At 39.2% G+C, this 144,179-nt stretch overlaps 3 protein-coding genes across 4 annotated transcripts; 2 read left to right on the top strand and 1 right to left on the bottom strand.

Annotated features, from left to right (window-relative positions):
- The first annotated feature begins 52,784 nt into the window (after positions 1-52,784).
- Positions 52,785-55,807, top strand: LOC126810096 (uncharacterized). The gene is made up of 2 exons (XM_050535062.1): positions 52,785-52,922; positions 54,194-55,807. The coding sequence occupies exon 2, from the start codon at positions 54,206-54,208 to the stop codon at positions 55,508-55,510; it is 1,305 nt and encodes a 434-aa protein (XP_050391019.1). The 5' UTR covers positions 52,785-52,922; positions 54,194-54,205; the 3' UTR covers positions 55,511-55,807.
- A 2,499-nt stretch (positions 55,808-58,306) lies between these two features.
- On the bottom strand, positions 58,307-110,731 carry LOC126810058 (metabotropic glutamate receptor 3). 2 transcript variants are annotated; one of them, XM_050535005.2, is made up of 4 exons: positions 110,628-110,731; positions 67,592-67,628; positions 64,262-66,374; positions 58,307-61,702 (listed from the first exon to the last, which is right to left on the bottom strand). In XM_050535005.2, exons 3-4 carry the CDS (start codon positions 66,332-66,334, stop codon positions 61,178-61,180), a joined length of 2,598 nt encoding a protein of 865 aa, XP_050390962.1. In that variant the 5' UTR covers positions 66,335-66,374; positions 67,592-67,628; positions 110,628-110,731; the 3' UTR covers positions 58,307-61,177. The 2 variants fall into 2 exon arrangements, with proteins under 2 accessions (XP_050390962.1, XP_050390961.1); XM_050535004.2 differs by lacking the exon at positions 110,628-110,731 and adding an exon at positions 81,394-81,487.
- Positions 110,732-138,987: 28,256 nt separating this feature from the next.
- On the top strand, positions 138,988-143,656 carry LOC126810057 (metabotropic glutamate receptor 4). Its single transcript, XM_050535003.1, has 3 exons — positions 138,988-139,045; positions 139,778-141,867; positions 143,062-143,656. Exons 2-3 carry the CDS (start codon positions 139,780-139,782, stop codon positions 143,584-143,586), a joined length of 2,613 nt encoding a protein of 870 aa, XP_050390960.1. The 5' UTR covers positions 138,988-139,045; positions 139,778-139,779; the 3' UTR covers positions 143,587-143,656.
- The last annotated feature ends 523 nt before the right edge of the window (positions 143,657-144,179 follow it).

Raw genomic sequence — 144,179 nt, 5'->3', positions numbered from 1 at the left:
GTAATAAACAACACGAACAAAAGTACGTGACATATTGTATTGCTCTATCTAATTAGAGTTACCCCCCCTGCAGGGTTTAATTTGTTAGAACCTGTCAATCAATATACCTATATAGAAACTGTGGTGGTTGATTAAGTGTAGGATAAAGCATGAGACTGGGGTTATACTGGTGAAAGAAAGACTGAAGAAAATAACCTGATGATTGTTTTTTCTGAAGTCTTTCTTTCCCTGCATAACCGAAGTCGAGGACTTTATCTTGCTTACAAACCGTCTATTTTTACTTGTACGTAAAATGAGAATATCCCAGAAAAAACCTTATATCATGTTTTCTTATGGAAAAAAAACCCTACCCTGGAAGAATAACCTGTTACGGGTTTAAATAAAAAACTTTCAGATGAATACCCCAATTTCCCCAGTATATATTCAATGCCGCCCCGACTTTCAGACCGCAAATTTTCCGGGCATAGAATATAACCTAATAGAACCTAGGACAATTCGTCCCTAGTCATCTCGTCCCTGAGGACAATTCGTCTCTGAGGACAATTCTTCTCTGGACAATTCGTATCAGGACTATTAGTCAAATAGAACTATTCGTCCCCTCGGGCGATTCGCCCCAAGACAATTCGTCCCCGTGGAAAATTTGTCGCCGGACTATTCGTCCCGCAGGACAGTTTGTCCCTGAACAACAATAATGGTACTCTGTAAAAATTATTTCTGTTTTTTAACCTGAAAATCCTGGCAGAAAAGTTGCCAGGATTTCTTGTAAATTAACATTGTGTTGTATTTTAACATTGCAATGTTCAGAATCATGAACAAGGTTTTGTTAAATTACATATACTTGTAAAATAACATTTGACTTGTAAATGAACCTGAAATTATTCCTGTTATTTTACAGGAAAAACCTGGCAATAAAGTTGACAGAACTTCTGTAAATTAACATTGTGTTGTATTTTAACATGAAAATGTTCAGAATCATTAACAAGATTTTGTTAAATTACATATACTTGTAAAATAACATTTGACTTGTAAATGAACCTGAAATTATTCTTGTTTTTTTACAGCAAAATCCTGGCAGAAAAGTTGCCAGAACTTCTGTAAATTAACATAGTTTTGTATTTTAACATGGCAATGCTCAGAATCATTAACATGATTTTGTTAAATCATATATACTTGTAAATGAGCCAACTTTACAGGCTATTGGTTTCACATCTGATCAGTCATAGGTATTAAACCAATTGCACCAGAAAAGGGTTGTCTGAGACAATTCATGGTAACTATCATCTGGAGCACTTGTTCATTAGGCCTATAATACATCTTGATTATCAGCTTACTGTTCTTTTTCTCTCATGTGTCTGGTGTAAAATTAAATATAACTTCAGGTTAAAGAAAACTAACTAAATACATTCAATATTACATTTTATTAAAAATTATCAAGTGAAATAAGCTTACAAAAACTTCAAAGGTCTTAACAGAAAACACAAGATATGTATATAATCCATACAAATTAATGTATAGTCAAAATGAACAGTTTATAACTGTAGAATATATGTCAAACATACTAAAATTCTATCTTTAGTTTCAGAAAACAGATCCGAGAATCTATGATGTCCTCTTTATTGAACAACTAAAATCTACTAATGAAATTTTAATGGTAATCTAAAAAATAAATATGAAAATTTAGTTCTAATTTTGCTAGAACAGTTCTTAAAATAACTAAACAAGATCTGCATCATATCAAGTATCTACAGTATATCTACATAAGAACAAAACTTTGTTACTTGATTAGAAAAATGCCTGTATAAATACTCCATGGCCTCCTAATTGGATAAAAAAAAACTAAACACCTAATTCCATTTGTCGACTGGATAATTTTTGAGAGCAATCGAATTATTATATAAAATCAGAGGGCATAAATCAAGTATTGCTTTGTAATCTACCAAAACAATGTCCCCTTTATCAAAGTCTACCTCATATAAACCATTCCTTGCTCTTCTTGTACTTATGTATTTACAGAGCAACTGGGGAATGCAATCTTCATCAAATAGCAAAAATTGGATTTGACCGAAACCTATATATCCATTTTTACTATCAACAATTACACAATTACCACTTTTGATTGAATAACCATGTATCAAAACAGATCTTGAAAATCTTAAATTGTTAATATTGTTAACTTTTTCATGGACTATGTCAAATATTTCTTTCCCAACACAATTTGGTGAAAATTTTTCAGCATCTTCAAATTGTCCCTCTTCTGACTTGAATAAACTACCCACTGAATAATAAGACTGAAGAAGCTGATGTTTTTCAGACAGAGTTTTTGTCACATTTTTAAAATTTTTTGAACTTCGAATACCTCTTTTAAAATAAGTATGTTTTGATTCAAATCTCATCGTCCACACTCTGAGCATTGGTCCAAATTGGGTAATCAAATGGGGATAGTGATGGACATAATGGTGTTTTGGTCTCAAATTCACACCCGGGAACAGGGTCTGTCTCATTATTATATAGTCATCTAAAAGGTGCTGTACAATACCAACTTGATTGATTGATATTTTTGGCGAACATAAATATTCTGTAATTATTCGTAATAGTAAAATAGCTTTCCAAACATCATCTTCAAAATTTGCAACATGTTCAGAAATAATTATTGGCAAAAGTCGCAGAAAAGTCCAGGTTTGAACAGCATGACCTGCAATGTTGTCACATTTTGCTTTTATTGGAACAGGCTTGTTATCTAAATCATGGCCTTTATAAGCAAATGATGAAATACAGAAATTTAAAGTCTTTAAATCAAACCACTTTTTGACATTGATCAAATTTTTCAAGAACAGTGCCAAATCATATTTAACAACACCTTCAAACAAGTCGTGACCCAGACAGGGGGGCAGAGCTGGATTACAAACATGAAAACCATTTATGTCATTGACAATGCTATTACATTTTATACCATTGTGATGCTCGACATTATTTTCCTCTACAAATTTAACGGAGTGTTCAAAATTTTCAACTGTTCTTAGTTCAGCATTTCTGATATTCAAAGGATTAGTTTCATAAGATAGTTTCATCATGAGGCAATATCTACAATAATATTGACCATTCGAAAAATTGGTACAAAACCCACCAATAAAGTGACTGCCAAGATTATCACCCAAGACACAAACAAGATTTGCCTTAATCAATTTTCCATCAATATTAAGCCCAACAGCAAGTTCCTTAATTTCACTAACCAATCGTTCAAGAACTGTTCGTCCATTATCAAAATAAAGAAAATCCTTCTCACGACACAATATAGCCAGTTGTAAAGGGTCAATCTTGGCTCTGTTATATGGATAAATATCCACTAAACTAAAATAAAATCCAATAAGTTTAAAGGTTTTTTTTGCAGATCCTAGCGGATTAACAACTTCGAATGCATCCTGATACAAGATAATTTTTAATGCATCTTTATTCTGTTGAAAATACCTGTTAGTTTTGAAACTTGATCCATCAGTTATGTCTATATAAAGATCTTTATCACATGCTAAAGGCTTATTTATCTGATTCATAACACTTACATCTTCAAGCAAAGACTTCAATGTTTCTTTTAAAGGAACATAATGATAAACACATCTTTTGTTATTTTCATCCAGTCCTAAATATAGTTCAATGGGCTCAATATACTTAAAATGTTGTTTAAAAAAACGCTTTCTTTTAAAATCTGTATCAAACTTAGCACTATCACCACTCAGAAGTGATTTGAAATCATCACTGTGCATAATATGATTAATTTTAGACTTTGTTTCAGAGTTTTCAAGTTTAACCTCATAATTTATCTTTTTATACATAATGTCAATTGATAAAACGTGTAAATCATTCACATCAGACATCATCACATTGATTGTGCTAACTGGTATAAGCTGGACAGCTTCAAGTTTCATGAAATACAAAGCCAATGACCTATTAAAAACCTCTGATAAGTTTTGCTCATTAGAATGATCTACTTCAATATCAGACACTACATTTTCTGGTGGTTGACGTGCAAAATACTCGGTCGTACCAGTCTCAATGGCATCTGACAGAACTGTACTGATAATAACACTATTTGGCCTAAAAGATTCCTTAAACCTGCTGCCTGTCGATCCGTGTTTTCTAGATATATGAGATGTGTATGATGAATGTTTCGTAAAAAGCCCATCACAGTTTAAATAAGGACATGGCATTGGTTGATCAAAACATATGTGCTGTTTGCAATGTGATATTAAATCCTTGAGACTGCCTACTTTCCTTTTGCAACTATCAACGCAACAAATGAAATCATCATTTACTATTTTGTCTTGAACAGATTGTGCACACAAACTATTGGAGATACTGCACAACGATTGTAAATGGTCCCTGGTCATATGACATTTTAGAGAAGTAAATCTAACAAAAGTCCTTTTACAAAAGACAAAACAGCATGGGAAAACTATGTTTTTTACATTATTATGCAGCTTATAGTGACTCAAATATTCTTTGACAGAAAAAAGATCAAATGTGCAAAACTGACATTTGTAGACCACCATTTTTCATTCCAGGGATAATCCTAATGGTGTGTGTTTGACATTTTTACCGAATAAACAGAGTCTCCAACTAGAATTCCTAAAGAAAAACAATATAAATTGGGTGGTTTTACTCTTGGCCTAAATCAATAACCTAAATAACATGTATGAATACAACTGAAAGAGTAATTTCTTAATCTTAAATAACATAATAATGAAAACATGCATCTGATGTTCAAATTAAGTAAAAAAAAAAACAAAGAAAAATTCAAACAATATAACCTTGAACAGGGTTTGCAATTCAAATGAAGAATTGAGATAACTTGTTTATCACAGTTTTATGAAAATACACATCACTTTATAAAACTGAGCACTTCGTCAAGTCAGTAATCATGTTGGTCTACATCAACTTCATCAAGATGACTTGCCAAGGTTATAACTTTAGAAGAAACACAGCCTTTCTTTGTACTTTTCTTGGGTTTTTTGGATCCAAAATCTGGATTGATTCCTATAAGTACTCTGAAATAAAATTAAATATGATCAAAAATTAGGATTCTCAAAGTACCATACCATAAGTTTGTCTCTGATCATACCAAAATAGAATTGAAATGAATGGAGCTTAATGTCCTACTTTCTGCACCTTCTGGACTATAACGAAGACAGGCATATACCATGCAGTGTGTAATGAGGAAAATTCTACTAGGACAGCCAGCGATAACACGCCTACTCTTCTTCGATTTCCAACTGTCTAGGGATCTTTAACAACTAGTTTACTTTGCAAGCCCCGCGCCACTGGCAACCAACATACTCACTGAGCCACCGTGGCTCTCGTATCGAAGTAGAACTTCTGAATGATACATACCAGTACAGGGCCTTACAATGTTGATTAATTTGTTTCTCGAGCATCTTATTTCAAAAAAGTACCTAGAACGTTTTTCCATACAAGCCCTCATGAGGATGAGGGGGGGACCAGATTGAAGTCAGCACCCCTCTAATTACAGAAATCTCCTCGGATTTCGACCACTATATTTTGGGAATGGCCGAAATTTATTTTCAGTCCCGAGACTAGAAATCAAAAAGAAGAATTTAGCCTCATAGAGTCATTATTTATTGTCTGATTTTTTCAAAGTGTCACCCTAAAATTGGCAAATATTTCTAAAGGTAAGTGATATCTACAAAAACTGATTTGACCTTAAAATTGTTATTACTTTGACTGTTGATAGATGATTTTCAAAATTAAAATTTCCTAACTTCAATATTTAAAGAAAGTTGTTCTGCAAGTTAGCCGTTTTCAATTTCGAAAAGACTGGATGTCAATATCACAATTATTCTTGAGACTGGAAATCCATCAACCTCACAACAATTTAACTCTCTTGGACCAGACGCAAAAACCTCTCTCGCAACCAGATCGATATGACCCCTCTTGTACAAAACCTTTGTTTTTTCATGATTTGAGTCCATGATTTATGTAAGCAAGCTTGGCTTCTCCTGTTTCCGGTCGACATATTATGTTCTATTTATAGTTATCGAGATTAAGAAAAATTAACTTGCAAACTTCAGTTTAAAAACTTCGAATTTTCTGCATTGTTTATGATGACGTTACGTCAATGGCGTACATGACTCTAGAGGAAAACTTGGGTGAAATTATTATGGATAATGAATCGGATAACAAGGATTTTGAAGTATAAACAGACGGTAATTTTGTCATAAATAACTCTGTACTAGACCTTGTTGATCCTGCGTAATGGGTGCACAGTCCACAGATTCACAGCTACTCTTTTTGCGAAAAATGTGGAGGTCCGGTCCGTTCAACCGGGCTTCAAGGGAGTAAATATGAAAACAAATTACATTTTCTGAAAAATCAGACTAAATGCTAAAATAAATTCAATTCATGTTTGGGGTTTGCATCATTGCTTCTGTATTAAAGTTTCATTTGAAATTTTTAGGTCTCAATTCTAAAATTAATTCAGGTCGGGAGCGTGCATTGGTTTTAAACAATTCAGGACCGAAAGGGTTAAACCAGTTTATAGAACAAATTTTTTTAAATATTGAAATTTCAAGTTTGAAATTCATCTATCAATAGTCAAAATAATAACAAAAGGAAAAGGTCTAAACAGTTGGTGTAGATTTCAGTTACTTTTAGAGGTATTTGCCAATTTTGGGGTGACAATTTGCCGGCTGACATGGCAAACGGATAATTTCATACCACTTACATTCTTGATACCACCTTTTTTTCGTACTCAAACTTTATTTATTTTTTGTACGAAATGTGAGTAGGGCCTACCGGTATATAACAAAACTTATGTAGGCCTACCATTTTATAATATTTTTTTTTCAAACAGCAGGCAGTCTCAAGTCCACCATATTGCAATGTTAATCTAAAATGGGTGTCATCAGTCTGGACTGTTTGTAGACTGACAAATATTGACGCCCCTAAAAATTTCATGTGAACCCTCTACAGTACGTATATAAATTTAATATAGCCGTTTTCACCAGCCCATAAGGTAGAGAAAAATAGGACATTTAAAACACTATTTCTATTCAATTCCAACTGGTCTTGCCTCATCATCATTATGGCGTCAGCCATCTGCCATGCGGTCTTCGTTCTAAAATCTTGAGGGATGGGGAAAGAGTCAAAGACAACTCTGTAGTATACAGACAGGCACTAGCAGTTCTAATTTATGTAAGTGAGAGGCTCAGAGGAATTCGTCGTCAATCAAATTCTTATGCTTGGACGACTTACCGACTGGTAGGTAATTCTGGTTACTCTGGTACTGTGAATTTGATGTTGATGTTTACAGTTGGGTTATGGCCATGTTAGCGAAATGGCGCGAATAGACGGTTGCCGTTAAATGGTCGCGTCAAGGCTGCAAAACGAAAAATTCCGATTATTTATTTCTATCGGCAGTATGAGTAAGCTATATTTATTGATCTATTTAGGAATCAAATAAGGTGTAAAACTACAGCTGATTTTGATATTCAGATGAGTTTCACTCGTTAACGTTGACTAATTCATGTCGTGAAATTCAGTCAAGTGTTGCGAACTTGCACGACCACTAGATTGCGTCATTGTTATTTTTGGCTGAAGCATGGGCGTCGCCAACTGGAGGGTTTGAGGTTGGGAGGCCCGGGGAGGGGGTGGGGGTACACAGTCGGTACAACGCCTGAAAATCGTCCCCTTTTGGGGTTTTTGAGCCCAAAAATCGGTACAACGCTCATGTACAACACCCCACTCATGGGGTACGGAAAAATGACACCGGAAAAAAATGATATGGAAAAAATGGCACCCGGAAAAAATGGCATTCGGAAAAATGCCGCAACCGGAAAAAGGGTGTATACATACATCACAGTGAGTAGGAACGCCGCCAGGCGTGACTCTCGCGATTACTTATCTCTGTATCCAATGTTTTTTTGATTCTATTTTATTTTTCGGGTGACATTTTTTCCAGGTGCCATGTCTTCCGGTGCTATTTTTTTCGGTGACATTTTTCCTACACCCCCCCCCCCCTTTCCCTGTTGCCGCCATTCATTGCAAATTAAGTATCATTTGTAATATGTCCCTCTTTTCTATGGTCAGAGTATTATTCAAAAGCCCGAACTGCCGTCATTTTTATTTGTGCATACATATTATAGGTATGATAAAAATTCCAAGGGGGAATTTAGTCAAAAGTCAATATGTTCTAACTTCCAGTCATTCTAATTGTATTGACATTTTATAAAAGTATAATTGCTTGATCCTGGCATACTTTAAAAATATTCTCGTGAGAAACCGTTATGATCCTCCCTGTTTGGTTATTTTGCGTGGTAAAGGCACAATAGATAGGGCCTACTAAATTGTCATATCGACTAAAGATCTACCTCTCCATGTAAAAGTACAGCCTTCTGTGAAATTACAGCAAACTTGTTATTTCACATTAAGTTACTGTTAATTAACACTTTAACGACTGTTAAAAGTTGAAATTTCACGAAAATGTTAAAAAACAGGATAATCGCGGAAATTTACATCGCAATGTTTTTTTAACAAGTGAATTTTTATTATTTTACAGTAATTTCGTGTTTTTTCACATAAACTTTTTACAGTGTAGTTCCGTTATCAAAAACTGAATTAACCTTTACTTTTTATCCTAAATCTCAGTTTTGATGCTAGTTTTACATCGTTTTACGATTAGTATTAAATCTAGGCCTTAACTTAATGGTTCCTAGAGTTTTTTCGGGCTAATTGATATGCATGTAGTAATCAGCTATTATCAGTGATGGGGGTCTGTCAACTGGCGTGGTTTCGATTCCCTCGTTGTACGTGACAAGGAGTAGGGTCGCCTGTCCAACCTCGTGGGTTTTCTCCGGGTCCTCCGGTTTCCTTCCACTGCTAAAGACCACTACGCGCAAGCGAATTATGGAAATAAAATTGAACCACATGTTAGTCCCGAAATGACCTAGTTTGTGTCGAGTGGACGTTAAACCCCATTTCTCTCTCTCTACCACTGAGAAGCGGCGATTCATAAATGGCACTACACCGTCAGCCAGTACGGGGATGCTTGCTGTCTCCCACTTAGTGGGATTGTAACATGTTATTCTAGAATGATTGAAAATGTATATTTTATAGGAAAGTGTTTGTAAGTGGATGGATAATGGTTAAAAGAAATGTTTGAATGATAACTTGTACATTCTATGCTAAAATGATTGAAAATGTTATATATTGTATAGGAAAATGTTTAGTAGTGCCAATATTACTGGTTGATTACCGATACTGCTTGTACATTATGAAAAATTGTATTTTTTTTATAATAATCTGTTAAAAAGAGTGGATGTGAAATAGAATAAAATATTGAATTGAACTGTTTTAATCCTCTGGTATACCCTTAATTAATCCTAATCCCAATCAATCCCCATTGTTGCATCGTTAATTATTAATAAATCCCCTAACAAAGGAACTGGCATACTGGGGTCAAATCATGTCTATACCACCTGTGGTTGTTGATTAATAATACAAAATAAATTGTTCCCGTTTGTATAGATTTAAAAAAACAAAAAACCAACAAAAACACATACTTATGGAAAACAGCTATTAGTGTGGTTTAAGGCGAAACTCTTCGAACCGTCGCCTTAAAATATATTAGTGGCTGTTTTCCATAATAAGTATGTGTTTTTGCTTTTTCTCTATCCAGTTGGGGAGTTGGATGGCCGAATGGTAAGTACGTGCGCGCTGTATCATACGGTCTGTCATTGAGTCAAATGGCGTGTTTTCGATTCCCCGGATGTACGTGACAAGGAGTAGGGTCGCATGTCCAGCCTCTTGCCTTTTCTCCGGGTCCTCCGGTTTCCTCCTACTGATAAAGATCCCTACGAGCAAGCGAATTTTTGAAATAAAATTGAACCATCTGTTAGTCCCGACATGACCTAGTGTGTGTCGAGTGGACGTTAAACCAAACTTCTCCCCCGCCTCTCTCTCTCTTTCTCTCTCTGTTATTTCTGTGTCTAAAGGAAGTGAGGTTAAAGTTCTCCTTTTCTGCACCAACCGGGATAATGAATATAGACGCCCGTGCAAGGGATCACCCTTCTTCCGATTTCAAGGTGATCCTTAACGTGCTGCCACCAGGGCCGGTGACAGAAGAAAATTGTGTTGGGTCGATACCTTTTTTGCCCGCCCCCCCCCCTCCTCCCCATCTAGATGATTCACTAGCAGATAAAGTGAAAACTTTTGTATATACTTCAAAGGAACAAAGCTTCAAATGAACAAAAAAAAAATATTATGCATAATTGCCCATTTCAATTTTGAAGTTGGATATTATCGGCCCTGGGGTGGCGCGCACCGACTGCACCCCCCTCTCGTGAGGCCTGGTGAGTAGTGTACACAGTACCGAACTACTGGGCGCTTTTCTGTTGTCAAGTCGTCCGTCCTTAACCACCGATAAAGGGCATTCCGAGGAACATTTCTCGGCCAACAAAGGGAGCCACCTGGTTGGTGAGTCAGCGCTCTCAATCCACAAGGGGTTCACTTTCTGATGTAACCTCACTGTGTCACCATAGCTTCCCGTTCTGTGTGCAACATGCTGTAACCCACTGAGTCACTATGACTCCCATGTCTGTATGTAACCATCTGTAAATCAGTGAGTCACCGTGACTCCCGTTTCTATGTGTAACCTGTTGAGTCACCATGGCTCCAGTTTCTATGTGTAACCTGTTGAGTCACCATGGCTCCCGTTTCTATATGTAACCTACTGTCACTCACTGAGTCAGTATGGCCCCCTTTTCTATATGTAACCTGCTCTAACCCACCGAGTCAGTATATCCCCCGTTTCTATATGTAACCTGCTGTAATTCACTGGGTCACCATGGTTCCCATTTCCATGTGATATAACTATGGAAACTAGAGATTACACCAGGACATGTCCTTTAGGTTGTCTATAAATGATTGATTCAGTTCAGGGGTTATTATAATCTCATCGTGTCTGAAAATGTCAGACAAAGCCATTTACCAATATTCATATTGATCATAAGATATATCATCATTCAGTCAATTGTTTTATTGCCCGTTCTATGACGCAAGATAAAACAAATGAAATGAGATGGGGTTTAACGTCCTACTGTTCTGCTCCGACTGGGCTAATGAAGATGGGCATACATGCCATACAGTATGCAATGAAGGAAATTTTGCCAGGACAGCGGCGCTATCGCCTACTCTTGTTTCGAATTTCATCTGCCAAGGGTTCTTTTACGTGCACGCCAACCTATGCACGGGACCTTGGTTTTTCGTCCCATCCGAACGACAATGTTTATGTTAAAACCAGATATGTAATCATTATGGCATGTACTTGAAGACGGTTAATGTGGTCATTATGGTCAACAAATATTAAATACAAAAATCAAGGACCGACTCGAGACCGCAGGTCCCTGAGCCTGGACCAGCCAGGTCCCCCACTCTAGGTCTCGGTGGATGTCACCCCCCCCCTCCCCTCTTTTTAGCGAGAATATAATATTTTAGAAAAACTACCAAACCTCCAGAGATTCATCAAATTCTACGTAAATGCGACACAAAAAAGGAATGTAGCACCATGGGTCTTCTGTCTGACGTGGAGAGCGGGAATATGTCGGAAACCGGTCGCCACATCCTACATACGACCCATGCATCTATTCTTACTACATATTTCTGTAGCCTTGTGATCGTCTAGAATTTGTTTCTAGCTGTCTTTACTTCTGCTTCACGTTGTGTATTTACTTCTTCCAGTTTCTTAAGACGTTTTTCTTACCAGGAATAATAATGCATAGTTCGCTTCGTATACATTTTATATAGCATATAACTGAATACAGGTATACAAGCATAGCACAAATTACAATACTATATAGCTAAAACCACTTCTCCACCCTATCCAGCCTCTCGGCCGTCTAGGAACTCAGATGTACCCTCGATCTCTGGAATCTAATGCAAGTCTGACTTACAGGGTTCCCCGGTTTCTTTTAAAGGTAAATGAATATCAAGCACAATAAAGCGTGATCATGGCCCTGAACTTGTGTAATTAACAAAATGATTGGTTACTTTAAATCAAATGATGCAATTAGAATAATTCCACTCACGGGTAATTCTGGTGGTAAATAATTGACATATGTTTTCGATAGAGAGCTCTTTTTTATATGTCAACTGTCAATTACAGACTAAGTTGATTTAGTGCACACTATATATGTGAATATATTTGAAATTACTAACTTGCCAAAGATATTAATTAATGAAATATAAAGGCATCTTATTTCTCTATTCCTTGTCTATAAATTTAAAAACAATGTCGCAACGACGATAGTGCTACAGGAACCCCAAACTACTTGAGAACATAACCTTTTTTAGGTATCCTGACAAAACGACGTCATACTCTGGTAACCTAAATAAAATGAGCTTAAATCTTCAGGCAAATTGATCCACTCTGAACCGAGATACTAACTTTTGAATTTTAGGCTAGCCTCGATCATCATTAAAAAAACATAGTCTAGATTATCCAATTTTACGTTTAATTATTTTTAAGAAAATGTATTCCAATCCGCTAAATATCGTAGGCTACCGATGTTGATTATGGTCTGAATAAGTTAATTAATGTCTAATTAATAATTTAGATAACATGTTAGGCCTAAAGAAAGACCTGCAATAGACAGATTTAGCTCTTGCATAATGTATGTTTCAGAATTATTTTATGGAGATTTAAATCTTTTTGATAAATTGTTGAACCCCATGGACGATAGGTGTAGACAATTGATCGTTTTATAATTATATTGCAATCTTTGGATTCTCTGTGCGCTCTTGCGTCTGAATATTAGGAGCATACGAGCAAATAATGTTCGGGATCTTCTATGTTGTGACCACAGAGACAAGAAACGCTGTATCTTCGACGTGTGGCCTTGAAGATTTGAGCCGTTTACAGTGTATTCTTTGTAATTTTCTTTGCCCTTCAGTGGAATTTGGAACTGAACACTAAGAAAATGTGATATCCACGTGATTCCAATTGAGTATTCACTGGCGTCTACTGATAAGTTCATAGCTGTGTTTTTCTTTATTTAGTTAATGCTATTCTATGTGTCTATGACTAGCCTGTGTCTACGGTTGAATGTCGTCTGACTTACCATGTTTTTATTTTGCAAAATTCCAATATTTTTCATATATATTAAGCCAGGTGCGCCGTTAGCAAAAACGGTTGAGAATCATTGCCCTAAACAGTAATACGGTGGCACGACCGCACTACACGTAAAACAAAAATCTACAAGATAAACCTGCGGACAAGACAGAAAATAGACATTGCACTAATAAACAAATATCAAATCAAGTGAATGGATCCAGGGGCCAGCCGTAAGCGTCCACTGCGCTGTACAGTCCCGGGCCTGTAGTGACACAGACTTCACTCAAATTTGAAAACAATCAGGAATACAAAAAGGATGTAACAGAAATAATGCGACCGATCTTGACAGGGGTCGTCTCCTCAATGGCGATAGTCTGCCAGTTGACGTCATGAGTTAGAACGTCAAATAATTTTAACAATAAGGGCGATAATCCGGATAGAATCTCGGAAAACGCTTAAATAATAAGTGTTGTGAGCAAACAGGAGCAAAACCCGACAACGAGAACATTCTGCAGTACGAAGGGTTAAAACTCTACTCTAATAGTAAGTGCAGGAGGACCGTACTACACGTAAAACAAAAAGGGATGGATAAGGGATCGAGAGTTTCTAATTTCAACGTTATGTTTGTTACTTTGTCGTGTTCTGCATCTGATTTCCTTAGTGCGTGATTACTAGGAGTAACGGGAGGTTCTAATAGGTCAGGGGCTGTGCGCACTGTATCATAAGGTCTGTCATTGAGTCAACTGGCGTGGTTTCGATTCCCCGGTTGTACGTGACAAGGAGTGGGGTCGCCTGTCCAACCTCGTTGGTTTTCTCCGGGTCCTCCAATTTCCTTTCACTGCTAAAGATACTACGCGCTAGCGAAGTATTGGGATACATTTGAATCATATGTTATCCCGAAATGACCTAGTTGGTGTCGAGTGGATGTTAAACCCATCTATCTCTCTCTCTCCCCCCCCCTCTCTCTCTCCCTCTTTCTGTTAATATTGCAATAAACAACACCAATATAGGTACGTGACATAGTGTATAGCTCTATTAAATTAGAGTTACCCCCCTGTAGAGTTTAATTTGTTAGAATCTAATAGGTCAGAGAGATATGGTGGCATGTTACTAAATTTATACATTAATTTTAAGTTATGACGTGAAGAAGACACTGCTCATGATGGTGTTTACTACAACGCTGATAAGATAAATCAGATTGCATGTACGTAATCTCCAGGGCACTATTTATTCATAAAACACAAAATGAACGCATGGCAAATAATATAAATTATTTCATTACGAGTGTAATAGATGGTCTCTGCGGCCATATTATTGGGTTATACAGAAGTATTTTTATAGAGAAGTCATGTATATCTCACGCACTGAAATGAATTATTGGTGGGTTGCCACATAAACAATCCTATTTCGTTTCGTTTTCATAGTTCAAAATTTCGTTTTACTTGTCTTTACTACATTAGGATGGCCGAATGGTTAGCACGTTCGCGCTGTATCATACGGTCTGTCATTGAGTCAACTGGGAGGAGGGGGGGGGGTCGATTCCCCGGTTGTACGTGACAAGGAGAAGGGTCGCCTGTCCAACTTCGTGGGTTTTCTCCGGGTCCCCCGGTTTCCTCCCACTGCTAAAGACCCCTACGCGCAAACGAATTATTGAAATAAAATTGTACCATATGTTAGTGTCGAGTGGACGTTAAACCTCATTTCTCTCTCTCTCTCTCTCTCTCTCTCTCTCATAACCATAGTGTTAACCCAGTGATTCTCCATTATTTTGAATGGCAAACTAAGAAAATAATGCGAAAAATCACGGGAGCTCGCTAGCCTGGAGGTCGGGTGTTCGATCCCTGCATTGGCCGAGAAAGTTCTTCCAGATTTTCCGGCGTGGTTCCAACCTTGTCAGTGATGCTGGACGGAGGGCCTGACAAGGAAAAGCTGTCTAGTCATTCGGATGAGACGAAAAACCGGTCCCGTGTACACATTGGCGTGCACGTAAAAGATCCCTTGGCAGTTGGAATTCGATATAAGAGTAGGCCGAGCACACTGTATGGCGTATGCTCGTCTTCATTAGCCCAGAAAAGGAGCAGAACAGTAGGGCGTTAAACTCCATTTCATTTCATTTCATTTTGAATCAAATGCCGTGATTACTAGCATGTACATGACGAGAAGTAGAGTCGCCTATCCAACCTCGTGGCTTTTCTCCGGGTCCTCCAGTTTTCTCCGCAAATATAGAACCCTACCCGCAAGCGAATCATTGAAATTAAATTGAACCATATGTTAGTCCCAAAATCACCTAGGACCCCAACCTCTCTCTCATTCTATGGACATTTAATTTATCTCATTACTTCTGTATTGTCTATGACTCAATAAACTTAGGTCATTTTATGTATTACTAGCAGGATACCCGGCTTCGCTCCGGGGTCATAACTCCGAAACCGGAAGTGGTAGACTAACGCCACCTGGTCTATGTTACTCCCCGGTCCGAGCTACCCCTAAACCCCAAATTTCAGACTCGGGGCAGACCTAGTGTAGCCGCCAACCCGGAACAGACCGGCTTCGCTCGGGGGTCATAACTCCGAAACCGGAAGTGGTAGACTAACGCCACCTGGCCTATGTTACTCCCCGGTCCGAGCTACCCCTATACCCCAAATTTCAGACTAAGGGCAGACCTAGAGTAGCCGCCAACCCCGAACAGACAGACAGACAAACAACAGTCACAAATATATATATAGATAGATGCTGGTGGGGTTGGATGGCCGAATGGCTAGCACGTGCGTGCTGTATCATAAAGCCTGCCATTGAGTCAACTGGCGTGGTTTCGAATCCCCGGTTGTACGTGACAAGGAGTAGGGTCGCCTGTCCAACTTCGTGGGTTTTCTCCGGGTCCTCCGGTTTCCTCCTACTGCTAAAGACCCCTACGGGCAAGCGAATTATTGAAATATATTTAAACCATTTTAGTCCCAAAATGACCTAGTTTGTGTTGAGTGGACGTTAAACCCCATTTCTCTCTCTCTCTCTCTCTCTCTCTGTATTATGCTGTATAACCTATTTATATGTATGTTACTTGATATTTTTTATAATCCATTGTCATGGTAATCTATAATTGTATGTATGTTTTTATGTCTCCATCAGTCGCTCTACTAACTCTAATTACCCACGCAAACTGGGCGATATTTGTGTTCATCAAAGGGTGAAACCTTCGTTCCATTATATGTCAATTAATTGTCTACAGTCTAAGACACTCTTTGAGGAAGATGAAATGGAATGAAATGAGTTTTAACGTTTTACAGACTGGCTAATGAAGACGGGATTAAAGAAAATAATTTGAGAGAAAAATTCACGTTTTCCCCGTTAGGTCTGAGTGTCCTAAAATATGCAACTGTAACCGTAACCGAATAAACATAAACACATACACATATGAACCCATTTTGCCCAATCCTTTTTCGTTTCGTTTTTTTTATAGTTCAAAATCCTGTTTTACTTGTCTTTTCTACACTATGTTTTTATATAACGCGCGTTCTGAATGATATGAGGGATTAGCCAATGAAACGCTCTGTTACGGCGAGTTTTAGGGGTGAGGTGCACGGAACTTTGGGTAAACCACTAGTAATGTCAACGCTGATTGGTTAATCAAGGTCTGAGGTCATAAGGTCAAAAGCCACTCGTATGACACCTGACTACAACTGGTCAGATCTTCATGTAGTGTAGGCCATCGAAAGTATAAAAAACGAAACGAAATATAGATCTGTCATTTAATCGGATTGCCATTCCCTTGAAGTTGAGCCTAACCTCTGCTAACAGCTCATCTGGGCCCGGTTCCTAGAAAATTCTTAGAGTAAGCACAAAGTAATGCTTCACTTTTTCTTACGTAAGAAACTTATAAAAATACCGTCCTGGAAAATTCTCAAGACCATTCTTACGTAAGCACAAGTCAAGTATAAGTCTAAGCACATTGTGACTGGTAAAGTTTACCATAAACTTAGACTACGATGCTCTTTAACGTCATAAAAACAACTTTGGTATGCGAATTACGTCATAAATTTGTCGTCTGCTTCATTGACGTCATAAATATATGGTTGATTTAGATGCATTTGACATGTCCCCTATACACATATAAAATGTGCCACAAGATAAAAAACGCAGACACATATAAACTAACTGAATAATTGTGAGAGCGGCTGATCTTAAAGTAGCCTGTGTGTTTGTGGCCTATTGTTTACTAATTGGCAAATAAATAAAATGGTTTCAGGGTAGAAGCGAAATTTCTATAGCATTCTTAATTTCTTTTGGAGAAGGATTTCTCTGTCTTGTAATTGTCTCTTTGGTATCAAAAGGTGTCGGAAATGTCGTCGAATAACTCTACGGTCAGCCATCTTTTTGAAGCAGAAACAGACTTAAGGTTGGTAAGCAAGCCCTATACCTTGCTTGGGACTTGTGCTTAGATTGACTATGTTTAAGAACGAAATTGTGCTTAAGTTTTTTCTTGGAACGCATAATAACGTTCTTGTGCTTACAATGAGGTCTACTTAAAATCTAAGCACAAGAACGTTCTTAAGAATTTTCTGGGAACACAAAATAAGGTAAGTTTACTTAAATGCAAAGTCTACTTAAAATCTAAGCACAAGAACGTGCTAAAGAATTTTCTAGGAATCGGGCCCTGACTACTCGCCAAGAATCGTGATTTTGCTAGACAACATGGATAAAAACTAAAGTGAAAGATGATATATTTATTTCTGTGACTGTAATAATAGAAATCCAATCGCTGTAGGGTCTGAAATGCGAAATGCGAATGTCATCATTCTAAGTTTAGAATATATAAAACCTGATATTAAACCACGTGACTTTGTTTATTATTATCATAAAAACGACTAAGCCTATAAATCACGAACTGACCATTGGTGTCCTTGGTGACATAGCAGTCATCTTGAATTGTGAGTTCAGTAATCGATTTGACGAGGTCTTAGGCCTTTCTATATAAATGCGTCGCACCAAGAAAAAGATGACAGCGAGATTATTCGGTCGTGTTTAGCTCGTGCTCCGCGTGCTTTGTGTACCCATGTGTTTCATCGACAAGTCTAACTGTTTCAAATTATGCCTAAAGACCTAGAAAGCTATTTCTTACGAAGCAAAAAAACGGAATCCGGTAATATGAACAATAAACGTAAGGAAAGTGAGTCGTTTGATAAGGGGGTGAGAGAAAAGACAGACAATCTAATAATAGATCAGCGTCTGATGTGATGATAAGCAGTGAGAGACAAGTTGAAGTGATTAACGTTAAGAAATCTTCTCAAGGCCGATTCAGCGTAGATGTGGTTCCACCTTGTTAGTTATATAGGACGGAATGACTGGCGGGGGACGAAAAACCTAGGTCACGTGAACATATTGGTGTATGTCCGTCTTCATTACCCCAGCAGGAGCAGAACCGTTAGACGTTAAACCCCATTTCATTTCATTTTTTCGTTTTGATCACAGGCTGTCTGAAACACGTGGGCACCGTAACACCAATGCAAATAGTAATAAAACATGTCTGGAATTATATCTTTATTTTTTTTTTAACTTTTTAAATGATCTTTTCACCTTCGAGCACTCTAAGAGATAGTTCAGCTCTGAACGTAGGTCTCATTTCACTCGGCCTGTACGTTCAGAAACTCTTCTATTGAGTCCTTGTCGAAACTGAGATCCGCCCCAGTCAATCTTACTGGGCAACTTTTTGCTGCTAAACTGTTGCGTGTCAGTCCCCGTGAACGCCTGAACAATATAAATGAACATCTTAGTGAGAATATAAGACCTTGCTTACCTCGCTAGAACCAGTATGAGCGACACAACACGCTGTTCAAAAATACATCTCTGTCTTCTAACCGACTTGGCAGACGTTATTGAAAGGGTAACGTACAAATTTATGAACTCGGCCATGTAAGATGAAACGAAATTTAGGTAAGCCTGGGAGAAAAAATTGAAATCTTTGAAAAGTTGAGAATCTTTATTGCGTTGCCTAGCCAAATTACAGTAATTTACAATCAAATTCTTTCATCGTTTAGCATCAAAAAGCTGCCCAGTAAGATTGACTGGGGCGGATCTCAGTTTCGACAAGGATTCAATAGAAGAGTTTCTGAACGTAAAGGGCCGAGTGTAATGAGACCGACGTTCAGAGCTGAACTATCTAAGAGACTGGGGTGGGTTGCTTTTATACGTAAGTTTTATATCAATGTCTGACTCAAGACTAAGTATCTTATCTCTCAACTGTAGAGGCCTTCAGGATCACAAAAAAATGTAGAGATGTCTTTGGCTATCTTAGAGAAAAAGAGTGTTCGATATATTGTCTACAGGACACGCATTTTACAGTAAAAGATATAAACAGAATAAGGTCAGTGTGGGGATTCAAATGTTATAAAAGCCCAGAGAATAGCAATTCTAGATGTACTGCTATATTAATGAAAAATACTTTTGAGTTCTCCATTAAAAATATGTTTAAAGATAACGAAGGCAATTTGATAGCACTAGAAGTACAAACTCCGGATGTTATATTCTTATTAATCAATATTTACGGTCCAAACACAGATGAGACTAGTTTTTTTGAAAATTTAAACATGCATTATGCAAGAGCTAAATCTGCCTATTGCAGGTCTTTCTTTAGGCCTGAAATGTTTTCTAAAGTATTAATTAGACATTAATTAACTGATCCAGGCCTTAATCAACTCTCGATGGCATCAGATTTCTCCGATATTAAATAGATTAGAACGGTTCAGCGATACTTTGATTTAATCAAATATGGAGGACCGAGACTTAGCTTCGATCAACCAGTACGGTGGTTGAAATTATTGCACACGTCTGTCAAACCTTCAAAGTCTTCGCTTGCAATAGAGTAATTTGAATGAAATTTTCAAATTATTCATTTTACATCATCTACTTTCGAACTATTATAGCAAGAATGGCTAGTTCTTTATCTAAATCTTACATAATGTATCTTTAAGCAATATAATGCAGGATTTTGGCACTGAATTCACTATCATATATGGAGATTGGAACCTCGCGCAAGACTATAAAAGAGATTGTTTCAATTATAAACATTTAAATAATGAAAAAAGTAATGCTGTTGTTCATAATCTAAAAGAGGGTTTTAACCTAGTCGATTCATGGCGTATTCAAAACCCAGGTCAACGTCGTTATAAATGGTTTAGAACGAACCCGACAAAAAAATCACGATTCGATTTCTTTTTGATCTCAGAAGAATTTCTCTCAACATTAGATAAGATACTCATTAATCACGGCTACAGAACTGATCATTCCATTAGAAAAAGAGAAAAAAGTAAACAAAGTTTAAACATGCATTATGCAAGAGCAAAATCTGCTTATTACAAGTCTTTTTTTAGGCCTGAAATGTTATCTAAATCATCAATTAGACATTAATTAACTTATCCAGACCATAATAAACTCTCGATGTCAAGGCTAGCCTTCGATGTTGGCTGGATTAGATTCCTATATGCCGCTAACGGCCAATGATAATTAAATCAGAAAAAGTGGATCATCGAGACTAGCTGTTTATATTAATGATTTTAGTAATGATGACCGAGACTATGCACAAATTTCACCTGCTTCTTTCTCGGCTCATAGTGGATCAATTTGACTGAAATTTCGAGCAAATTACCTTTACACTATCTAGTTTTTAACTATTATAGCGAGAACTACCATCTCTTTATCTTATCTCCCATAATGTATCTTTAACAAATAAAATAAATATGTTAAAAGATTACTATCAACTTTCTGATTCAAAGTTTATACTAGAGACCCTACAGGAAAATAAAACAAAAATGGAAGAACTGAGACAACACGAAGTTGAGGGACAAATAATACGATCAAGGGTTAAATGGATAGAGGACGGGGAAAAACCAAGTAAATATTTCTGCAATTTAGAAAAAAGGAACTATATGTGAATAAAAGTGTTACAAAATTGATAAATGAATCGGGAAAAAAAAATTACAACAGAAGTCCTGGAACAGATGGATTCTCTGCCGAATTCTTTAAAAAATTTTGGTCCGATTTAGGGGATTGTTAAGTTAGGTCCTACAACCACAGCATTCATAAAGAAACCAATTACTTAAAGACAGGGAATCATATCCATACTACCGAAAGGTAGCAAACCGAGAGAATCTCTAAGAAACTGGCGTCCAATTTCACTGTTAAATATAAGCTACAAAATCTTAACGGGGATATTGTCCAACCGAATAAAAATATTTTAACCAAAATTGATAAGCAAAATGCAAACTGGTTTTATTGCAGGTCGTTACATTGGAGAAAACACCAGACTTTTATACGATATTATGCATGAAGTAACCGTAAACAAAAAGAGTGGTATGATCCTTTTAGTCGATTTTATGAAAACTTTCGATAGTATGTCATGGAAATTTATGAAAAAGATATTGATTTATTTCAATTTTGGAAAAAAACCTTCAGAAAATGGATCAATATTATTCTAAATGATGCGCAGCTCTGTGTGTGCCAAAACAAATTTTATTCGTCTTTCTTTAGTATATCAAGAGGATGTAGGCAAGATGATCCATATCTGTTTATTCTGTGTGCCAAAATAATGAGTATTATGTTTAGAAATGAAATGAAATGGGGTTTAACGTCCTACTGTTCGGCTCCTAACCTGGGCTAATGAAGACGGGCATACGCCATACAGTGTGCTATGAGGGAAATTTTGCCCGGAGAGCGGCACTACGGCCTACTCTTATATCGAATTCCAACTGCCAAGGGATCTTTTACGTGCACGCCAATGAGTACACGGGACCTCGGTTTTTCGTCCCATCCGAACGACTAGACAGCTTTCCTTGTCAGGCCCTCCGTCCTGCATCACTGACAAGGGAGAACCACGCCGGAAAATCTGGATGAACTTTCTCGGCCAATGCAGGGATCGAACACCCGACCTCCAGGCTAGCGAGCTAGCGTCTTACCCACTTAGCCACGTGATCCCCCCCCCCCCCCAAGAAATGTAGTTCAGCAACAGTACTTGAATAAATATATTAAGACCGAACAGGAGATATGTTGGCATCACCAACCATAGAACACAGAGAAGTTAGAAACAGATTGAGAGTGTGTTAGATACCGGTATTGCGAATCCAGATATTGCTTTTGATCTTCGTGAGATAAACTCCGGTCTGACAAGAAAGTATGATGTATTCTTTGAAGCTGTGGAAAACTATATCAGCGAGAGAATATTGAATGCTGCCCATGAAAGACGCCATGATGAAATTGGAAGATTGGCAGTAGCAATCTCCATACGTGATTTAATAGCTCAGGTTTCGAAAACACTTGATTCGTCAGTTCCAGTTCCTTCAGAGTCCTATCTAAGACTTCGGTTTTGGCCCACAAATAAACATTATCACACAGACCTGAATTATACAGGGCGTTTTAATCTTAGGTATCAAATACAAACTCGTTAACTTCCTACGGAACATGTGGATTCCCATTATGCAAATATTGTTTTCAGACACCTTCGAGAATTTTTGATTAAATTTAGAGAACAGGGCACCTTTCTATCGATTGATAACAAGTGTCATGTTAAAGTTGGGGAACCTGGATCACCAGTGGCATGTGCACAAATAGCTGGGAAGACAGATGATTGTTCATGGAGATGGACAGGATTTTACAGCCACTGATCACGACTTCACAAAATTTAAACTTGTACCGTCTGCTGTTCTCGTTATTGACATTTCTCGAGATATTGGGGAATCTTTTTATCAAGGAAAGTTATATGTTATTTTAAAGCACCTGGGGCCTGTTTCACGAAATTTTAACTAAGATAAAATCCAAATTTTAGTAATTTGATTGGATAATATCAAGGAAAGTTACATGTTATTTTAAAGGACATGGGGCCTGTTTCACGAAATTTTAACTAAGATAAAATCCAAATTTTAGTAATTTGATTGGATAATATTAGATTGATTTTAGTGCTTAGCCAATCAAAATTGGAGTATCGACTAAAATTTGGATTTTATCTTTGGTTAAAATTTCGAGAAACAGGGCCCAGGGTTTTGAAACGAGTAAACCTTTTCAACATGCAACGGAACTGAAAAAAAAATATTTGAGTTGAAATTTATAACCCCAATTGTTGCAATATATTCAGATGGAGGGCCCGACAATAAAATAACATATCTCTCTGTGCAGCTTTCACTCATAGCCTTGTTTGTAACTTTAGATTTGGACATGCTTGTGCTTGCAAGAACTGCCCCCTTGCAATCATTTCGTAATCCCGTACAACGTTGCATGGGCACACTAAATCTCGGCCTGCAGTTTGTTTCCATATTTCGTGCAAAGATGGATGATGAAGCTGCAAAAGCCAGTAAGAAAAGCAACACACTAAAGGCTTTACGCGGTGTAGCTAAAAAAAATACTGATGTTAACAAATTGCAGAAATGTCATTTGAAGAACTATGGAAAATTTTCAGAATTTATGGACAACCATTGTGTTCTAAGACAGTTCTAAGACATGTACTGACGATTCTAACTGTGAGTTCTGTCCACATTCTCCTCCTAGATTTCCCCTACCAGACTTTATATGTTCTCAATCTGTTTAGGTTGATTTGTATTTTACAGAGAAAGGCAACTGCAGTCCAACCAGCCACTACTCCGGAATCGACTGGTCTACCTATAAATAATGAAGATTCAACTAGTGAAGCCACTTACCGGAAATCAGCTGAAACTGTTCGACTCTATATAGCTTGTTATATGTGTGGTAAACCAAGTTGTCTCTACTCACATAAAAGAAATATCATCAGATCAATTGCTTCGGGTTTTTTGCTAACCTTGTTACAGCTCCACATTCAATATCACCTCTATCATTGATACACCTAAATGTACACTGTTGCTATCATTGATCATTGTTGCTTTTTTATATTAAAATTAGATATTCTTGATTTCTCATTGCAAGTTGAAAAGCTACTAGAAGATAATTTGTATAGGTGGTGCAGTATTGAAATGAAATGAAATGGGGTTTTTAACGTCCTACTGTTCTGCTTCTAAACTGGGCTAATGAAGACGGGCATACGCCATACAGTGTGCTTTGAGGGAAATTCCAACTGCCAAAGGATCTGTTACGTGCCCGCCAATGTGTACACGGGACCTCGGTTTTTTTGTCCCATCCAAACTACTAGACAACTGTCCTTGTCAGGCCTTCCCTGGGCCAATGCAGGGATCGAAAACCCGACCTCCAGGATAGCGAGCAAGCGTTTTACCCACTTAGCCACCGTGGCTCCCGTGGTGCAGTAATCCCATGTAACTTTATAACAGTGGAAGAAAATATAACCTGTGAAGGTGATGTGTCAATTCACTATTTTATCACCCGGAGAGACTTTCCAAAGTGCTGTTACGTATGTTGGGATTTAAATGTAACAAATTTAAGTGAACCACACCCAGTTTGTGAAATCTGTCACTAGTAGAAGATTTCGTACAAGGGGTGGGGGGGTAACGTCCAGTAGACACAAACTAGGTCATTTCGGGACTAACACGTGGTATAATTTTATTTCAATAATTCGCTTGCGTGTAGGGGTCTTTAGCAGTGGGAGGAAACCGGAGGACCCGGAGAAAACCCACAAAGTTGGAGAGGCGACCCTACTCCTTGTCACGTACAACCGGGGATTGACTCAATGATAGGCCTTTTGATACAGCCCGCACGTGTTAACCATTCGGCCACCCAACCCCCCTTCGAACAAGGGAGCGGGAGTGAGGAACAAGAAAAGAAACTAATGAATATTAATAAGAGTTGAAAGTTTTTGGAACTATTGTATTGTTCTATTAAAGATACATCATTTTAGGCTAAGACATCATCCCAATGATTCTTCCAGCCATGTTTGGTACGGCTGATTTAATATCTACATTCAGTTTAGTTTATTATTTTATTCTGTGATATTTTAATAATATAACTGTATAATAATTTCTTATCCCCAAAATATGTATAACAAAATAAGTTCTGCTTAATCAGGCAATTACCAGGCATTTTAATAGAAAACTACTTTTCCCATGATTATTACTTTATAAGTAAAAATTAATTTCAACTTCAACTGAAATTTAAATATACTATTCAAAAAAAGTAGGGGATATTTGATTTTGGGGGCATAATACTAAAATATGCAAATGACTACGAAAAAAGTCACTATAGAACCTAACAGAAGAAACATTTCCAGTTACATGTGACGCCCAAACGCACCAATAGCTACCGCATGGAATGCATGTGATGCTTGGGATCATCATGGGGATCCAACCCAAGATTTGCACGACTCTGACTTTGAATGTTACAGTCATTGTGGCATTGAATTCCAGGGTGGAAACATCAGTTTAATTGTTTTAGTGACCAGAAAACAAATTTTGATATGCGTCGGCCTACCCAAAATTAAAGGTTACGTGCCCTTGGCATGCTACAGATCGGCACAACACAGGCGGTTGTGGCGCGGACGATGAATGTTTCTCAGTCTGTCATAAGCAGGCTATGGTCCAGATACCGTGATACACAATCTGTACAGGACAGACCACGCTCAGGTCGACCAAGGGCGACAACTCAAGCCCAGGATCGATTTATCTGTACCTAGGCCTTGAGAAATCGTGTCATCACAGCAAATCAGATCAGCGCGCGTCTTCAAACAGACACTGGTGTGAGAGTGAGTGGCCAGACGATTCGGAATCGACTGCATAGGGGTCACCTTCGCGCCCGACGTCCTCGCGTGATCCCTTGTTTGAGAGATCATTACATTCAGGCAAGACGTCGTTGGTGTAGGGATCGTCAACACTGGGATAATCGACGCTGGAGCAATGTGACGTTTTCAGATGAGTCAAGGTTCACTGTTGATTTTTTGGACAGACGTAGGAGGGTGTGGCGTCGTCGAAACGAGCGCTTCCAAGACCTTAACGTCATCAGACATGATCGATTTGGGGGTGGTTCTGTTATGGTGTGGGGAGGCATCACTGTTGCTGGAAGAACGGCTTTACATGTTGTTGCAGGGCGTGTTACAGGCCAGTACTACCGGGACAACATCTTGGCAGTCCATGTTGTGCCGTTCGCACGACGTCATGGCCGCCGTTTCATCTTCCAGGATGACAACGCAAGATGTCACAGGGCCAGGATCGTTACAGGTTACCTCCAACAACAGAACATCACCACATTACCTTGGCCAGCACTGAGTCCCGACCTCTCCCCCATCGAGCATGTCTGGGACATGCTTGGACAGAGGTTACGTCAACGTCAACAACGTCCTGCCAATGTCCAGGAACTTGCTGCTGCGTTGCAACAGGAATGGGATAATGTGGACCAAAATGACCTTAGACGTCTCATTAGGAGTATGCCACGTCGGATCAATGCTTGTTTGGCAAACAGAGGAGGATTTACCCGTTACTGACTTGGTTGTGATGCTGTGGTAACTTTGCTGTTTGACCCCGGGTATCATTTTACCCTTATAATGGTCAGTCTGTGCCTTACTTAGTCTAACGATCATTTGGAATAAATCGATGAATGTGAACTTCATTTCATTTTGTCATTTGTTTCTTCGTCAGTTTCATTAGGTGACTTTAATAACACTTAAAAATCAAATATCCCCTACTTTTTTTGAATAGTATATAAACTAAACAGCACCCCCCCCCCCCCCAAATAAAAACAAACCAAAAACGTCAGTACGATTTCAAAATCAGAGAGGCACTTTAATCAAATCATTCTAGAAAACGACTTACTAAATGGATCAAAGCAATTTTTTGTGAACAGTATGTTGACACATTAAAATTCATCGCAATTCCAAGACATTACGAGAAGGTTTAGAATCTGTACACAGTCTATACATCAGTATCTGGTGTGTCCACCGCGAGTGTCAATAACAGCAGCGCAGCGTCTGTACATTGAGTGGACCAGACGATTGATGAACGCCATTGGCACCTAAAACCACACTCTCAGAAAAGCCTGACACAATCCATGGTACGACGTTATTAAGTCTCCTCTGAATTTCATCCCAAATGTTCAATCGGGTTTAAGTAAGGTCTACGGCAATGGATGTTCTCTCTGGTGAGACGTCGGCGCACTGTACCGCTACTGATGGGTCTTCTGTGTGTTCAACTGTCTGACGTGCTGTCTCAGATGCCTGTGTGAAGGGATTATGCATGTGCTGTCGCCCAACATGGCGGTCTTGTCGCCTTGAAGTAGCCCTTGGTCTAACAGCTAGGGGGCGATCACCCGTGGTGTTGGTGGTCTGAAAGCGTTGCTGAAGCCTGGAAGTGATTGGCAACGGCCTGGGCAGTGTGGCCAGCGTCAAGTCTCCGAAGCGCCTGGTTCCTCTGAGCTGTCGTGAGTCGTTGCATGCTGCTGACGTTGTAGTGTGAATGATTCAACCAGGTATGGGGGTGCATTTTATAGGGCTGGTCCGGTTGCGTTTTTGAGAACATTTCCTGGGTTTAATTCTGTGTTTGGGAAGGAGCCTTATTGCTCAGGTAAAGTTGGAGATGTGGTCACAAATAAAATATACAATAAAATAATAATAATTTATTGAACTTGTATAGCGCCAAAATCCATTTTGTAAAGCTGCGCAGTGGCACTTGTACAAAACAATATATACGATTATGAGTACACAATGTAAAAGAATAAGATATATAAAATCATAAAAGAATAAAAAAAACTATTTGGTAAAACAATATAATAGAATTAAAAATGGAAAATAAAATATAGAACATTAAAATAATTGGTAAAGGATATAATTACGTGGAGGCTTTTCGGAACAATTCTGTTTTAGGTTCTTTTTAAAAATGTCGAAACTTAAACTGGTCCTTGTTTGAAAGGATATATCGTTCCAAGGTTTCGGCGCTGCTATCGAAAAGTGGCGTTCGGCGAGGAGTGTTTTACTTTTTCGCATCTCGTGGAGAAGAAGATTTGAAGAACGAAGTTGGCGTAAGGGTTCTTTGAGATATACAGGCGATTCAGGACAGTTGATTGACAGATATGTAAGACACAAAATTTTGAAATCGATGCGAAAAGAAACAGGGAGCCAGTGAAGTTGTTTAAGGACAGGGGTCATGGGTGAACGATGAGAGGTTTGTGAGACAATACGGGCAGAGTTATTCTGAATGAGTTTAAGAGGGTATAGGCCTTTTTGCGGGAAGTCCAACAAGCAATGAGTTACAATAATCGAGTCTAGATGTAATAATGGAGTTGACAAGTAATTTACAGGTGTCAAAATTGATATATGGACGGGTTCTACCAATGTTGTACAGGTGAAAATTGCACGATTTACAAATATACTTTTCAAAAAAAGTGGGGGATATTCAGAAACAATACAAAACTGCGGAAATGCACTGCTGTTATTATTAGAGGTAACTAATGTATGTTAATAACAGGCCAATTGCCTACACATGGACATAAACAGTTCATATGGGCGGCTTATCGGACGGCCCCATTTCACTCACGAAGAGATACACTGTCAAAAGTGAAAATGGACGTTTTTGATTTTTGTCTTAATAATGAGTAATTGCTCCACCAATCCACAGACATTCAGAAATTCGTCGTGGCATGCTCCTAATCAACCGTCCAATCACGATTTGGGGCAATCTGACCCACTCATCTTGCAGTGTCACGGCCAATTCTTGCAGGGTTGACGTTGACGTCGACGAACACGTCTTCCGATCAAATTAAACGTAGCACACAAAAGCAAAGATACGCTAAACAGTAAATCTTATGCAAGAACCGATAGGAAAGCAAACATGGATAGGATAAACCAGCAAGCGGCAGTTTTCATCAACCCTTCCTTGAAGTGTCAAATTTGAAAATGAACCCCACCCACGTGTATGGCACTATTGCGTGTCGCACATGCAGCCCAGTGGTTCTGTTGGGATGATAAGTTCTTCATCCGTGAACATACTCTCAAAGCATGTCAAGTGTCCATGACTATTTATCATATCACAACCTGCATAGGTATTTGCATTTCAATATCCCCTACTTTTTTTGAAGAGTATAGAAGGATAACTCGTGTTTGTCATTTTTGTCGTCACTTCCCGTTTCTTCAAGTGTTTGTTACGCATTTTGAAGAGTATACCTGAGATATGGGATAAAAACATTTGGCAAGTTTTATGCAATGTGTCTATTCAGAGTAACATACCAACCTGACGTTTCTTTTGCTGCTTAGTATTGATTAAACAAAAGTCTCTAGAATGATTATAATAATGCGAGAAAGAATATTATCAGAATATAAGTTGAAATTGCATTCCAGCTGCGACCATCTTTTCTTTTTATAATATATCAAAAGCTGGTTATTTCATATTTTGAAAAGTTAAACAAAAGCCACTTGATACCAAATTTTAGTTGTTATTAAATTTACTTAATTAAATATTTTCTTTGTTTTTATTTCTGACCAAGAAGTAGATTATTAAAAAAGGTACACAACCTTCAGACTATAGATATTATGTTAGACCACTACGGCCAATACGAAGTGAAGTGGGGTTTAACGTCCTACTGTTTTCCCGACTGGGCTAATGAAGGCGGGCATACGCCATAACGTGTGCTATGAGTGAAATTTTGGCTACTGCTATATCGAATTCCAGGCCCTCCGCTACTGACAAGGGGAAACCACGCCGGAAAATACGAATGAACTTTCTCGGCCAATGCAGGGATCGAACACCCGTCCTCCAGGCTAGCGAGCCAGCGTTTTACCCACTTAGCCACGTGATCCCCAATACAGGAGTGAATATTATCCATAGAGATAAGGAGAGGTTGGATGCAGGTGCACGATGTATCATAAATTCTGTCATTGAGTCAAATGGCGTAGTTTCGATTCCCCGGTTGTACGTGACAAAGTAGGGTCGGTCGCCTGTCCAAACTCCAGGGTTTTCTTCGGGTCCCCCGGTGTCTTTCCACTGCTAAAGACCACTACGCTGAGACGAATTATTGAAATAAATTTGAACCTAGTTTGAAATGACCTAGTTTGTGTTGAGTGGACGTTCACCCCCCCCCCCTCTCTCTCTCTCTAAAGATATTATAAGATGTTCTTTGTTTGGTTTATAACTATATTTGTCACTACACATGACTTAATTTGTCACTTGAGATAAATATCTGTCACTGGAAATAATATATAGGTTCTAATAACAGTTGAACACTAAGCTGTTCTAAAAAAAACATTAATGATGTGCACACGCGTGTCAAAAATCAATGTTACATAAGAAAGTAAATTAGAGCAACGTAGATGGAAAGTGTACGCGTGTGGAATATATCACGTTCTCTAAATAGATCTCAATATAAATACAAGATTATCACCCGCATCGAGAAACAATAAATCCCTGTTGTGCCTCTCAGCTACTCAATCGCTGACAATTGTGTTTTTATACGCCCACATGGAAATGTGATCGTATATTGCCGTTGCCCCCCACCACCCGTCCCTCGGTCAGTCCATCGTCCACTATTTCTTGTGAACACTCTACAGACAACATTTATCATCTGATTGTTTTGAAATTGATATATATATATATATATATATATATGTGTTGATTACATTAGTGAGACGAAGAAGTCAATAATTTACGTTAATTTTCACTTTAAGGCACCTTGTGAACGCTCTAATGACAAAAGTTATCATTCGATCTGTATGAAATTTATATGCACCATTTAGATTAGTGAAATGAAAAAGCCTATTGAATGTCAGAAATTTCCGTTAATTTGTTGAACCTTGTGAACGCTTTAGCGACAAAAGTTATAATACGATCTGTATGAAATTTATATGCACCATTTAAGTTAGTGAAAAGAAGAAGCCTATTGAATTTCCGTAATTTCCGTTTATTACGTCTAGAGTTATGGCCCTTGTTTTACTTTGTTGGACCTTGTGACCACTCAAACAACAAATGTGATCATCCGATCTGTATATGCATCATTTAAATTATTGAAACCACAGGAGTCTGACCTTCTATCCGTATATATATGCATACACCATAATGTCAGGCAATCAAACCTCTGTCGAATCACTCAGATATGTTTTTTCTTCAATCTAGTCGTTTTGATTTGCATAAATACTCCCACAAAACGATATCATAGCCACTTGTTTCCAATATTTACATCACTTTCGTCCATTTCCATTTGTCACTGCCGCCATGCGCTGACGTCACACAAAATAAATCCGCAGTGACTAGACCATTGAAACAAGTGCCAAAGGTTTTTTTAGTTTTTCTTTCCCTTTTCCATTTTCCCCCTTTTGCATGGCGATTTGTGTTGATTTTTGGGTGTAGAATCGAAGAAGAGGGTTTGCATATACATTTTCTGCCAGGTTTTGGTGAATATTCATCATTTTGAGGCGGAAGTATACAAGACTTCAGAGGTTGATTAGGAGCCTATTGAATTTCAGCAATTTCCATTAATTACTTCTAGAGTTACAGCCGTTGTTTCACTTTGTTGAACCCTGAAGCTCGAGCGACAACGTGATAATTCGATCTGTATAAAATTTATATGCATCATTTAAATTAGTGAAATTTCAACAATTTCTGTTAATTACTTACAGAGAGCTAAGGCCCTTGTTTTGCTTTGTAGAACCTTGTTAAATCTTGAAAATTAAATTATAATCTGATTTGTATGCAATTGTCTTGTAAAGGCCCTTATTACCTACAAAAGAATAGATATGGGACAACACTACTTGTCGACCTCCCGGACGATTTAGCTGTGGGCGTATGTGTCGTTACCTGGTAACCTATTAATTAAACGGTTCTATAAAGTGTATTCATAAACTAAGGGAATACAATCATGTTTGGCACGACAAAATGAGACAGAAAACCGTGCTTATTAATTAATTTATTATCTTCAACCGACGGTTACAGCCAAACCGGATGACCCATCGAAAATCCACATGGTTGGACAGGCAACTCTACTCCTTGTCACGTACAACCAGGGATTCAAAACCACGCTAGTTGACTCAATGACAGACGTCATAATACAACGTGCACGTGCTAACCGTTCGCCCCCCCCCCCCCCCCAACCACCGACTGTAATTTAAGAAGACAATAACAAAACCGTTCTCTAAATAGACCAGATCACGGATTTCTAATAATTAACGCTTCCCCGCCCCCAGTCACTTATAATTTTATCGCCTACCGTAACATTAAAAACTAATTGGGGAGTCGTCATGGTTCATTGCGACAGACGCTGGTTCGATGATCAGGGGGTTTCCCCTTGTCAGTGGTGAAGGGTGGAGGGACGAAAAACAGAGACACGTCTACACAGCAGCCTGCACGTAAAAGAACCATTGAATTCGAAATAATAGACCGGGGCCAAGGGGGTCGACCTAGCTGAAAAGTGTACCAATTTTCTCCTATATGGTATCAATGTATGTATATCTGGTATCATCAGAATATAAGTCTGCCGGGTTTCTGGTGGGGTGTGGTATTCCACGCCCTTAATGCCATGATCCCCAACTAGGCTAGATTAGCTCAAACGTGTACCACACGAAAATCTTACCGCAGTGTACCGTACATCTTCAGGTATTACAACCCACCGCACAAACTGTCTGGCAGTGGTCATTCATAATTCCTGTGGTGGTACTGAACTGGTGAACAACTCCAAAGCTGTTTTAGGTGGTACAGATTTCAGCTAATCTAGCCTAGCTTTGGTCTGGAAATTAGATAACACTTGTCAGGGATACTCCATCACTACAAATGTCTGGCAATTACATAGCTCTGTCAGGGGTACCCCACCACTAGAAATGTCTGTCAGAGTGTTTTTGTAATACCTGAAGATGTACGGTACATTGCTGTGCGATTTTCATGTGGTACACTTTTGAGCTAATCTAGACTAGTTGGGGGGCATGGCATTTTGGGCGTGGAATACCACACCCACCACCAGAAACCCGGCAGACTTACATTCTGATGATACCAGATACACATACATTGATACCATATAGGAGAAAATTGGTATACTTTTCAGCTAGGTTAACCCCCTGGGCTCTTGTAGGTTAGGGTTAGGGTAAGTATTAGGGCTTGGTCCAGGGTAAGCGTTTATATCTCGTGGCCATTTACCAAACTTGAAGTTGGCCTTATCAAAATTGAATAGATTAATCCCAGATTAGTTATTAATGTTTTCATTTCCTGTTGAAGTGAATTACTTTCTAATATGGAGTTACTAGCTGTAAGTTAAAAAAAAAATCAAAAAGTGATTGTTTTCAATTATATCGGATATTTGTATGGAATTAAAGGATATTTGTATAGAATTATGGGGTATTTGTATGGGATTAAAGTATAATTGTATGGAATTATGGGGTATTTGTTTTTGATGTGGTCCGATTGCTTAATCAAAAAAAAATATGAACAGAAGTTTGGGATAGAATTTACATCGAATAGAAAAAGGTATATTTTTTTTAAGAAATGAAAGCGTTGGTGCTGGATTGTCTCCGGTTATTCTAGTACCCGGTCTGATTTCATAAGTGTTATAAGGTGTTTTAAAAAGAGTAAGCAAATCCGTTCTAATTATTAGTGTTACATTTTCGATTGTATCAATGCGTTTCTTTTTATTCAGGTGGATCGATGACTACAGAGCTAATACACTGACCAGGAGCCTGTTTCACGAAATTTTAACTAAGATAAAATCCAAATTTTAGTAATATTAGATTGATTTTAGTGCTTATATATAGCCAATCAAAATTAAAGTATCTACTAAAATTTGGATTTTATCTTTAGTTAAAATGTCGTGAAACAGGGCCCAGGGCGAGATGGGTTCGATCACTATGTGTGAGTCGACTGGCGTGGTTTCGAATCCCCGGTTGTACGTGACAAGGAGTAGGGTCGCCCGTCCAACCTTGTGGGTTTTCTCCTGGTCCTCCGGTTTCCTCCCACTGCTAAAGACTCCTACTCGCAAGCGAATTATTGAAATAAAATTAAACCATATGTTAGTCCCGATATGACCTAGTTTGTGTCGAGTGGACGTTAAACCCCATTTCTCTCTCTCTCTCACTATGTGTGAAAATGAACGTGCATGGCAAGGATAAGCCGTTCAGACGAAAACTCGAAAATATGATATGAAATGAAATGGGGTTTAACGTCCTACTGTTCTGCCCCGACTGGGCTAATGAAGACGAAACAGGATCTGTGTTTTATTCAGATTGCATTAAATTCCTCGGGGGGGGGGGGGTGTCATATATTATATATACATCTCTTAATGAACCAAGTTAATGGGTACATATTAAATGAGACCCCGCCTGGCCTTCTGTCACGATTTTCGTTCCGGGAAATATCTCATAAACCCATCAAGGAACTTTCTTCACACATACTATATTATAGCAGTCGTGTCTTTTGCTGATTAGACATATATCGGATTTAACCATTTGTGTGTTTCCATGGAAACAAATTTGGTTTATTTTAATGATTATAGGTTCTTTATTCCCTTTTTCGAATACTAGAAGGGGTCTGTAGAGTTTCTGTACCAATTTATTCATATTGAAAATAGAGTCTTCCGATTTTCTCTGTCAGTTTCTTCGTCCTTAATTTATTCATATTCAATTTATTCGTCCTTCGTTTATTCGTCCTTAATTTATTCATATTCAATTTATTCGTCCTTCGTTTATTCGTCCTTCATTTATTCATATTCAATTTATTCCTCCTTCATTTATTCATATTCAATTTATTCGTCCTTTCGTCAATCATTTATTCATATTCAATATATTCCTTCTTCGTTTATTCATATTGAATATTGGGTCTTGTAGATTGTGTATGCCAACACTGTTTTGGTTTCTTTCTTACAGTTATAACATACAACTGGCGTGGTTTCGATTCCCCGGTTGTACGTGACAAGGAGTAGGGGCACCTGTCCAATCTTGTGGGTTTTCTCCGGGCCCTTCGGTTTCCTCCCACTGCTTATGGTAAGCGTGTGCGCGTTTTATCATAAGGCCTGTCATTGAGTCATCAGACGTGGTTTCGATTCCCCGGTTGTACGTGACAAGACCCCTGGCGCAAGCGAATTATTGAAATAAAATTGAACCATATGTTAGTCCCGAAATGACCTAGTTTGTGTCGAGTGGACGTTAAACCCCATCTATCTCTATCTCTCTCTTTCTCTCAAACCAACCCAGGCGGTGATTATAAATCACAGTTCGTCTACTAAATGACGACGCCCTCTGTTGTTTTTCTTGTAAGGAAATTAATCACCATTTCATGGAACTATTCTACGCTCCTATATTATTTAGAGATTTAAGGGTAAGTACGTGACGTCACGCTAAGTTTATCCAGTCTTAAATGTTAATGGAATATAAAGTTGTACTTTTAGTCCGAGTTATCCCTTCCGCACGCAACATTTCCCGGATTAAATTCAAACATGACGGAAATTATGGGAATTTATTGACTCAGATTTCTAAACTGATGGACTAACGTAGTTCTTAAAGATGTAGTGTGTATATCCGTTGGCTTCAGATTTTATCTGACTTATTATTTATTCACATGAAATGAAATGGGGTTTAACGTCCTGGTGTTCTGCTGTTTTGCTCCTATACTGGACAAAATGAAGACAGGCATGCGCCATGCAGTGTGCTATGAGGGACTATGGTCTACTATAATATCGAATTTCCAACAGTCAAGGGATCTTTTACGTGCACGTCAATGTATTATATCGAATTACAGATGCTAAGAGATTACTTGCACAGGGCCTCGGTTTTTCTTCACATCCGAACGACTAGACAGCTGTCCTTGGTAGGCCCTCCGTCCTGCATCACTGACAAGGGGAAACCACGTCGGAAAATCCCCATAAACTTTCTCGGCCAAGCCTATAATCAACGCTCTAGACTCGTCGGATGGCCGAGATTTAAATGAATTTGAATATCCCCTGGATTTAAAAATTTAACGATAAATGGATAATTCGGAATTAGTATGCTACGATAATAAACAATATAGCTAAATTTTCAATCGCTCAAAGTAAAGAATCTGAATGAAATTTTTAAATTCATGTTTCATTTTTGAACTATTAAAGCAAGAACGACAGCTCTTTATCCAAATCTTACATAATGCACATTTAAAGTAGCAAAATTCTTATTAATATTTGGAGGAAAAATAACCCAATAAAAAACAAAACAAAGAAATTAAGGAAATAGAGAGAGAGAGAGAGAGAGAGAGAGACAGAGACAGACAGACAGACAGACAGACAGAGGGAGATGGGGTTTAACGTCCACTCGACACAAACCCGGTCATTTCGGGATTAACATATGGTTTAATTTTATTTCAATAATTCGCTTGCGCGTAGGGGTCTTTAGCAGTGGGAGGACCCGGAGAAAACCGACGAAGTTGGACAGGCGACCCTACTCCTTGTCACGTACAACCGGAGATTCGAAACCACGCCAGTTGTCTCAGTGACAGGCCTTATGATAGAGCGCGCACGTGCTAACCATTCGGAAATCCAACCCCCCCCCCATTAAGGAAATAACAATCTTTAAGTGTGGTTTAATGGTCGAGAGCGAGACATTAAGTTTTATATTGAAAAAAAACACGAGTGACGTCAGTCCCGGGCTGTTGTTTCAATATATTATCCACGTGCTTTGCAATGAAATACGTCAAGTGGGTCCAAAATTTCAACTAGTACGCTTGGCACATTGCCCGTACCATGATTTGAAATAATGGTACGCCAACATAAAAGAATGACGTCACATCTGTATTTTAATCAAGAATGTAAAATATCTCAATAGGAAGATGACACTACTTTGTTTTTAGATGTAAGCGAGGAAACTTTAATAAAAAACAATGAATACATTTAATTATTCTTTAAAATGTCAGGACTTAGAGTTAACAAAGAAAAAACAGTTGCAATCTGCATAGTTAACAAAGAAAAAACAGTTGCAATCTGCATAGGTGTGGAAACCGAGTCCATGCAGAAGTTATGCAATAACTTTGAGTTTGTATGGATAGAGATCGATTTACCTCTCTGGGAATTAATTCTAGTAAGAAACTAGAGGAAATTACTGAAATTAATTTCAGTCCGAAATTAAAAGTAATCTGGAACGCTCGTCAATTAACTCAAAATGGCAAGGTAATAGTAATTAAAAGCCTTATTATCACAAATATTAATCACCTTCGTATTGCGCTACCAAATCTAGAAAATGCAATATTTAAGAGAGAGAGAGAGAGAGAGAGAGAAGAGAGAGAGAGTGAGGTGGGGTTTAACGACCACTCGACACAAACTAGGTCATTTCGGGACTTACTTATGGTTTTTAATTTTATTTCAATAATTCGCTTGCGCGTAGAGGACTTTAGCAGTGGGAGGAAACCGGAGGACCCAGAGAAAATCCATGAGGTTGGACAGGCGACCCTACTCCTTGTCACGTACAACCAGGGATTCGAAACCACGTCAGTTGACAGGCTTTATGATACAGCACGCACGTGCTAACCATTCGGCCACCCAACCCCCCAACCCCCCAATATTTAAGAAAATTGAAAAAATAATTAATGATTTTCTATGGAGTAACGGTGGAGATAAAAAAAACCTTATAAACAAGGTGGTTTAAACCTATTGCTAGGTTCCCATTGTCGTGCGATGGATTGCGATAAGATTTCCCCTATTGAGTCCAAAATCTTGTGCGTACAAATATGTTCGGATACGTTTCAATTGCTACGACTGACTCAATATATAATAAGACCTGACAGGATCACCACGATTCCAATCGTAAGACGAATCGTGATAGTGGGGAACTTAGCATAAAGCCCGGCCCATACCGCTACGACTACACACAAGCCGACAGGACTTCACTTGCCTACGACGATACTCAATACCTTGCACTCTGGGAGGGACTTAATGGGCGTGGATTTAGAATCAGAAGGGGGGGGGGGGGGCGCGAATAGGTCTCTGCCCCCCCCCCCCATGATTTTGATCGCCAGGACAGATTTTCAGGTTTATATCCACATGAATGTCCCGGTTTGAAGGCTATCTAACTACTGCCTTGGGTCTCGCTACAGTAATTCATCTTCACGATATCTTCCTCCTTAATTGTAGGTAGTCAATTTTTCCATATCGTCACCATATTACCCCTAGTTATTACAGCGCTTTCATCGAAATAACACTGGTAAACTGTTCGTAATTAGTATTTTTGTTTGGTAATGAAAGGTTCCAGGGTTCGTCCGTCCCCCCTAAAAGTTCTGACAAATCCATGCCCTTGCACATCCCATGAAGATGACATATGACAAATGTGTTTATTAACCTTTAGTTCATGTGTTAGTTCAGGTGTTGTTTCAGGTGTTATTTTGCTTGACTATAAATCTATAAACAATTATTAGTCAAGGCCGTAATATTACAAAACCAATATATAAATTGAAAGGGGATTCCTTTCCATATGAAGCAGCAATTCCAAAAGAGCGGAAATTAAATTTAATATCACAATGCATTTCTCCTTTACCTCAACCAATCAGACATTAACTATTATAGTTACTCACCAGTAAACAAAAGGGTTGCAAACATAATATATCTATTAATTCTCTAAATTACATCTAGAAGCAAGGATAACTATTCATAACAAAACACAACCCAAAGTATATATATGGATATAACTCAGTTATTTAATAACGATGTTTCGTAACACATATGGGGGGTTGGATGGCTGAATGGTTGGCGTGCGCGCGCTGTATCATAAAGTCTGTCATTGAGTCGACTGGCGTGGTTTCGAATCCCCGGTTGTACGTGGCAAGGAGTAGGGTCGCCTGTCCAACCTCGTGGGTTTTCTCCGGGTCCTCCGGTTTCCTCCCACTGCTAAAGACCCCTACGCGCAAGCGAATTATGTAAATAAAATTGAACCATATGTTAGTCCCGAAATGACCTAGTTTGTGTCGAGTGTACGTTAAGCCCCATTTCTCTCTCTCTCTCTCTCTCTCTCTCTCTCTCTCTCGTAACACATATAAGTCACGTTTCAAGTTAATGGTAAATAAATAGGCTGACTAGATGGATATTTATCATTAACTTGAAAACGTGACTTATAGTCCAGTCAATCTAGCTGAAAAAAGGGCCCAACCCAAAACAAATTGCAACAGAATTTCTTTTGGTGGTATGCATTTCCGTAAGGTCTCCTGCACATCATACTAAAAATGTTCCCAAATAATAACATTTATTAGTGATTTGTTATTTCTTACATATACATCAGGACACCGAAAGCCATTTACATAAATGTTATTATTTGATGGCTACAGAGTTAACAACAGAACGCAAATTTGAAACGCATAATATTCAATACTTAACATATCAGATTCGTGCGTTTCGCCAGAAACACGATAACTATATATTCGTGGCCTCTTGTGTATTTTTTCTTCCTGTATTAGAACCAGCCTCCTTGTGAAAATAACTAGATATATTCGAGGACTCGCCTCTTCCGTAATAATTCTTCCTGAATTAGAACCAATCTCCTTTGCATTTTAACGTTGAGTAAAAAGTAACACGACACTTTTACCTAAATTTGATATATTCGAGGAATCTCCTTTGTCTTTTGGCGATATGTTTCTTCCTTGTCTTTAAATTGAACTTTGATTAAAACTAATGGTCCTTCCTTCTCTGAGAAAATCACCTCTTACTTCTACAGATGTGTTATATATATATATATATATATATATTTATACAACTCTATACGGAGAGAGAGAGAGAGAGAGTGACGGGGTTTGACGTCCACTCGACACATACTAGGTCATTTCGGGACTATTGTCACGTACAACCGGGGAATCGAAACCACGCCAGTTGACTCAATGGCAGACTTTATGATGCAGCGTTAGTCATTCGGCTATCTACCCCTCCCCCCCCCCATCAAAGGGATGAAAATTCCAGGTATGTCACAAAGTTTTTAATTAAAAAATGAAGATATTGCAAGCAATTTTCGAGTTGCAGTAGCACCTAGAACAGACAGTAGGTTCGTTTGGCAAAAATGAAAAAGCGGTTTTAAATGTTTTAAAATACATTTCCTCAAATTTTTTCAATTTTATCGGCCAAACCAGTTAAACATGCATTATGCAAGAGCTAAATCTGCCTATATCAGGTCTTTCTTTAGGACTGAAATGTTATCTAAATTATTAATTAGACATTAATTAACCTATCCAGGCCATAATCAACTCTAGATGGCTTCGCTAGCCTGCGATCTTTAGTGGATTGTGAGCCGATTTACTGCACAACTTTCCTTCTCATTAAACGATTAAGTGGTTAATCGAGACTATGCTGTTTATCGTACTGACTTTAGTAATGATGACCGAGGCTTATGGGAATTTCAGTCGCTTAGTTCTCGGTTCATAGTGGATCAATTTGAATGAAATTTTCACCACATTGCCTTGTACCTTATAGTTTTTAGCTATTATAGTGAGAACTGCCAACTCGTTACCGAATCTCCCATAATGTATCTTTAATAGATGAAGATCACAAAAGAAATGATTTATATTTAGGTGAATATTTCGCTCTGAATCTGATAAATCTGACCAGTTTTCTACTAATTTAGAATAAGTATTGACCTCTGTACTGTGTAAATAAAGTGTTAAAAAGCTTTTCGGTGCTGGCTCTGTTTGATATTGTATTTCTAATTTCGAAATTACGGATTCACTTCACTAATGGGCCCAGCTATATCATCAAGATCTGCCAAAATTTTATTTAAAGTTGTAAGAGTAGTTTGCGCAGATTTATCAGCCATATTTCGAAGACCAATAATAATTAGCGGATGAGTCAAGGCAGTGGTTATTACATTTAAAGCCAAATTTTGTAGTTTCGTCCGTATATAAAGTGGTGTTTTTCGCTGATTTAAAGTAGCTATGTCTCTAACTCAATATCATCCAAAACCTTCGACAATGAAAACACGAATTATTTGATAATTTTAATCAACATTGGTGTTGTGATCTTACCGGAAAAAGATGGGCTTCTGATATCCAATATTTAAGACAAAATAAACATTTTACGATTGGTACACGAATCGTGTATCATAATGCGTTTCAGCGCAATTTGAAACAGGCGACTCAAAGAACGAGGTTAGACATATTCCACAAGTCATATTAAAGGGTAACCCCATATTCTTATCTGGAGAGCATGCGCAATAAATACTATCGGTGTAGACTGGAATAACCAGACGCTAGAGATTGCCTTTGGATTGAGACTTCTGCGCATTTCGCTGAACATAACTGCTTTGAAATAAGAGTAAAACGGAAACGATTGAATTTAAATCAGTTTATATACATTCATAGTACATTATTATATGCGTTGCGACCCATTTGTGTCAATTTCTAGATCCAAAATATTAGCGATTTAGCTCCTTTAAGTTTCCGAAACATGTTTTAAAGATACACCGACGCGCTCACATAATATTCTTTAAACTATAGTTTTTGTTGGAGTGTAATTTGTTTAAACAGTATTTATTTCGAGAATATTATACAATGTAAAAGGCATAAATAATAGGATACAAAAACAAGCCGAGTAGGCTTATATTAATTTGCTTCCGTAATTATATTCGAGTCCCGCGACAGCTAAACACGCGGTTATAATTGCGTTGACGCCCCATCGGAAACGTTGAGATTTTTTAGTTGCATGACCAAATTATGGCATTCTGAAGTGCATCTTTAATTTTAGACATCAAACAAAATTATTTCTTCCCCACGAGATTGGGACTTACAACCATTTTTTTATCTTCTAAAACTTCATTATTATTAGCCTTTGAAACGGAAAGTTGTTTATTTTATACCTATTCATCCTACTTAATAAATTTTTTATGTTTCCTATTTAATTTGGTGAAAGTCGCATGGACAGGGAAAGGGGGGCTGACGAGATAATCGTCATATAATTTTAAAGATTTATTATATATATATAATAATATCTTTGGTAATATATAATTGAAATTAAAGATGGCAAAATAAAACTACATTTTTATGCTAACGTTTTTACCGCGATAGCGGCTCTTCAGGCATTTATTAAACAATAGGGCCGCTAAGTCTCGCGACGATTTCTTCGGTAATCTACTTCCGGTGACATGCACCGCGCATGGCGGAAAATACGATGCTTCGCAAAGCATTGAATGTGAATCAATGATGTGTTTGCGGCACCAATTACTTTTGTTTTACAAAAGAAAAATAACAGATATTTTAGTTTGTTTATCAAAGTATGTAAATCAATTATTTAAACATATATCTTAATAAAAAATTTCATTTTAATCTCGAAATAGTAGGCCCTACGGCCCAAGCCTTGGTTTTACAGTTTTAGCCTTTTTCGATAGGTAGCGGTCTGAGTTAGATTTGTTTACAAACAAACCCCATTACCAGTGCATTATTCCTCCGCCTGCACATTCAGTGCTTCGTAAAATTTAAATTTTAATTTCTTGATTGTTATATAAAGTTAAAAGAATTATTCCCATGGGTTATAATTAAAAGTACCGGTAATGCCAATTCGGAAAATATGTTATTATAGTAGGCCTACTTGTGTTTTAAAATAAAAAAAACCTCAAGTACATACGCTCACGTATTACGATCTCCCTTGAATTTTTCGACAAGTTAAAACTTTACTTAGTTAGATGTGTTTTATTTTAGCAGATTGGTGGATTATAATATGATGGTGAGGAAATGTTCAAGTTTTTAGCGCAGAGAGGATGGGCGAAAAACGGCCGTAGCACACGTGGACTGTGTTCTGATTCAAGAAGTAGATAATTTGTCAAATAAAGAATATGGACGAATATTAAAATTAAAATATTTAATTTTACTTAGTCTAGGCCTATATTCAGTATAATTTAGTACTTTTTTGCAATTTATGGTTTTACTTGACAGACCGATCTCACGGCATTTTCCGAAGATTTGTAAAAAAAAAATAATACTAGGCCTCATGAAGATTTTTCATTTTGTGAAGATTTGTGAGGTTTAAAAATTAAATATTAGTTTCTCATGATCTATATAGGGCTTGCCTTTTTTTTTTTAAAAAAAATGATCAGTTCTCAAAAAAGTCCCGCTAAGCAGGCAGAATATCTCCCTGCATTTTAAGAGGAATTGTAAAGTTAAAATAATATAGGCCTACTAGGCCTCATGATATAGGCCTACATGTACCTATTTCTAAAAACCGTGATCAGCTTTCAAAAAACACTGTCACAATATACAGGCATTTTATGAAGATTTGTAAACTAAATTTAAAATAATACTAGGCCTTGGGATATATATAGGCCTATATTTTTCTAAAAAAAAAAGGTGATCAGCTCTCAAAAAAAAACCTGTCACAATATGCAGGCAGGATATCTCACAGCAGTTTGTGAAAAAAAAAACAGTGATCAACTATCAACACGATATGCAAGATTTTTAATTATATGGCAACACATTTGTCTAATTTATTACATTTTTTTGCTCAGGTGAAGGAAAAGGGAAAAACGTTTGTGACAGGTTATACCAGAATTAGAAAGAACTTGGTGTTCTGTTAAAGGTGGGCATATACGGTTCTAATTGTGACGGAATTCTTACACGAATAAAATGAGAGGAAATGGGGTTTAACGTCCTACTGTTTTGCTTCGAACTGGGCTAATGAAGACGGGCATACGCCATACAGTGTGCTATGAGGGAAATTTTGCCTGGACAGCGGCACTACGGCCTACTCTTATATCGAATTCCAACTGCCAAGGGATCTTTTATGTGCACGCCAATGTGTACACGGGACCTCGGCTTTTCATACCACCCGATCGACTAGACAGCTTTCCTTTTCAGCCCCTCCGTCCTGCATCACTGACAAGGGAGAACCACGCCGGAAAAAAAATCTGAATGAACTTTCTCGGCCAATGCAGGGATCGAACACCCGACCTCCAGGCTAGCGAGCCAGTGCCTTACCAACTTAGCCACGTTATCCCAACACGAGTTAGGCATACATAGCAACATCCACATACCTTAGCAGTAATTACATGATGGCACTGTTACATTGGGAAAGGAATACCTTTAACATGATTCCTTTCCCTGTATAACAGTGCCATCATGTAATTATTTAACATGATTGGGGAACCACTGTGGCTAAGTGAGTAAGATGCTGGCTTGCTAGCAGGGAGGTCACGGGTTTGGATCCCGGTGTTGGCTGCGAAAGTTCGACATTTTCCGATGTGATTTCCCCTTGTCAGTTGTGCAGGATGGAGGGCCTAATAAGGACAGCTGTCTTAGTCGTTTGGATGGGACGAAAAACTCAGGTCCAGTCCACTCATTGGCATGTACGTAAATGATTCCTTTGGCAGTTAGAATTCGATATATGAGTAAGCCGTAGCAAAATTTCCCTCATAGCACACTGTATGGCGTAAGTCTGTCTTCATTAGCCCAGTCGGAGTATGATGTTAAACCAAATTTCATTTCTCTAACATGATTGCCTATGGTTGTTCATTTAATTCAGAAAACATTCATTTCCACTGCTGTGGTTCCCAATCAACAATTGATGCAAAATTTCATGTTTTACACTAATTGACATTTACAGTGAGTAAGATTTTTGCCCACTAACAGGGGTCACGGTGGCTAAGTGGGTAAGACGCTGGCTCGCTAGCCTGGAGGTTGAGTGTTCGATCCCTGCATTGGCACACTATGCCGTCTTCATTAGCCCAGTTTGGAGCAGAACAGTAGGACGTTAACCCTCATTTCATTTCGCTCACTAACAAGGAAATTTAGAGTTCTATTCCGGTATTACCGAGAAAATTTCCTGGCTTCACCTTTTGTCAGTGGTGCAGGACCACGCATCCGGCTAGGAACAGTGTCTAGTCATTCTGATGGGATGAAAAATCAAGGGTCTGTTGGCATGCACGTAAAAGAACCAAAGACATTTGGCATTCGAAATAAGACTATTTTAAAATAGAGAGTGAATTAGATATCAAGACTAAGTTTGGATTGGCACCAAGTTCATTTCTCATAGACTACCAAGAACATTTGTCAATGTGCGAATCAGAACAAAATAATTAATTTTGTTTTTTAATGGAAATAATAAATTTGAAATGTGAATAGTTCTGAATTTACTTTTGCAATATAATAGACCCACAAAATCCAAAGAAATGAAATGAAATGAAATGGGGTTTACTATTCTGCTCCTATGCTGGACTAATGAAGACTGGCATACGCCATACAGTGTGCTATGGGGGAAATTTTGCCCGGGCAGCGGCACTATCGCCTACTCTTATATCAAATTCCAACTGCCAAGGGATCTTTTACATGCATTCTAATGTATGCACGGGACCTCGGTTGTTCGCATCATCCGAAGGACTAGACAGCTGTCCTTGTCAGGCCCTCCGTCCTGCATCACTGATAAGGGGGAACTACGCCGGAAAATCTCGATGAACTTTCTCGGCCAATGCAGGGATCGAACACCCGACCTCCAGGCTAGCGAGCCAGTGTCATACCCACGTGATCCAAAGACATCACTATGCTGATCTATACTTATACTTATAGTTCAAACTGTGTAAAGCTAAACTTTTTGTGACCTCGAAAATTTGCTCATGTACTACATGCAAGTCTTACCTACATTTAAGTTCCTTTAGGCTTCTTTGTCTTTTCCCAAAAAGGCCCTAATTTATGTACAAATCCACCCCTTTCATGACACCAATCTGATATTAATTATATAATGTTATTCTTCTCACAAAGAAATAATATTCCAAATTCCACTGATATTCTGCTTAGCTGCACATTATTCTCCAATTGGTTAAAATTATTTAAATTTAATTTAAAAACAAAATACTCAGCTAAATCTACATCTTATTATTTTGCCTTTTTATTAATTCCAAAACTTTGTAAAATAATAAGTATAAGGGTGCTCACTTCAATATATTACTTAGAAACACTTTATTACACTGCATTATTATTATTCAATCGCTTGATTTATATTTTCTCAAATAAATGGAACGATGACTAGATTGTACAAATTATAGGCCTAACTAATGATAATGGATTTTCAACATACCTGCTTGCAGGACTCAACGGAGTTTAATCGTGCAGGCAGACGGCAGTCAGTCGATCGTCGCTTCGTCATTTTTACAGCTAATAAATCTCCACAACTCTCCCTTTTGCATATTTTATGACATTGTTTTTCGTATAAATAATTACTGGTGAGCGAAGATCACAACACTGTTTGGAGTAAGGCACAAATAAATAAATATTTAACCCGATTCACTCGCTTGCTTTCACCGTTATCAGGCTAAAAAAATCGCGTGATTTTGACACATGACACCGGAAGTTCAATTTCTCGTGAAATCTCGCAATTTTGCGGGATTTACTTATCGGCCCTATTATTCAATTAACAATAGTCTATGACGTCACAATGTCATAGTTACATTATTATACAGGCAAGGGTAGTAATTTCTTAGCCTACAGACTACAAATATTCAATCCCACCACGGTCTTTATTTTATTTAATTTAATTTAATTATTCTCTTATTTAGAATTAAGTTTCGGTGGTACTTCTCAATAAAATAGCTTTCTTTTGCCTCCAAGAGGTCGTTGTTTTTGCTATTTTAATAGTCTATATAAAGGAAAAACACTAAATTTACCCCCACCACATACTTCAAGATGCTCACTGAGCGGGATCATCCTGTATTTTTGTTGAAGTATGTGCTGTCGATGGAGGTTCATTCTCAACCTAAGCATCATTTGGGTCTTTCCTATATACCTTCCCTTGCATCCCGGACACGCTATAAGGTAAATTACATAGTTCGATTGGCAATTCATTGCCTGTTTGATATAAAATGTATTATCATCATTAATTTTTATGGATGATCCCTCAATAATAATGTCACAGGTTTTACACTTTGAATTACCACATTTCGAAACTACTGGAATTGAAGCGACTGAATCATATTTAGAAGATGTTATAATCCTAGCCAGATTGAAAGGTTGCTTTAGACCGTTGATTATATTTGTTTTTCTCAGTATTTTATCCATCGTTTGGCTATTTTTAAGGATATGGATGTAATTTTCAATGATAGACTTCCCATTTTCCTGGGACGGATTGAATATAGTAACTAAAGCAACGTTCCTTTTATCAGAGTCTACAGGAACTTTAGGTTGTCTTAAAACGCTTTGGTCCAGACTCAATGCTCTTTGGTTAGCATCGTCTATTAATTTACCTGGATAGTGTTGTTTTAATAAGAAACCTTTTAGTTCGTGTAGTCTCTGAACTTTGACATCTTGATTGGACACAATTGTACAAATTCGTCTAGCTAAGTTATATGGGATGTTTCGTTTCGTATATATATATGGATACATATTATATTTACCCAGCTTCTGACCAGCCTACTTCGAATATCTTTGTCATCAAAGGTTACGCAGTCGTCATGTAAAGCAGTAATTATATAGACTGGTGTTCCGTATTGGTCGGAAATTTATTGCCTTGTACTAGCCTATTTGTAATTCTTGCAAAGGGAAGTTTAGTTATTGTACCGAGATCATAGTGATTGCCCAAACCAATGCTGGATAGTAATTCATCGTTGGATGCCATTCCTGCTAATCGAATCGATTGACAACAAATTAAAAATAGTCCGTCGGACAATTCCTAAACAAATTAAAGTGATTTGTTTCCCCTTAACCCCGAAAGTCAATAGTTTCGAACAGTAAATCGTTTCGGTTAATTCCTACACTGATCCGCAGTGAATATTCGCCAGGCCGCGACAATCACCGATAAGGATGACATCGATGCGACTTAATGAGCCACAAATATTAACTTTTTTCCTCCGACAAATTGAATTCTAAAACATATTTTTTTATGTATTAGAAAAATAGATAAAGACGTTTGAAGTATTTGAAGGTAAAAATTATTTACTATTTTAGTGTAAATGGGTATTAAAATGAGTAAAAGACGCCATCCTGCTCGAATCAGTAATGTTTTATATAAACAATGCACGCGCCATTGAGCCAATGATTGACGCCGCGTGATATGACGTCATGTGATGTGTTGAAGGCAGTCATCTTTTACAGAAGACTTTCGTAATACTCTGTAAAACAGATTGGTTAATTTCCGGTAGCAAATTTAAAATACGAAACAATTTATTAATTTTCTAACTTGGCAACACCTTGTCTTAAGCAATTCAATGAAGATTTTAGGAACCTTGCAAAATTAAAAGGAAAATTCTTATTTTGCCTAACACGAGTGTTTGAGAGATAATAGCGAAGTGAAAAATGAAAACGACAATATTGTTTTAGAATTTTTAACATAGTTAGCGATCCAATAATATCTAAAGACAAACGCGTGATGAGAATATTTTTAACGTGTCTTTTTATACCATTTGATGTTGTGACAATACCATATAGTAAATATTTGCCCCGAGCACGTGCTCCGAGTGAGCCGGAGCCTGTTTCGTCATCATTCAGAAATTCATCTTTGGACAGTCAACACCTCTCCAGGTAAGACCAAATTTATTAGATGTTAAATTTGGCTGCGTGGGACACCCTATCAATATGACAATAATTGTAGGTTAAAATGTACAAAATGAGACGTTGAAGTAAGGGAGACTACTCCATTCATCAGGATGCAGAGCACCAACCCTTTAACGAATTTCTGATGGGATCACATTTACTAGTTTATTGGATACATAACTAACATTGTTAATCCTCATCTCATTACCCAGCTCCAAAATGTCCTTTGAGCTGGACCCCTTTCACTATAGAGTGACAAATAGCCAGTTGAGATGTACTCCTTTCATTATATATACAGAGTAACAAATGATTAGTTGGGACTGGACCCCTTTCACTACAGAGTAACAAACAATCTCGTTAAAACACACATCCTATTTCGTTTCGTTTTTATAGTTCAAAATTTCGTTTTGCCTGTCTTTACTATACGTGGATCTGGAAGAGTTGTTATTTAATTCGTGTTCTGAATGGTGTCAGGAATAAGCCAATGAAACTGTTTGTTACGGCGCGCTTAAGGCGTGTTTTTCACGAAACTGTGGGTAATCCACTAGTAACATCAATGCTGATTGGTTAATCAAATGTCTGACGTCAAAAGGGTCATAAGTCGGTCTTTTGACCTCTGACGTGACCTATCGCTATACCTTGTCAGACCTTCATGTAGTGTAGGCCATCGAAAGTAAAAAAAAAACGAAACGAAATATAGATCTGTATTTAGATCAGATTGGAGTAACAAATGGCCAGTTGAGTTGTACCCTTTTCACTATATAGAGAATAACAAATGGCCAACTAACTCGGTCCACACCGGGATCGATTCACATTTCCTTGTAAATTAGTGAGACCCTGCGAACATTATACGGACTTCATTCAAAATGAAGATCATTATAATGATTTATAAGAAATATGCAATAATGTGAACGGCCTTGACGAAAGGCATCTAACGAATAGCGTATAAAAAACAATAATCTAGCTGAACTCGTCGCCAAAGAAACAGACAATATGCAATTAGCAGTTAAAAAAAATTATGGCCATCCCAGATATAAACATATCCGACCATTTCCATAACAAAACATCTGGCATACAATTCCCAATATTGGACCAACTGTCATGAAGCCGTTCAAACATAATTTATCTAATTTCATGTAGACAATGTGACATACAATACGTAGGGGCGACCCAAAATGCACTTAGGGAACGATTTGACGGTCACCGGTCAGACATGAAATGAAATGGGGTTTAACGACCTACTGTTCTGCTCCGAACTGGGCTAATGAAGACGGGCGTACGCCATATGGTGTGCTATGAGGGACATTTTGTCCGGACAGTGGCACTACGGCCTACTCTTATATCGAATTCCAACTGTCAAGGGATCTTTTACGTGCACCTTAATGTGTACACGGGACCTCGGGTTTTCGTCCCATCTGAACGACTAGAAAGCTGTCCTTGTCAGGCCCTCCGTCCTGCATCACAGACAAGGGGGAACCACGCCGGAAAATCAAGATGAACTTTCTCGGACAATGCAGGGATCGAACACCCGACCTCCAGGCTAGCGAGCCAGCGTCTTACCCATTTAGCCACCGTGATCCCCCGGTCAGACATTGTCACCAAAAAAGGCAAACCGGTCTCAATTCACTTCAACCAACCAAATATGACATTTCTGATCGTTTTTGTCACACCAACAGAAAAGACTAAGAGCAACCTTGAAACTCCAGAAGAAATTAAATCGTTTAGTCTAACAAGAGAAAACTTCTGGAATGACATTGAAAACAACAGTCACACTAGGTTTGAATATTCACACGGCTAGCGCAATAGACCTTTTTGTAGTCCCATTAGAAAACACTGTACTGATCTCCAGGAAAATCACCCGAAAATCTTCACAGAAACTTATAATTGCATATTCTAAAAATAAAAATCTGAACGATATCCTAGTGCACAGTAAATTAGACTAAATAACACCAGTCCTCGTCGTAACACAAAGTAAACAATATATCAAACCCTAGCCCTAACCCTTAGTAAATAAAATCAACTAGAATACCTAGCCCTAACCCGAATATAGTGGAACAAACACATTTTTAGAAAATCCAATCCTTAGTACTAAACACACTAATGTGGCTCTTACCCGAGAGCCTCAAATTTATTCTTTTTTCTTCAGAAACAAAAATACCAGAATACCACAAGCGCGAACTAAGGAAGACCATCACCGCCACTGACACTAAAAAAAAGCGAAATCAACTTTGTATATAAATCTAATGCATTGTATGTATTTATTTTTTATAAAACTAGCAAATATCACGAACTAACTTTTCATCATCCTAGATCAGTGCTTATGTGGAGACTTAACCTCTCCCCTAAATAACCCTTTTTGAGCAGACTGAAATTGGGTCCAATTTACCCTTTACCCTTCTTAAAGGGGTTAGGGTTAGTATTACCCAAAATACTCATTTTATATAAAGCGGCCGACAATTAGCATTCACCAAATATGGAAATGTACAAAGATGGCGGCCGCATTTACATGTCGTAGGCCATGCTAGTCTCGGTCACCCAGAACCTCCAAGTCTTCAACCTATGGAGGGTCTGGGACCGTTGTCAGTCCATTGCCCATGCGTAACTGGGAGTTTGGTTTTTAATGTGGTTGATTATCCAGTAGCTTTGACCAACTAAGAGTTTAGCCCCTTCCCGCAATAAATCCGACAATTCTTGCATTAATATAAACATAAATAGAGAAATTTTACAATAAAACAAATTAAGAGTGTTGGATATTGAACTGCTAAGGCAGTCAAATGGATTTTTTGAAATGGCATTCTTAAATTAATTTCATGGGCGTCAACATCTTGTTTTAGGACTAGTTACTTACCTCCCTTAGACTTTGTCTATGATAATGTAAAAGACCGGATAATCTAGCCGATGACCTATTATTCTCAAATGTTGACAACGTATCCAGACTAATATTCGTAGAATACTTTTCTGGGTGATAGAGACTAAGACCATGCCAGTCTGTATATGCCAATTATACACACGATTGCGTAATGGGTGTTAAACGGATCTCTGCCATATCTTAATTATTTAATTGCTTAAACTAATTAGTACTGTGTAATTAGTGGTTATAGAATGAAACAAAAGTAGAGTGGACTTAGACTACACCAAATTTATTTTTCTGTTTTTCGTAGTCTTGAAAAATAAATAACCTACTGGAATCACCATAAAACATCAAATTTAGGACTGAAAGATTTTGAGAGAGAGAGAGAGAAATGGGGTTTAACGTCCACTCGACACAAACTAGGTCATTTCGGGACGAACACATGGTTTAATTTTATTTCAATAATTCGCTTGCGCGTAGGGGTCTTTAGCAGTGGGAGGACACCGGAGGACCCGGAGAAAACCCACGAAGTTGGACAGGCGACCCTACTCCTTGCCACGTACAACCGGGGATTCGAAACCACGCCAGTTAACTCAATGACAGACTTTATGGTACAGCGCGCACGTGCTAACCATTCAGCACCCCCCCCCCCCCCCTGAAAGATTTTGAACAGACAGTACAACCATATAGACCTCACCAATCGGATTATCTGTTGTTATAAATCTTGTACCTGACTAGGAGTAGGGTCGCATATCCAACATCGGGGGTTTTCTCCTCGGGGGTTTTCTCCGGGTCCTTCAGTCGCCCCCCCCCACCCACTGCTAAAGACTAGTACGCAAATTATTGAATTAAAGTTTAACCATATGTTAGTCCCGATATGACCTAGTTTGTGTGGGGTGGAGGTTAAACCAATCTCCCTCGTATGCTTTAAATCATATTATAAACCTATAATGGTAAATCTCTTTGGGGTAAATCTCTTTGATCTTTGGGGTATATTCTATGCCCGGAATTACATTGCGGTCTGAAAGTTTTCCTTTAAACCTGTAACAGGTTATTCTTCCAGGGTAGTTTTTTCCATTTTTTCCATAATTAAACATGATATAAGATTTTCTTGTGGGAATACTGCGATATTCTCGTTTTGCGTACATGTAAACATAGACGGTTTATAAGGACGATAAAGTCCTCGACTTCGGTTATGCTGGGGAAGAAAGATTTCAGAAAAAAAATCTCGGGTTACTTTCTTGGGTTAATTTCCCCTCATAGCACACTGCATGGCGTTTGTCCATCTTCATTAACCCAGTAGGAGCAGAACAGCAGGACATTAAACTCCATTTCATTTCATTTGTAAGAAAGTTGTAGAATCTTGCAAGGGTGTCCTGCAATTTGAAGTCTTGACGTGATTCAGGTAGTTATGTATTTAAACCCGTCTTCATTAGCCCAGTATAGGAGCAGAACAGTAGGACGTTAAACCCCATTTCATTTCATTTCACGTATTTAAACAGACCGCGCAGAGCAGAAAATCAAATTACTGTAGCCTAAACAGAGTAAAAACAAAACTTGACCCGAGTAACAAATTGATGGAGGCGGACAGAAGATAGTGTAGTCTCCACCAAACAGACTTTTAAGTTTTTTAAATTTTTGATAATTACCACTAGTCGTCAAAAAGGTAAGGGGATTTTAAATTCCTAATAATTACTTCTTGGGCAATAATTACGAAAACTTTAATTAATTAATTTTAAGGAGGCAGAAATTTCATCGGTTGAGAATAAAACTCCTAGAACAAATTGAATCTCTCGATCAATCAATGAGTTGCCTTCTTAAAGTGGTTTAGTTTATGTTTTTGTGAATACGCACCCTGGTATTTAATTTGTCTCTTTTTTTAAGGAACAGGATCGCCGGTGCAAATTCGTGGGTTTCTCCGAGTCCTCTGGTTTCCTTCTCTGGTTTCCTCTATCAAAATGGGTGTAATTAGTAGCAACAATAATACATTTGGGGGTGGGGGTGGGAGTCCGAATGGTTAGCACGTGTGCGTTGTATCATAAGGTCTGTCATTGAGTCAACTGGCGTGGTTTTAATTTTCCGGTTGTACGTGACAAGGAGTAGGGTCGCCTGTCCAACTTTGCGGGTTTTCTCCATGTCCCCCGGTTTCCTCCCACTGCTAGACTCCTACGCGCAAGCGAATTAATTAAATAAAATTAAACCATATGTTAGTCCCGAAGTGACCTAGTTTGTTTCGAGTGGACGTTAAAACCCATCTCTCTCTCTCTCTCTCTCTCTCTCTCATCGGATGGATGATTTAGTTTGTGTCTTGCATATCTTTGATAAACGTTAAAATGGAAAATCGAAACTGCAATGAAATGGGTTTAACGCCCTACTGTTCTGCTCCTACCGGGCTAATGAACATGGGTATACACCACACAGTGTGCTATGTGGGAAATTGTGCCCGGAAAGCAGCACTATGGTCTACTCTTATATCTGCATTTTTTAGTACCGTAGCAATGGTGCTTCGTTCAAAAAAAGTCGATATGACGCAGCCTAGAGGTCGTGTGTTCGATACCTGCATTGGCCGAGAAAGTTCATCGGAATTTTCCGACGTGGTTTCCCCTTGTCAGTGGTGCAGGACGGAGGGCCTGACAAGAACAGCTGACCAGTCGCTCGGATTGTACGGAAAAACCGAGGTCCCGTGTATACATTGGTGTGCACATAAAATTCGATATAAGAGTAGGCCATAGTGCCGCTGCCCGGGCAAAATGTCCCCCATAACAGACTGTATGGCGCATGCCCGTCTTCTTTAGCCCAGTCGGAGCAGCAACAGTAGGACGTTAAACCCTATTTCATTTCGTTTCATTTCGTTCAGAATAAAGCAATTTGACCGAAATATTCAATATATTCAATGTCTACATAATCTTACATATTGCATATTTATCTTTATTTCAGCTGACAACGGAAATGCTTATTCTGGTGATAGCTGCATGTGCGGTTGTAAAATCGGCACAGATTCCAGCCAGAGGGGGAACCATTGGTGGATACACAGCCCCAACATCGTATACACCATCCTATTCCTATTCCGCACCAGCACAGTCTGTATCCTACTCAGCTTCTGTCCAGACTTATGCATCCCTCGGACCCTCATATTCAGCACCAGCACAAACTGTTTCCTATTCAGCACCTGCCCCCTCTTATGATTCATCCGTATCATCTTATTCCTATCCGGCGCCATCACAAACCTTATCCTACTCAACATCTTATGCTTCATCCGGACCATCTCATTCTTATCCTACTCCAGCACAAACCGTATCCTACTCAACTCCTACCCAGTCATATGCTTCATCCGCACCATCCTATTCAGTACCTGTCCAATCTTATGATTCATTCGTATCATCTTATTCCTATCCGACGCCATCACAAACCTTATCCTACTCAACACCTTATGCTTCATCCCGACCATCTCATTCTTATCCTACTCCAGCACAAACTGTATCCTACTCAACAACAGCCCACTCTTATGCTTCACAAGCAACATCCTATTTAGCACCTGAAAAGTCTTATGATTCCTTCCTAATACCCCATTCCTATCCGGCACGAGTACAAACCGTATCCTACACAACACGAACTATTTCCAACCCATCACCCAGGGTTTCGTATTCAGCACCAACTGTCAGCTATCCGAGCTATAGTGCAGGGGCGTCTTATTCGGCGCAGGGTATTTCATATCCAGCAGCACCAGCAGTGTCCTATTCCGCCACGGCATCAGCAGTGTCGTATGCTGCTGCCGCTCCCAATATAGCAGCTCCCGCTAAGGAACAACAAACGACGCAAGACAAGATGAGGATGCACCCTCCAATTATGCCACCCCCTTTGATGATGCCCCCACCACCTGGATATTTTGGAGCAAGCGGAGAATCTGGATATTTTGGCGGAATATGTACAGAAGCGATATGTACAGTAGCTCTCGCTATAGCATCGCTCGCTATGAAACCACAAATGATGCAAGACAAGATGAGGATGCAGCCTCCAATGATGCCACCCCCTATGATGATGCCCCCACCACCTGGATATTTTGAGGGAGGGGGAGAACCTGGATATTTTGTCGGAGTTGGAGGGCCTGAATATTTTGGAGGAGGAGGTGTTGGATATTATGGAGGAGTGGTTGGTAGCTATTATGAAACAGGAGGAGGGGAAGGGGTGGCTACCAAGGTGGAGAAGGAGGCGACCACCATAGCGGACACAACTACAGTTAAATCAAGCGAATGACATACCCGTGGAAATAAATGTGTTATTGTTTTTCCTTACAAATATGTTGTCTTCAGTCAATCAATATGTGACCCATCACATCGAAATGGGTAGTAGATCTAAATGCGCTTTAAAGTTTAAATGTGGATTGTTTTTTGGTTTATTTTCGTCAAATAGATGTGTCTTCAAACGTGACTTTCAGATGTCTGGATATGTAAATTGTGGTCGACATTCGGATTTTCACAAGTAATGCCTCATAAATGTCTTATTTCTATATTCCAAGAATGGATTTGATGTAAATATAATCCTGAAGATGTTTGTAAGCACGATTTGTGAACCATACCTACTGGTTTTGAATTTATCTCCAATTGGCCTGAAATGGAGCCGAGAACCCAAGGAATGTGATAACGCGCATAAATCAATATGGTCAAATTGCTACGCACTACTCATTTTGGGGGATCACGTGGCTAAGTGGGTAAGACGCTGGCTCGCTAGCCTGGAGGTCGGGTGTTCGATCCCTGCATTGGCCGAGAAAGTTCATCCAGATTTTCCTGCGTGGTTCCCCCTTGTCAGTGATGCAGGACAGAGGGCCTGACAAGGACAGCTGTCTAGTCCTTCGGATGAGACGAAAAACCGAGGTCCCGTGTATATATTGGAATGCACGTAAAAGATCCATTGGCAGTTGGAATTCGATATAAGAGTAGGCGATAGTGCCGCTGCCCGGGCAAAATTCCCCTCATAGCACACTGTATGGCGTATGCCCGTCTTCATTAGCCCAGCATAGGAGCAGAACAGTAGGACGTTAAACACGTTAAACCCCATTTCATTTCATTTCATTTCTACTCATTTTGATGTGATTGGTCACATATTAACTATTGTAGTGGGATGCTTTGTAGATTATTCAAGGTATGTTAGCTGTCATGGGTGCAATCCCACGTGCATGAGCGGCAAGTCGTAAGGTTATCAACGCACAAATAATACCATATTAGTGGTTGACCGGACATGGCACGGATAGAGACTTTAACAGGGTTGGTGGCTACACTCCAAACATACATAATATATATTGATGACAGTGATGTGTGTTGTGCATGCGGCAGAGAGTGCTTACTATTTTTTGAACATCCGATAGCCATATTATACTTTTGTGGTGGGCATTACTGCTGTCTATTAAGCGACGGGGCGGGGGGGGGGGGGGGTGGCGAATGGTTAGCGCGTGCGCGTTGTATCACAACCTCGGGCGTGGTTTCGATTCTCCGGTTGTACGTGGCAATGAGTAGGGTCGTCTGTCCAACCTCATGGGTTTTTTCCAGGTCCTCCGGTTTCCTCCCACTGTTAAAGACCCCTATGCGCAAGTGAATTATTGAAATAAAATTGAACCATTTGTTAGTCCCGAAATGACCTAGTTTGTGTCGAGTGGATGTTAAACTCACTCTCTTTGGTCGAGAGTAAAACTCGTAGCACAAATCGAATCTCTCGGTCAATGAATGGAGTGCCTTCTTAAAGTAGTTAAGTTTATGTCCTTGTGAGTACGGACCCTGCTATTTAATTTGGCTTTTTATTTTAGGAGTAGGATCACCTGTCCAACCTCGTGGGCTTCTCCGGTTCCTTCGGTTTCCTCGCACAGCTAATTATTGGAATAAAACTGAACCATACTAGCATGTGTGTCCAGTGTGTCATACTAGTGTGTGTGTGTCAAGTTGACATTACTCTCTCTCTCTCTCTCGCTCTCTATTAAGCGACAAGTAAAGCTCATTGTTATCTGCAAGACATTCTGTACTGATTATAAAATGTTCATCGTGTCTTAAACACTGGATATTAAAGGCGCAATACCACTCTTGTTGTAACTGAATAATATGTCCCAATCTTTATTCTGGTCAACAAATTGTACTATTTTACAATATTCCAATTAATTGATGATACAAATTTCATCTTAACACACCTAATTTAAAAAATTGGAAAAATTCAACTAAATGATTTGAAAAGCCTGACGTAAAGCTTTCCAAATGTGACTTGGATTTTAAAAATATTTTTGAACCCTCTGGACAAGTAAAATAGGATTTAATGGACAATTCACACAACAGGTAGGACACTAACACATCTAGTACTTAGAATAAGGCTATTTTTTTATTTTCTGGAGCTGTCAAGCGAGCAAGAGTGTTATTGTCCCTTTAAGATCCCGATAACAACATCAATAGAACTAAAATGAACCAATATTGAATTCAGATTTGTGTTTTCAATTTTTAAAGTTAGCTCCTTAATCAACTCAGATAAAATCTAAAACAATTTCGAAGGTTAGTTCGTTAATCAATTCGGGTAAAATGTAGAAACAATTTCGGGTGGAAATATACACTGTGATCTGTGAATCAGGGGAGACCACTCCACCCATCCGGTGGAAGCAGACCACTATTAATTACCACGTTAACTTAAATCTTGATACCAGAAATGAAATGAAATGAAATGGGGTTTAACTTCCTACGGTTCTGCTCCTATGCTGGGCTAATGAAGACGGGCATACGCCATACAGTGTGCTATGAAGGAAATTTTGCCCGGGCAGCAGCACTATCGCCTACTCTTATATCGAATTCCAACTGCCAAGGGATCTTTTCGTGCATTCCAATGTATACATAGGACCTCGGTTTTTCGTCTCATTCGAAGGACTAGACAGCTGCCCTTGTCAGGCCCTCCGTCTTGCATCACTGACAAGGGGGAACTACGCCGGGAAATCTGGATGAACTTTCTCGGCCAATGCTCTTGATACCAGAGGTGACGATGAAGATGACGACGACGACTAGACGACGATAGAATAATTACCAAACGCATTATACATATAATTTATTAAATAACTCTGAAGCGTTTATTAACAATTTTAAAACAATACAAACTTAACAATTCGATTCTGTGTACAAAATTACATAAATCGTTAAAATAAACAATTACCGACATAAATATCTCGATTCTTTAAAATATACAATTACCGACATAAATATCTCGATTCTATAAAATATACAATTACCGACATAAATATCTCAATTCGATAAAATATACAATTACCGACATAAATATCTCAATTCGATAAAATATACAATTACCGACATAAATATCTCGATTCTTTAAAATATACAATTACCGACATAAATATCTCGATTCTATAAAATGTACAATTACCGACATAAATATCTCAATTCGATAAAATATACAATTACCGACATAAATATCTCGTTTCTATTAAAATATACAATTACCGACATAAATATCTCAATTCGATAAAATATGCAATTACTGACATAAATATCGCGATTCTATGAAATATACAATTACCGACATAAATATCTCGATTCTATAAAATATACAATTACCGACATAAATATCTTGATTCTATAAAATATACAATTACCGACATAAATATCTTGATTCTATACAATATAAAATTACCGGTTCATCTCAATAACCCTGCTTCACTTGTTAAAGATACATTATGGGAGATTAGATAAAGAGCTGGCAGTTCTCACTATAATAGTTAAAAACTAGATAGTGTAAAGGGAATTTGCTGAAAATTTCGGTCAAATTGATCCACTGTGAACCGAGATTTTCGGCCTAGCCTCGATCATCATTACTAAAGTTGGTACGATAAAAACACAGTCTCGATTATCCATTTCATGATTAAATCATGAATGAAAGTGGAGCAGCAAATCGGTTCCTAATCCAGTAAATATCGCAGGCTAACGATGACATCGAGAGTTGATTATGGTCTGGATAAGTTAATTAATGTCTAATTAATAATTTATATAACATTTCAGGACTAAAGAAAGACCTGGAATAAGCAGATTGAGCTCTTGCATAATGTATGTTTAACTTGGTGACACAATGGGAAGATGGTCGTCCTAGTCATACAGATTTAATAGGTGCTAACTGGATAGGCTGTTTTCCTAACTATTTTATTAAATAAAACGAAAGTGTTACCGTCATTCATACGTTTTTTCATAGAAAAATAAACTTAGTTGGTACAACAGCCATCCGTGTGCTTCGGCTTCCTGACCGGGTACTAATGAAGCAAGTTTTAACAAGGGTATATGTTACCTGGAATGTTTTAAGATTTAAAAAAAAATAACCTCCACTCTAACGCTGACATCGTTGATTAAGCAACAAATAACAGTTATAAATGAAAATATACGACACTAATAGATCATATCGTCAGTTTATATACATGACGTGTATTAGTTAAAATTGTTAGTAATCAGGCAGTAATCATTAGGTAGGTGTTTTGTCACTAAGGTGTTACAGATGTGACTATTGAATGATATACACCACTATTGTGTATTCAATAATGATGGGTATTAGAAATAGTCACACTTTTACACCAGTAGTGACATCTTTTACAGCTAGTTACACACCTGCTAATTAATGACAACTGTATTATTTCTTACTACTTTCTATACATACTAAACATTAGTTTAGAATACTGACAACTTATATTATTTAATGATCACAAAACTTGTCATTACTAAAAGGCCTAGCTTCATTAGTCAACGGTATCAGCTTAGCAGTACTAGCAATCGCACGATGAATGAAATGTATTTTTTTTACATAATTTAAAGACAAAGGCACTACAGGAAATACATTCCCTGATCGGACGTAAATTGAGAAAAAAAACCAACAACATCGCCTGTTGCAAGGAGGTCTACAAACCAACTGTCCACCAGAACAGAAGAGACGACCTTGAACCCGCATGGTTCAAGCACCACGGGTAACATCCTCGATATCCCCAGTGGTTTCGTTCCGCTCTACTCCACTAACCCCTGGGTGCATTCACGGGGTATTCTCGAATTTAAATTACCTGCCCTTGATGATTTAATTGGCCATATCGCACCAGTCTTAGCATCATTGTATATGTTAACCACAATACAGCAGCTTGTACGTTCGATTGTGAGAAACTTTGCAAGGCATTGAAAATCAAAGACGTGACAAGCAGACAAAAAGATATATTTTGACAAAGTATACTACAAGGATTCGGCCACCTTTGTTTCAATAAAATGCGAGTTACTTCCCTTCGTCCACTCGCTTTATATTTATGGAACTTTTGATTGGTCGATAAAAATACATGTAGCACAATTAGCGGATAATGTGACTGGGTGTCTCCCCCGTGAATGGACTCATGGTTTAGTGGAGTAAAAGGGAAAATGAAATGAAATGAAATGGGGTTTAACATCCTACTGAAAAAGTCAACCGAACGATACAGCTGATGATACCCAAAATGCGCGGGTAAAAACTGTGGTAAAATAAAGCCGAGGTTTAATACGGAACGTTTCAATGTTACGATCTTTTATCAAGAATTAAAATCCTGTTAATTCTATCAAGGTATGTTGTACTTTGGGGGGTTGGATGGCGGAATGGTTAGCACGTGTGCGCTATATCATAGGGTATGTCATTGAGTCAACCGGCGTGGTTTCGATTCCCCGGATTTACGTGACAAGGAGCAGTGTCGCCTGCCCTACCTCGTGGGTTTTCTCCGGGTCTTCCAGTTTCTTTCCACTGCTAAAGACCCCTATGCGCAAGTGAATTATTGAAATAAAATTCAACTATGTGTTAGTCCCGAAATGACCTAGTTTGTGTCGAGTGGACGATAAACCCCATTTCTCTCTCTCTTTCCCTTCTCCACAACAAATGATACTCGAGTGTCCGATTCTAATATCAAACTATGGGAGAAACCTTTGCATTGCCGACAACTTGCATACCGTTAGGCTTGGGTAAATTACTTAGACCACGGTTGTCATTGGTAACGGTACGAAGCGTCGAGGTCGCTGCCGCCACGTGCTGTTTCTCAACAGACACCAGATATAAGGCGTATAATTTCGGTACAAACAAAAAGAAAATGGTGACAATAGAATTGGCTAGCATGGCGAGCGAGAGAAACATAGCCCGATACGTTGTTTTAGTCGTGGTGAAGTAAGTCGGTATGAAGGCTATCCACAGAACAATGGTCGTATAAACACAGAAACTAATGAATTTGGATTCATTAAAATTATCGGGTAGTTTTCTCGTCTTGACGGCGTGGAATGTACACATCAACACCAGCATCAGGTTGTACACTAAAGAACACAAGAAGCCAACTTCCGGTATCTTGCACGTGATCTCGACGTAAGGCTCCGCGAGACTAGGCATCTGTGTGACGGCTATAGGTGAATGTATGATGGTGGATACTGTTAGTATGACAATCTGAAATAATAAAACATACAAATATTATCTTTTTTAAAAATGAAATGAAATGAAATGGGGTTTAACGTCCTATTGTTCTGCTCCTATACTAGGCTAATGAAGACGGTATTTTTTTTAAAAACAAGCCATATAATCCTAGATTCCAACTATATTGAGATGCGTTACAATAGGATTGGGGTGGGGGGGCGAATGGTTAGCGCTTGCACGTTGGATCATAAGGTCTGTCTAAACCTTTGTTTATATAATATGTGTAACTTAGCAGAACTGTAAATACTAAATTGGGAATTTTTTTATCTTCCGTATCAATACCAAATAAACATGACATCAAGAGAGAAAGAGTTTAACGTCCTCTCGACACAAACTAGGTCATTTCGGGACTAACATATGGTTTAAATTTATTTCAATAATTCGCTTGCGCGTAGGGTCTTTAGCAGTGGGAGGAAACCGGAGGACCCGGAGAAAACCCGTGGGGTTGGACAGGCTACCCTACCCCATGTCACGTACAACCGGGGATTCGAAACCACGCCAGTTGACTTAATGACAGGTCTTATGACCATTCAGCCATCCAACCTCCCCGGATATATATATATATAATTCAAGTACTTGTCACAATAGAAATAAACTGACACGACCTATTGTTGACTCGTTATACCAGACAGTTCGTGATCAGGGTCCCGTTTATCGTTTGTACATTGATTTGTATATACATGTATTCCCGATACAGGGATCGAACACCCGACCTCCAGGCTAGCGAGCCAGCGCCTTACCCACTTAGCCACGTGATCCCCGAAATGGGGCTTAAAGAAATCTGATTAAAATACAGATCTATATATCGTTTCGTTTGTTTTTTTTTGGGGAGGGGGGGTACTTTTGATGACCTACACTAAATGAACATCTGACCGGTTGTACTGGAAGGTGGCGTCAGGGGTCGTACGAGCAAATTTTGACGTCAGACATTGATTAATCAATCAGCGTTGACGTTTCTAGTGGTTTATCTACAGTTCCGTGCACAACACGCCAAGAACTAGCCGTAACAGACCGTTTCATCGTTAAGGTTTAACAAAAACGAATTTTCAACAAAGCTTTTAAATTAATTACACAATTACACAGCTATATAGATTTATAATAAGCAAAAAAACAACCTATTGTTCCCCATTCTCTGTTTGTGGCAGAAAAACGGAAATGCATTGGCCAAAACAATGGACGGCTCCTACGCCTATGACTTCAAAAAATTTCCGATTGCCCGACTGGCCATGCGCTGTTGTGCGTGGGATGTTTCCGGTTGAGACCCTGTATCCGTTGTTTGCTAGATTTCAAATTATAGAGCTGTTCTCACTCGCCAACATTATGTCTGGGAATGGATTTTCGAGACTACGGCAATAGAAGCAAGCCCACGTGGTTGACTGACTAGACCAGAGATTCTCAACCAGTGTGCCGCGGCACACAGGTGTGCCGCTAAATCTTCCTAAGTGTGCCGCGAAATTCGGAACGTCACACAAAGAAAATTTCTCACTAAGGAACCTAGCTATTTGACTGATGAAATTCGAAACACTGCAATAAAGTAAGCTCATAGCCATGTTTTTCTTTATTTAGTTCGAGTCATTCTATGTGTCTATGACTAGTCTGTGCCTACAGTTGTATGCCGTCTATGACTTGACATGTTTTTATTTTGCAAAATTCAAATATTTTTCATATATATTTAGCCAGGTGTTGCCGCTATATTTTCATGTGTTCCAAGGTGTGCCGTTGGCAAAAAAAAAAGGCTGAGAACCACTGGACTAGACTGTGATATTTTTTCTGATTAAAAGTAATACTATGAATTAATAAATAGACGTTGATGGGCATTTTCTGATTGTAGGTTGTGACATACAGGTTATAGAATATAGAGCATCGATAGCAAATAAAACTAGAAATTGACGAAAAGTAGTCTACCATACATTCATTTTCCGAAAATGGCGAAAATCTGCCGTTAGCAAGTTCCACCTGAAAATTTGCGAAATTCGATAAGACTTTGTCCATGTCCGACCAGTTATTGCCAGCTAATGTGGCGTCACACCTAGAACTATACTGCACGTGAACCTAAAGGTCAGTCAGTGTGTACAGAGTTAAAATAAGGCTTTCGCATTACCTCTCTGAAACTGTCCTTCCATGTATTTCCTGGTTCAAATGAACGCAAATTAACATAAACCATATAGGCAAAATGGCTAAATCTGTTTAAAATACAGATCTATATTTCGTTTCGTTTTTTTATACTTTCGATGGCCTCTACTACATGTAGATCTGACCAGTAAGTTGTAGCGCAAGATCAGTATGACGTCCGATTTTTGATTAACCAATCAGCGTTGATGTTTCTACTGAGATACCCACAGTTCCGTGAACAACACGCCAAGAACTCCCCGCAACAGACTGTTTCATTGGCTAATCCCTGTGTAGCAAAGACAAGTAAAACGAAATTTTGAACTATAAAAAAACAAACAAACGAAATAGGATCTGTGTTTTAAGCTAGATTGCCATATAGCTGATATTGGGATTAATAATTTAGGTTGTTAAACAACTCACCTGTATTAAGATGGTTACAACTGCAAAAATAATTTGATATTTCGAATCGATGAATGGTGGTCGTTTTTTGGACTTCTTGCCTGACGTAAAAATTCTGTAAATTCTGTTCGTCTTGACCAACAGCGGACCATAAGAGAAGGTAAAACTCATGTGAAATCCAAAATCCGTTATAGTACAAATGACGTCAGTCGGGCTCACGAGAAAAAACGTCACAATGATACTAGAGATGAAAACGCCACCTAGGATCAGGTACGATAACTCACGACTACTCGCTTTAATAAGTTTCTCTTTATTGTTAAGGACGTAGAGCACAGTGGTTACTATGGTCATTAGAATGGTGAATATATCAAAGGCAACAATTAGAACCCCAGTAAAATCATTTACAGACACAATAGTCGGGGGAATTAGTTCACATCGAGTTTTGTCTTCGGCGTTCGGCCACGTGAAGTTACCCGCTTTTGGGCAGATTTCGCATTTTGCCAGCCCCTCTCTCATCACAGTTCTTTCGTTGTCTCGGCATTTTTGGCAGTACCAGCAACAATGGGGCTGGGTAACTACAGCTTGGTAGCCCATATCACATGGGTCGCTACAAGTTGATACTGGGCTTTTAAAATCTGCGGTGTTCCATCTGATGTCGGTCGGACGGAACTCGGTAAAAATTTTCTTGCGGCTATCCCAATGTCCAACGGATTGTAACGAATACGTGTTGTTTACAAACTGGACATTTTGTAGTTCGTAAGTCGCTACACCGTCTCCAAATTCATCGAAACCAACCTCTCCGTGTGCACCTTGGAACGTGATGTTACGTAAGGTCTTCACCATGGTGTCACCGTCAATGCAATTCTGTGGTGACGTCATAGCTTCTTTACAGGTAGAGAGTATGTTGTGTAAGGCACGTGCGTATGCGTACACGGCGTCCATCACCAAGGATACTGTTATTTCCGGTTTATATCCAGGAACAAAATTCATGGAATTGTTACATTTCGAGTCTGCAGCTGAATCATTGAAACTACACTTGAAATGAGCGGATATATAGTCTTTTATCCAAGGGTTTTGAGAGGCGTTGGCGGCCGTCAAATACTTAAAATGGTTGTCAAATCTTTCAATAACCGGGGAATAGAATTTAATCGTCAGCGCACCGAGTGCGGCATTTTCTACGCCATTATAATCCTGTATATTTCGACCCCAAGCGTCACTTCCGATCCACGTGAAGTTTCCCGTAGCGTGATTCCGTTCCGCCGATTTCAGGAGTTCTCTAGCTTGTGACAACGGCGAGAACACGACCACGACCTTGGCTCGTCTGGTGTCTAAAAGTTCTTTAATGATATGATCGTAGTCCTCGTCCGTAAATGATTGTCGCATCTCCCTGGTGACAGCTAAGCATGAGCCACTCTCCTCAACCCTTGTCTTTACAGCTTGGAACCCCATTGTCCCATAACTCCCTTCGGCATAGACCACAGAAATATAAGTCCATTGAAAACGATTGAGTATATCCACAATAGCTTTAGCCTGTAGAACATCCGAGGGGACGATACGCGAAAAATACGGGTATACATTTTTGTCACTTAGGACAGGACTCGTGGAAATATAACTTAACATGGGCACCTTAAAAATGGACAGCATGTCGGCCATTTGGACCGAATTTCTACTGCTCTCCGATCCAATAACCCCGGCGACACGATAAGCCGCTAGATCTTCTGTGCTGTACGTTTCGTTGTCTATTGTCTGTATAAAATGCAAGCTTCTAACTAGAGCAGTCGTGTCTTTAGAACAATCGTCCAGTAGCTTAAAACCAAGCGTGTGATTTGGAAGGATGGACGAATTCGAGTTGATTTCATCGATAGCGAACACCATTGCTTCCACTCTCTGAAGAGTTCCCAATTCTCTAATACGGGAACTGCAGATCAAATCCGCGTCGTATTTGTGAACCGGAACAACTATACCAAGGGTCAGATTACCGTGTCGTTCATAAACAGGCGGTAGACCAGGTAGATACCGGATGTGGGCCTTCACCACCTTCACCACCTCCACCACCAGGATCATCAAATACAAGAAGTGGAGACAGTTAGCCATATTGGTGACACTACTTCTTTGGGTTTATCATTGTCTCCAGCTGAAAATGAAAAATGAAAATGAATAATATCCTACATTTGTTTGATAAAGTTTGGAATAAAAGTAACAAGTACCGTTTATTTATTCAAAAAGGTGGCGGAGTTGTGTTGTGGGGGTGGGGGTTACGTCCAATTTTGGACTAACATAATTGTGACACAATTTTAGGGGTCTTTAGCTGGGGCAGGGGGCAGGTCCATTTTTAAGGTTTTGCATCTTTGAAATTTTGACCCTCTAAATGACCATTCTGAGCTATTTTGAGAGAGAAGATCTCGCGAGAGAACCTACCAATCATGCCCCCACAGTTTGAAGATTTTAGCTTCACAGATGGTGGGGGAGGGGGTGTAAACATGTGTTAAACCATTCGCACCCCACCCCTTAATTTAGAATGCTCTGTAGCTAATCTCCAACCTTGTGGGTTTTCTCCGTATCCCCCGGTTTCCTCCCACTGCTAAATACCCCTACGCGCATGCGAATTATTGAAATAGAATTTAACCCTATGTTAATATCCCGAAATGACCCAGTATATGTCGTGTGGACGTTAAACCCCATTTCCCTCTCTCTTTGTTACGCCACTAACAATGCACCATTATGAAATTACCGTAAACTAAAACCCCGACCCTAACCCGGTGTGTACTTCCTCGGACAGATTCAAACCCACTGGCAAGTGCCTTTGACTTGCTCTCTCTCCCTCTCTCTCTCTCTCTCTTAAGTTTGTAATATCATCCAAACGCCGCATATGAGGTGGTGTAGTTTCGACCATACACGTGCACGATACAATATGTAAGGACACCTGCCTAACCTCGTGGGTTTTCTACGTGTAATTGACTATATTACAGGTATATATTTAAAGGGACAATAACACTCTTGCTGACTTGACAGCTCCAGAAAATAGAAAATAGCCTTATTCTAAGTACTAGATGTGTTAGTGTCCTACCTGTTGTGTAAATTATCCATTAAATCCTATTTTACTTGTCCAGAGGGTTCAAAAATATTTTTAAATCCAAGTCACATTTGAAAAGCTTTACGTCAGGCTTTTCAAATCATTTAGTTGAATTTTTCCAATGTTTTGAATTAGGTGTGTTAAGATGAAATTTGTATCATCAATTAATTGGAATATTGTAAAATAGTACAATTTGTTGACCAGAATAAAGATTGGGACATATTATTCAGTTACAACAAGAGTGGTATTGAGCCTTTAATATAAATATAATTACTTACCTTTTATTGTTTAGGTTCATCTATAAATCTGTTTAACCTGAAGAACAAAAATTAAATAGGGTTTAATGTTCTATTGTTCAGCTCATATACTGCGCTATTGAAGACGGGCATACCAGTTCAATGTGCTATGAAGAAATTTTACCCGGACATCGGCGCTACGGTCTAATCTTATATCGAATTCCAACTGTCAAGTGGGAACCCCCCGGAAAATCCTGATGAACTGTCTTGGCCAACACCGGGATCGAACACGAAACCTCCAGATTAGCAAGAAACGCCTTACGCAATGAACTTATTAAAGAGGTAAGTCGACATGAAGGAAGAAAATGAATACATTTATTCAGTTGGAAATTTAATACCTGGATAAGGAAAACGATTAAATCTCAAACAAAGCAAGACGTTCAACAGACGCCATGTTGTCTCGCCGTTACAGGTGTAATTAAATATCAGTATTATAAATATAAAGTTTATGTCAACCAGGAACAAAAATATAAAACAGGGACATAAACTAGACATGGCAAGGTTTGGGGGCGTTTGGAAAAGTGGACAATGAAATATTTATGAAACATTTTCTTTTTATTTCGCTGGAACAATAATAGTTTATCCTATCATCTTGTAAGATGTGGGGAAAATATATTCTACAAAATATATTAATCTGTGGTGTTTTTCACCACAAGAGTTCCACAAGATATTGAACTTAGAAAAAAAAATCATTTTTTTTTCCAAAAATTTCTTCTCAGACCTCCCTATATGACTGTGTGGTACCACATTCCACAAGATTTTCGACTTGGAATAATTTTGATAGTGTTTTGGGTCTGTGGTGTTTTTCACCACAAGAGTTCCATAAGATATTGGACTTAGAAAAAATGTCAATTTTTTCAAAATTTCTTCTCATACCTCCCTATGTGCCTGTGTGGTACCACATTCCACAAGATTTTCGACTTAGAATAATTTTGATAGAGTGTTTTGGGTCTGTGGTGTTTTTCACCACAAGAGTTCCACAAGATATTGGACTTAGAAAAAAAATCAATTTGTATTTATTTTCAGAAACCCAGTATCTTGTGGAACTCTTGTGGTGAAAAGTTCCACACAAATGCCCCCAAATCTTGCCATAGATGACATAAACACATAACTACACTGGTGCGTAAACAGTGCATACTGGAGGCTACACCAGACATAGGTCCACTGCTTTAGGCTAGGTTATGATCGGATTATTCCTATTGAGTCCACGATCTGGGCCCTGTTTCTCGAAATCTTAACTAAAGATAAAATCCAAATTTGAGTAGATACTTCAATTTTGATTGGCTAAGCACTAAAATCAATTTAATATTATCCAATCAAATTACTAAAATTTGGATTTTATCTTAGTTAAAATTTCGTGAAACAGGCCCCTGGTGCATACACAGTGCATATTAAAGGCTAAACAAACCATAAAGCCACTCCTTAGAGCCACTCGTGCGATGCGTTACGATCGGATTGAGTCCACGATCTGGTGCGTACACAGTGCATATTAAAGGCTACACCAGCCATATGTCCACTCCTTTATGCTAGGTTTCCACTGTCGTGCGATGCGTTACGATCGGATTGTCTCTATCTAGTCCACGATTTGGTGCGTCCAGATACGTTCTACACAAGAGCGTACACTGTGCATACTAAAGACTACACCAACCGTAGGCCCACTCCTTAATGCTTGGTTCCCACTGTCGTGCGATGCGTTACGAAAAGGTTGTCCTTACTGAGTCCACAACCTGGCACTTACAGATACGTTCGGATACGTTTCGATCCGATCAACACGATTGCTACGGCTGACCTCAATATATGACAAGACCTGATAGGATCAACACGAATTACTCCACGTTTAAAACCACGATTTCAATCGTAGCGCGAATCGTGATAGTTGCAACCTAGCATCAGACCAACCCTTCTCTCGAATCCAGCGACTGAACACGCCCAGAAGCTCGTCTCTCAAACAGTAATCTGATATGATGATCATCATCATGTATAGAGAGTCTCATATACCATATGTTGAGTATATGATATGTAACTATTCTGTTTTAGAAGGGGTGATTAATGCTACTAATTGTTATCCAGCCTCTAATTAAACATCCAGGTGATAACACATCTAATGTTACCATATAGCCGTAAAAGATATACGATAACAGGTACGCCAACACAAGTTGATATATATATATACACCCACACAAGGAATCATTCTTAGGACGATGGCCCCGTGTACAGATGGGCATGCATGTAAACGAGCCCATGGAAGGCTTTGATAAGAAAGTACGGCGTAGCGCCCCTGTCAGCATAAAATTTCCCTCATAGTACACTGTATGGTGAATACCCGCTTTCTATAGCCCAGTCGGTGTAGAACAGAAAGGGCGTTAAACCCCCATTTCATTTCACAGAACAGTGATCCCGCCGTGTACAGATGGGTGTGCACGTAAACGAGCCCTTGTCAGACTTTGATATAAGAGTACGGCGTAGCGCCCCTGTCATCGTAAAATTTCCTTCATATTACACTGTCTGGCATGTACCCGTCTTCATTAGCCCAGTATAGGAGCAGAACCGAGGGGGCCTTAACCCCCCCCCCCCCCATTTCATTTCATTTGGTTGGTACAAGGAAATCACACAATCGGATTAAAATACAGATCTATATTTCGTTTGGTTTTTTTTTTACTTTCGATGGCCTACATCACATGATGATCTGATCGGTTGTAGTGGAAGGTCGTGTCATACCGGCGACTTTTGACCATACGACGTCAAACATTGATTAATCAACCAGCGTTAACGTTTCTAGTGGTGTCAGACGGTTGATAAACCAATCAAACTTGGTATTTCTACTGGGATATTCACAGTTCCCTCCACCGAACGCCAAGAACTCGCCGTAACAGACCGTTTCATTGGCTAATCCCTTACATCAACGAGAATGCGGCTCATACAACAACTCTTCCAGATCCTAGTGTAGTAAAGACAAGTCAAACAAAATTTTGAACTATAAAAGACGAAACGAAATAGGATCTGTGTTTTAATTAGATTGATTTACATAATGGATCGACTGTAACTAATTAGTTCTACCTGTAAAGAAAGTTGACTCTTAGTAATGGTGTCAAATAGGAAAACAAAATGAAAATGAAATGAAATGGGGTTTAACGTCCTACTGTTCTGCTCAGACTGGGCTAATGAAGACGGGCATACGCCATACAGTGTGCTATGAGGGAAATTTTGCTACGGCGACACAGAATGGTCTCAGATCGTTTCAAGATCGCCATAAGCGTGCTAAAGGCGTGGTGGAAACGCCAGATAGCGTGCTGTGGTCTCTATGTTCAAAACAAACGCCACGGTTCTGCGATCTGACATGAAAAGTTTGTAATTTTTGGGGACATTTTCTCGCGTTGTGTTCACGTTTGCCGGCGTAGTGCAGTAAGGACGCCACCCCGGTCTGACGGGGAGATAACGGATATATTTTAAAATACACCTCCATTTTAATTATTACAGCAAAGTGGGTGTAATTTGTTTTGCTGAAAACACTGTTGTAGAACATTATGGGGTTGGATATTTATTTCAAGTCAAGTAAGGACGCCACCCCGGTCTGACGGGGAGATAACGGATATATTTTAAAATACACCTCCATTTTAATTATTACAGCAAAGTGGGTGTAATTTGTTTTGCTGAAAACACTGTTGTAGAACATTATGGGGTTGGATATTTATTTCAAGTCAACTTGAAATAAATATCCAACCCTAAGTTCAAAAAACTTGAAATTGATAATAGGGCTCTGTGATAATTAGTACATGTATTGGGCGTTTAAAAGCCTGACTCAGATTGCATATACTTCGCTTCATTTCCAATCAGACGGATTCAAATTCAGCTGCTGCTATGGGCAATTAGACAATCAGTATGAATTTACAATAAATATAAATCATGCGGAAAAATCAATACATATATCCTTACAATTTAGTTGAATAATGTGTTTTATTCATTTATGCACGTAATCTGAATTAAGAATAATTAATTAAGATATAGTACTTGGTAATATTTTGGAACATTTACACGTCTTTAAGTTTACACAAGCTAACATAATGTATTAAAATTACTATACATGATAATATTCTGGAAGACATATATTTGGCTCTCTTAGTTGGCTACCCCTGTTAAAGTGTTACAATTTAAAAACGCTAGCTGTGGTTAAAATTTACTCTTAATTAACACTGCGTGTAGTTTTTAATTACTCCCATTTTTAACTGCGTAACACCACCGCGAGAGAGGGAGAGAGAGAGAGAGGGAGAGAGAGAGAGTGTGTGTGTGTATTTAAAGTTCACCCGTGTAGGAATAACCAGTCTCCATTATATCATATTAGGCTCCGAGTTCACAAAGCATTCTCAGACTTAAGTTAAGGATTTAATTAAAATTATCCCCGTCACTTTAACTAAAATTTACACCAATAATAAACTATGCGCATAGTTTTGTATTTCTGGATCAAAGATATTTCCCATAAACACAGTGATTGAAAGTTGGGTGAACGGTACAATGTTGACACGTAAAAAAACAGCATTTTCCAATAAAACATTTATCATTTGACACAATACATTTGACGTTTTACAGTTATTTTTTGCCTTAGAGGTATTTTGACTTTATCATTACCGGTATTAGGACTTTGTGCATTGTACTTTCAACATAATATTCAATGGACAATATATTTTAGCAGAGCATTTAATCTTGGTAGCGACACCCTTACATAGGCCATGGGGTTTAACATCCACTCGGAACAAATCATTAAATATTATAGAAGCGTAGAACAGTTCCATTAATTTAAATGTCGATTAATTTCTTTTAAAAAAACCTACAAAACAAACAAACCCGAAGAACAGGGGGCTTCGTCATTTAGTAGACGAAATGAGGTGTTTAACGTCCACTCGCCACAAACTAGATCATTTCGGGACTAGAATATACATTGGCGTGCATGTAAAATATCCCTTGGCAGTTTGAATTCTATATGAGTAGGCCATAGTACCGCTTCCTGGGCAAAATTGCCTTAATAGCACACTGTATGGCGTATGCCCATCTACATTATCCCAGTCGGAGCAGAATATTAGAACGTTAAACCCATTTCATTTTAATAAGGTATTTCTATTCTTGGGATTATCATACCCGCCTACAGAGAGCTGTGTCGTATATTACGTAGACCCATCATTTTACTTGTAATCGTATAGTTTAAAAACAGAGGTAAATGTACGTTTTGTAAACCATGTGGCATAAACAATAATTAATTTATATAATTCACGAACTCAACAAAAATATATTCCATAATGCCGCGTGAACAGTAATTAATTTACATAATTCACGAACAGAACAAAATTACATTCCATAATGCGGCGTAAATTGTAATTAATTTATATAATTTAAAATTACTCTTATAAACATGTTTTGTATTTCCTTAATATAATAAAATAGTACATCCGTGCCTGTTAGCTTTAATTAACCTAAATCATGAATTAGAATTTAAAGTAGCTAAGTCCGTAACTCAGTATCATCCAAAATCTTCGACATTGGAAACACGATTTTTTTTGCAATTTAAATCAGCATTGGTGTTGTGATCTTACCTGGAAAAGATGGTCTTCTGATATCCAATATTTAAGACAAAATAAACATTTTACCAATTTTACCATTGGTACACGATTCGTGTACCATAATGCGTTTCAGCGCCATTTGTAACAAGGTGCTCAAAGAATGAGGCTAGACATATTCCACAAGTCATGTCAAACGGTGATATCATGTTCTTATTTGGAGAGCATGCGCAATATATAATATCGGTGTTGACTGGAATAACCAGACGCTAGAAACTGACTTGCTGTTCAGACTTCTGGCGTATTTCGCCGAACATAACTGATGACAATTCACAGTAAAACGGAAACGATTGAATGTAAAACAGTTTATATAAATTCATATTACATTATTATATATGTTGCGACCCATTTGTGCCAATTTCTAGGTCCAAAATATTAGCGATTTAGCTCCTTTAATATTGGTTCATTTCAATCAATGTTGATGATGTTATCTTGCCGTGAAAATATCCTAATATCCAGTATTTAAGATGCAATGAACATTTTATAATCAGTACACGAGTCATGTATTCTATAGGTTCCGGTGCCATGTTGTAATAAACGAGAAAAACATAATATATCCTACAAGACAAAGCGGAAGTAATTAATAATGGCTGATTCACAAACGACAAAATAATAATAAAAAAATACCTGTAGAATGGACTAAGAAGGCGTAAATAACTGTGTTCAATTTGGTCTGTTCACGTTTTCCACCGAACATAATTAATTAGAAATTACAAAAATTTGTTTTTAGCAATTGAATATAAATAATTTTTATATCCATCCATATTACCGAACATAATTGATTAGAAAGTATAATCATTTTTTGTAATAAAATGAATATGAAACACTTTATATACAGTTATATTCTTTTAGACCCAATTTATTCATTTGAAAGGGGGTTCGAGGGCCGAATTGTTAGCGCGTGGGACTAACATATGGTTCAATTTTATTTCAATAATTCGCTTGCGCGTAGGGGTCTTTAGCAGTGGGACTAACCCTGAGGTCCCGGAGAAAACCCACGAGGATGGACAGGCGACCCTACTCCTTGTCACGCACACCCGGGGAATTGAAACCACGCCAGTTGACTCAGTGATACACGCTAACCATTCGGTCATCCAACCCAACTTTACACATATACCTGGAGATATTAAAGATACATTCCCAAGTACAAACTGGGTGATTTGATGATATATTTGGACTAAAACATATTCAAACTAATTAATTTATCATAATTTTGCTTCAAATACTTCTCAAAACACTGCAATTGTCAGGGAATACCCGGCTATAAAAAATCGATCAAAAGAGGTCATGTTTGTGTCACGTGACACAACGGGTGCGATGTCGGAGGAGAATTCATTGCATACAAAAGACGATATTGCCTTTATCGCTGACTATTTATTACAAATATCCACTGCCCGCGTCTTTTTCCGTGATTTTTATCTCAGAAAGTGTTGCACGTCTAACTCATTATAAAGTTTATTAACATGTACATCAAGCGCTCAATATCCGGGTGCAAACCTTCGACGCCACACGTGCAGACACTCCTAATCGTCGGGCTGTCGATTAAGGAAACTGTCTGCGATATCACCTCGGTGGAAGCGGATGTTAAATACAACTAACTCCCACACATTAGGGAAACCCGTACATTTTTGTCCTGTATGCGCTCCATGAGTGTTTTTCAGGGAATCCATATATACCAAAATTGCCATATACTTTTATTGGAAATACTTTTCTGGGAACGTAGCTTTAACTATTCAACTTATCATGACACAATCACATGCAACATTATGACACACAACAACATATATAGTTCATTTTACTCATTAGTCGAGGTGGACACACTGTTGCTTATACTGTCTTGTGTCCCTGGGCTAGGTGGACCTCCAGTTGCTCATTTTACTCATCAGTCGAGGTGGACACACTGTTGCTTATACTGTCTTGTGTCCCTGGGCTAGCTGGACCTCCAGTTGCTCATTTTACTCATTAGTCGAGGTGCACATATTGTTGCTTATACTGTCTTGTGTCCCTGGGCTAGCTGGACCTTCAGTTGCTCATTTTACTCATTAGTCGAGGTGCACATATTGTTGCTTATACTGTCGTGTGTCCCTGGGCTAGCTGGACCTCCAGTTGCTCATTTTACTCATCAGTCGAGGTGGACACATTGTTGCTTATACTGTCTTGTGTCCCTGGGCTAGCTGGACCTCCAGTTGCTCATTTCTCTTTTCAATTTCTCTATAGACTCTCTTTCCTCTTAGAGGAGGAGCTCCAAAATCAAGTTGGGCTAACTTGGCTCTGTCTGAATGTTCCATTCATTTGATGACTTCAACGAATCCCGTTGTGGAACCCCTCCAAGTTGTTTTGGGTCCTTGGGCCTTGTGTCGAGAATAATTTTCCTACTCGGCTGGGTGGGATAGATAGCCGAATGGTTAGCACGTGCGCGTTGTATCATAAGGTCTGTCATTGAGTTTCGATTCCTCGCTTGTACGTGAAAAGGAATATGGTCGCCAGTCCGACCTCGTGGGTTCTCTCCGGTTTCATTCCATTACTGAAGACCCCTACATGCATGCAAATTATTGAAATAAAATTGAACCATATGGACGTTAAACCCCATGTCTCTCTCTCTCTCTCTCTCGATCTCCTACCCGGCCACTACATGTTTACTTGTCATGGGTGACAAATTCAGGTTTGCTCCATCGTTCGGGTGGGACGAAAAACCCCGATCCAAATTGACGTGCCCGTAAAAAACACTCGGCAGTCGGATATCAAAGAAAAGTAGGTCGGAGCGGCGTTGCCCTGGCAAAATTCTCCCTCCTCTCATTACACACATAGAAAAAAAATTATTAAAAAGATCCAATCAAAATATTTCACCTGACCTCAATATGTAGCGCTGACTTATTTATGTAGCCGAATTGTTGTAGTCATCATATCTTTGTAAATATGGAACGGAAATTATCGTGCGCGAGCTCCTTTGAAGTCCGGTAACTCTACTTACGACAGTATAGTTAGGATTGTCTCAATAAAATATTAGATCATTACTCTATTTTGGTCAGAATCCGGTTGTATGTAATAATATAGGCCGCTGTACCGGGTTTATTCCAGTGCAGCCACTGAGCAGGTTCACCGGAAGCAGTTATGATGATGACCGGTAATACCAATGAATCTTTATATTGTTGATGTCATATTTCATTGAATTTCAGTTTATTTGAAAATTTTGGGGGTTACTTGATTGAACGGTACGGAATTGAATTGTCTCAATACCAAAAATAGTGACAATCGAGTGAAAAGGGGGACTTCGGGCATGCATCCACGCTCGTGCTTGTATAAATCTATGTTACCTTTCCCTGTTTATGACGAGGAATATAATCGCATGCCGAACCTCGTGGGGTTTCTCACTCAAACGCTGGCTCGCTAGTCTGGAGGTCGCGTGCTCGATCGCTGCATTGGCCGAGAAAGTTCATTGGGATTTTCCGACGTGGTTTCCCCTTGTCAGTGGTGCAGGACGGGAGACGATATAAGAGTAGGCCATAGTGCCGCTGCCCGGGAAAAATTTACCTCATAGCACATTGTATGGTGTATGCCCGTCTTCATTATCCCAGTTGTAGCAGAATAATAGGACGTTAAACCCCATTTCATTTCATTTCATTTCTCACTCAAACCATATACGGAGATATATTTTGTTATTTTTGATCTAACAAACCTTCTATGTAATTAAATAGCCCTAACCCTATACTTCATGATGTTTTTTCCTCCTAAGGTATTGAATTGCCAATCAAACAGTTTACAATACTTCAAATTACAGGTAGTGAAATACGAGTAGAAATGAAAGCAGACATTAAAGCACCAGGTAGTAGTAGTAGTAGGGTGACGGTCGGTCAACTCTGGCTTGCGGTTGTGAATTCGATTCCTGATGTGACCGTTTGTGGCCTGGAGATAGGGGCGCCTTCTCAATCTCGTCATTTTACTCCCGGTAGTCCGATTTCCTCCCACAATAAAGATCCCTGCGCGTGCGACAAGACGATAAAGTAAAGATAAGAAAACATCACCCTCTGCGGAAGCGGCCGTTAAAGACCACGAATGACAATGTAAAGCTGTCTACACACAACAGATATTTTTCATTCTTTCTGTCTTTCCGTCGTTCACCAGATACATAACAACGTTCTAGTACAGCACTACTCTCTCTCTCTCTTTCTCTCTCTCTCTCTCCAGTAATGTATTCAAATCCAGTAAATATCACAGGCTAGCGATGACATCGAGAATTGATTATGGTCTGGATAAGTTAATTAATGTCTAATTAAGACCTAAAGAAAGACCCGCAATAGGCAGATTTAGCTCTTGCATAATGTATGTTTAATTAATAACGCGAATAAAAATTACAAAAGTTTATTGAGGAAATACGTGTATTTAAATGACTGCAAAGTAGTAAATGGATAATACAAAGTAAATAACGTTTTACAGTCTTAATATTTCCTTAATGTTAAAAATGAATTGTACTATTGACCTCTTATGTCTGAATAAATGTTTGCACCATTCAAACCTTCAAAGGCTAATATCTTCGCTTGCAATAGAGTAATTTGAATGAAATTTTCAATATATTCATTTTACATCATCAACTGTCGAACTATTATAGCAAGAATGGCTAGCTCTTTATCTAAATTGTACATAATGTATCTTTAAAATACAGATCTATATTTCGTTTCGTTTGTTTTATACATTCGATGGTCTACACTACATGAAGATCTGGCCGGTTGTACTGGAAGGTCGCGTCAGGGGGTGGTAGAGCGGCTTTTGACCTTATGACGTCAGACATTAATCAATCAGCGTTGACGTTTCTAGTGGTTTACCTACAGTTCCGTGCATCGCACGCCAGGAACTAGCTGTAACAGACCGTTTCATTGGCTAATCGCTCACTTCAACCAGAACACCGGTAATATAATAACTTTTTCAGATCCTAGTGTAGTAAAGACAAGTAAAACGAAATTTTGAACTATAAAAAACGAAACGAATTAGGATTTGTGTTTTAATCAAACTGTTTTTAGTATAAATCAATGTTGCACACTTTCAGGGGTGATCACGAATTATTATTATTATTATTACGCAAGTGATTTATTGAAATAAAATTGTACCATGCTTCAGTACCACAGGATTTTCTGGCGTGGTTTCCCCTTGTTATTGGTGAAGGACAGAGGACCTGGCAATGTATGAGGTGTAGTCATTCGGATGGGACAAAATATCGAGGCCCCGTTGGTGTGCATGTAGAAATGAAATGAAATGAAATGAAATGGGGTTTAACGTCCTACTGTTCTGCTCCTATACTGGGCTAATGAAGACGGGCATACGCCATACAGTGTGCTACGAGGGAAATTTTGCCCGGGCAGCGGCACTATCGCCTACTCTTATATCGAATTCCAACTGCCAAGGGATCTTTTACGTGCATTAGAGAGCAAATGTCCCTCATATCACACTAATTGATTATTAAAATCCGATTGGTGCAGAAAAGCAGGAAATTTTAAAAAAAAATTGAAATTGTGTATGGTAAATTTCCACCAATATGATTCAACGTAGACGGAAACAGAATCAAACTACGTGGGTTGGTAACATATTGTTGTTTTAATTTAACAACGGCAGTCTAAATACATGTACAATTTTATATTAAATTCATTTTAGTATTTTTAAATAATCAATAAGTTTATGAAGCATTGCGTATTTCATCTGTTTGACGTTTAAAATATCTCTCTTTCTCACATTACTATGTCCTATAATTTAGGGGGTTCACGGTGGCTAAGTGGGTAAAACGCTGCCTCGCTAGCCTAGAGATCGGGTGTTTGATCTCTGCATTGGCCGGGAAAGTTCATTGTGGCCATTTTAATTTTTAGCATAAATTTATTTAGAACTGCTGGCTTTGTCGCATTCTTTTCTTCCACTTCTCGCATTTTTTACACTTTTTTTCATACACTCAATTCTTCTACTTCTTGGGCTTAACGCTCTCTTCCATACAAGCATACACGCTTAGTTTTCTTACCTTTTAAAAGTACATTTTAAATGAGTCCACAAGCTTGCAATTAATGCTTGATGTTTCTAGTAGTTTTGGGTTTCCTCCCACTGCTAAAAGACCCCTACGCTCAAGCGAATTATTAAAATAAAATTGCACCATATGTTAGTCCCGAAATGACCAAGTTTGTGTCAAGTGTAAGCTAAAACCCATCTCTCTCCGGGTCCTCCGGTTCCCACTGCTCTGCTAAAGATCCCAACGCTCAAGCGAATTATGGAAATGTTAGTCCCGAAATGACCTAGTTTGTGTCAAGTGGAAGTTAAACCCATATCTCTCCGGGTAAACCGGTTTCCTCCCACTGCTCTGCCAAAGACCCCTAAGCGAATTATTGAAATAAAATTGCACCATATATTAGTCCCGAAATGACCTAGTTTGTGTCGAGTTGACGTTAAACCAATCTCTCTCTCCCCCCTCTCTCTCTCTCTCTCTCCCGTTCTCTCTCTCTCTCCTCTCTCTCTCTCTCTCTCTGTTTTAATATGATACACAGGAAGAGATTAACAGTGACACTGAATAAACACGACCGGAAGTGGCTTAATGAATTGTTCTATCTATATGAATTATTTATCAGTTTCGCCGTATATATTTACAATTTAAAACATGATTCACGCCATAATACACCATACGGTCAACATTTGGTTTTTTTATTTTTTATTTCATCAATTAGATTAATCTGTTTGATATTAGCATTACTATATTACGATGTGACATTTTTTTTATTCCCCTCGTCAGCATAAATTCGTTTAGGTTTCAGGAGGCCTATATATATATATATATATATATATATATAGAGAGAGAGAGAGAGAGAGAGAGAGAGAGAGGGAGAGAGAGAGAGAGAAATGGGGTTTAACGTCCACTCGACATAAACCAGGCCATTTCGGGACTAACACATGGTTTAATTTTATTTCAATAATTCGCTTGCGCGTAGGGGTCTTTAGCAGTGGGAGGAAACCGGAGAACCCGGAGAAAACCCACGAGGTTGGACAGGCGACCCTACTCCTTGTCACGTACAACCGAGGATTCGAAACCACGCCAGTTGACTCAATGCCAGGCCTTATGATACAGCACGCACGTGCTAACCACTCGGCCACCCCCCCCCCCCCCTATATAAAACTTTTGTTGTTTTGTTATAGTACGTATTTAGATATACATGTAATTACTTATCTAAATTGACTTATTGCTTTAAAGTGGATAAGTTAATCTTTAATCCGAACCTATAAAGTTCTAATCCACCTGTTTACCTTTTCTGAACATCTATTTGAAAATAATTTAATATTACGTAACATGCATCTTAGTCATTGATTTAGTATGTACCTATATTTGGGTTAGGTCTCAGTAATGTAAATATGTTAATTTTTTATCTCATTTTGTATTATATGTTTAACTCTTATCATGTACATGTTCAAATATGTGTTGTTTAATTATTATTTAGATATAAATTGGCGATAGCGATTGGGTATAAATATAAGAGACGAAATACGGTCAATTATGTTCATTCGTTAATAAACCCAATTCGACGTCAAATAAATATTACTTAATTTCTTATAGATTAAAGCTCCTTGAATAATAAATATTGTGAGAGCGCTGTGTTTCGACGTATTAGAGATACGCACCCCCAGCATAAGAAGTCCTAATATACGTCAAGATAAGACAAACAGCACACCCTCTCAGTTTTAGTGTATCATATACATCACTAAGAAACTAGATGCAAAGTTTTGTGTTTCTGGATCAAAGATATTTGTCATAAATAGTGACTGAAAGTTGAGTAAGTTCTTAACTTAAATCTGAGATTGCTTTGTGAAACCGTGGTCATGTCCTTTATTTACAAAATCTGTAAGGCTACGGGTCTTGTCCAATGAAAGAATGGCATGCCCGTCTTTATTAACCCTGTCGGAGCCGTACCCTAGTTCGTTAAAACCCATTTCATTTCCTATAGCTATTGCCATCGGTAGCTTGTTTTGGACCATTACGTATTAAAAATACAGTTTTAACGAGTTATCGCCGTTATACTCATGGAATGATCTGCAACCCTCAGAAACCAGCAATACGACAGTTTATACCGTTAAACTGCACAATGAGATATTTGATAAAAAGAAAGTTGTAAAATTCGCCCGAGTAGCATTTTAATAAGATAAATTTATTAATAAACTTACCCGATTATTAACAATGTCAATCAATGGATGTTTCTAGTACAATGTTGTCGAGTCGAGAAATAAACAAGGTTATGACAGTAAGGATGTAATCAACTTCACAATACGTAAGACCGGTTGACATAAGGATGTCGTCCTCTTACTACGCAGCAATCCGTGAAATTAATATGAGATTTTCTGTGAATATGATATTAAGGGAGAATAGTATGATCTATCCTTGTAGACCGATCTGTGGTTGGTTGGCCTCCCTTCTCTATGTATAATAAAACTGACGTTATTCAAAACAAGAGTGTTTACGAACAAAGATTACCTCGTAAATTCCGTATTTATGAATTATGATTATCTCGTAAATAACCTCTTGAAGAGAGAGAGAGAGAGAGAGAGAGAGAGGGGTTAATATCATATATTATCAAAAACAAAATGAAATTTATATGAAATTGGGTTTAACGTCCTACTGTTCTGCTCCGAACTGGGCTAAGAGAAAGAGAGGGAGAGAGAGAGAGAGATGGGGTTTGATTTCGTATGTTTAAGGTCCTACTATTCTGTTCCGAACTGAGCTAATGAAGACAGGCATTCGCCATACAGTGTGCTATGAGGGAAATTTTGCCCGGACAGCGGCACTACGGCCTACTCTTATATCGAATTAAAACTGTCAAGGAATCTTTTACGTGCACGCCTATGTGTACACGTGATCTCGGTTTTGCGTCCCATCCGAACGACTAGACAGATGTCCTTGTCAGGCCCTTCGTCCTGCATCACTAAGAAAGGAGAACCACGCCTGAAAATCTGGATGAACTTTCTCGGCCAAATCAGGGATTGAACACCTGACCTCCGGGCTAGTCCGATCACCAAACCCAAGTACTAAGAACAACCTTGTTGTCCCAAAATATAAACTCAGTTCCTTTGGCGCTCGCTCATTCAGTGTTGTTGCTGCCAATTTGTGGAACTCGCTACATGAAAATCTTCAATCTAGTCCATCATTAGACTCCTTTAAATCAAGATTGAAAACGTACTTATTTGAGAAATTTTTTAAGAGTGATAGCGTTTTTTTGTAGCGCTACGAGCACGTCTATGGAATTAGCGTGATATAAATGGACTTATTATTATTAATTATTAAACATACATTATACAAGAGCTAAATCTGCCTATTGCAGGTCTTTCTTTAGGTCTTAAATGTTATATAAATTATTAATTAGACATTTATTAACACGAAGAGACCATAATCAACTCTCGATGCCATCTTATGTGTCAGATTTTCACTGGATTTGAACCCGATCTGTTGCTCAATGCTCAATGATGATTAAATCCAAAAATGAATAATCATGGTTCAGAGTGGAGCAATTTGACTGAAACTTTCACCATATTCCCATTACATTATCTTGTTTTTAACTATTATAGCGAAAACTGTCGGCTCTTTATCTAATCTTCCATAACGCCCCTTTAATCATAGTATGAACGAGGAAACCGGAGGACCCGGAGAAAACCCACAAAATTGACAGACCTTATGATACAACGCGCACGTGCTAACCATTCGCCCATCCAACCCCGTCACATTATGAAATAAGGCCTAGCTTATTATAAGGATATCGCCTCAAGTCATAACAGAATAAGGTGAATCAGAAAGCAAAGATAATTATTTTATAATGTATTTAAACTGTAATGAGATGAGCGAGTAAAAGTATGAAACAGCCTCGTCGGAAATTGACATGTCACGTACTCTTTGACCAATTAACCATATCACTTGTGACCTAGTGGATAATTGGTTGAATGTTTATAAATAGAACGAATTCTCAGTGTCATATATATATTTAAAGGAAGGAAGGGAGGGCGGGAGTTTATTACCAACCCACTCAATACAAACTAGTTGATTTCCTGACTTGATTTCTTGAGCGTTGGAGAGAGAGAGAGAGAGAGAGAGAGAGAGGGAGAGAGAGAGAAATAGAGAGAGAGAGAGAGATGGGGTTAACGTCCGTTTTGTTGTGGATGAAATAACCATAAAAAATGGATAATCTAGACTTTGTTTATTATCGTAACAAAACAACGGTAGTCAGTTGTGAGAGAGAGAGAGAAATGGGGTTTAACGTCCACTCGACACAAACTAGGTCATTTCGGGACTAAAATATGGTTTAATTTTATTTCAATAATTCGCTTGCGCATAGGGGTCTTTAGCAGTGGGAGGAAACCGGAGGACCCGGAGAAAACCCACGAGATTGGACAGGCGACCCTACTCCATGTCACGTACAACCGGGGATTCGAAACCACGCCAGTCGACTCAATGACAGACTTTATGATACAGCGCGTGCACGCTAACCATTCAGCCATCCAACCCCCCGTTAGTCAGTTGTGCCTGTCTAGTCGTTCGGATGGAACGAAAAACAGAGGTCCCGTGTATACACTGGCGTGCATGTAAAAGATCCCTTGGCATTTGGAGTTCGATATAATAGTAGCCCAGTCGGAGCAGAACAGTAAGACGTTAAACAGTATTTCATTTATACAGTTATTAAGACTATGTCGAACCGACATGTCCCACACATTGATCAATAAAAGGAATAGTGTTTCTAATTATTCAAGATTAGCTTGTTTAAGGTGATGATGATAATAACAAGTGGATTAAAATAGAATAGATTAATCATCAACGACCCGAGTAGTTCATACTTAAATATAGATTCTCCAAAACATTGCTAATCTATATATTTACTACTTAGGTTATACGGAAGACCATTGGGGCCAATCAAATTAATTTTGTTTTAGATTATTATGTCGTAATTACGAGTAATTAACACGTAATTGCGAAATGTCGAGATATTAATTCGTAATTACGAGATATTAATTCGTAATTACGAAATAAACAGTTTTTCTCTTTTGACCCTTATAGGTTTCCGTAGGTTAATGATATCTTTACAGTGAACAGCAGAAGCGTAATCGTCCCTGATCCTTCCGACTCAAAATCATGAATATTCACCAAATCTGGCAGAAAATGTAAAATTAGCCTGTTTACTTCCTGACCCTTCCGCCTCATGCATATTCAACAAAACCTGACAGAAAATGTAAATTCCAAAGGACAACAAAAATTGCCATACAAAAGGTTCTTATGTGGTTATAAAGATTAAAATAATTGAAAACACTAATGGGATATTGTAATGGGGATATAATTCGTGCTTTTATTCATCCGTCCCTTTAATTCATTCATTCATTCATTCATTTAATGCCCAATGAATAACTTATTTAAACTTCAATAGATTTCTTTCAATTATACCTGAAGCCATTAATTTTGGTAATCGATGGTGGACAGTCAACTCATCAATAGTTTAGACTATTTCTATTATTTGTAATTATTGTCTTTGATGTTTAATTGTGTATATTTTATTTAATCCTTACATACTAGCAGGGATCGAACACCCGACCTCCAGGCTAGCGAGCCAGCGTCTTACCCATTTAGCCACCGTTGCCGACCAGTTTAAAGGATAATTCCAGTGTGTATTTTTTACCGAAGATTCTCACTGCTACAATATATATGAATAGAAAATGTATTTCGTAGTTCTAATGGTAGTGTGTGAGAGAGAGAGAGAGAGAGAGAGAGAGATGGGGTTAAACGTCCAATCGACACCAACTTGGTCATTTCGGGACTAACACATGGTTCAATTTCACTTCAATAGTTCGCTTGCGCGTAGGGGTCTTTAGCCATGAGAGGAAACAGAAGGTCCCGGAGAAAACCCACGAGATTGGACAGGCGCACGCCTTGTCACGTACAATCGGGGAATCAAAACCCCGCCAGTTGACTCATTGACAGACCTTATGATACAGCATGCAATTTCTAACCATTCACCCCCGCTCAATCTTTAAATGGCGAACCGTTCTAATCTAGTAAAATCTCGAGTATCCGATGCCATCGAGAGTTGTTTATGGTCTTGTTTTGTTAAAGATACATCATGTAAGATTTAGATAAAGAGCTAGCTATTCTTGCTATAATAGTTCGAAAATAGATAATGTAAAATGAATAATTTGAAAATGTCATACAAATTACTCTATTGCGAGCGAAGATATTGGCCTTTAAAGGTTTGACAAGACGTGTGCAATAATTTCAACCACCGTACTGGTTGTTCGAAGCTAAGCCTCGCTCCTCTATTTTTAGCTTAAATCAAAATATGGCTGAACTGTTCTAATCTATTTAATATTGGAGAAATCCGATACCACCGAGAGTTGATTATGGCCTGGATAAGACCGAAATCGAACCCCCGACCTCCTGACTAGTCAACCAGCGCCTGGTCGCCTGTCCAACCTCGTGGGAAATAAAGTTGAACCATATATTAGTCCCGAAATGACATAGTTTGTGTCAACTGGACGTTATACCAAATCTCTCTCTGGACGTTATACTAACTCTCTCTCTCTCTCTCTCTCTCTCTCCTGCTAACACATCAATAAGTTAACGATGAAAGGCAATTTAAACAGAGTTTTGTCCATATTTCTGGTTGCTACATATTCAATATTAATCAGATGGATAATCGATTAATGATAGTTACACACATGTTAAAGTAATCTTAGATGTTGATATAAGAGCAGCTGATATAAGAACGCAGATACAGAACCATAGTAAAGTGACATTGATTTGTACAAAATGTATACAATTCGCCGTTATCGACCAACAAATTCAACATAGCACTGTGTTTTGAATAATCTCTTTTACCTATGCCAGACGTCCAGAAAATTTGGTTAGTGCTAAATGAAAAGGTCAGTTCAATTTTTCGTCATAGTTATAAGAATCCCTAGCCGTAACTCCGGGATAGTGGAAAAAACTCATTTTTATAAAATCCAATCCTTAGTAGGAAAAACACTTATGTGGCTCTCACCCGAGAACCTCAAATTTATTATTTTTTCTTTAGAAATCAAATACCAGAATACAAAAAGTGACCCCAAAGGAAGATCATCAGCGCCACCAACAGCATAAAAACAGCGAAACCAAAGTTTGTATATTAATCTAATGTATTTTTAATAAAACTAGGAAATATCACGAACCAAATTTTCATCATCCTAGGTCAGTATTTATGTGGAGACTTAACCTCTCCCCCAAATTCTTAAACCTAACCCTGGACTACCTTAAGCCTAACCTACAATCTCGCCAACGATCACGCTCCCTAACCTTACTTACATCTCAGAGACCTTGACTAAAATTAAGCTGGCCTTAACAAATAGATTTAGCCAGAAAATTTTGTTGTTCCACTACCTTCGAAAAACTAATGCGCTTGGCGATATAGTCCCCTAGTCAAGTCGTTTACAGCACAATTACAAAGTCAACTCAATGTGTCATTATTTATAAATATCCATTTCGTTTAATAACCTCTTCCAGCATTTCGTTAGTTTACTAAACTAAATGACTTTTAATGAATATCGACCGAGTTCCCCATAATATTTGACGAACTTCGACCTAAGTTAAGTTTTGTTTTACTAATTTTATTTCAGTAGTTGGGAGAAATCGCCAGGATTCACGGTGGCTCAGTGTAAGACGCTGACTCAGTAACCAGAAGGGACAGAGAGAGAAATGGGGTTTAACGTCCACTAGACACAAACTAGGTCATTTAGGGACTAACATATGGTTTAATTTTATTTCAATAATTCGCTTGCGCGTAGGGGTCTTTAGCAGTGGGAGGAAACCGGAGGACCCAGAGAAAACCCACGAGGCTGGTCAGGCGAACTTAATGACAGACCTTATGATCAAACGCGCACACATTAACCATTCGGTCATCCACCCCGCGGGCGTTTAAACACTAATAGAAGAAGAAATCAGTAAATGTTGGTATCAATATGTGAGTTAGTAAAATTTGGTATCACTGGGCGACTTAGTAAAGTTTGACTTCATTGGGCGAGTTAATAAAGTTTGGTATCAAAATGTGAGTTAATAAAGTTTTGTATCACTGGGCGAGCTAGAAAAGTGTGTTACTAAAGTGTGTTACTATTGGAAGAGTTAGGAAAGTTTGGTATCACATGGCGAGTAAGTAAAGTTTAGTTACAATATCTGAGTTAATAAATTTTGGTATCACTGGGCAAGTAAGTAAAGTTTGGTATCACTAGACAAGTTAGTAAAGTTTGGTATCACTGGACGAGTTAGTAAAGTTTGGTATCACTGGGTGAGTTAGTAAAGTATGGTATCACTGGGCGAGTTAGTAAAGTTTGGTATCACTGGACGAGTTAGTAAAGTTAGGTATCACTGAGCGAGTTAGAAAAGTTTGGCATCACTGCACGAGTTAGGAAAGTTTGGTATCACTGGGCGAGTAAGTAAAATCTAATATCATTTTCAAAGCCTGTTAAGCTAATGTTTTGGTTGTGCAACATGTGATGATGGTAATACGAATAGCTTTATTCCCCAGTATATGAATCAAAATATAGACTAAATATTTAATAAAGATATCATGCTATTTGATGAGTTTCAGCCTTAGCAATCGAAATGATTAGATTTTACAATATTAACTCTTTTATTTGTACAATATTATATATAGTAGATGTGTTACCTAATGCAGTCGAATTGACATGTATTCCAATCAAGAAGATGGCGTTCTATTGTAATCATGTTTAACGTCTGACATGGTTCAATTTTATTTCAATAATTCGCTTGCGCGTAGGGGTCTTTAACAGTGGGTGGGTGAGAGAAAGAGAGAGAGAGAGAGAGAGAGAGAGAGTGGGTAGGGTGTTTAATGTCCACTCGGTAAAAGGCTTGAGTCGGTTTACCGACTAATACAGACCCGTGCTGGTTTAATACTAAGCAGCTTGGAGATAAAACTCATAGGGTAATGTACCCTCTCCTCCTTGTTTGGCTGAATCCACCAGCCGTAGCGCCGCTGCCCGGGCAAATTTTCCCTCATAGCACACTGTATGGCGTATGCCCGTCTTCATTAGCCCAGATAGGAGCATAACAGTAGGACGTTAAACCCCATTTCATTTTATTTCATTTACCTATACTACATGATGATCTGACCAGATGTACTGGGATCATACGTGCGGCTTTTAACCTTATGACGTCAGACATTGATTACTCAATCAGCGTTGACGTTTCTGGGGGTTTACCCACAGTTCTGTGCAGAAAACGACAAGAACTCGCCGTAACAGACCGTTCCATTGTCTAATTCCTCACATCAACTAGAACACCTGTTATATAACAACTCTTCAAGATCTTAGTGATGTGAAAACAAGTAAAACGAAATTTTAAAAGAAATAGGATCTGTGTTTTAATCAGATTGAAATTGTCGCTCAGTAGTTAATATTTTAATCTAAGTTATTTCGGTTTTAATTGTTTTATTGATTAGACCAGGGACACAAAATAATTAGTCTTAATGTCTATCATTATATTGACTCAATCATCTACAACTCATTAAGCATTAATTACAAACAGATACACTCTACTGGAATATCTTTACTACAACGTAGAATTAAGTTATTCCTGAGGGTACGCTCGTACTGTTCAGTCACCCGACATGGTGTTATTATGTGATATTTGCCTTCACTACACGTTAATCTCGGAGGGGCGTGGTCGTGGTGGTGGTGGTGGGGGGAGGGGGTGACGCTTGTCATGTGGCGTAGATTCGATTCCCACTTGGGTCTTGGGTGCACACCTTCTGTGTATTTGTATCGCAAGGTCTATCATTGAGGATTTGTACGTGACAAGGAGTAGGGTCGCCTGTCCAACCTCGTGGGTTTTCTCCGGGTCCCTCCAGTTACCCTGCTCCTCTCTCTCTCTCTCCTTTCATGTTCATAAGGGTTCAATATTGACCCGGGTTTTTTTATTTTATTTATTCCTCTCTCACACACTCAAAAACATATTACCAATAACTTTGTGTGTTGTTTAAATGGTCTAAAGTGCTGCGAGGATGTTTAGCGGTCTCAGATCTCTGACAAAGGAAAGGGTTCAACGAGTGACCCTATGATTTGTGAAAACCAAAGGGTTAAACAAGCGATGGTTGCTAGGGTTTCGGTCGGATATGGTTTGTGGTTTATCGCCCCGAACCCAAAACATTTTCCGTTAAGTGAGGTATTGGTGGTATTGGGGATCTTTGGATGGTGCGGGGGGATCAAATCCAAGATGGCGACTTTCTACCTAAAATCGCGAATATCTCCAACACTATTGGGTTTAGACACCACAAGATATTCGTGATTTTTGGTAGAGAACCACCATCTTGGAAATAAACCAAACTTCTTGTCCTTATTTGGACTTCGATTTTGTTAAACGGTCAAAGGTCACGAGATGTAAACAGGGCTAGAGCTAATCCTAACCCTAACCCCAACTCTGGACGCTTACCTTAACCCTAACCTACAATCTCGCCAGCAATCGCGCGCCCTAATAACCTTATTTACATCTCAACGACCTTGACAAATATTGATTTAGGCATTAACAAACAGATCTAGCTGGCGTTAAATGAAAAAAAATTAGCATCATCAATATTTTAAAATTAATTTCGATTTGTACCTATTGTATTTTGGTCTCAACCATATCTTCTACCATTATTTGTTTTAAATAAGGGTTATTCATCTACAAATTAATGGAACAGATTTAAGATTCATATTTAGAGCTTTAATTGGTTTCGGTTCAATTCACAACTTTTGTCTTTGTCTCTATGAAGAAGAATATGTATTTATTTTGTTTCCAATTTGATTAAAATACAGATCTATATTTCGTTTCGTTTTTTTTTTGTTTACACTTGCGATGCCCTAGCGTATTAAAGACAAGTAAAACGAAATTCTGAACTATAAAAAACGAAACGAAATAGGTTAATTAGATTGATTTTTTTTTTCTAAACTTCAGAAAGGTTATTAAGAAACAGATGACAAAGTAAATGTTAAAGTTATTCCTATTAAGTATTATATATGGCGCCATTATCACTACTAAGAACTGTCAAAATAAACCTTTACGATAAACAAACCGTAAGGCCATATATGAAGGTAAATAATACACAAGGTAAAACGATGATAGAGATTTTGTATATTTGTCTTTCGTTCCGTGTATTATATTAAATAATTAGCTGTAATTAAGACCTTTTGTTGAATTGGGTGATGTATATTGACCTAATCTTTATCACAACATGACACCATAAATTACAATTATATATTATATATTTACTTATTGGCTATATGGACATGATGAATGAATTGGCATTGTCTCGAGATAAAGGGCGATGTTGTCCATTTATGAAAACTAAAAGTATTCTGTACACAGAGGACTGTCTACTCTACTTCGAGAATGGATCTCCGCCCTAAATGACCTCCATATGCAACAATTAGTATACTGGTTTGTAGAGAGTGAGAAATGGGGTTTAACGTCCACTCTCTTTTGGACAAAGACATAGTTCAATTTTATTTCATTAATTCGCTTGCGCGTAGGGGTCTTTAGCATTGGAAGATAACCGGAGGACCCGGAGAAAACCCACAAGGTCGGACAGGCAACCCTACTCCTTGTCACGTACAACCAGTTGACTCAATGTGAGACTTTATGATACAGCGCGCACATGCTACCCATTCAGCCATCCAACCCCCCATACTGTTTTGTAACGCTGTCCTACTCCGGTTGATATAAGACCCCCGAGTTCACAAAGCATTCCCAGACATAAGTTAAGAATTTACACAAATTTGTTCGCCTTATTTTAACTAAAAACTAAAAACTTTTGTTTTAATGTATAAAATACATCAATAAGAAACTATGTGCAATGTTTTGTGTTTCTGGATCAAAGATATTTCCCATAAACAGTGATTGAAAGTTGAGTAAATTCTTAACTTAAGTGTTAGAATGATTTGTGAACAATGTGAAATAATTTATAGAGAAGGTTGGAGAGAGAGAGAAATAGGGTTTAACGTCCACTCGACACAAACTAGGTAATTTCGGGACTAACATATGGTTTAATTTTATTTCAATAATTTGCTTGCGCGTAGGGGTCTTTAGCAGTAGGAGGAAACCGGAGGACCCGGAGAAAACCCACGAGGTTGGACAGGCGACCCTACTCCTTGCCACGTACAACCGGGGATTCGAAACCAGGCCAGTTAGAGAAGGTTGGTGTAAGAAATGAAATAAAATGAAATGGGGTTTAACCTCCTACTGTTCTGCTTCGACTGGGCTAATGAAGACAGGCATACGCCATACATTGTGCTATGAAGGAAATTTTGCCCGGACAGCGTCACTATGGTCTACGTTTATATCGAATTCCAACTGCCAAGGGATCTTTTACATGCATGCCAATGTATACACGGGACCATCCGAACGAATAGACAGCTGTCCTTGTTAGGCCCTGTGTCCTGCACCACTGACAAAGGGAAAACACGTCGGAAAGTTGGTGTCCGAATATTTTGCTTTCTTACACAGGCCACTGTGTCCACAGGTCTTTAGAGCAATCCACTACCCAGCCCCAATCACATTAAAATACAGATCTATATATTTCTTTTCGTTTTTTTTTATACTTTCGATGGCCTCTACTACATGAAGTAGTAGAAGGTCGCGTCAGAGGTCATTAGAGCGGCTTTTGACCCAATGACGTCAGTCATTTGATCAGCGTTGATGTTTCTAGTGGTTTACCCACAGTTCCGTGGACCTCACGCCAAAAACTCGCCGTAACAGACCGTTTGATTGCCTAATCCCTCACATCACCCAGACCGTGGGTTATATAACAACTCTTCCAGATCCTGGTGTAGTAAAGACAAGTAAAACGAAATTTTGAACTATGAAAAAATGAAACGAAATAGGATTTGTGTTTTAATCAGATTCGGCCTAGCCCGCTCTTTTTACGTACGTAAATAAGGTTCTGGCAGTTTCCATTACGCAAAAAGTCCCAGATACATTTGTCTATAACTGTTCCAGATCCTAGTGTAGTCAAGACAAGTAAAACTAAATTTTGAACTAAAAGAAACAAAACGAAATAGGATCTGTGTTTTAATCAGATTGCATAACCGTAGCGTCTTAAAGATGGGTTCCCAGAAAAGTATTTATCGGGTGGTTATTTCCAATAAAAGTATGGCAATTTTGGTATATATGGAAAGTAGAGATATCCAATCTTACTAGAAAAATACTGGATTCGCCGAAAAACATTCATGGAGCGTTTACAGGACAAAAATGTAAGGGTTCCCCTAATCAACAGCCCGACGATTAGGAACTTCTGCACGCGTGATGTCAAAGGTCACAAGCGAACATTGAGCGCTTGATGTACAAGTTGATAAACTTTATGAAGAGTTAGACGTACAATACTTTCTGAGATAAAAACGACAGAAAAAGACGCGGGTAGTGGAGAATCCGAGAATTTAATTAGGATTCGATATTTGTAATAAATAGTAAGCGATTAAAGACAACATCGTCTTATGTATGCAATGAATTCTCCTCTGACTCCCTAGACGTGACGTAAACATGACCTGGATTGATCGAATTTTAATAGCAGGGCATTCCTTCGCAATTACAATGTTTGAGAAGGATTTGAAGCATAATTATGACAAATTAATTAGTTTGAATATGTTTTTGGTCCATATATACCATTAAATCACCCAGTTTGTATGCGGGAACCCATCTTTAAAACTCCAAAGGAACTGTTCTTGAAATACATATTAATGTAAAGATACATGATTGTGTTTTTCGGAAAATATCAAATTCATTAAAGGGGAATTAGGTAAGATTAGATAAAAAAGCTGACAGTTCTCGCTATAATAGTTAAAATATAGATAATGAAAAGAGAATATGCTGAAAATGTCAGTCAAATTGTTTCACTCTGAACCTAGATATTAGCGATTCAATTTCAGGCTAGCCTCGATCGTCACTACTACCGTTGTTACGATAATAAACAAAGTCTCGATTATCCATTTTTACGCTTATTTCATCCACATCAATCCGTATTCAAATGCACTAAATATAGCAGACTAAAGATGCAACGAGAGTTGGTTATGGTCTTATTAAGTTAATTAATGTCTAATTAATATAGATAATATTTAATGCCTACCGAAAGACAGATTTAGCTCTTTTAAATGCATGTTTTAGGGTTAACCCTCACTAGTTTGTATTCAGATTGATTAAGAACTCAAAATCAAAATACCGAAGCTAAATAATCTGTGCATTCATTCAGATTAAAAACACGTCCACCAATCTGGTTCACGACAATTAAAGATGGCTTCCATCTTGTTACACAGGGATCAGCATTGATCGATGGAATTTTTAATTCGTTATATCTTTGTGAATTCTGAACGGTTGAACCATTATTGAACTGATTTATATATTAGAGATTCAACTTTCACAATATTGTGGTTTTCAAGTGATTCTATAACATTAAGACTTTAAGTATACGTTATGTAAGATTTAGATAAAGAGCTGGTCGTTCAAACATAACAAATGGCAAATGAATATATTGAAAATCTCTTTATTCTTTGACATTTTGACCAAATGTAGCGTAGATAGTTTAGCATCCGGTTTCCTCCCACTGCTAAAGACCCCTACACGCAGGTGAATTGTTGAAATAAAACTGAACCATATGTTAGTCCTCAAATGACCTAGTTTGTCTAGAGTGGACGTTAAATCCCATCTCTCTATCTCTCTCTCTCTCTCTCTCTCTCTCGTTATTGTAGCAATGGTACTTAATAATCCATACTAAGTCTCGAGTATCTATTTTATCGCTAAACTCTTATATGGTCGCGGTGTTCTAATATACTTAAAATCGGAGCTTGTGTTTAAATCCAATTAAATCTTTGCCATTAGATGGTCCAGGGAGTTGATTATAGGCCTGTCATGTGAATAAATGTCTAAAAAATAATTTATATAACAATAGGCAACTTTAAACAGTTTAATTTTTTTTTTACTCGAGTAGAGTTCGATGTTTATAATGACGGCAGGGAGTACATATATCGATAACTATTTTAAAAGATGATATCTTTAACTACATTGATTCCTACTCGAGATAAGTTCTTAGATGAAATCCTGAACATGTACTCGGTACAAGTTGAAATAATATTTATACATCGCCTAGATCTACTTTATCTGCTGCTATTGTACATATTATTGTAAACTTACAAATTAGCCATCTTCGATATAATAATCTTCACGAACCAGGCTCAAGAAACAAAGAGGACAACTCTTCCCGGAGTCGAAAGCAAGCAGATCACCGTTAATTTCCGCGCTGACTTCAATAATTCTGGTCATGTTTCCCGGTCCCAAATTCTTCCAAACTTTTCGTTCGGCCCCAAGTTTGTTTTTACCACAGAGCAACAAATGGCCATGCCTTTGCTACAACTTTTGTATGAGACTGACCATTGAAGCAACATACTAAAAACTTTAGTTCCGTCAATTCATGTACTATCAATATGACATTTAGCGTGTTAGGTCCCATAACGACTACGCATCGATCGGTGGATTTCAAAATTCCAAGATGGCTGTGATGACGTCATACTCAGATCCCAATCCATAATACGGTGATGCTTTTTTAATTAAATGTTAGATATTTAAGTTGAATACATCTTAATTACATATTACCATGAAAATACCTTTAAAGATGCATTATGTCAGAGCTAAATCTGCTTATTGCAGGTATTTATTTTGTCCGATTCTGTTAAACGTTCTTTTACAAAATGAAATGAAATGAAATGTGGTTTTATGGCACGTCAGCTCCAACAGGGCTATATTGCGCCAAACAATAAATAAAAACAATATCACGGTTAGTAAAATTAAAAATAAAATACAACTTTTATGCATATAAATATTAAATATAAAAATGAAATGATATATATATATATATATATATATATATTAATTTATGATAAAATCCTGTCTCTTTTAAAAAGTCTAACACTTTACCATATAAACCCTGTTGGGCAAACATGTGATGTAAGTTCTTTTACAAACTTGAAATGAAAAGAAATGAAATGGGGTTTAACGTCCTACTGTTCTGCTCCGAACTGGGCTAATGAAGACGGGTATACGCCATACAGTGTGCTATGAGGGAAATTTTGCCCGGACAGCGGCACTATATATACGACCTACTCTTATATCGAATTCCAACTGTCAAGGGATTTTCTTTTACGTGCACGCCAATGTGTACACGGGACGTCGGTTTTTCGACTAGACAGATGTCCTTTTCAGGCCCTCCGTCCTGTATCACAGACAAGGAGGAACCACGTCGGAAAATCTGGATGAACTTTCTCAGCAAATGCAGGGATCGAACACGCAACCTGTAGGCTAGCGAGCCAGCGTCTTACCCACTTAGCCACTGTGACCCCCCTTTTACAAACTTAGAATGCCATCAAAATGAGTCAACAAAAAATCAAAATACCCAGCCAATAAACATTTAACATTAAATTAGGTTATATAAATTATTATTTAGATATTCATTTACATGACAAGTCTATAATCAGCTCTCTAGACCATCGGACGGCGAAGATGTTAACGGATTGAAATACCATCGCCATTTAATGATTTAATTTTAAAATAGAGAGGCAAGGCTGAGTCTCGATTAACAAGTAACATTGCTACGATAATAAACAATCTATGCTAAATCTTCAAACAGTGATAACGTCGCTCAGAAAAAAGTAGCCAAATCTGAATGCAATTTTCAATATATTAATATTCAATTATCTATTTTTGAACTATTACAGCAAGAATGGCGAGCTGTTTATCTAAATCTTACATGATATATATTTATTATGCGTATGGTATCAACACAATGTACAATCAACTTTGTTGAAGAAAGCAGAATAGGTGAATCAATAAGACATCAACCCTATTTTTATACCAACTTACATTCCTGGGATTTTACTTTTTTATATTTTGCTCCATCGCTGATTATTGGTAAGATTATTATCTGATATCATAAATAGTAACCATTAATATTTATCATTATTATGATCATAGACATATTTTATTAGATTCTTGAAAAATGGACACTCATATAGAGAGAGACAGAGAGAGAATTGAGTTTACAGTCCACTCGACACAAACTAGGTCATTTCGAAACTAACATATGGTTTAATTTTATTTCAATAATTCGCTTGCGCGTAGGAGTCTTAGCAATGGGAGGAAACCGGAGGACCCAGATAAAACCCACGAGGTTGGACAGGTGACCCTACTCCTTGTCTAGATACATTCTTGGCTTAAACAACCGATGGTGGAGCACGAAACAGTGGGTCTATCTATCAAACTAAACAACAGTGGGTCTACCTATCAAACTAAACAGTGGGTCTATACATCATGCTAAACAGTAGGTTTGTCAAACTAAACAGATGCCTAGGTGGTAGAGTAGTGAAAAGCGTGCGCTTTTGGTCATAGGGTCCTTCGTTGAGCTAAATGCCGTGGTTTCAATTTCCAAGCTTGTTTGTGACAAAGGGTAGAATCGTCTTTCCAAACACGTGGGTCCACCGCTATAGAAGCGAATTATTGACAATGTAATTAAATCATTTGGTAGTACCGAAATGACAGTTTGTGTTGATTTAACCATCTCCCTCTCTCTCACTCTCTCTCTCTCTCTCTCTCTCTCTCTCATAAATTGATAGTTTTTCGTTTTAGCCATTTGAAGTTTTATAAAAAGCCTTAATATTATAACCAATGATAGTGGCGGATTGAAGTATGCTCCACAAAAAGTTCATATCGACCATACATTACTACCCTTGTATTGATTTAACTATCTCTCTCTTGACTTTTTTAAATTGATAATTTTACGGTTAAGCTCATTTGAATATTCTAACCAATGATAGTGGCGGATTGAAGTATACTCCACAACAAGTTCATATCGACCATACATTACTAGCCTTGAGCAATCACTGATTCAAGATTGTGATTTTCAGATCAATCAACTTTGTATATTCAAATAAATAAATAATAATCAATAATATTTTTTGTATGATCTAATTCCAATATAAACATAACTGTTTTAGACGTGTGCTAGGCAGGGGCCCATATTTAGATAAAATGCGTCTTCATTCGGCAAGAGCCGCGCTGGCCCCGCGAGTAAGACGTTGGCGTGATAACCTGAAGGTCCCATGTTCGATCCCGGTATTGGTCGAGAAAGTTTCCGGTGTGATTCAACCTTGTAAGTGGTGCAGAACGGAGTACCTGACAGGGGACAACGCATGGTCGTTCGAATAAGACGAAAAACCGAGGTCCCGTGTACACATTGACATGCACGTATACGATCCATTGGCAGATGGAATTCGATATAAAAGCAGAACGTTGTGCGCTGTCCGACCAAGATTTCCTTTATAGCACACAGTGTGTCTTATGCCCGTCTTTATTAGCCCAGTCGGAGCAGAACACAGGGGCGTGGTGACCCATGATTTTGCACGAGGAACAAGATCCCATCCGGACCCCCAAAAAAACAATATCTCTGAGCAACGAGGGAGGCGAAAAGTGTTATCAGGGGGTGCTGTAAAATTCACGGACAATATATCTAGTGATTTTATGGTCAATAATTTTTTCACAGGGGGTGGGGGTGGGGGGAGAAACCTTTTGCAGGGGGAGGGGGCGCCTACTTACGGGTCTGATATCTGACGCACGGTATATCTTTGACACTGGTTAAGCATTATGATTATGATAATAATGTTGAAAATGGCATTGAAACCGCGTGATTTTTTTTTCTTTTTTTTTTGGCATTTGTGAGGGGGCCCAAAAACTCTCACTTAGCCCCTGACAGAAAAGCAGGACGTTAAACTTGATTTCAATTCATTTTATATTTTAATCCGACACAGCCAAGGGCGTGTGTCCTTCTGAATATGGTGCGTTAACACCTCCACGTTAATCGAAAACACAAACGGTGATTAAAGTATCATTACTATAGATTGTGTAATTATGACAGGAAGTCATTCATTGCACATTAAATCATTTTAAAATCTACAATAATAAACTAGTCACCTTCGCTAAACAGTTTCTACAGATATGGGCCACACATGAGAACATTTGAAGCCTCTGGCCCATCGACCAGGATTTGGGTGACCATCAGGGTGTACAAGACCGTTCATATTGCGCGCGAATTCAACCGCTAACTGGGTGGTTGCGTTTTGGTGATTAGGGCTAAATTTGTGTCAAGGTCACTGAGATATAAATAAGGTTAGAGCACGTGATTATTGGCGAGTTTGTAGGTAAGGTTTAGGGTAAGCATTGGGGCTAGGTCCAGGGCTAGGGTTAGGGTTAGGGTTAAGATTAACCCTAATCCTGTTTACAACTCGTGACCTATGATGATAAAGTGAGCCGGCCTTATCATTTAGCACCAACCGGGTGCTTAGCTAGTATTTGAATCAAATAGTTTATCAATGCGAATTTTGGGGGATAGTTCGCGCGAACGAGTTTCATAAGTCAATCTCAGTGCAAGAACTTATCTGCGAATTTTGGCACGTATTGTCAATGTCAACACAAACGACGACTCGCGCGGAGAGCAGCAGCGGTCAGTGGTCGCGTTCTCGTGAATGGAACATTACATCAAAATTGGTGTGTGTGTGTGTGGGGGGGGGTGAATAGTTAACGCGTGCGCGTTGCACCATAAGGTCTGTTATTGAGTCAAGTGACGTGTACTTGACAAGAAGTAAGGACACCTACACCAACCTCGTGGGGTTATCCAGCGCGGTTCCCCTTGTCAGTGCTGCACGACGGCAGGTCTAGCAGAGAACAATGTCTGATCGTCTGGACTGTAGAAAAACCAGATGTCCTCTGTACACGTACAAGAACCCTCTAAATAACAAAGGGTCGTACGCCACAGTCGGACGTTAAACCCCATTTCATTTATACTTGACATAATTACCCGATAGCCACGGCTTCACGCCATTTGGGGGGGGGGGGTTGGATGGTTGAATGGTTAGCGTGCGCTGTATCATAAAGTCTGTCATTGAGTCGACTGGCGTGGTTTCGAATCCCCGGTTGTACGTGACAAGGAGTAGGGTCGCCTGTCCAACCTCGTGGGTTTTCTCCGGGTCCCCCGGTTTCCTCCCACTGCTAAAGACCCCTACGCGCAAGCGAGTTGTTGAAATAAAATTAAACCATATGTTAGTCCCGAAATGACCTAGTTTGTGTCGAGTGGACGTTAAACCCCATTTCTCTCTCTCTCTCTCTCTCTCTCTCTCTCTCTCTCTCTCACGCCATTTGCTAGGTTTTGTTGCCAGTTTATTGTAAAGCTATTTCCTTGGAGACGAAGATGAGAGTGATTGACCTTGACCGATAATGCCTCGCGGATGTTTCATCTACTAAAATAACTTTGGATCAGAATAAAACGGAAGTTGGATGAAAGAAAACTCGACTTCCGGTCTTGAACTATTACTGAGCACTTTACGCTACACACAAAAGCAAGCCAAACATTGAGATATTATGAAGTATATACGCAATGAAATGACACGAAAATAGTTTTTTTAACATCCTTATTTCTGCACAAATTGGGTTAAGAGAGGCCCCCATACGCATTGTAGTGTACTAAAGAACAGTTTTAGTCCCTGCAGCAACTATTCTTGATTTTATGGTTATCATGACAACAAGAATAAAATATCGTCGGTGAAGTTGCAAAAGGTCGTATCTTTTTTCCTAACTTTACTGGGTAACTGTTTTTCTATAAAAGGTACGAGATTGATCTTTCACGGTTCGGCATTGTATCAACCAGGGAAAAATCTCATACAGTCCATTTAAAGAAATCCACCGTCATTTTTTTGTGTACCAAGTTACGACAATTTGACACGTAAAATTAGAAATTAATATAATTTTTGCTTCTTTCTGATGATCATAAAAAAATATTCAATTGGACTAGAAATATGATTATTAGCTAAAAAGATGCGCCATACGATGGGGAAATCAGAAATGCAAAAAAATCATTTTTCATCAAAAACCTAAGATACGACCTTTTTAACTTCACCAACGATATAGGTAGTGCCGAATTAAGACGAAGAGGCGCCCTAGGCCATTCCTAGGACGGGAGGGGTGGCGGAATGGCTAGCGCGTGCGCATTGGATCAGTGACGTCGTCTCGATTCCCCGGTTGTATGCGACAAGGAGCAGGGTCGTCTGCCCCCCCCCCTCTCTCTCTCTCTCTCTCTCTCGACTAGAGGAAGTTGTAAGTGTGTTTTAAATACAATTAAACAAAGCCTTCTACGATGACGGATGTTTAAGACCACATTGAATCTAAGATAGGCCTTTGACAGCGTCAAAATCTTTATATATCTTAGCCGTGGAATCTCAGAACGTTTTGTATCGTTGGTTGGTGGTTGAGGGGGGGGGGGGAGATTTCATAATGGAATACTGCCCGGGTAGGCAGAAAGGCAGCCTTTGATGGCACGGTACCCTAAAGCCCCAAGCGGGTTCATGGCTGGGTGATTGATCTCAATGGTTGAGATCATTATTAGAGACAAAGCGCCTTCAGCATTTACTTTGATGGTCTCATGCGTAATATAGGAACTTACTATTATTATTTTTTTATCATCTGGATGTAGGGGAGAGATGGAGAGTGGGAGAGAGAGAGGGGGACGGGTTTAACGTAAACTCGAAACAAACTAGGTTTTTTTCGGGACTAACACGTGGTTTCATTTTATTTCAATATTTTAGCAGAGGGAGGAGAAAGAGAAAACCCACGAGGTTGGACGGGCGACCCTACTCCTTGTCACCTACAACCGGGAAATCGAAACCACGTCAGTTGACTCAATCACAACCTTACGATACAACGCGCACGCGCTAACCATTTGGCCATCTAATCCACCCGAAATGTAGGACATTAAACTCCATTTCATTTCATGTTCATATGAATCACCTGAATTTAACTATACCTACCAAAATGTATGCCATTCTTGTACAAAAATATCAAACTTTGTTGGATCATCTTTTCAAAATTATCGGATAATCGCAGCGGGAAGGGGTTTATTTACAGAGAAATTGCAGAGAAAACTGCTGTCGTCTGGTCTAAATGAAATAAAATGGAGTTTAACGTCCTACTATTCTGCTCCGAAGACGGGCATAGGCCATACAGTGTGCTATGAGGGAAAGTTTGCCCGGGTAGGGTCACTATGGCCTACTCTTATATCGAATATCGAATTCCCCCTGCCAAGGGATCTTTCACGTGCACGCTAATGTCTACACGAGGCCTCGATTTGTCGTCCCATCCCAACGACTAGACAACTGTCCTTGTCAGACCCTCCGTCCTCCACCACTGACAAGGGGAAACCACGCCGGAAAATCCCGATGAACGTTCTCGACCAATGCAGGGATCGAACAAGCGACCTCCCGTCTGGTCTAGGCATATTCTCTGAATTGCTGTAGTCTGGCATAGCCGTAATGCCTTTTCACTGACCCCCCCCCCCCCCCAACCCGTTCATTTATAGCGAATAACACCCACCCACCCCTCCAAACAAATTACTCTATTTTATTCGAAATACAAATTGACCCAAACGTACTTGTTAGTGATCAATTTAAGTTATAGAAGGATAAAAACAATACTACACGATACAATCTGTGTACAATAAGTCGTGAAATCTTGCCGTTGGTAAGCAAACCTGAGGATATGTTTTTAACAACGACAGGATTGAACACAGTTATCAATAAACATTGTAATATTTAATATGACTTGAGGTGTGAGTTTATCGGTAACATTCAATTGTTATATTTCACATGTTGGCTTGTAGTTGTATACTGTTGCCCGTGGGCGTTTTTATACAATAACAAATGGTGACTGATTGTTATCATGTTGTGATGTCGCGGTGTCACTCGTCATAAGGCGACAAAATGAAATGAAATGAAATGAGGTTTAACGTCCTACTGTTTTGCTCCTAAACTGGGCTAATGAAGGCGATAACCCGACATCACGACATTTTAACCGGGCAATACCACATTTTTGACCGACACCACGAAATTAAAAATTTTATTTCGCGTAAAAATGTCGTGATGTCGGGTTGTTGGCCGTCTTCAAATATACAATTTGATTATATACAATTTTGCAGCGTAGTTTCTCCTTGTCGGTAGTGCATGACAAAGGGCACAGCAAAGACCAGTGTCTAGGTGTGTAGATGGGACAAAAACACAAGCCACCGTGTACACATTGGCGCGTACACAACAGAACCCCTCACAGTTGGAATTCGCTGGAGAAATGCCCCTGTCTAGAAAATTTTCGTCATGTCACTCTACATAGCGTATGCCTATCTTCAATAGTCCGATTGGCGCAGAAAAGTAAATGAAATAAAATGGGGTTTAACGTCCCACTGTTCTGCTCCGAGTGGGCTTATAAATGAAATGAAATGAAATGAAATGGGGTTTAACGTCCTACCGTTCTGCTCCTACACTGGGCTAATGAAGACGGGCATACGCCATACAGTGCGCTATGAGGGAAATTTTGCCCGGGAAGCGGCACTATCGCCTACTCTTATATCGAATTCCAACTGCCAAGGGATCTTTTACGTACATTCCAATGTTTACACGGAACCTCGGATTTTCGTCTCATCCGAAGGACTAGACAGCTGTCCTTGTCAGGCCCTCCGTCCTGCATCACTGACAAGGGGAAACCCCGTCGGAAAATCGGGATGAACTTTCTCGGCCAATGCAGGGATCGAACACCCGACCTCCAGGCTAGCGAGCCAGCGCCTTACCCACCTAGCCACCGTGGCTCCTGGGCTTATAAAGACGGGCATGCGCTATACAATGTACTATGAGGGAAACTTTGCTCGGATAGCGGCTCTACCGGTCTACTCTTATATCGAATTCAATCAATTCTTGGAAAAATGGTTACGTACTATTTTCAGTGTGGGTGCGTTGCGTACATACCATTGTCAGGGTTGGTGCATTACATTGCATTGTCAGGGTTGGTGTATTACATTTCATTGTCGGTCAGGGTCGGTGCTTTACATTTTATTGTCTTTACGGGTGTGCATTTACATGTGATCGGGGGGGGGGGGGGGGTGGATGGCCGAATGGTTAGCACGTGCGTGCTGTATCACAAGGCCTGTCATTGAGTCAACTGGCGTGGTTTCGAATCCCCGGTTGCACGTGACAAGGAGTAGAGTCGCCTGTCCAGCCTCGTGGGTTTCCTCCCACTGCTAAAGAGCCCTACGCGCAAGCGAATTATTGAAATAAAATTAAACCATATGTTAGTTCCGAAATGACCTAGTTTGTGTCGAGTGGACGTTAAACCCCATCTCTCTCTCTCTCTCTCTCTCTCTCTCTTACATGTGATCATCAATCGTAAAAATGGCAATAATAGATATCGGCGGATTAGTGCACCCACGGACTAGTGAACCCGCGGACTAGTGAGCATTTACATGAATTCCATCAAACACGTGTCTTTCCAATCTGACACTGACACAGTGAATAGCCATGATATTATGATGTTATCTAAAGGTCACAGGTCATGAGGTCACATCAACAAAGAAATGTAAACACCATCATTATGAGCATTATCAACATTACAAGACACAATGTTACATTGTAAACAATAGCCTTCTTGCAGCCTTTAGGACTGTATAATCCGTACAGAACGTCTTATCGCTTCTTCCAATGATTTTTCACGAAAATAACATCTACAACTCTAGATTTGACGTAGGCATATTGGCACTATTTTGTGCTTCGGTCGTGTCTATTTCAGATATACACCATCAATTCTGTTAATGTTATTATCGTGGGGATTAACTAAAAGTTAATTTATTTCAGTTCTAAACAAAAATTTAAAACTTTAACGCAATTTTAAAAAAATAGCCAAATTCTGGCTGGGATTACTGAGCAAAATGGCCATTCACTGTATACGTTAATTTTCGTACGTTAGTTACGTACGGTGTCTTTCGGGTCTTGGTAATAATGGAGTATGACAGCAGACAGAGCACAAGTAGGCTAAATTTACACAAAGTAAAGAGCGAGCACAAATCACAGCCAACTGCCTTTAATTGTCTTTCAGACATAAAACAGACACCAACCAGCAGGGCCCTTGAGGGGAACAAAATGTGCTGGGACGAGACCCCCGACCCACGCCCTTCGCTTTCCAACACTAGTCATAGATGATTCGCCAGCAGATTGCGATAAAGCGAAAACTTTTGTTCATATTTATATAAGCTTCAAAGGAATAAAATATTCATGCCTAATTGCCCATTTCAATTTTGAACTTTGATATTCATGGACCTCATAGACTCGTATAGGCCCTGGGGCGGAGCACCGGCTGCAAACCTCTCCCGAGAGGCCTGTCAACCAGTACATATTGATGTTTGATGTAATTTTCAGAGAGAGAGAAATGGAGTTTAACGTCCACTCGACACAAACCAGGCCATTTCGGGACTAACATATTGTTTAATTTTATTTCAATAACTCGCTTGCGCGTGGGGGTCTTTAGCAGTGGGAGGAAACCGGAGGACCCAGAGAAAACCCACTAGGTTGGAGATGTATTTTTCACCATGGGTGAAAGATAAATACAGATCTATATTTCGTTTCGTTTTTTTTATACTTTCGATGCCCTACACTACGTGAAGACCTGACCAGTTGTTTTGAGATGTTCCGTCTGAAGTCATCGAGCGGCTTTTGACCTATGACGTCAGACATTTGATTAACCAATCATTATTGATGTTTCTAGTGAATTACCCACAGTTCCGTGCACCTCGCGCCAAAAGCTCGCCGTAACAGACCGTTTCATTGGCTAATCCCTCACAAAACCCAGACACGTCAATGATAACAACTCTTCCAGATCCTAGTGTAGTAAAGGCGAGTAAAATGAATTTTGAACTATATAAAACGAAACGAAATAGGATCTGTGTTTTAATCAGATTGAAATAAATTATCAACATGTATCCTTTGTATGCAGGGGGTGGGATGGCCGAATGGTTAGCACGTGCGCGTGGTATCACAAGGCCTGTCATTGAGTCAACTCGCGTGGTTTCGAATCAACGGTAGTACGTGACAAGGAGTAGGATCGCCCGCCCAACCTCGTGCGTTTTCTCCGGGTCCTCCGGTTTCCTCCCACTGCTAAAGACCCCCACGCTGGGAAGCGAATTATTAAATTAACATTAAACAATATGTTAGTCCCGAAATGACCTAGTTTGTGTCGAGTGGACGTTAAACTCTCTCTCTCCCTATCTCTCTCTTCTCTCTCTCTCTCTCTCTCTCTCTCTCTCTCTGTATTATGCTGTATAACCTATTTACATGTATGTTACTTGATATTTTTTATAATCCATTGTCATGGTGGCCAATTGTGGGCGTGGGTGAAAGATCGTACGGTCCGTCACTGAGTAAAGTGCTGTGCTCTCTCTCTCTCTCTCTCTCTCTCTCTGTGTGTACTTTAAAGGCAACGTGTGATATACAGTCGTGAGTATTAATATTTGCATTGATTTTCAAGATGAGGAAATTAAATGTTTAAAATGTTTCCTTTAAGTGCTCTGTATATGTACATTTGATTAATTACTGTGCACAGTATCCTTTAATTAGCATACTCGCTGGATTGCCCGTCTACGACGTATGAAGTTGTAACGTCATATTACGTCAACCTAACAAATTTAAAGGAGGTAGTTTTTTTCATGAGATGAAAATTAAAATCGTGGTGTAAATCGCGCTCTTGGCCAATGGAATGAAATGAAATGAAATGGGGTTTAACGTCCTACTGTTCTGCTCCTATACTGGGCTAATGAAGACGGCATACGCCATACAGTGTGTTATGGGGGCAATTTTGTCTGGGCAGCGGCGCTATCGCCTACTCTTATATCGAATTCCAACTGCCAAGGGATCTTTTACGTGCATTCCAATGTATACACGGGACCTGGGTTTTAGTCTCAACCGAAGGACTAGACAGCTGTACTTGCAGGCCCTACGTTCTGCACCACTGACAAGGGGAAACCACGCTGGAAAATCTGGATGAACTTTCTCGGCCAATACAGGGATCGAACACCCGACCTCCAGGCTAGCGAGCCAGCGTCTTACCCACTTAGCCACGTGATCCCCTTGGCCAATGAACGAGCCCAATCAGATTAAAATACATGTCTATATTTCGTTTCGTTTTTTTATACGCCCACATTTTCATGTGGACGTATTATGCCGTCGCCCCTGACCGTCCGGACGACCACAATTTGTTTGTGGACACTCTACAGGTCACAATTCTTATCCGATTTTGACGAAACTTGAAATATAGGTTTATCTCCAAAAGATCTCGGTTCCTTTCGATATTGGCATGTATCGGATCGAAACTTCATGGATTATGGCCCCTGTTTGTACGAAAAATCACGTTTTTAGCTTGTGGACACTATAGAGGTCACAATTTTTATCCGATTTTGTTGAAACTTGAAATCTAAGTTGATAATCCAAAGATCTCGGTTCCTCTTGATATTCGCGCATATCGGACCGTAACTTCCTGAATTATGGCCCCTTATTGTACCAAAAATCGTGTTTTTAGCTTGTGGACCCTATAGAGGTCATAATTTTTATCCGATTTAAAAAACCGTTCAATTGTATCACCGTTACACCCAAAGGTTGGCTGAGTTCGAATTTCGTGAAAATCGGCCCGAAATTGACAGACAAAATGGCCGCCGTTCGTTCTCAAATAGCGTAAAAATATGGTATATCAATGTTGTGGACACTATAGAGGTCACAATTTTTATCCGATTTTGTTGAAACTTGAAATCTAAGTTGATAATCCAAAGATCTCGGTTCCTTTCGATATTCGCGCATATCGGACCGTAACTTCCTGAATTATGGCCCCTGATTTTACCAAAAATCGTGTTTTTAGCTTGTGGACCCTATAGAGGTCATAATTTTTATCCGGTTTAAAGAACCGTTCAATTATATCACCGTTACACCCTAAGGATGGCTGAGTTCGAATTTTGTGAAAATCGGCCCGAAATTGACAGACAAAATGGCCGCCGTTCGTTCTCAAATAGCGTAAAAATATGGTATATCAAGGTTGTGGACACTATAGAGGTCACAATTGTTATCCGATTTTGTTGAAACTTGAAATCTAAGTTGATAATTCAAAGATATCGGTTCCTTTCGATATTCGCGCATATCGGACCGTAACTACCTGAATTATGACCCCTGATTGTACCAAAAATCGCGTTTTTAGCTTGTGGACCCTATAGAGGTCATAATTTTTATCCGATTTAAAAAAAAAACGTATTATTATATCACCGTTACACCCTAAGGATGGCTGAGTTCGAAGTTCGTGAAAATCGGCCCAAAATTGACAGACAAAATGGCTGTCGTTCGTTCTCAAATAGCGTAAAAATATGGTATATCAAGGTTGTGGACGCTATAGAGGTCACAATTTTTATCCGATGTTGTTGAAACTTGAAATGTAGGTTTATAACCCAAAGATTTCGGTTCCTTTCGATATTTGCGCATACCGGACCTTAACTTCCTGAATTATGGCCCCTGATTGTACGAAAAATCGCGTTTTTAGCTTGTGGACCCTATAGAGGTTATAATTTTTATCAGATTTAAAAAAAAACGTTTTATTACATCACCGTTACAACCTAAGGACGAATGAGTTCGAATTTCGTGAAAATCGGCCCAAAAATGACAGACAAAATGGCTGCCGTTCTTTCTCAAATAGCGTAAAAATATGGTATATCAATGTTGTGGACCCTATAGAGGTCACAATTTTTATCCGATTTTGTTGAAACTTGAAATGTAAGTTTATAACCCAAAGATCTCGGTTCCTTTCGATATTCACGCATATCGAATTGTAATTTCCTGAATTATGGCCCTTGATTGTAGGAAAAATCACTTTCTTGTTAGCTTGTTCTCTATCCATCTCTCGAAAATGGGGCGTATCCTGCCTGGCAGCCGCTGGTTATACTTTCGATGGCCTACACTACATGAATATCTGACCAGTTGTATTTAAAGCTCGCGTCAGGTGTCATTCGAACGGCTTTTGACCTTATGACGTCAGATATTGATTAAGCCTTACGTAGATCGGACTAGAGTCGTACATAGATTGGGCAGATGTTATTAAATTTTGAGCAAAACAGAAATCACATACATGTATCTACAAAAACATGATTTTAAATCATTCCGATAACACTGATGATGCACGAAACCATTATATCCCCTTGTGAGGATAGCAAGAAGCGCCCGTGCCAACTTTTGCTGTCTGATACCATTGTATCCTCTAGTGAGGACAGCAGGAAGCGTCCGTGCCAACACACTGTATGAACCCATTATTATCCCATAGTGAGGACAGCAAGAAGCGCCCGTGCCAACTCTTGCTGTCTGAAACTATTATATCCCCTATCTAGTGAGGACAGCAGGAAGCGTCCGTGCCAACACACTATATGAACCCATTATTATCCCCTAGTGAGGGCAGCAGGAAGCGTCCGTGCCAACTCTTGCTGTCGGAAACCATTATATCCTCTAGTGAGGACAGCAAGAACCGCCGGTGTCAACACACTGTATGAACCCATTATTATCCCCTAGTGGGGGCAGTAGGAAGCGTCCGTACCAACTCTTGCTGTCTGAAACCATTATATCCTCTAGTGAGGACAGCAAGAACCGCCGGTGTCAACCCCATGCTGTATGAAACTTTATATCCCCTTGTGAGGGCAGCAAGAAGCGTCCGTGCCAACCATTGCTGTCTGGATAGTCATGGTTAATAAAATAATGTATCGTTACTATTTGTAAAGAGATGCATCGTAATTCCAGTGGGTGTTTTTAGTCATTTTTCCAGGGAAAAGTGAAAATAGTTACACGTTATATTTGCTTACCGATAGTCCATTGGCCAATCACCCTATTTTACCGAGATTTCGCCTAATAGTTTGGATGCAGCTATGGCGGGTGTGGCACCAGGCAAGGTAAGCTTAATCTTCCGGACACCTGTTACCACTGTTTGTCGTGTATTTTGTACACGGTGAACAGTCTATAAGCTCATTACACTATTTTGCCTTATTACACTATTTTGCCTATACCGTCTTTTTAGGACTTCGAATTTTGTCTAATGGTTTGGATTGTTCGTACTTAGTTTTATTTTATTAAAACAATTTGTAAGATTCCTGGTTTCCTGGGGTTTTTTTGTAGTCAGTGGTGCGGAACCGCCTCCAGTGGTACAGGACCACCTCCAGAGGCACGGGACCACCGCAAGTGGTGCAGAACGACATCCAGTGGTGCGGTACCGCCTCTCGTTCCCGTGTACACTCGATAGTTGCTATTGGCAATAAAAGTAGGATGTAAGAAAACGTGTTCCAGTAAAATGTTTTGAGGTCAGTGGTGCAGGCCCACCTCTAGTTCCCGTGTATACTTGACAGTTGCAATTCGCAATAATTGTAGGACCTAAAAAAGAACGTGTTCGAGCAAAATTTCAATAATATCACACTGCATGGCGTAATCCCGTTTTCTAAGTCCGGTTGGTGGTTATGTCTAAATATTAAGGTCAACTGCAAATTTAGACAAAGGTCACGAGATGTAAACATGCCTAGCGCTAACCCTACCCCTAGCCCTAACCCACAGATCCGTTAACAATCACGTACCCTAACCCTATTTACATCTCCGACCTTGACAAATTATGCAGTTGGCCTTAATATTTAGACATATCCCCCAGGGTAGTGTAAAAATAAAAATAGAAAGTAAACCTCATTCCATTTGATTTCTTATTTTCGTTCCAATATTTCGTGCTATATAGACGGAACAGTGTAATTCCCGTAGCAATGTTTACCTGTGTGGAAATATGTAATATTTCCAATGTAAGAAGAGAAAGACAATCGAGGCAGCCAAAGAAATAAATGTATTCTAGCTCTTTGATTCTTGATGAATATATACTAATTACGATTTTATATAATAAAGGGTGTATTGTTTTGTAACATTTAATATGGCTAACTGAATAGTGCATTAACATAAATTGCATATACCTGGTAACGTAATCGGTAAAGTAAATAATAATAATAATAATCATATTTCATGTATGAAAGGCCAAAGGTCCATAGTACAATTTGTCATCGAAATTTTGAGAAAAAAACCCAAGAGGAATTCAAATTATCTTCAGAAATTACTCTAATAATGACCAAAAAAAATTGACTTTTAGAAGGAATATAAAAATGATTATAAAACAACGATTTGATATATACTAGCACTCTCTCTCTCTCTCTCTCTCTCTCAATTTAGGAAAAAAAAATTAAATTGATAATTTTACGTTTTGAGCAATTCAAAGTTAAAAAAAAGCCTTAAAATTATAACGAATGATACTAGCAAAGAGCTAGAGGCGGATGGAAGAATACTAAACATGTTCATATCAACGTTAAACCCCATCTCTCTCTCTCTCTCTTTCTCTCTCTCTCTCTCTCTCTCTCTCTCTCTCAACTTATAAATGTCTAATCACAAACAAGCTAGTACTTAAATAAAGTACTCACCATTTAGGATAGAGATTCCCTATGAATTATATCCTCGTTCATTAACTGTATCGATGAAGGGAGACTATTATCACTGTTCATCTCCCCGTCTTCACAATATATACAACTACTAATAGAAATATAGATTTTCATACAACACGCTGACGTTTGTTTCATCTCGGGCTTTAGGGGATATATTACATTCACATGATATTAGATCTCTTTAACCTCGTTTATAATCTATTTATGGTTGATAAATACAACGAAATGGGGTTTAACATCCTAATGTGCTGCTCCTACTGGGCTAATGGGAGAGAGAGGGAGAGAGAGAGCGAGAGAGAGAGAGACTAGCCGTGTTATAGCCGACTTTTCGTTTGATTTTCAACAGACAGGGGAAATGAAATGAAACAAAGAGAGAGAGAGGGAGAGAGAGAGAGAGAGAGAGAGGGAGAGAGAGAGAGAGAAATGGGGTTTAACGTCCATCCGACACAAACTAGGTCATTTCTTGACTAACACATGGTTCAATTTTATTTCATTGATTCGCTTGCGCGGGGGAATTTGGAGAACCGGGAGAAAACCCACGAGGTTAAACAGGCGACACTATTCCTTGTCACGTACAACCGGGGACTAGAAACCACGCCAGTTGACTCAATGACAGACCGTATGATACAGCGCGCGCTAACCATTCAGCCATACAACCCCTTCCGCCCCCCCCCCCCACCCCGGGCTAATGTTCTACTCCGACTGGGATAATGAAGAAGGGTTTATAATCTAGATATGGTTGACAAATAAAATGAAATGGGTTTAACGTCCTACTGTTCTGCTCCGACTGGGATAATGAAGACGGACATACGCCATACAGTGTCCTATGAGAGACACTTTGCTACGGCCAACTCTTGTATCGAATTACTTGCAGGCCAATGTGTACACGGGACCTCGGTATAAAATAAAATGGGTTTAAAGTAGCTAAGTCTCTAACTCAATATCATCCAAAGTCTTCGACATTGAAAACACGAATTATTTGTCAATATAAATCAGCATTGATGTTGTGATCTTACCGGGAAAAGATGGGCTTCTGATATCCAATATTTAAGACAAAATAAACATTGTCCCGTACAACAGGGGAATCGAAACCACGCCAGTTGACTCACTGACAGACCTAATGATGCAGCGGGCAAGGAGTAGGGTCGCCTGTTCAACCTCGTGGGTTTTCACCGAGTCCCCCGGTTTCCTCCCACAGCTAGAGGCCCCAAGGCGCAATCGAATTATTGAAATAAAATTGAACCATATGTTATTCCTGAAATGACCAGGTTTGTGTCGAGTGGACGTTACCCTACCCCCCCCCCCCCCTCTCTCTCTCTCTCTCTCTCGCTCTTTCTGTTTTCATTACCGCAGTTGGTGTAGAAACGTAGAACGTTAACCCCCTCTCTCTCTCCCTCTCCCTCTCTCTCTCTCTCTCTCGCTCCCTCTTTGAGCCCTGGCAGTTTTGATTAGAAACTGGTGCCTGACGTAAGTGATTTCTTCCCACTGTTGAAGACCCCTACACGGAATCAAGATATACAATAAGTGCTGGCTTATATAAAAGAAAAAAAGTTATCGTTGCTTCTTTGTTCTCTCAGACGTATAAACATTCTTACGTGATGTCTAATGAACGTAATGGGTTTTCTCGTGCTACTCTTCACCATGTTTGTTCATTGGAGTGTTTTATTGTCTCAATTGTAACACGTCTAGTTTATTGACTTCCGTCTTCAGTAAAACGTTTAAAGTTCCTCCAATACACATATAAGACACCGTTTAAAGTTCCAGTACACATAAGGCATCGTTTAAAGTTCCAGTAAAGGGAGGCAACCTTTAAAGTTCCAGTAAACGAGAGGCAACGGGCCTGATTGATTTCTCCGCCGATAGGCGAGCAGTTTTGCAAACGGCGTACGCCGGTCAAGTGATATTCGCCGCTCCCGTCAAAGCGGCGCATTCGGTATACGCCACAGCCGAACTTTTATAGACTGCCGGTTAAATCAAGTGACATCGCCGCTAATATTGCCGAACTATGGTCAGTCGATATGCGCCGGTATGGACAAATCACGCAGGGAGCGGCGAATATCACTTGACCGGCGTACGCCGTTTGAAAACCGGCTCGCCTATCGGCGGAGAAATCAAACAGACCCAATATTGTTTATACAGTTCCAGTAAACGGGGGGCAGCGTTTAAAGTCCCTGGACACTCAAGGTCAAGTTTAAAGGCCCTATACACAGAAATGTCGTTTAAAGTCCCTGGTCGTTTAAAGTTCCCGTACACTCAAAGAAACGCTAAAAGGCCCCTTGCGCCCAATAAATGATATGACACCCGTTTACAGGGACTTTAAACGTTGCCTGGGTTGTACAAGAACTTTAGACGGTCTTTTAACGTTGCCTTGAGTATATATATAGATATAGGGCCGTTTAACGTTGCCTTGGGTGTACTAGACGTTGTGTACAGTGCCTTTGAACGTTTCCTTACAGGGTCCTTTAACGATGCCTTGGATGTATAGAGCCTTTTAACGTCGCCTTATAAAATCCGACAACGTTTAACTACCCAGTAGACCGGCCGAAACGTTCACAGTAGAAACAGAACAATGATTGAAATCGTGGTTCCATGGCGTTGAATACACCATTATTCTAACATACCAAGCCTTGATACCAAACATTGTTCTAACATACCAAACAATGTTCTAACACCAAACATTGTTCTAACATACCAAACATTGTTACATACCAAACATTGTTCTGACATACCAAGCCTTGTTTTAAAATACAAAACATTGTTGTGACATACCAAATATTGTTCAGGCATGCCTTATTCTGACATACCAAAAAGACAAAATGTTCACATTATCTGATATATTAAATTATTCACAAAACAACGTTTATTAAAGGAGAATAAACTAGTCTATCACGAGCGCTTTAGATAACAAGAACTTAAACGCTTGCTGTTACTTCAGACAAACCAAAAGTTGAAATATGCTTGCTGTTACTTCAAATAAACCACAAGTTAAAATAGCCCGCGGACAGTCATCAAGTCCCAAAATAAGTATGACGAATTTAACAAGTACCAAATATAGACCGGAAAATGCGAAGACAGAAGACAGAATATTCTACGTCTTACTAAAGAAGTATGACGAATTTAATAAAATGAGTAACTTCATCAATATTAATGTACAAAATTTAAGTAATGTCATCATATTACCATGGTTCAAAATTAAGTGATGTCATCAACATCAGGGTTCAAAATTAAGTGATGTCATCATTGACTATGATATCATCTTTTATTTTTACCAATTTAATTCATCAGATCAATTTAATATAACCTTTACTTTGGCCCGTATCAAAGACTCGCAGCTCCTTTTTTCTCTCGGCAGAAAATAAATCGAATCTTAATTAGATTGTAAAGACGTATACTTTATTAGAAGAAACGCATAGACCAAAAGGTCCATAATAAACTGAAATATTTATAACCAAATAAGAAACAAAGATTGAACTTGAGAAGGGGTGAGTGGGGATCCTCACTAGTCCGCGAATTCATTAGTCCACCGATATCTATTATTAGGGTTAGGGTTGGGTTAGGGTTATTGATACCCATATTTATAGTATTTCTTATAGCGGCGGACTAGTGAACTCCTCTCCTTGGGAAGATGCATAAAGCTTCTTCAGATCATAAAATAGATAATTATTAATTAATTTTAGAGTCAAGTGGCGTGGTTTCGATTCTCCGCTTGAACGTGATAAGGTGTAGGGTCGCCTGCTAAAGACCCCACGCGCAAGCGAATTATTGGAATAAAATTGAATCATAAGTGAGTCCCGAGTGGACGTTAAACTATCTTTCTCTCTCTCTCTCTCTCTCTCTACTAACACATTGACCAAATTATAGCATCAATGAGGCGTTAGTCTTTAATTGAAACCCTTTACTCTCGACTAGATCCACATCTGTAGCGAGTGGTTTGATAGTTAACCACTATCAATCTATCCATCAGCCTGTATAATAAAATACTGTAATACATTGTCTCTTACTAATTATATAGATAACAACCTGTAACAAAACTTCTTGTAATCGTAAATATCGTGCCGTATTATTTTACTCTATGAATTTATTACCGTATTATATTCAATGTTTTTTTACTTGTATCACGAGTTTATATGGTACCGTAATGTACCAAATGTTTGTTCAGCGGTATCACGCGTTATGTTGGTACCGTATTGTATCAAATGTTCGTTCAGTGGCATCTCGAAATGAAATAGGGTTTAACGTCCTGCTGTTCTGCTCCGACTGGGATATTAAAGACAGGCATACGCCATACATGCAGTGTGCTATGAGGGAAATTTTTCCCGGACAGCGGCACTCTTATATCGAAATCAAACTGCCAGGGAAATTTAACGTACACACCAGTGTATACACGGAACCTCGGGTTTAGCTGTCCTTGTCAGACTCTACGTCCTACATCACTGACAAGTGGAAACCACGTCGGCAAATCCGATGAACTTTCTTGTCCTATGTAGGGATCGAACACGCGAACTCCAGGCTAGCGAGACAGCGTCTTACCCATTTAGCCACCGTGGCTCCCCAATGGTATCGCGAGTATAAACTGTTTGCTCAGTAGTATCTCGAGTTTGGATTCCCCGATTGTACGTGACAAAGAGTAGGGTCGCCTGTCCAACCTCGTGGGTTTTCTCCCGGCCATCTGGTTTCCTCCCACTGCTAAAGACCCCTACGCGCAAGCGAATTAATGAAATAAAATTAACATATATTAGTCCTGAAATAACCTAGTTTGTGTCGAGTGGACGTTAAACCCAGAGAGAGAGGGAGAGAGTTTAGTTGGTACCGTATTGTATTGAATGATTGCTCGAGTTAATTTAATACCATATTGTATCAAATATTCGTTCAGTGTAACGCTCAATTCCATAATAACAAGTAAAATCGTATTGTGGGCCACAAACATTCTGGCAAATATTCTACGAACATTAGTCTGGATGGGTTGTCAACATTTGATAATTGACAGTGGTGCAGGAAGGAGGGACTGACAAGGACAGCTGTCTAGTCGTTCGGATGGGACGACGAAAAACCGATGACCTGTGTATACATTGGCATGCACGTAAAAGATCCCTTGACAGTTGGAATTCGATATAAGAGTAGGCCATAGTACCGCTTCCCGGGCACAATTTCCCGCATAGCACACTGTATTAGCCCAGTCGGGGCAGAACAGTAGGACGTTAAACCTCAGTTCATTTCATTTCATTTTTGTAAAAATATTGGGATCGAGGGGAGAGAATCATCTTTTAACAATACGGATAGAGATCACCACACAATTTCTCGTGATAATGTATATTCACCTTCAATTGACCGACTCGTTTTTTTTCACAGGTTCCTTGGGCCGAACGCGTTCAATAAGAGATCGAACGACGTGTGATATTGTTTACTCCAAAGTTTAACACGAGGTTCCATGAGAATTTGGAAATAGAGACTGTACTCCAGCAATCAAAATTTCGATTTTACTTGTCTTTACTATACTTGGATCTGGAAGCGTTGTTATTTAACTCGTGTTCTGCTTGAAATGAGGGGTCAGCCAATCAAATGGTCTGTCGAATCGAGCGTTTGATCTTTTTTGCGCGGAACTGCAGGTAGACATCAATGACGTTTGGTAGACATTGGCGGCAATATAAATCAAAACAAAGCAAAAGTAGATAAAAAATACATGGCGGTCGCTATTTGGTTAATCGAATGACTGAAATAATCGGGTCAAATGTCGCTGGGTTGGTAACTGACGTCATAGAACGTGAACCCCCACTATAACTTGTTAGATCTACATGTAGTGTAAGCCATCGAAAGTATGAAAAACGAAACGAAATATAGATCTATATTTTAATTACATTGGTGCTCCAGCACATCCTCGGTATCCCCAGTAGTCTCAATCCGTTCTACTCCAATATACCCTGGGTTAATCCATAGGCCTTATCTGCCCTTACCTTGATTGTAGCTAAAGTCTACGAACCAATCAAAAAACAGTTTACAAACCAGTCGTTTCGCGTTTGTTTTTATATGGGTAGATAACCACATTCATGTCCATTTACTGAATTATTTATATAAATAATGTATATATTTCTAATTCATTTATATTTAATTGTATTATCACAGTCTGTTTCGCTGATTTCAAACTTTTGTTATTATTGTTACTGTTCGTTAGTTGCCTGAAATGTTTCATTCTGTTATGTTTATTATTATTGAACTTATACTTGGCAATTTAATTCTCAATAAAAGTCTTGAACCTACACATATCCAATCTTCATCGATATATTATATAATAATTGTAATTTAGTATAACTAGGACTTGTAGTTCGTCTATTTGTATCAATTCTATGTCTCTGTTCTCCCCTTTTGCATGCCCATTTGTGTTGATTTTTTAGTCTAGAATGGACACGAAGAGGATTTGGATTAACATTTTCTGTCAGGTTTTGGTAAATATTCATGATTTGGGGGCGGAAGGATAACGGGGTTATCAGGTTGGCTACGGTGGTATGTACGGCAACTAGTTCCATGTTTTAGTATGCTTCTTCAAGTTTGTGTATCTCAAAATTTTGGTGGTCAACCTCATACAAACTTTAGTGCAAAGACATGACCATTTGTTCCTCTGTCTGTAGTCAAAAACATTCAGCCCAACGAAAATTTGGGGAAAAGTTGGAGGTGGGCAAAGAGGCCAGAATTAACATTGAAGTCAATGGGGAAATTAATGGTGGTCTGCCTCCACTTTACCCGATGATATCGAGGATGGCTCCAGAATAGCAATTGGGGATTTATAATCGATACCGAAGTCTCTGATCTGTTAGTGCAATGTGACCCTCATATCTACTTACAGATCACTTTAATTTATAGTCTCGATCGTATTGCTGATAAATATTGTATTGTAGTGCTAAAATGATAAGATGATGACCGAGACTATATGAAGGAGGAACCACTGATATCAATATGACGCTAATTAATTGTTTATAGAAACTTATTGACTCCATAAAAATGATGAAGATAACAATTAGAAAATATCTTTTTGTAAAAAAACATTTTAAAAGATTATATAATTATCAAAAAATAGATATCGTAAATTAATTAGTTTTTCATTTAGAAAGTTGTTATCATAATCCAAGATGTCTTTCAATTCCTATCGTCTTTCAACAACATCGCAGCTTGGTTATTTTTTCAATTAATTTGTTTATCAGATTGTAGGACTTCTGTTACTTCCTTTGGTCTTGGATGTCTAACCAGGGTGTGGGGGTGGGGGTGGATGGTTAGCGCCTGCGCGTTGCATCATTAGGTCTGTCATTGATTCAACTGGGCGATTTGGGCGATTGGAACTAAATGGAGCAAAACTAAATGGGCCTAACTAAATGGCGAAAACCAGGGGGTCGGGTGGCCGAATGGTTAGCGTGTGCGTGTTGCATCATAAGGTCTGTCACTGAGTCAACCGGCGCAGTTTCCATTCCCCGGTTGTCCGTGACAAGGAGAAGAGTCGCCTGTCCAACATCGTGGGTTTTCTCAGGGTACTACGGTTTCCTCCCACTGCTAAAGACCCCTTTGCGCAAGCGAATTATTGAAACAAAGTTGAACCATATGTTAGTCCCGAACTGAGATAATTTGTGTGTGTGTCTCTCTCTCTCCCTTTGATCTTGAATTTCTAACCAGGTTTCGAGTTTCCGCCCGGTGTTATACTGTTGACCAATAAAGTTTCCTGTGATTTTCCACTTGGTTCTCCCAAGTCAGTATGGCAAGACCTGACAAATAACAGTGTCTAGTCGTTCGGAAGGGACGACAAACATTTGCTCTTTTTTGCTTACACTATCTGTGGATTTTGTGTCTTGTCTTTGGGTTTGTCATGTTGGTTCTTGCTTGTATGTGGCCCTCTTACTAGTAGGCCTAAAATAATTGCCAGGAGGCAATATTTTTATTTCTCAATAAAATGAAAATGAAATCGTAATCCGGTTAAAGGTCATAGCTAGTCATGCAGTTGTTTGTGCTATAGTATAGTGTAGGACCGAGGTACCTAAATTTGCTTAGTGATGGGTTACGCATAATGGCGGTATCTTTAGATATAGAAAGGATAAAGCATTCCATATTCACAACTCGCTGTTTTCAGCAACCGATAAAGTTTTCTGTCTAGTTTGAGTACAGTATTTAAGCCATAGCTGTGTCGAGTTGACGTTACCCCCCCCCCCTCCCTCTCTCTCTCTCCCGCGCGCGCGGCACTACCACTTACTATGTACCGTACTACACAATAGTAAATATCGGACCTCAGATTATCATTCCATCCGAAAAACTGAACTATTTTGACTACAAATGAGGGCGAATCAAGCTAGAAATTCCTAGGTCAACTAAAGGATTGGTCCCGGGAAATCCTGGTCAGAGTACGTGAGCCTTGCTTACCAGCCCAATGTGATGCTCTTTTTATTATATGAGTACAAACTCCATACCCGGTTTCGGTCGGGGCACAAAATCTGCTAATCTCTATCATCCAGAAAAATATTCTACGAATATTAGTCTGGAGGCATTGTCAACATTTGAGAATAATAGTCCATTGGCTAGATTATCCGGTCTTTTTCATTATCATAAACAAAGTCTAAGGGAGGTAACTAGTATTAAACCAAGATGTCGACGCCCATGAAATTAATTTAAGAATGCCATTCCAGAAAATCCATTTCATTGCATTCCCGGTTCAATATCCAACACCCAGAATTTTTTTTTATTGTAAACTTTCTCTCCTAGTGGCCATATCTTTGAGGTTTTTTTTCAATTGGCCCTAATTCGCCGTCACGATTCATGTTTGTTTAACAATGCAAGAATTATAGGATTTATTGCCGGAAGGGGCTTAACTCTTACTTGATTTGGCGGAAAATACCGGATAATCAAAAACATAAAAAAAAACGCTCGGTTACGCATGGACAATGGAACTTTTCGTCAAATATTGACAACGGTCTCAGACCCTCCGTTCGTTGAAGAATAGTAGGTTCAAGGTGATGGAAACTAAAGATCTGCTTACTCGCCATCTTCCTTTCTTGCACGCTTCCCCGCTAGCTTACATCATCCGTGTCTATTATTAAACTTAATTACCATCATAAACAGAGTTACCTCCCCCGTTAACCATTAATTGCAGTAAAACAGTTCGGCTGCAGATACAGTCCAACATTGTTGATCTCTGCCTTCACAGTTCATGGGCTAAATCATTCACTTGGTCATGCTGGTTAAATTGATACCACGTGGGGTGGATGCTAAGTGAGAGGGACGAAATGACGAGATTTGCGCCCTGGTTTTGAGTTTTTTGCACCCACTTGAGTTTTTGTGCCCCCTCGCAAATTGCAAAAAATGACACGGTTTCAATGCAGTTTTCAATATTATGATTACAATCATAATGTTTAACCTGCAGTGTCAAACATCCGTGGGCCAGATATGCTACAAATCAACTCTAGCATGTTCCACACAGCCCAATATTACCCGGCGACACTCGACGCCCCCCCCTCGGCAAATATTGTTTTTTGGGGGCCCAGACGGGAGCTTGTTCCTCAAGCAAAATCATATGTCACCATACCCCTGATGTGGGGGTGGATCGCAGGCGACGACGTGTGATGGGCGACAATACATTACAATATTCTCTGCCATGTATATACATAGATGTCTCAATGGAACTAGTCCAATATATCTATCTGATCTAATTCATGTCTGTACTCCTCAAAGTAATTTACGATCCCAAGACCAGCATTTACTAGAAGTTCTCAAATTTAACCTTCAAACTTTTGGATACAAATCGCTCCGGTTCAGTGGTCCTAATTTCTTACCATTAAGTGTAAAATGTGCCCCTTCACTGAAATCATTCAAATCGAGATTAAAGACTCATCTGTTTGAATGTGAATACAGTTGTATTTGACCGAATATACTGTTGTGTAAATGGTGAAAGATACACGGTGATCATACTGTTTGGCGTTTTGAGCATGCATGCGTGTATGAAAATTTGCGCATTATAAATATACACTATTATTATTATTTATTATTATTATTATTATACATACATGAAATGAAATGAAATGGGGTTTAACGTCCTACTGTTCTGCTCCTATACTGGGCTAATGAAGACGGACATACGCCAAACAGTGTGCTGTGAGGGAAATTTTGCCCGGGCAGCGGCACTATCGCCTACTCTTATATCGAATTCCAACTGCCAAGGGATCTTTTACGTGCATTCCAATGTATACACGGGACCTCGGTTTTTCGTCTCATCCAAAAGAGTAGACAGCTGTCCTTGTCAGGCCCTCCGTTCTGCACCACTGACAAGGGGAAACCACGTCGGAAAATCAGGATGAACTTTCTCGGCGAATGCAGGGATCCTACACCCGACCTCCAGGCTAGCGAGCCAGCGTCTTAACCACCCAGCCACCATGGCAACCTATACATACTTACTTACATCTTTGATTTTTATTTAGATAGATAAGGTACAAGAATTCTAAAGGGAGCGCAAACTATTCCAGACCTTTATGAACTAATTCAGATCCAGACAGGTATCGATTTCCCGAAGTTTTAAAAGAATACAAAGATATCAATTTGCATCATTTAATTATGCATTAAAGACTTTGAATTGAAAGAGAGAATTCTCGAATGTCAATTTCAAACAAATGTGATATGTCAGTCTGCGTATATTTTTTTTTTTGTTAAATTATTCAAAGGCTTTCACTTGGTATAACAGCCCATACAAGCTGTAGGTTTACATGATGTAACAGCTCATACATCTGTAGGTTTCTTTGATATAACAGCATAAGAGGTAGGTGTAAAATGTTTATACAATCTTATAAACCTGAACAGTAAATCTCTTTGATCTTTGGGGTAAATTCTATGTCCGGAATAACTTACGATCTTAAAGTCGGGGCGGCTTTGATTATATATATAGGGGAATTTGGGGTTATTCTTCTGAAAGTTTTTCTTTAAACCTGTAACGGGTTATTCTTCCACTCAAGGTTTTAATTTCCCATAAGAAAACATGAAATAGGGTTTTTCTTACGGGAATTCTGGGATATACTCTCGATCAAGATAGCGGGTAAAATTTGAGTTTTGTTGACTTTATGTGCTCGCCAAAAAAAAAGCGCTATCGTGTATCACATTAAAGATACCCAACTTTTAAATAAGAAACGAAACTGAGTTTAACGTCTGTTCTGTCACAGACTTCTGTCCCGACTGGGCTAATGAACACGGACTTGCGAAAAGAAGAATTGTCAAGAAATTGGTAACTAATTAACTCGTGTGTGTGTTGGGAGAGAGAGAGAGAGAGAGAGAGAGAGAGAGAGAGAAATGGGGTTTAACGTCCACTCGACACAACCAGGTCATTTCGGGACTAACATATGGTTTAATTTTATTTCAATAATTCGCTTGCGCGTAGAGGTCTTTAGCAGTGGGAGGAAACCGGAGTGCCCGGAGGAAACCCACGAGGTTGAGAAGGCGCCCCTATCTCCATGCCACATACGCTCACACCAGGGCTCGAAACCACAGCCCCAAGCCAGAGGTGACCGGCCAGCCAGAGGTCGAAGCGCGGCACTCTAGACCACTAGGCCATCCCAACCCCCCCGTGTGTGTTGGGGGGCGCGGGGTGGTGTTGTTAACGACCAATCGACACAAACCAGGTAATTTCGGGACTAACAACATATTCAATTTTATTTCAATAATTCCGTAGAGTCTTTAGCCGTGAGAGGAACCCGGAGAAAACCCACGAGGTTGGAGCGGTGACCCTAAATCCTTGTCACATACATCTGTGGAATCGAAAAAAAAGTCAGTTGCAACAAGGGGAAATAAACAACACAAACTGTATGCTTTATTTTATATTAATACTAGCAGGATATCCACAGTAGTCTCATTCCGTTCTACTCCAATATACCCCTGGGTTAATCCATAGGCCTTATCTGCCCTGGCCTTGGTTGTAGCTAAAGTCTACGAACCAATCAAAAAACAGTTTACAAACCACATCGTTTTGCGCTTTTTATAAGTGTAGATAACCTATTCATGTCCATTTACTGAATGATATATGTAAATAATGTATATATTTCTAATTCATTTATATTCAATTGTATTATCAAAATATGTAGTATGTTTCGTTGATTTCAAATATGTATAACATCTATATGTTTGACTGTTGTTATTATTGTTACCGTTCGTCCTTTGTATGAAATGTTTCATTTTGTTATGTTTATTATTATTGAACTTACACTTGGCAGAGGGGTTGGATGGCTGAATGGTTAGCATGTGCGCGCTGTATCATAAAGTCTGTTATTGAGTCAACTGGCGTGGTTTCGAATCCCCGGTTGTACGTGGCAAGGAGTAGGGTCGCCTGTCCAACCTCGTGGGTTTCTTCCGGTTTCCTCCCACTGCTAAAGACCATAACGCGCAAGCGAATTATTGAAATAAAATTAAAAAAACATGTGTTAGTCCCGAAATGACCTAGTATGTGTCGAGTGGGCGTTAAACACCATCTCTCTCTGTCTCTTATTTAGGCTACCCTATGGTTAATTCCTAACATTGTCTCTTGAAGAGGCGCATTTGCGTTTTGCTTACTTTATCCAACGAGAGTTACTTCCCTTTGCCAACTTCCTTTGCAGTTAACGCTTTATGGGATTGGTCGATCAAAATAGCGCAATCATCAAGGGCAGATAACTTGAAAACGTGCCCCCACCCCCTAGATTAGCCCAGGGGTTAGTGAAGCAGAACGGAATGAGATCGCCGGGGATATCGAAGATGGCTCCAGCACTACAGTTGGGGATTTATAATCGATACCGATTTATAATTCTACACCAAAAGTCAACAAAAATCGAAGATGGCTCCAGCACTACAGTTGGGGATTTATAATCGATACCGATTTATAATTCTACACCAAAAGTCAACAAAAATCACCTTGTAAAAGGGGGAAAAGTGAGAGGAAGACTAAAAATAGCCTTGGTCCTTGTAGGAATATTTGGTGATCTGTGTCCATCAACCACATAAAATAAAACCTCCGGTTGCGCATGGGCAATGAAGAACTTTTCGTCAAATATTGACAACGGTCCCAGACCCTCTGTACATAGTAGACTAGTAAGGGTTGGCCGTCCTTACCGCACGGTACAAATAAAACCTTCTAGTAGTTTATCGAAGTTCGGGTGCTTCCCGAGTCCAAAATGGCCGCTTTATATAAATGAGAATTTTGGGAATAACTAACCCGAACCCTAACCCTTTTAAAAGACTGAACTTGGGTCTAATTTAGTTTTTACTTCTCTTAAAAGGGTTAGGGTTAGGGTTCGGGTTAGTATTCCCCTAAATACTCATTTGTATAAGGCGGCCATTTTGGTATGAGTTATGGCTTGTTCTGGAATTTGTTGCTTCTAGTGGTGATAATATTTGTACCGTGCGGTAAGGACGGCCAGCCCTCGATAAACTGCTAGAAGGTTTTATTACTCAACAAATACCTTCTCGAAGTATGTAATAAAATCTAATCGGGTGATAAATCACGGCCTAAAACATTCACAGGGTCATGCTGGTTAATTTGATACCACGTGGGGCAGGTGCTAAGTGAGAGGGACGCAATGACGAGCTTTTCGCCCTGGTTTTGAGTTTTTGCATCCACTTGAGTTCTTGTGCCCCCTCGCAAATGGCAAAAAATGACACGGTTCCAATGCGATTTTCAACATCATGATCATAATGCTTAACCAGTGTCAAATATATACCGAGGGTCAGCTATGCTACAAATCGAATCTAGCGTGTTCCACACAGCCCAATATTACCCGGCGGCACCCGGTTCAGTGCTCCTAATTTATGAAATTCCCTACCATTAAGTGTAAAATGTGCCCCTTCACTAGAATCATTCAAATCGAGATTAAAGACTCATCTGTTTGAATGTGAATACAGTTGTATTTGACCAAATATACTGTTGTGTAAATGGTGAAAGATACACAGTGTACATAGTGTGTGGCGCTTTGAGCATGCATACGTGTATGGAAATTTGCGCATTATAAATATACACTATTATTATTATTTATTATTATTATACATACATAAAGACTCAGACAGATATCGATTTCCCGAAGTTTTAAAAGAATACAAAGATATCAAAGACTTTGAATTGAAAGAGAGAATTCCCGAGTGTCAATTTCAAACAAATGTGATATGTCTTTTTGCGTATAATTTATATTTCTTTTTTCTTTTTTTTTTGTTAAATTATTCAAAGGGTTACATTTGGTATAAAAATAGTCCATATATACAACCTGTAGGTTTACATGATGTAACAGCTCATACATCTGTAGGTTTACATGATGTAACAGCTCATACATCTGTAGGTTCATTTGATATAACAGCATAAGAGGTAGGTGTAAAATGTTTATAAAAACTTGCTAACATATTAGTTGGTCGAAAGATTATAAGTAAACTTTAAGGAATAGTTCTCTGGTAAAGAGAGAGAGGGGGAGGGGGGATGGGGTTTAACGTCCACTCGACACAAACTAGGTCATTTCGGGACTAACATATGGTTCAATTGTATTCCAATCATTCGCTTTCGCATGTAGGGGTCTTTAGCAGTGGGAGAAAACCGGAAGACCCTGAGAAAACCCACGAGGTTGGACAGGCAATCCTACTCCTTGCCACGTACAACCGGGGAATCGACACCCCACCAGCTGACCCAATGACAGACCTTATAATACAACGCGCACACGCTAACCATTCGGCCATCCAACCCCCTGGTTTTCTGGTAAATCGGCACATTTAACGGTTTTCCCCATTTAGTTAGGCTCGTGTATTTTTGTTCTCAACCGATATCGAGGATAAAATGTACTTCACATACGGATAGGGGCCACGGTGGCTTAGTGAGTAACTGGCTCGCTAGCCTGGAGGTCGCGGGTTCGATCCCGGTTTTGGCCGAGAAAGTTTATCGGTGGCTTCCCCTTGTCTGTGGTGCAGGACTGAGGGCCTGACAAGGACAACTGTCTAGTTGTTCAGATGGGACAAAAGAAACGAGGTCCCATATTAGAGAGGTTAAGATTTGACACGAGAACGAGAACGAGGTGATGTCGTTCTCGTGGGCTTCGACGCTAAAATGCTGTTAAGAAAAATTACGTCCGAGTTAACGACAAGAAGAACCACAAACGGCCATTTTGAAACATTTTGGTCATTTTTGCTATCCCAACAAAAACATACGATATTATCGTTTAACAACGCCTCATGTCCTTCAAACTTTGTACGTGTGTTCGGTACATGTGTGGTAAACACGTAACAGTAACAAAATTTATGTTTATTGATGTAAAATACTAGTAATATAAACTCGGAAAGTACTTACGACTTCGGCGTCCTCAAGTCGTTTTCACGTACGAGATTGACAGCAGACGTGGAGAAACCCCACTAAAAATGATGACGTAATGCACAGAATGACGTCACCTCGTTCTCGTTCTCGGGTCAAATCTTAACCTCTCTATTGGCGTACAAGTAATTCGATATAAGAGTAGGCCGTAGCAAAATGTCCCTCAGAGCACACTGTATACTGTATGCCTGTCATCCTTATCCCAATAGGAGCAGAACAGTAGGACGTTAAACCCTATTTCATTTCATTTGCAATACGGATACCTAATTTGGTCGATTTGCACGACACGTGTTACAAAAAGTGGCGGCGCCAACCGTCGGTGATTGGAGGGGCAAAGCTGGGACAAAGGCTATAAATATGGCGGTTCCTCAATGCTTTTCATTTGTCTGCGATATCACTTCGATGGAAGCGGGCGTAAAATAAAGCTTTTTCACACACACACACACATGCTTTGTAATTTATAAGAAAATATTTTGTTTTGTGTTTTTAAATTGTTGTATCTTTACAGGATTGAAAGATGATCCTAATTATTGTTATATTTTACAGATATGTCGCTGCTGAGAGTGCTGTTGGTGCTGGAGGTCCAAATGTCACGTCTTGTTGCTATGACTACCGTACTCAATCCTGGTAATTTACCTCAGGTGGCGTTTATTCGTCCTGGTGATTATACAATAGGAGGAATTCTCTCCGTCCATTTTTCGTCTCCAGATAAGATGTGCAGTGGTCGTATCCGCGAATTTGCCGTGTATCAGAAGCTAGAAAGCATTGTGTTCGCCGTGGATGAAATCAACGGAAGGAATGACCTGCTGCCCAACAGGACACTTGGTTTTGTAATACTTGATGACTGCTCCAAAGCAACATCCTCGTTAACAAGAGCTCTGCATTTCGTTCAGACGCCATCTCCATCAGGTGGAGCTAGCAGAACTAATCCCAGCGCAGAAATATCCCAAGGAAAGATCAGAGACTACGATGTTATTGGTCTTATCGGCGCTGAAAGTAGTGCAAATACAGTTCAGACCGCCGATTTGCTCTCCTTGTTTAAAGTTCCTCAGATCAGCTACATCTCTACCAGTCCCTTGCTAAGCAACAAAAGAATCTTCCCATACTTCTCTCGAGTTGTTCCTTCGGACAAGCTTCAAGTAGAAGTCCTTGTCGATTTGATTACCTACTTCAATTGGACGTATGTCTCAACTGTGTACGAAGAAGGCAGTTATGGCGCCGAGTTTAATGAGGCGTTTAAGAACCTGGCCGAGAAGCGAGGTATCTGTATGGGTGTATCGCTGATTGTGAGAGGGTACCTGACAGACAAAACCGCTGATAAAGTTGTACAAGATCTTCTAACAGTGCCCCGTGCTCGAGCTGTGGTTTTAGTGGTACGAAATCGCGATATGGCCACGCTATTTCGATCCGTAAGACGACTAGGCCGCGGTGGTTACTTCAGATGGTTGGGTTCCGACACATGGGGCGGCAATATCCAGGATTTCACAGGAATTGAGGATGTCGGCCAGGGATCTCTAACGATTGGTTTTCAGTCTAGGTTTGTCAATCGTTTTGATAATTACTTGAAATATCTGACAGCAACAAATGGTACTTATAATCCCTGGTTTTCCGAATTCTTTGAAAGCAGATACAGCTGTAAATTCTATCCTGGTATCAACGATACACTCTGTGACAGAAATAAAAGTTTTGCGGCGGAATATTCGCCATTATGGACCAGTAGTTTGGTTATAGATGCTGTGTATACATACGCGTATGCTTTACATGACGTCATTCAAGGCTGTAAAGGGGCAGCCGATGAGAAAAAGTGTGTTGAGCCCGAGAAGATGTTGAAAGCTATCCGTAATTTGACATTCGAGGGTGAACATGGTCCGGTGTCATTCGATGAATTTGGTGACGGCAGTGCCACCTATACAGTTAGAACATTACGGCGGGTGAATGACGGATATTCTTTAGATGAAATAGCATTATGGGATACCAATATCAGATCTTTTACCTATTTCAACCCAGATTTGATAACATGGCCGACTGCCTCGGTGTCATCCAACATATTTCTGGTTTCCACGTGCAGCGACCCATGTAACCCAGGCTACCAAGCCGTAACTACGCAACCACATTGTTGTTGGTATTGTGAACAATGCTATATTAATGAAATTACTGTCTTCAAAAATGACAAGCCCACGTGTGAGGTGTGTCCAAAAGAGGGCGTATTTGCATGGCCGGATCCGACACGGACTCGGTGTGTTCCTATAGAGATAAACGTGTTATCAATGCCGGGGTTAGTCGGAACTGTTATATGTGCTTTGCTGCTTTTGGTGATGGTCGGAACATTCATAATTATCGCTATTTTCATGAGGAACATTGAATCGCCCCTCCTAGAAGCCAGTTGTAAAGAGTTATCGTTCTTGATGTTAATGGGTATTATAGCCTCGAATATTCTGACATTCTCCGTTGTAGTACCACCAACTGAGAGTTCCTGTATCCTGGTAGTAGCTGCTTTCCAGCTGAGCTTCACTTTTACCTACGGACCTTTCTTGGTTAAGACTAATCGTATGTACAGAACCTACAAAGCACAGTTGTTGAATATGGAAGCAAAGTTTACTGGGACAATGTATAATGTCATTTTTTCATTTATGATAGCCTTCACTCAGGTAGGTAAATGTTTCTGTTAAAGCAAAACTAAGGACAACAACGACAAAAAATTAATATTGGGCAATTCGACCCCGAATTTTGCGTAGTTTTGTTGGGGACTTTCTGCAACACCATCAAGGACAAGGAGTAGGGTATCCTAACTAACTTCGTGGGCTTTCTCTGAGTACTCTGGTTTCAATACACTTCTAAAATCACCGTTGCGCCAATCTCCCCCAATACTCATCCAATATCACCCAATGACCCAATATTCACCCAATGCTCACCCTGTACTACATAATACTGACCCAATACGCAACCAATACTAACCCAATATTAACCAATACTAACCCAATACTACACAATACTGATCCAATACCACCTGATGTTGTTACATAATACTGACCCAATACTACATAATACTGATACTGACCCAATATTAACCAATACTAACCCAATACTACCAAATACTCAACCAGTACTACATAATACGGACCAAATACTCGACTAATACTACGTAATACTCATCCAATACTCAACCAATACTACATAATACTCATCCAATACTACATAATACTCATCCAATACTCAACCAATACTACATAATACTCATCCAATACTCAACCAATACTACATAATACTCATCTAATACTACATAATACTCATCCAATACTAAACAAATACTACATAATACTGACCCAATACTCGACTAATACTACGTAATACTCATCCAATACTCAACCAATACTACATAATACTCATCCAATACTACCCAGTACGAACACATATACCACATACTCACCCAATTGTGATAGTCAAGGCCCTGTCATTAAATTGAGTAAATAGCCTTGCTCAGGTTGGGGACCTGAAAGGGGTTAAGGAACAAGTAAAGCCTTTATGACCTCTCTCCAAAATACAAAAATGAACATGGATCTGTAAAAGAAATATGTGAATAAACTATAAAACAATAGAAATGAATACATTACATATTTACACATTGACTACACAGTTGTTCCTGTTCACATTGATAAAGTTGGTTACACTGCTCCCGTCAAAATCAAAAACTAGTAACTCATTTTTTTTACTAGGGTACGTGCTCCCTCTTGTTGTACTAGATATTCCAATGTTTTGATTTTGTAAGCAGTTACTTACACCCATGACACAACCTAGCAACTTCCTCCATTTGCCTAGTATACCACAGAAAAACCTAGTAACTCAATAGTCAAATCAATGGATAAGCTGGGGTTTAATATTCATTCATTACGTTTTCCTTTGTTTTCTCAAAATAAGAAAAACGTGAGTTACTAGGTATTGCCTTTTGATGGGATACTGATCTTAAAACCTCCTGCTGATGTTAAAAACCAAGTGGGCCTTCTCAAAGAGACAGGAATTAACCCCCGGACCCCCCCCCCCCCCCCCCACACACACACACACTCTGAATACGCACCTGAAATATAAATCACCTTACATCATGAAGATATAATATCTATATGCGTATAAAACAAAATGGCATGACATTTAAAGAAACTGGTGCGTCAATTTTATTGATCAAATAATTATCATCAAAGGTTTGTTTTTGTTTCTGGTGATAAATGGACTACTCATGTCTAATTATGTTTTATGTCTTATTAAGTATCAAATTAGTTGTAAGTTATATTATCGAACGACTAGTGTCAATTTGGAATAAATCACTTGACTTTCATGGTATTCATTTCAAAGGGTTGTAAAAGGAATAATATTTGACTATATGAACTGTACAGGTTAGTAAAATTTTATTTTTCAACAAATCGAACCCGTCAAAAACGTCTATTTCTAGTTTGGTAATGTATTTGGTAGGGGTGGCCAAATAAGTGTGGCTAACGCGTGCACATTGGATCATTAGATCCAGCATCAGATCCATCGTTTTTACGGCAGTTATAATGTGGTCTCTACTCAAACACAAACCTAGCTTCCGATATTAAACAGTTCCAACAATAAAGGTAACTCCTGTAATATATTGAGACCTTGGCTTACCATTTTGGCCAGAACTTGTACATACGAATTCAGTTAGAACTAAGAACTCAAGAGTCTTTGAGATATCAATTATCATTTAGTCAGAACTAAGACTTCAGAGTCTTTGAGATACAATTCAATCAGAACAAGGACCTTGGAACCTAGAGATATCATTCTGTCAGAACTAAGACCTCAGAGTCTTTGAGATACAATTCATTCAGAACTAGAACCTTCGAGATTTTGTACATACATTCCAACTCAGTTAGAACTAAGACCCCAGAGACTCTGAGACAGCATTCAGTCAGAACTAGAACCCTGGAGACCTTGTACATACATTCCAATTCAGTTAGAAATAAGGTCTTAGAGTCTTGGAGATACCATTCTGTTAGAACTAAGGCCCTGCAGACTTTGACATAACAGTGCATTTAGAACTAGGACCTTAGCGTTTTTCAAATACCAGTTCAGTCAGAATTGGGACCTTCGAGACTTTAACATACCAGTTCATTAGAACTAATGCCTTAGAAAACTTTATGCATACCAGTTTAGTCAGACCAAAGACCTTAGGGACCCTGAACGTACCGACTAGGGATTTCGAAAACATACCTATTCGGTTAACCTGTTTTATGACCAAGATCATTTGCAATGGGAATTGTGATTATAACTTTACATTTATAGGTATGTGGATACCAAGAGTCCCGTTGGTGCTGCTGATAGTCCAAATGTGTTTTGTTGCTATGGCTACCATACACAATCCTGGTAATTTGCCCCAGGTGGCGTTTATTCGTCCTGGTGATTATACTCTAGGGGGCGTACTTCCCGTCCATTATGCTTCTTCGGACGACATGTGTAGCGACCGTATCCAGGGATTTGCCGTGTATCAGAAGCTAGAAGCCATCGCGTTCGCCGTGGAAGAAATCAACAGTAGGGACGACTTGCTGCCCAACAAGACACTTGGTTTTGTAATACTCGATGACTGCTCTAAAGATACTACGGCTTTAACGAGAGCTCTTCATTTCGTGCAGACATCATCCCCGAATGGAAGCTGGAATGAAGACGGTGAAGCGATGTTCCATGGAAAAATCAGGAGTTATGATGTGATCGGCGTTATCGGTTCAGAAAGTAGCAGAAATACGGTTCAAATGGCCGACATGTTGTCCATGTTTAAAGTTCCTCAAATTAGCTATATCTCCACCAGTCCGGCACTGAGCAACAAAATAAGCTTTCCATACTTCTCTCGAGTTGTTCCTTCAGACAAGCTTCAGGTGGGAGTCCTTGTGGATATACTGACCTACTTTAACTGGACATATGTGTCAGTTGTGTACCAGGAAGGCAGTTATGGAGCAGGGTTATATAGGGAATTTAGACACCTGGCAGAGAAGCGAAGTCTTTGTCTCGCTGTTGCCATGGCTGTCAGTGGTTACCTATCTGACCAAAGCGCCGACAAAATCATCCAAGATCTGTTGACTGTGCCCCGGGCACGTGTTATCGTCTTGGTAGTGGCAAATCGTAATGTGGGCAATATCTTTCGCGCAGTGAGACGATTAGGCCGTGTTGGATACTTCAGATGGTTAGGTTCCGATGCATGGGGCGGCAATGTCCAGGATTTCACAGGAATTGAGGATGTCGGCCAGGGATCCCTAACGATTGGTTTTCAATCTAGGTTTGTTAATCGTTTTGATAATTACCTAAAATATCTGACAGCAACAAATGGTTCTTATAATCCCTGGTTTTCCGAAGTCTTTGAAAGCAGATACAACTGTAAATTCTATCCTGGTATCAACGATACACTCTGTGACAGAAATAAAAGTTTTGAGGCGGATTATTCGCCATTATGGACCAGTAGTTTGGTTATAGATGCTGTGTATACATACGCGTACGCTTTACACGACGTCATTCAAGGCTGTAAAGGAGAAACCGATGAGAAAAGGTGTGTTGAGCCCGAGAAGATGTTGAAAGCGATCCGTAATTTGACATTCGAGGGTGAACATGGTCCGGTGTCATTCGATGAATTTGGTGACGGCAGTGCCACCTATACAGTTAGAACATTACGGCGGGTGAATGGCGGATATTCTTTAGATGAAATAGCATTATGGGATACCAATATCAGATCTTTTACCTATTTCAACCCAGATTTAATAACATGGCCGACTGCCTCGGTGTCATCGAACAGATTTCTGGTGTCCACGTGCAGCGACCCATGTGACCCAGGCTACCAAGCCGTAACTACGCAACCACATTGTTGTTGGTATTGTGAACAATGCTATATTAATGAAATTACTGTCTTCAAAAATGACAAGCCCACGTGTGAGGTGTGTCCTAAAGAGGGCGTATTTGCATGGCCGGATCCGACACGGACTCGGTGTGTTCCTATAGAGATAAACGTGCTATCAATGCCGGGGTTGGTCGGAACAGTTATATGTGCTTTGCTGCTTCTGGTGATGGTCGGAACGTTCATAATTATCGCTATTTTCATGAGGAATATTGAATCGCCCTTGCTAGAAGCCAGTTGTAAAGAGTTGTCGTTCTCGATGTTGATGGGTATTATAGCCGCGAATATTCTGACATTCTCCGTTGTGGTGCCACCAACTGAAAGTTCCTGTATTCTGGTAGTCGCTGCCTTCCAGCTGAGCTTCACTTTTACCTACGGGCCTTTCTTGGTTAAGATTAATCGTATGTATAGAATTCAAAAAGCAGGGTTGCTGAATATGGAAGCAAAGTTTACAGGAGCATTACCTAGTGTCATATTTACGTTTATGATAGATTTCACTCAGGTAAGAGAGAGAGAGAGAGAGCTCCCAAAGAAACCTCACATTGTAAGGCAGGTGTACCTGTTTACTCCTTGTCACGCACATCCGCAGTCAAGAGAGAGAGAGAGAGAGAGAGAGAGATAGAGCTCGTAAAGAAAACTCACATTGTAAGGCAGGTTTACCTACTCCTTGTCAAACACAACCGCAATCAAGTGTGAGAGAGAGAGAGAGGGAGAGAGAGAGAGAGAGAAAACCCTCACATTGTAAGGCAGGTGTCCCTACTCCTTGTACGAAATCACCTACTCCATTTTGAGATTGACACCTTTGGATATTTGTGCATGTTGTTTTATATTACACCGGAAAACACCGGTATTTAGTGTATTTCCGGTATTTAGTGTTTTTCCGGTGTTTTCCGGTATTCAGTATAAAATGGTGTTTTCCGGTTGTTTTCCGCTGCTGTCCGGTCGTTTTCCGGTATATAGTATTGACGTTGTTTTATTTTTAATTTTTATTTATATAATATCATCAGAAACAGATATATTCACTTCTTTATTTCCAATGTTCGTTTGCCATTTGGGGTATAGTTTTATTTTTAATGACATCTACATGTACTTTGTCTATTGTAGATCGTCATTTTGGTTGTGTCAGCTCAATTTGATCCACCGGAACCACGGACAGTAATGTGGAGTCTGGATGTTAATTACGTGGAGTCTGCTTGTCAACTCGGTCACTATGGTTTCCTGAGTTCATTGACCTTTAACCTATTACTCTTGTTGCTATGCACCTATCACGCAATTAAAGGAAGACACGTCAAAGATATGGATACCACGCACGAGAATAAATTCATCAACATCTGCATCTACACGTCTATTGTTCTATGGATAGGATTTCCCGCTTCTTATTTCACGTCAGACAAGCTTATCGTTCAGTCCATCATTATGTGCATCGCTTCCATAACTAATTCCGCCATATTTCTTTGTCTGCTGTTTGGATCTAAAGTTTACAGTTTGTACAACCCGATCCCGGAAAACTCGGTGGGACAGCAACCACCAGCACCACCCCCAGCCACCACTACAGAAACCCTGAATACTCTCGATGTAAGAAGAACATCATTTGATGACAACACAGCACAACTTACAACCTCGAACATGTAGGATGCAGACTGCCCTGATCTCCAAAGGTGGAAACTCGAGTCACTTACAACTCGACTTGATGTTGTTAGTTAGTTGTATTTTACGTCCGCTTCCACCGAGGTGATATATGTCGACTTGACATATCTATTACTTCTTGAGTCGCGGCGAGGGGGGCATAACTCTGACTTGCTTCATTCGTTGGCAACGTGAATGGGACACGCACTGGTCAGTGACAAAGACTCGACTCGGACTCAAGGTGCTGCGACTCGGGATTCGACTCGGACTTGCTCCAACCTCTGTCATCTCCACCAAATATAGCAGTTCTTCTTATGCATAACGCCCCACCCTCTCTTTGTTTCGTCTCTTTTCTAGATAAACCCAATCATTCCCAGCAGGGCGGTCGTAAAGCAGATGCCCGTGTACCATGCTAATCAATGTATGTTGAAATGATTGTGTTTTTCTAGGCTCATGATATATTGTTCAAACGTTTGTATTGATTAACCTTTGATGCACCGTATATTTTGTAATGTTTAAACACTAATATTGTTAAACTATAATAAAAATATGTTGAATGTTATCGATCATTTACATTTTTATTTCTGTGAGGGGTTGTGTAGGTTGGGGTCCAAGTGCACTGGTTTTCTCAGTGGACTACACTACTGTTAAGGTGTCCCGGATTCACGGACACGATTACTTTTATATCCATGCCCAGACACGCTCACTTTTAAATACATTCCCAGATCAATCAGATTAAAATACAGATCTATATTTCGTTTTGTTTTGTTTTATTATACTTTTGATAGCCTACACTACATGAAGATCTGACCAGTTGTAGTGGAGGATCGCGTCAGGTGTGATACGAACGACTTTTGGCCTTATGACGTCAGATATTGATTAATCAATCAGCGCTGGCGTTTAAACACAGTTCCGTGCACCTCATTGGCTAATCCCTCACATCATCCAGAACGAGGGTTATATAAAAACTCTTCCAGATCCTACCGTAGTAAAGACAAGTAAAACAAAATTTTGAACTATAAAAAAACGAAACGAAATCAGCTCTGTGTTTGAATCAGATTGTTCCCAGACATGGTTCTGTTTAGTCATCGGTTGTTCAGTGAGTGAGATGTTGGCTCGCTAGACTGGAGGTCTTGCGTTCCCTCACGATGTTGGCAGAGAAAATTCCACGGGAAGTAGGAAGTTAAACCCCATTTCGTTTTATTTGTTTGTTCTTCCATCTTTCAGGGGGTGGTTGGTGTGTGTATGTGTGTGTGGGGGGGGGGGGGGTAGTGTGGCGTGGTAATTACGGTTTAGTGTGTGTCCTTTTAGTGTGTAATACTGTTTATATTTCAGTTATGTATATATAAATGCACAGTGTATTTCAATAATAAAATAACATTTAAAAAAAGGGATATTCTTGTATTTCCAGGGTATCCTTACTCTCATTTGGCCTTGTTTTCCTACGCACCTGTCCTGTCCAAGATACCCCACCATGCTCTTATACCACGTGCCTACGCGTTAAGCCTATAAAGTCAACTTTCTTATAAATTACATAATCTTTATAAAATAGGTCTTACCGTTTCTGGAAACCGAATACAAAAATAGAATCTATTCATTTTCGTTTAAACACGCGCCAGTACTAATATGGTTAATATCTGGACAATCTCTACAAATTTACAGTCTCATATAAACTTTAGCTTTTACATTAAATATTAAGACAATAACCGGATTGCTGGCTATCAGATTTTCTCCTGACATTTCTAGATATGAATCTGTTAATCAATGTATTTTATTATTCATATAGCCAGCATAGCTCATGATTTATTCAAACGGAACAATAAAATGATATGACAGGACGAGTGCCCGATTCAGGCGAAGAAAGGAGAGAGAGAGAGAGAGAATGGGGTTTAACGTCCACTCGACACAAACTAGGTCATTTCGGGACTAACATATGGTTTAATTTTATTTCAATAATTCGCTTGCGCGTAGGGGTCTTTAGCAGTGGGAGGAAACCGGAGGACCCGGAGAAAACCCACGAGGTTGGACAGGCGACCCTACTCCTTGTCACGTACAACCGGGGATTCGAAACCACGCCAGTCGACTCAATGACAGACTTTATGATACAGCGTGCGCACGCTAACCATTCAGCCATCCAACCCCCCCACGAAGAAAGGCAACAAGCTACAGACTCTTTAGCAGTAAATATTTGAAAGGGATGACATATGGGCGGTATGATTGGCTCTTGACATTGTATAATAATTTTTCTTTCTTCTGCAAGATAAAGTTTAAAACAATTTTTAAATTAGTAAGAAAAGGGAATAAATGAAGAGAGGCAATAGTCTCTTTCATGTGGTGATGGGATCGGATAATGGGGCGGCATCCCGATGTTCTTGGATACCTTTACTATTTCCAGAAGACAACTCGAGAATCAAGCAATGAGACTCTTCGGTTCAACAAACTGTAAAAATCAGCCTTCTTCCGGCCCCGCGATAATAAACCTCAGTAAGAAAATGTCGAACATCAGCCAAAATGACAGTCACCAAAAATAGGCGACATCAGTCGATGACGACAAATGGCATCTCCACCATGTGATGTGTTGGGATCGGTTAATGGGGTGTAATTCCGAGGTTCTTGGGTTTCTTTAAGCTATCTCAGTAACGACTCCATCTTTGTTTCACCTCTCACTAAAAAGGTCACGGGTCATTTAATTAACAAAGGGAAATAACTCACAACAAAAGGGAATGGACTCCAATATTGTAGGAGAGAACTAACTACATGTAATAACAACTATATGACACTCTCCCACCCAATCCATTACCCTTTCGACCCGAGGAAGATCAGCGTGTGTTTTAAACACAATACATATTGGCCTAAGGTACACAAGATTATGAGGTCTTAGTTTTCAGCCTGTCAAGCCCATAGGTAAACTAAATGATACATGTATCTATAGACGAGGATCCACATAAACGGCGTGTAAAGTATCGGTGCTGTATGAATGAGTTCGGGATTGGGTGCGATGCTCAAAACGTGAAAATTATTACAAATGAGTAGTAGATCTGTTCGTTTTAATTTGATCATTGTGGCTTGGGAATCTTGGTGAAATAGGCCGGACAGCGGTGAAAAATAGGCCGGACAGCGGTGCTACGACCTACTCTTATATAGAATTCCTCTAATATCGATTATTTTACGTGCACGGGACCTCGGGTTTTCGACCCATCCGAACGACTAAACTCTGTTCCTTGTCAGGCTCTGTGTCCCGCATCACCGCCAAGGGGAAACCAAACCGATGAACTTTCCCGACCAACACCGTAATCGAACACGGAACCTTCAGCTCAGCGAGGAACTAAATAAATGGGGTTTAACAGTTTACTTGTCTGAAAATAAATAAAAATGAAATTGGGTTTAACGTCCTGCTGTCCTGCTCCGACTGGGCTAATGAAGACGGACATACGGTTTAACGTCCTGCTGTCCTGCTCCGACTGGGATAATGAAGACGGACATACGGTTTAACGTCCTGCTGTCCTGCTCCGACTGGGCTAATGAAGACGGACATACGGTTTAACGTCCTGCTGTCCTGCTCCGACTGGGCTAATGAAGACGGACATACGGTTTAACGTCCTGCTGTCCTGCTACGACTGGGCTAATGAAGACGGACATACGGTTTAACGTCCTGCTGTCCTGCTCCGACTGGGCTAATGAAGACGGACATACGCCGTGCATTGTACTATGTATTGAAGGATAACGTTGCCAATAATATTATTTCACAAAATAAACATGTCAGCAGTTCAAAACACGTATTTTAGTTTTAGAATTTTCAATTTCCATTGCTCCACAATATCAATGTCACAGTGTTAAAATACAGAATACACTTTTCAATAATACTAAATACAGTATAATAGTTATTTTACACATTACACTTCTCCATTCTGCATTTTGCATAATAGACAAATGCATAATAGAACTTAGCATATTAGAACATATACTTTATATGGGATCTAAATTAATAATTTACGCCATCAGTCCACAAGGCCAATGGGCAGAGATCAAGCTGGCATACAATAAGTCCCCATACAATAAGACGGCTTACCATGCAATAAGAGCGAATCAAGCTAGCATGCAATAAGGAATTCGCTGGATGACCACGCGCTCGGTATGGCTAATCCTAACCTTGCATTGTAGCGGCCTAGCGAATATTCACTGCTGATCAGTGTGGGATGTACCTTATAATCTTTGGTCATTTGTCTAAACATCGCTTATCGTCATGTTAAAGTGTCAACGCCCAAATTAGAGGATGCAATTAATTGTTAGAGATAAGGAAACTCGTTAAAATAAGGAAATAACTAAGATATTAATTTGCATCAATCAACTATGGTCTAAAGACTTTCCTCGTTTGACTTGAAAGAAGGATGTCTCTGATTTCAGTTTCAAACAAATTTGACTTGTCAATTTGCGTATTTGTATTTCTTTCCCTTTTTAAGTTATTTAAACGGTTTCACTTGGTATTTAAAGCCATTACAAGCTGTAGGTTTACATGATGTAACAGCTCATACGTCTGTAGGTTCATTTGATATAACAGCATAAGAGGTAGGTGTAAAATATTTATAAAATCTTAAAACTTGCTAACATATTAGTTGGTCGAAAGATTATAAGTAAACTTTAAGGAATAGTTCTCTGAAAACGCAGCACATTTATCAGTTTTCACCATTCGGCCGGGCCCACATAATTTGCTCAGTTTAATCCAAACGATTTTGTTTCAGACCGACAGTCATGATCAACAGTAGGCCTACTTGTGCGGATATCTAATATTTAAAAGTTTCAAAATCGATCGATCGGCATACTACGGGTAACAAATCACATTTATAAACAAAATAACAAATCATTCGACCATTATTTACCCCATTATTAGTCCAGACAGTTCCTTAGATTCACCTTTGTTAGTCGCACAGGACTTCCGACCTGGTAAAGAAAGCTGCCTGGTCTTTCGAAAGGGACGAAACCCAAGATGCCTCTGACAGTTCAAAATCAAAATAAGGGTGGCCTGTAGAAGCCCTTGACGGGTGGAATTCAGCTGAAAATCCCGATCCTACCACCAGATATCATGTCGGAGAGAGGCATTTGGGTTATGGCTATTCGGCAATGCTTCATATTTAACAAATGCAAATTGTTGCATATTTGTATTTAAGGGTCTTTATTCCGGATTTTCACACACACACACATGATTTTCAATTTATAAGAAAATATTTTGTTTTTGTGTTTTTAAATTGTTGTATCTTTACAGGATTGAATGATGATCCTAATTAGTGTTATAATTTACAGGTATGTCGCTGCCAGGAGTCCTGTTGGTGCTGATGGTCCAAATATCATATTTTGTTGCTATGGCTACCATACACAAACCTGGTAATTTACCTAAGGTGGCGTTTATTCATCCTGGTGATTATAAAATAGGGGCTATTCTCTCCGTCCATATTACTTCTCCAGATAAGATGTGCGGTGATCGTATCCGTGAATTTGCCGTGTATCAGAACCTAGAAAGCATTGCGTTCGCCGTGGACGAAATCAACGGACGGAATGATCTGTTGCCCAACAGGACACTTGGTTTTGTAATACTTGATGACTGCTCCAAAGCAACATCCTCGTTAACGAGAGCTCTGCATTTCGTTCAGACGCCATCTCCATCAGGTGGAGCTAGCAGCTCAGAAATGTCCCATGGAAAGTTCAAAGACTACGATGTTATTGGTCTTATCGGACCGGAGAGTAGTGCAAATGCAGTTCAGACCGCCGATTTACTCTCGCTGTTCAAAGTGCCTCAGATCAGCTACATCTCTACCAGTCCCTTGCTGAGCAACAAAAGAGTCTTCCCATACTTCTCTCGGATTGTTCCTTCGGACAAGCTTCAAGTAGAAGTCCTTGTCGATTTGGTTACCTACTTTAATTGGACGTATGTCTCTATTGTGTACGAAGAAGGCAGTTATGGCGCCGAGTTTAATAAAGCGTTTAAGAACCTGGCCGAGAAGCAAGGTATCTGTATGGGTATATCGCTGATTGTGAGAGGGTACTTGACAGACAAAACCGCTGATAAAGTTGTACAAGATCTTCTAACAGTGCCCCGTGCTCGAGCTGTCGTTTTGGTGGTATCAAACAAAAATATGGCCACGTTATTTCGTTCAGTCACACGATTAGGACGCGTTGGATACTTCAGATGGTTGGGTTCCGATGCATGGGGCGGCAATGTGCAGGATTTCACAGGAATTGAGGATGTCGGCCAGGGATCTCTAACGATTGGTTTTCAATCTAGGTTTGTCAATCGTTTTGATAATTCCCTAAAATATCTGACAGCAACAAATGGTTCTTATAATCCCTGGTTTTTCGAATTCTTTGAAAACAGATACAACTGTAAATTCTATCCTGGTATCAACGATAAACTCTGTGACAGAAATAAAAGTTTTGAGGCGGATTATTCGCCATTATGGACCAGTAGTTTGGTTATAGATGCTGTGTATACATACGCGTACGCGTTACATGACGTCATTCAAGGTTGTAAAGGGGCAGCCAATGAGAAAAAGTGTGTTGAGCCCGAGAAGATGTTGAAAGCTATCCGTAATTTGACATTCGAGGGTGAACATGGTCCGGTGTCATTCGATGAATTTGGTGACGGCAGTGCCACCTATACAGTTAGAACATTACGGCGGGTGAATGATGGATATTCTTTAGATGAAATAGCATTATGGGATACCAATATCAGATCTTTTACCTATTTCAACCCTGATTTGATAACATGGCCGCCTGCCTCGGTGTCATCGAACAGATTTCTGGTATCCACGTGCAGCGACCCATGTGACCCAGGCTACCAAGCCGTAACTACGCAACCACATTGTTGTTGGTATTGTGAAGAATGCAATATTAATGAAATTACCCTCTTCAAAAATGACACGGCCACGTGTGAGGTGTGTCCTAAAGGGGGCGTGTTTGAATGGCCGGATCCGACACGGACTAAATGTCTTCCTATAGCGATAAATGTGCTATCAATGCCAGGGTCGGCGGGAACTGTTATAAGTGCTTTGCTGCTTCTGGTGATCGTCGGAACGTTCATAATTATCGCTATTTTGATGAGGAATATTGAATCTCTCGTGCTAGAAACCAGTTCTGAAGAGTTGTCATTCTTGATGTTGATGGGTATTATAGCCTCGAATATTCTGACATTCTCCGCTGTAGTACCACCAACGCAGGGTTCCTGTAATCTAGTAGTCGGTGCCTTCCAGCTGAGCTTCACATTTACTTACGGACCTTTCTTAGTGAAGACTAATCGCATTTATAGAATTCAAAAAGCACAGTTGTTGAATATGGAAGCAAAGTTTACAGGAGCATTACCTAGTATCATATTTACGTTTATGATATATTTCACTCAGGTAAGAGAGAGAGAGAGAGAGAGCTCCCAAAGAAACCTCACATTGTCAGGCAGGTGTACCTACTCCTTGTCACACACAACCGCAGTCACGAGAGAGAGAGAGAGAGAGATCCCAAAGAAACCTCACATTGTAAAGCAGGTGTACCTACTCCTTGTACGAAATCACCCACTCCATTTTGAGATTGATACCTTTGGATATTATTGCATGTTATTTTATTTTTAATTTTTATTTATTTAATATCCGCATATAAGAGAGGGAGCTTATAAATTTATAAATGACAGGAAACCGAAGAGCTTCCAGAAAAGGCAGGTGAACCTACTCGTTGTCAGAACAAACATAGATTTTTAAGTACCAAGTTATTCACTTCATGGTTAGCTTATGCGCGTTGTATTATAAGGTTTGTCATTGAGTCAACTGGCATGGTTTCGATTCCCCGGTTGTACGTGACAAGGAGTAAGGTCGCCTGTCCAACCTCGTGGGTTTTCTCCGGGCCCCCGGGTTCCCTCCACTGCTAAAGACCCGTACGCACAAGCGAATTATTGACATAAAATTGAACCATATGTTAGTCGGGAATGACCTACTTTGGCTGGAGTGGACAATAAACTTTCTTTCTCTCTCTCACTCTCTGGAGGTTCATTTGCCATGTTTTATATTTTAAAGGAGCTAAATCGCCAATATTTGGGACCTACAAATTGACACAAATGGGTCGCAACGTATATAATAATGTAATTTGAATGTATATAAACTGATTTACATTCAATCGTTTCCGTTTCTACTCTACTTTCAAAGCAGTTATGTTCGGTGAAATAGGCCAGAAGTCTCAATCGAATGGCAATCTCTAGCGTCTGGTTATTCCCGTCTACACCGATAGTATGTATTGCGCATGAACTCCAGATAAGAATATGGGATCACCGTTTGACATGAGTTGTGGAATATGTCTTACCTCGTTATCCCGAGTTGCTTGTTACAAATTGCGCTGAAACGCATTATGGTACACGATTCGTGTACCAATCGTAAAATGTTTATTTTGTCTTAAATATTGGATATCAGAAGCCCATCGTTTCCCGGTAACATCACAACACCAATTTTGATGAAAATTGACAAATTATTCGTGTTTTCATTGTAGAAGGTTTTGGATGATATTGAGTTAGAGACTTAGCTATCCTCTAATGTCATGTACTTTGTCTATTGTAGATCGTCATTTTGGTTGTGTCAGCTCATTTTGATCCACCGGAACCGCTGACAGTAATGTGGAGTCCGTATGTGAATTACGTGGAGTCTGCTTGTCAACTTGGTCACTATGGTTTCCTGAGTTCACTGACCTTTAACCTGGTGCTCTTGTTGCTATGCGCCTATCACGCGATTAAAGGAAGAAACGTCAAGGATATAGATACAACGCACGAGAATAAATTCATCAACATCTGCGTCTACACGTCTATTGTTCTATGGCTAGGTTTTCCCGCGTGTTATTTCACGTCAGACAAGCTTATCGTTCAGTCCATCATTATATGCATCGCTTCCATAACTAATTCCGTCATATTTCTTTGTCTGCTGTTCGGATCTAAAGTTTACACATTGTACAACCCGATCCCGGAAAACTCGGTGGGACAGCAACCACCAGCACGTCCAGCCACCGCTACAGAAACCCTGAATACTCTCGACCTAAGAAGAGCATCATTTGATGACAACACAGCACAACTTACAACCTCGAACATGTAGGATGCAGACCACCAATTACTTCCCTTATCTTCACCAACAAATGTAGCCCCCCTCTCTCTCTTTCTCTCTCTCTCTCATATATATAACCTGATCAGATTAATTTTCTTAAAAATTACAAAATCGTTCCCCATCCTGAATAAAATGTATTGTTTATAAAATAAAATGTATTATAATTAAAGATATATTTGGACTAAAAACATATTCAAAGTAACCAATCTATCAAATATTTGCTTCAATTCCCTTTCAAAACTTTGTATTCGCCGGGGATACCTCTAGCTATAAGTAAGCTGTTGTTGGACGCAATTTCTGTCGACTTAGCTTCATTGTGGGAGGGTCCATTTTTCAGAGTGTATTTATCATTACTTACTGTACATTTACCATACATATTGAGGCCTAAGTAAATTCTTAATTATTTCTGTCAACTTCTTTTTCCGCCGTTTATTTGCAGGGTCTTTTGTACGTTGACACCCCTCCATGTTCCCAAAACCGCCTAACCATTTGATCAAGAAATAACCACCGCTCCCTTACTTAAGCTGGCACACAATAAGCTGGCAGATAACAGTCGGGTTGCCAATTAGTGATACCCTGCCAAT

Source organism: Patella vulgata, chromosome 2 (assembly GCF_932274485.2).
Source record: "Patella vulgata chromosome 2, xgPatVulg1.2, whole genome shotgun sequence".
Lineage (NCBI taxonomy): Eukaryota > Metazoa > Mollusca > Gastropoda > Patellidae > Patella > Patella vulgata.
This window is presented reverse-complemented; position numbering and strand designations above follow the sequence as displayed.

Bases quoted from the DNA above. Each gene is read 5' to 3' on its own strand.
- LOC126810096 (XM_050535062.1), top strand. From the start codon at position 54,206: ATGCTTATTCTGGTGATAGCTGCATGTGCGGTTGTAAAATCGGCACAG.
- LOC126810058 (XM_050535005.2), bottom strand. From the start codon at position 66,334: ATGGCTAACTGTCTCCACTTCTTGTATTTGATGATCCTGGTGGTGGAG. The intron at 61,703-64,261 runs GTGAGTTGTTTA...TTATTATTTCAG, and splicing joins TTGTAACCATCTTAATACAG to ATTGTCATACTAACAGTATC.
- LOC126810057 (XM_050535003.1), top strand. From the start codon at position 139,780: ATGTCGCTGCCAGGAGTCCTGTTGGTGCTGATGGTCCAAATATCATAT. The intron at 141,868-143,061 runs GTAAGAGAGAGA...TGTCTATTGTAG, and splicing joins TTATGATATATTTCACTCAG to ATCGTCATTTTGGTTGTGTC.